This window comes from Salmo trutta, chromosome 38, assembly GCF_901001165.1.
Source record: "Salmo trutta chromosome 38, fSalTru1.1, whole genome shotgun sequence".
NCBI lineage: Eukaryota > Metazoa > Chordata > Actinopteri > Salmoniformes > Salmonidae > Salmo > Salmo trutta.
In genome coordinates this window covers 14,257,727-14,359,901 of record NC_042994.1, presented here as the reverse complement: position 1 = coordinate 14,359,901, position 102,175 = coordinate 14,257,727, and the positions used below count along the sequence as shown (strand labels likewise).

The 102,175-nt window shown below is 44.5% G+C and overlaps 1 protein-coding gene across 1 annotated transcript; it reads left to right on the top strand.

The window, feature by feature from the left end:
- Nucleotides 1-4,139: 4,139 nt before the first annotated feature.
- Nucleotides 4,140-89,100, top strand: LOC115178766 (regulatory-associated protein of mTOR-like). The gene is made up of 7 exons (XM_029740056.1): nucleotides 4,140-4,591; nucleotides 7,562-7,736; nucleotides 29,394-29,496; nucleotides 43,807-43,889; nucleotides 78,017-78,175; nucleotides 78,932-79,078; nucleotides 87,993-89,100. The coding sequence occupies exons 2-7, from the start codon at nucleotides 7,569-7,571 to the stop codon at nucleotides 88,170-88,172; spliced, it is 840 nt and encodes a 279-aa protein (XP_029595916.1). The 5' UTR covers nucleotides 4,140-4,591; nucleotides 7,562-7,568; the 3' UTR covers nucleotides 88,173-89,100.
- Nucleotides 89,101-102,175: the final 13,075 nt, after the last annotated feature.

Here is a 102,175-nt window from a genome sequence, read left to right as displayed (position 1 = left end):
TAAAGCCGTAAGCAAACAAGAAAATGCTAATCCAGATGCAGCGCTCTAGTGGCCGGGGACTTTAATGCAGGCAAACTTAAATCCGTTTTACCCAATTTCTACCAGCATGCCACGTGCAACCAGAGGAGAAAAAAATTCTATACCACCTTTGCTCCACACACAGAGACGCATACAAAACTCACCCTCGTCCTCCATTTGGCAAGTCTGACCATAATTCTATCCTTCTGATTCCTGCTTCCAAGCAAAAACTAAAGCAGGAAGTACCTGTGACTCGCTCAATAGGGAAGTGGTTAGATGACGCAGATGCTACGCTACAGGACTGTTTTGCTAGCACAGACTGGAATATGTTCTGGGATTCCTCCAATGGCATTGAGGAGCATATCACCTCAGTCATCGGCTTCATCAATAAGTGCATCGACATATCCCAATCAGAAGCCTTGGATTACAGGTAACATCCACATCGAGCTAAAGGCTAGAGCTGCCGCTTTCAAGGAGCGGGACACTAATCCGGATGCTTATAAGAAATCCCGCTATGCCCTCAAACGAACCATCAAACAGGCAAAGCGTCAATACAGGATTAAGATTGATTCCTACTGCACCATCTCTGATGCTCGTCGGATGTGGCAGGTCTTGAAAACTATTATGGACTACAAAGGGAAACCCAGCTGCGAGCTGTCCAGTAACGTGAGCCTACCAGACGAGCTAAATGCCTTTAATGCTCGCTTTGAGGCAAGCAACACTGAAGCATGCATGAGAGCACCAGCTGTTCTGGATGTCTGTGTGATAACGCTCTCGGTAGCCGATGTGAGTAAGACCTTTAAACAGGTCAACATTCACAAAGCCGTGGGGCCAGACGGATTACCAGGACGTGTACTCAAAGCATGAGCGGACCAACTGGCAAGTGTCTTCACTGACATTTTCAACCTCTCCCTGACCAAGTCTGTAATGCCTACATGTTTTAAGCAGACCACCATAGTCCCTGTGCCCAAGGAAGCAAAGGTAACCTGCCTAAATGATTACCACCCCTTAGCACTCACATTGGTAGCCATGAAGTGCTTTGAAAGGCTTGTCATGGCTCACATCAACAGCATTATCCCGGATACCCTAGACCCACTCCAATTCACATACTGCACAAACAGATCCACAGATGACGCAATCTCAATTCCACTCCACACTGCCCTTTCCAAACTGGACAAAAGGAACACCTATGTGAGAATGTTGTTCATTGACTACAGCTCAGCGTTCAACACCATAGTGCCCTCAAAGTTCATCACTAAGCTAAGGACCCTGGGACTAAACCTCTCCCTCTGCAACTGGATCCTGGACTTCCTGATGGGCCACCCCAGGTGGTAAGGATAGGCAACAACATGTCTGGCACGCTGATCCTCAACACTGGGGCCCCTCAGGGGTGCGTGCTTAGTCCCCTCCTGTTCTCCCTGTTCACACACGACTACATTTCCAAACACAACTCCAACACCATCATTAAGTTTGCTGATGACACAACAGTGGTAGGCATGATTACCAACAATGATGGAGACAGCCAATAAAGAGGAGATCAGAGACCTGGCAGTGTGGTGCCAGGACAATAACCTCTCCCTCCCTGTGAGCAAGACAAAGGAGCTGATCGTGGACCACAGGAAAAGGCGGGCCGAACAGGCCCTCATTAACATTGACGGCGCTGTAGTGTTGCGGGTCGAGAGCTTCAAGTTCCTTGGTGTCCACATGACCAACAAACTATCCATGGTCCAAACACACCAAGACAGTCCTGAAGAGGGCACAACAACACCTTTCCCCCTCAGGAGACGGAAAAGATTTGGCATGGGACCCAGATCCTCAAAAAGTTCTACAGCTGCACCATCAAGAGCATCCTGATCAGTTGCATCACCGCCTGGTATGGCAACTGCTCGGCATCTGACCATAAGGCGCTACAGAGGGTAGAGCGTACGGGCCGGTACATCACTGGGGCCAAGCTTCCTGCCATTCAGGACCTATATACTAGGCGGTGTCAGAGGAAAGCCAAAACAATTATCAAAGACTCCAGTCACCCAAGTCATAGACTGTTCTCTCTGCTACCGGACGGCAAGCGGTACCGGAGCGCCAAGTCTAGGACCAAAAGGCTCCTTAACAGCTTCTACCCCCTAGCCATAAGACTACTGAACAATTAATCAAATGGCCACCCGGACTATTTACATTGACCCCCCCCCCCCCCCCAATTTGCTACGCGCAGTTTATTATCTATGCATAGTCACTTTACCCCTACCTACATGTACAAATTACCTCGACTAACCTGTACCCAAGCACATTGACTCTGTATTTTATTGTGTTACTTTTTATTATTTTTTACTTTAGTTTATTTGGTAAATATTTTTTTAACTCTTTCTTGAACTGCATTGTTATTTAAGGGATTTTAAGTAAGCATTTCACGGTAAGGTCTACACCTGATGTATTCGGCGCATGTGACAAATAAAGTTTGATTTGATGTCTCTGAATGTCCTTGAGTGGCCCAGCCAGAGCCCGGACTTGAACTCGATCAAACATCTCTGGAGAGACCTGAAAATAGCTGTGCAGCGACGCTCTCCATCCAACTTGACAGAGCTTGAGCTGATCTGCAGAGAAGAATGGGAGAAACTCCCCAAATACAGGTTTGCCAAGTGTGTAGCATCACACCGAAGAAGACACAAAGCAGTAAATGCTGTCAAAGGTGCTTCAACAAAGTACTGAGTAAAGGGTCTGAATACTTATGTAAATGTAATATTTCAGTTTATTTTATTAGCAAACATTTCTAAAAACCTGTTTTTGCTTTGTCATTATGGGGTATTGTGTGTATACTGATGAGGCTTGAATAAGGCTGTAACGTAACAACATGTGGAAATAGTCAAGGGGTCTGAATACTTTCCGAATGCACTGTATATCCACACGGCTTCCCGTTGGAGTAATTTGATGGATGAACTTTTTCAATGTCTTAGTAGAGAGTAAACAGAAAGTGGGTTTCATTTTTGTCACAGGGACAGATGGATGTGTTTTTTCCCCTCCAGTTTCTTCTAAAACCTTAAACCCCCACTGAGTGAGGAATGAGCACAAAAGTCAGATAGCAGCAGATACTAGAGAAAATAGAGAGGCAGCTGCTTTCTGTGTGAATTCACTTGTTCAGTGGAAACAAGCAGTGAAAATTGCAAGGTGCAATTCAGCAAACATTCCTGCGGCCGAGTAACCTTGAGGTAAAAATCTGTTCAGAAGGAATGTAACAACAGACAACCAAAAATATGCTGGAAATGTCTTTGAGCACCACCCTGCCTCCCCTCCGCCATTACTTTTCTCTGGCTAAAGAATTGCATGTGCTTCTTTTCTAGAGAAAATCTAATTAGGTAAGAAAGGGCAACCTTTGAATGATATACTTTAAAGAAGTACATTTTAAAAGTTTGAAGGGGCAATCTGCAGTTGCTTCATCCATTTTTGGAATTAATCATATGTACCCATTGATTCTTGAAGAATATAACTTATAAATGCCTCATTAGCTTAGTTCAACTGTCTTACCTAATTAGAATCCAAAATATTAGCTTGTTTTACTCCAATGTTTGTAAACAAAGTAAATGTAAACAAACACTATATAGCCTCAAAATATGGTTAAAACTATAATTTTGATATCATGGATGGTCAGTCCTAGTCTTGGTCAGTCCTGCCTATGAATTCGATAGTGATTACATTTCTCCAGCTCCATCTCTCAGCTTTTTACCGAATTACGGAAGGGTGCTTTGTTATTGTCCATTTAAGGTATTTTATGTTTGTTTGGATTATAATACAGTATCTTGAAAGATTTCACTTTAAAACATGATGTAGTCTATAATTGTGCAGTGACCTTGGGATAAGGCACTATTGCACTATCATGATAGGCCTATGTAGTCAGAAATATTATTATTGTGGGACAAGCTTAATAAAAAGTTAGATTTTCAACAACATCAATCTCTCAAAAATGTACAGGATGTATCTTTTCGGATCGCATTGAGACATCACAACTGAACTGAATGGAATATTTTGGACTTGACTTGACTATTTTACTTTTATTTTGATGAAAGGGAAAGGGACACTCACTGACCACGATGACGTTTTTAATGACATCTTCAGTCCAACCCTGAGTGCATTGTGGGTCTTTCCCAAGATGGCGGCGCCCTTGTTGAAGTGCTGAAGAAGTGTCTCTGGAGAAATAGTTGGAATTGTTTGTTAATTTCACGGCAACTAGCTTACAACATTTGCCTCGTCGACACACGTTTGTGTCAGAAGACCACACGACAAGCGTCATTGACAGCTCGAGCCTGACAGCGCGTGGCGTGGTTGTGGCAGAGTGTCCGTGTGAAGATGGGCCTCGTCTCGAGCCCCTTCCCATAGCAAAGAGCAGCCGTGGGGAGAGAAACCGCAGATTTCCCTGCAAACACATACCGGTCGAACTTGGACCTGTCGGGTTCGACATTGTTTACAAATTGTGGACGCTACCGTACAATTTTCTTTCAAGAATTGTCTGTGCGACCGCGTCTATAATAGTCAGGAGACGGAGAGGCTTCCCACCCGGTATCGAAGAGGATTCTACGGCGCCAAGGTCTGTACGCTGCACGCCACCCTGTGCAGAAATTGCCTTTTTCACATCTGGTTCACTTGCCAGTCAGTCTTTTCTAAAACGTTTATCCAACTACTGTAGCTTGTAGTTCCACAAGTAACATGAAGCATGCACAGTTTTACAAGCATGAAGTACAAACCTGTGATAACAATACTAGCTAGTTGTCAGAAAGTCGGCTAAGCGTCTGCTAACATGTCAAACTCGACTCCGAACTCTAGAACAGCCACGGGCGAACATGGTTCTATCTATGCAGGTTGACGTTCTACCGATTTCCAATTCTGTTATGTATCATACTGCAATATGTACTATCCCCTTAGAAAGTAGCTTTTCCGTGTAAGTTTGCCAGTCCATTCTGCATATTATCTACCATTTGACTGTAACGTTCATTTTAAAGGGATTCACTGGTGAGACGTCATTGTCAGACTTAAGCCTTTGTACACAGCTAATGTTAACCGTGTCAAATGCAAATACAGGTAGCTAGTTACTAGTTATGTACTTATTAGAACGAGAATATGCTCACTACAGCACATGATGACAAACGAGTCTTGCATGGTTGTACTTTGTTTTGAAGCTAAAGCTGTTCAGTTCATATCCCATCACTCACCAGGGCCACCTGTGGTGAATTGTGGGCTAGGGATGTGAGATTTCTAATGTTATTGTCCATGCTATTTATGGGTGGTGGTTAGCTTTGGGACACATCTGGAGTCTGTGTATTGGTTGGACTCCCTGAGTTGTGGCTGGCAACAGAAAATAACCCAACCACAATATAGCGGCTTCACCAAAAAAACAAATATTCCTGTAAACAATGGCATATGTATAATCTCGAAACTGTATTTACCAAATGTAAAGTTAAATGTCTCGCTCGCTATTAAATAAACGTCTGAATCCAACTTTAGCCTGAACATCACCATATTCCTGTTGAGTTAGACAGCAGGCAGCCATTAGACCATGCACTTCTCTGGAGTTGATAGGCTTGAAGTCGTAAACAGCGCAATGCTTGAAGCACAGCGAAGAGCTGCTGGCAAATGCAGGAAAGTGCTATTTGAATTAATGCTTATGAGCCTGCTGCTGCCTACCACCGCTCAATCAGACTGCTCTATCAAACCATAGACTTAATTATAATATAATAACACACAGAAATACGAGCCTTAGGTCATTAATATGGTCAAATCCGGAAACTATCATTCTTTCAGTAAAATACGGAACCGTTCTGTATTTTATCTAACGGGTGGCATCCATAAGTCTAAATATTCTTGTTACATTGCACAACCTTCAATGTTATGTCATAATTATGTACAATTCTGTCAAATTAGTTCACAACGAGCCAGGCGGCCAAACGGTTGCATATACCCTGACTCTGCGTGCAATGAACGCAAGAGAAGTGACACAATTTCCCTAGTTAATATTGCCTGCTAACATGAATTTCTTTTAACTAAATATGCAGGTTTAAAAAATATACTTCTGTCTATTGATTTTAAGACAGGCATTGATGTTTATGGTTAGGTACATTCGTGCAACGATTGTGCTTTTTTTTCGCAAATGCGCTTTTGTTAAATCATCCCCCGTTTGGCGAAGTTGGCTGTCTTTGTGAGGAAGAAATGGTCTTCACACAGTTTGCAACGAGCCAGGCGGCCCAAACTGCTGCATATACCCTGACTCTGTTCCACAGAACGCAAGAGAAGTGACGCAATTTCCCTAGTTAAAAGAAATTCATGTTAGCAGGCAATATTAACTAAATATGCAGGTTTAAAAATATATACTTGTGTATTGATTTTAAGAAAGGTGTTGATGTTTATGGTTAGGTACACATTGGTGCAACGACAGTGCTTTTTTCGCGAATGCGCTTGTTAAATCACCTGTTTGGCGAAGTTGGCTGTGATTCAATGATAAATTAACAGGCACAGCATCAATTATATGCAACGCAGGACAAGCTAGATAAACTAGTAATATCTCCCTCACGACGCCAGGACAGCGGAGTCAATCACCACCTTCCGGAGACACCTCAAACCCCACCTCTTTAAGGAATACCTGGGATAGGATAAAGTAATCCTTCTAACCCCCCCCCCCTTAAAAGATTTAGATGCACTATTGTAAAGTGGTTGTTCCACTGGATATCATAAGGTGAATGCACCAATTTGTAAGTCGCTCTGGATAAGAGCGTCTGCTAAATGATTTAAATGTAAATGTAATCATCAACCATATGTAGTTAACTAGTGATTATGTTAAGATTGATTGCTTTTTATAAGATAAGTTTAATACTAGCTAGCACCTTACCTTGGCTCCTTGCTGCACTCGCATAACAGGTAGTCAGCCTGCCATGCAGTCTCCTCGTGGAGTGCAATGTAATCGGCCATAATCGGTGTCCAAAAATGACAATTACCGATTTGTTATGAAAACTTGAAATCGGCCCTAATTAATTGGCCATTCCGATTTAATCGGTCGACCTCTAGTTTATTTGAAAGCTATGGTCACATTTCACTTTACGTCTGGTAAGTAGAGTTCCTAGAGATTATATAAATGCCTTTGTTGACAGGAAACACTATTTTTGGTGTGGCCAGCTATATTGTGGTAGGGTTATTTAACGTTGCCAGTCACCAGAACATTTCACAACTCAGGGAGTCCAATCAATATAGACTTCCGATGTTGAGTCCCAAAGCTAGGTGGCGGTCGTTTTTAACCCAGAGCTGCTCCTCATCTGACCGGTAGTGTGAGCTGGTCTATGACTAACCCAATGCTGCCCAAACTTTCCTAGTCATTAGGAAGCAGAACTTAAAATGGTTGTGTAGTTCGAGTCAAAAATGGATTGCATCTGATGGCTGCATGTTAAATATTTATCATATTCCTCAATGTTACACAAAAACATACTGTACAGTTATATATCCTATTATTGAATGAAGAAACCTTTTTTTAACATTGACCTCAACCTGACTTCCTCTCCATCTCTTTCCTCAGGGCCCTGATGAAAATGGACTCGGAACTGCTGCTCTCGCCGGCCTTGTGCCTGGCTGAGGAGGAGGAGGCGGACATGAGCGACTGGAACCTGCCGCTGGCCTTCATGAAGAAACGCCACTCAGAGAAGATCGAGGGCTCCAAGGCCCTGGCCCAGAGCTGGAGGATGAAGGACAGGGTAAGAGACATCCTTATGGTCTTGCTGCACCATGTCCTAAGTCTCTACGCTGGTCTATTGAACTAGGGCTTTTTAATGGTGAATGGATAAAGGCCCAACCTGTGTTGCTCATATTATGCAGTTGCCCTTGGTTCTTGTTATAAGGTTAATCTTGTTCAGTCTTTGGAAGTAGCTCATGAAGGATGAACTAAAACCAGAGAGACTTTAATTGGAGACCACTGTGTACGTTCAATATCCAGAAAATATGGTTAGGTTCTACAGCTGTGCAGATCTTAAGATCTCCCCTTTTAAACAGCTGCTTTTCCAGATTAAGTTCTCATTTAATTTATTTAACTTCATTATCACATTTGACTGAAGTAGGCCTACTTGATAATTTAATTTGACCTGCATACTTCCATCAAAGCAAAGTTGCTGTTGAACTAGCATATCGTTTGCCTTTCAGAAAGGAAACGCATTATTTTCTTTTTAAACATTTTTATCCAGTTTTTCTATTTTTGTATTTATTTAATAATTGGAAGAAAATGTAAACATACAATCTACCTGCAGTGAAGCCACTCAAGATTTACATTGCATTCAGTCATCTCCCGTCCAGAGCGACCCACAGGAACAACCTGGGTCAAGCGCCCCGCCCATGGGCACGTTGACTTGGTGGGAGATCTGTCAAAACCGGGACAACAGAAAACAACAATGCAAAAATAAGATATCAAGGACAACAAAAATCAAAACAGCAAGGCCAACTGTATACATTTCAGTTCATGTGTGTCACTATTTACATGTGTATGTGTGTGCACGTGTGCGTTTTTAACCTCTATGGGCTAGGTGGGACGTTAGCGTCCCACTCTATTCAACAGCCAGTGAAATTGCGTGGCGCGAAATACAAATACATAAAAAATGCTATAACTTCAATTTCTCAAACATATGACTATTTTACACCATTTGAAAGTTAAGACTCTCGTTAATCCAACCACATTGTCCGATTTCAAAAAGGCTTTACAGCGAAAGCAAAACATTAGATTATGTCAGGGGAGTACCCAACCAAAAATAATCACACAGCCATTTTCAAAGCAAGCATATATGTCACAAAAACCCAAACCACAGCTAAATGCAGCACTAACCTTTGATCTTCACCAGATGACACTCCTAGGACATTATGTTATACAATACATGCATGTTTTGTTCAATCAAGTTCATATTTATATCAAAAACCAGCTTTTTACATTAGCATGTGATGTTCAGAACTAGCATACCCACCGAAAACTTCCGGTGAATTTACTAAATTACTCATCATAAACGTTGACAAAATACATAACATTTATTTTAAGAATTATAGATACAGAACTCCTTTATGCAATCGCTATGTCACATTTTAAAATAGCTTTTCGGCGAAAGCACATTTTGCAATATTCTGAGTACATAGCTCAGCCATCACAGGCTAGCTATTCAGACACCCGCCAACTTCGGGGCTCACTAAACTCAGAATTACTATTAGAAAAATTGGATTACCTTTGCTCTTCTTTGTCAGAATGCACTCCCAGGACTTCTACTTCAACAACAAATGTTGTTTTGGTTCCAAATAATCCATAGTTATATCCAAATACCTCCGTTTTGTTCGTGCGTTCAGGTCACTATCCAAAGGGTAACGTGCGAGCGCATTTCGTGACAAAAAATGTCAAAATGTTCCTTTACCGAACTTAGAAGCATGTCAAACGCTGTTTAAAATCAATTTTTATGCTATTTTTCTCGTAAAATAGCAATAATATTCCAACCGGACAATGTTGTATTCATTCAAAGAGGGAAAGAAAAAAATCGCTTGGTCTCGTGAACGCGCATCTCCAGTCTCTGTCACCAGGCAGTCCACTGGCAAACTGAGCTGCTGTTATCTGCCCAGAGACAGGAGACGCGTCAATCCGGTTTCTGAAGGCCTTAGAAAGTGTCACGTAACAGCACAGATACTGTAATTTCGATAGAGATGCAACAGAAGGACTACAAATTGTCAGACAGGCCAATTCCTGCTTGGAATCTTCTTAGGTTTTTGCCTGCCATATGAGTTCTGTTATACTCACAGACACCATTCAAACAGTTTTAGAAACTTTAGAGTGTTTTCTATCCAAATCTACTAATAATATGCATATTCTCGTTTCTGGGCAAGAGTAGTAACCAGTTTAAATCGGGTACGTTTTTCTCCGGGTTAAATATGAGTGTGTGTATATACACGTGTACACGTGTACAAGCACCTGTGCAGCCTCAGCCTCAGGCAAACAGTCAGTGGATGTAATAGCGTTGCCCTTCAGGGTCATTCAAGCTGTCTTTTTTGTTTATTATGACTATCTTTGACTGTCATTCTATCCCCACCCAGCACCTCCACTCCCACTTGTCTCCAATTCCACATCCCAACCCTCAGCTTCCCTCAGCCCATCCCACCTATTTCTGCTGGCCACCTCTTCGGATTTCTATGCGCCGTAGCTCTTTCAAATCAAATTTTATTGGTCACATACACATGGTTATCAGATGTTAATGTAAGTGTAGCGAAATGCTTGTACTTCTAGTTCAGATAATGCAGTAATATCTAACAAGTAATCTAACAAAATCACAACAACTACCGTGTACACACAAATGTAAAGGGATGAATAAGAATATGCACATATAAATATATGGATGAGCAATGGCCTTGCGGCATAGGCAAGATGCAGTAGATGGTATAGAATACAGTATATACATATGAGATGAATAATGTAGGATATGTAAACATTATTAAAATGGCGTTATTTAAAGTGACTAGTGATACCTTTATTAAGTCCATTTATTGAAGTGGTCAGAGATGAGTCTGTTAGCAGCAGCCTCTGTTAGTGGTTGCTGTTTAGCAGTCTGATGGCCTTGAGATAGAAGCTGTTTTTCAGTCTCTCGGTCCCAGCTTTGATGCACCTGTACTGACCTTTCCTTCTGGATCATAGTGGCTCGGGTGGTTGTTGTCCTTTGATCTTTTTGGCCTTCCTGTGACATCGGGTGCTGTAGGTGTCCTGGAGGGCAGGTAGTTTGCTCCCGTGATGCGTTGGGCAGACCGCACCACCCTCTGGAGAGACCTGTGGTTTCACCTTCTTCACCAAACTATCTGTGTGGGTGGACCATTTCAGTTTGTCAGTGATGTGTACACAGAGGAACTTGAAGCTTTCCACCTTCTCCACTACTGTCCCGTCGATGTGGATGGGGGGGGTGCTTGCTCTGCTCTTTCCTGAAGTCCACGATCATCTCCTTTGTTTTGTTGACGTTGAATGAGCGGTTATTTTCCTGACACCACACTCCGAGGGCCCTCACCTCATCCCTGTAGGCCGTCTCGTTGTTGTTGGTAATCAGGCCTACCACTGTAGTGTCGTCTGCAAACTTGATGATTGAGTTTGAAGCGTGCATGGCCACGCAGTCATGGGTGAACAGGGAGTACAGGAGAGTGCTGAGAACGCACCCTTGTGGGGCCCCAGTGTTGAGGATCAGGGAAGTGGAGATGTTGTTTCCTACTTTCACCACCTGGGGGCAGCCCGTCAGACAGTCCAGGACTCAGTTGCACAGGGCGGGGGTCGAGACCCAGGGCCTCCAGCTTGATGATGAGCTTGGAGGGTACTATGGTGTTGAATGCTGAGCTGTAGTCAATGAACAGCATTCTTACATGGGTATTCCTCTTGAAATTTGGAGTGGGTCTATGGTATTGGGTATTGACTAGTCTCTCAAAGCACTTCATGATGACAGAAGTGAGTGCAACGGGGCGATTAGTCATTTAGTTCAGTTACCGTAGCTTTCTTGGAAACAGGAACAATGGTGGCCATCTTGAAGCATGTGGGGACAACAGACTGGGATAGGGATTGATTGAATATGTCCGTAAATACACCAGCCATCTGGTCTGCGCATGCTCTGAGGACGCGGCTAGGGATGCCGTCTGGGCCGGCAGCCTTGCGAGGGTTAATATGTTTAAAGGTTTTACTGACGTTGGCTTCAGAGAAGGAGAGCCCACAGGCTTTGGTAGCGGGCCATGTCAGTGGCACTGTGTTGTCCTCAAAGCGAGCAAAGAAGTTTAGTTTGTCTTGGAGCAAGACGGTGCTGGTTTTCTTTTTGTAATCCGTGATTGACTGTAGGCCCTGCCACGCATGTCTCGTGTTTGAGCTGTGGAATTACGACTACTTTCTCTATACTGACGCTTTGCTTGTTTGATTGCCTTGCAAGTGGGAATAGCTGCACTGTTTGTATTCAGTCATGTTCCCAGTCGCCTTGCCATGATCAAAAGCGCTGGTTCTCGCTTTCAGTTTTGTGTGAATGCTGCCATCAATCCACGGTTTCTGGTTAGGAAAGGTTTTAAGTCACAGTGGGTACGACATCTCCGCTGCACTTGCTAATAAACTCGCTCACCGAGTCAGTGTATACATCAATGTTGTTGTCTGATGCTATCCGGAACATATCCCAGTCCATGTGATTGAAGCAATCTTGAAGCGTGGAATCCGATTGGTCAGACCAGCGTTGTATAGACCTGCGCACTGGCGTTTACTGTTTGTAGTTTCAATGCATAAAGAAACAGGTGGCTGTACCGACTCTGACAACATATCCCGAGCTATGTTTCTGTTAAACAGAGAATGTTACAATCTCTGATGTCTCTCTGGAAGGCAATTCGTGCCCTAATTTCATCCACCTTGTTATCTAGAGATTGGACATTGGCAAATAATATGCTCGGAAGCGGTGGATGGTGTGCTTGCCTTCTGAGTCTGACCAATAGGCCTCTTCTGCGGCGACCGCGTTGTTTTGGGTCGGCCTCTGGGATAAGATCCCATGTCCAGGGTGGAGGTCCGAACAAAGGATCCGCTTCGGGAAAGTCGTGATGTTGGTAAGTTGACATTGCTTTTGTATCCAATAGTTCTTTACGGCTGTATGTAATAACACTTGAGATTTTCTGGGCTAACAATGTAAGAAATAATACATAAAAAAACGACTAACTGCGTAGTGTTCTTAGGACCTGAAGCGAGGCGACCATCTCTGTTGGCGCCATCTTTCAACTATGCTGTGATGTTTAACATATAATTTGAATCTTTCTAATCGAATAGAATCCGCAGATTGTGAGTTGATGATAAAATGCTTTTACTAAGTATATTAGCAATCGACTGACCAGATCTCCCAACAATGCTATTTCTAGGGTCAATTTTAGATGAATCTTATGCTTTTTCAGCCATTCATGAACCCGAGAATAGAAACAGGCTACCCGAGGGCAATAACCGAGAACAAATGGTCTATTGATTCCGTATCCTCACAACAAAATCTACAGAGCTGCGATGATTGTATGCCTTTGATATTCAACATTTTGCTGGTGGCAAAAATTCTGTACCATCGTTTTAGCTGAAAAGCACAAATTCTTGAATCTTACGTTGTTTTATATATCAACTCATACACCCTGTGCCATGGAATTGGTACATAAAAAAAATTCCCGGCTGTCTTGCACTCTGTATGACAGAAACATCTTGATATAACATTACTATCATCAGGGTCTACTGCTTTTAGAAAGACCACAATTTGTTCTGCAGCGAGACTTCCACATTAAACCTTGTTAAGGTTAGCCTTTGTCTATATTGTTCCCCATTTGTAGAAATTCATTATAACTCTGCTTCAGGCCAACCCTAGGTGTTTTGCAGTGGAATTTCAATGCTTTTCTCTAGTAAATGGTGACAGTGGGATTTCTGTGTTTCTATTACACCTGCCAGGGATTATATGAAAGGTGCTGTTAGATTCCTGCTGTACTAGATACCTGATTGTTTCATAGATTCTGTTATGGAGAGCTATGGCGGCAATAATGCCAAGTGTCACATTGCCGTACGGTACGCCGGCTGACTTAGTATCCCTATTGGCTAGACATTCACCCAAACGTCATTAACACACTTCTGCTAATATGACAGATTTAGGCTTCTACACTGTGCTTCAGGCGCAAAATTATTTTGTAACCATAAAACATTAATTCATATATTAATTCCAAAACAGGAGATATTCCTGGGGTAAGACAAAGGGACATTCTTTCTCTAACACTGCTAGCAAATATGCCAAAATAATTTAGGCTAGTTTATGTTCTACAAGGAATGCATTGTTTTGCTTCAATTCATTTAATTTCTGTACCCCTTTTGATTGTGTATGGCCTATGGCAGGTTTCCCCAGCTGGCGGCTCCCCTATGGGTGATTGACATCTTTTATATATTTTTTTTACTGTTGGACATAAGACTGTACATAAAAAAATAAATTAAAAAAAATCTGTTCTAAAGTATTCCCACACATAATATAACTGTGTGATCGTATGAAAATCTAAGCAAGGTTTGAATTGTTTTATTCAAATATCTTTGGGCTTACGGTCAATATGCTGTCTACAAATTATTTCAAATTATGTTCCTGCCCCCTGGCCATCCGCTCAAGAAAAATCGGCCTGCGGGTGAATCTACTTAATGGCCTACTGTTATTTACTACAGGGTGATTTACAGTGCCCTCCTGAATTATTGGCACCCTATGTAAATATGAACAAAATATGCTGTGAAAAAATGTAATTGTTTATCTGCTTGATCTGACTCAAAATATCATATCAATCTAACCTTTTGAGTTAAAATTGTTCAAAGAAAATGAAATCGTCAGCAAGAAATAATTTATTCAAAAACATGCATGTCACAATTATTGGCACTCCTGTGTTTAGTACTTTGTCCCTTTTCAAAGATAACTGTTCTGAGTCGTCTCCTATAATGTTGGATGAGGTGGGAGAACACACAGGAAGGTGTTTGAGACCATTCTTCCATAGAGAAACTCCAGATCCTTTGGTCCTTGCTTGTGGACTCTTCAGCTCACCCCACATTTTTTGAATTGGGTTTAGCTCAGGGGACTGGGATGGTCATTGCAAAAGCTTGAGTCTATGGTCAGTGAACAATTTTCCTGTTGATTTGCGGGTATGCTTTGGATCATTGTCCTGCTGGAAGATCCAACAACGACCCAGTTTTAGCCTCCTGGTAGAGGCAGACAGGTTTTGGACTAAAATCTCCTGGTACTTGGAGTCCATGATGCCATGTATCCTAACAAGGTTCCCAGGGCCTTTTGAAAGTAAAACAGTGCCACATCATTACAGATCCACCACTATACTTCACAGTGGGAATTAGGTTATTTTCTACACAGCTCTTTTTACGCCAAACCAAATTCTGGTGTTTATTGACAAAAAGCTCTATTTTAGTCTCACCAGACCATAGAACCTGGTTCCAATGACATTTAGCAAACTCCAGGTGCTTACGTTTGTGGTTTTGGTGACAACAGAGGCTTTCTTCTGGCAATCCTTCCAAATAACTTGTTGGCATGGAGGTGGTGTTTCACTTGTAGCTTTGGAGACTTGATGTAACCAACTTCTGAAATTCTCCAACTGTGGTTCTTGGGCAAAAAAAAAATCCCATTGAGCCGTCCTTCTCACTGTGCGTGGGGGCAAAATACACTTGTCATGACTTTCCCTCTTGGGTGAGCCAGATCAGCCCCCCCCCCTTCCACTCTGCAGAAATGGAAGTTAAAAATCCCTTTACCACAGAGAGGGACTTTACAGTACTGTAACATAAAAGGTTGGACATTTCCAACACCAAGAATGTGGGAATTGGTCGGGAGGGACTTAAAGAACAATTATGTCAGATCAGTTGTTGTGTGATATCATTAATTAAGGACGGTATAACCAAATAACGGTAACTCTACAAATGTATACGTCCCAGTTATCAGATTTACATTTAAATGTTGTGGAACTTATATGATTAAATGTGAAACTATTTGTGAGAAGATGATAGGTGACTTTAGCCTTCTAAATGAGGGAATTGTCTTTCATGTAAAGTTTTACCCAGTCAGTATCCACGCCCACTTGAGCACAGACATTATGACAAAGGAGGGAATGCCTTTTTCCCCCAAGTGTTTATAAAAGGACTCCTAACGAAATATACATTAGACCAGACAACGTGAGAATCATCCACACGTTGAAATGGTTAGACTACTAGACCAGACAGCGTGAAGCGGTGGCTACACGGCTGAGAAATGGTTTAAAACTAAAGACCAGCGTGACCGCCTTTGAGCTGAAAGGTACAAAATGGTTAAACTCTCAGACCACACAGGAACATTGTCTGCAGCTGCACTGTTAGCCTAGGAAACTCGAGCGAAAATGAGAGACAAAGAACAATTTCCTCTCACCGCTATAGGTACCTCTAGGGTATCTATTCTAAACAGAGTGAAGAATAAGACCCGCTGAACACCGCGTGGTACACCTCTGGAACTTCCGTTCTAACAGACACTCCGAGACCAACCTACTACAACTACAAAGGACATGGTAACTTCTGGTGGACCACCAGAGACTTACACAACCAGAGACTTTCTGATGAACTACTCTCCACAGACTGCTCGAGTGATTTCCACAGAGCGAGACGACAGACATACAAGCGTAAATCTGTACTTTGCATTTATATATCCGAATGAGCGCTTGTTAGGGTGCGTAATATCCACATTTACGATGAGCGTATTATTCCACTGTATGTACGATAGTTGAATTCCTTTGTCTCTCCTCCCGCTCTTTCGTTCCCCACCCCCTTTCATTGTAACAAGCCGTCATATCGGGTTAGTCCACTAGGGACTGCATCATGTTAGTAACCAATGTATGATTGCATCATGTTAGTAACCAATGTATAATCTATCCTGTGTGTTTGTCATTCTGTGTGATTAGTTAGTAAATAAATATTAAGCCAATTTGTGTGTTGCTGATTCATCTTGGAGACTAGGGTTCGTGCAGATTGATAGGATATTACAGCGTTCAGAATGAGACTGAGGTAATAATGATAATTAATGGAGGACTGGTATAACGATATATTGACTTCTTTAGAGTTAATTTGGGAAACGGTAACTCGTTAAATAAACTTTTCCCATGGTGTCCCAGATTACTACTTAATTAATTAATTATGATTAATCAAGTAATAATTGAACGTGGTATGTAATTATTTGCTAAAATAATCGTCTTCTTCCAGGCAGGTTCATCACAGCTCCAGTTGTTAAACATTTTTTAATTAATGCCCTAATAGTGGAGATGAGTGTTTTCACGTGTGAAGCTATCTTTTTATAGCCATTGCCTGATTTGTGAACGTCAACAACCTTTTTCATTTCATTTTTGTGATCTTTGGCCATTCTGATGTTGATGAATAACTAAGGGAGTTTAGCATGTTTGTCACCTCATTTATACCCCAGTATAAAGTCATGGATGACTCACATTAACTTTAAAGAGTAAAATCTTAATCGGAATATACATCAATTTGATTTTGTTTCTAAGAATTACTAGGGGTGCCAATAACTGACACGTTTTTGAATAAAATGATTATTTATTGATTATTTTTCTTTGAACAATGTTAACTCAAAGCTTAGATTCATATGATATTTTCTGTAATATTAAGCTGATAAACAACAATGACAGTTTTTCACAGCCATTTTTGGTCATATTTACCTAGGGTGCCAATAATTCAGGAGGGCACTGTAGATTGATCGACAGTGATGGATAATGATAAGGGTGGTACTAGTGTCCCCATTGGTTTTGTATCTAAGGAGTTGACGCTGTAGAGGAGTGGCTTGTGATGGGGCTATCAAGTGGCCCATAAATGATGTGCTGCATTGTGGAAAATCAGCAGGATCATGGCCAGCTAGCTATTACACTACAGACACTGTTGGGCTATCTCAGGATGAGAGGTGGCAGGCTGCCCAATTACAAGGCCCATTGGTCAAGGTGGAGTCCGGTCCCTGTGGAGGTGTCTGTAATTGAGTTGTGACCATGTCGATGTGGGTGGTGAGCACATGAAGCAAAGCGGCTTGTGTGTGTACACCTGCTAGTATAGTGCAAGTGTGTGAATGATTCCGATGCAGGATAGGCCTGTAGAAACTCTATCATGGTTGGCCTAGTTGTTGCTCCGAATCCCACAAGCTCTGCCTCCATTTTGGGCTTGTCTAATGCTGCCGTTGTGTGTTAGTGGTATTGGGCTTTATGGGGTAGTCCTGCCTGAACTGGGACTATAGAGTGAGCTGTTAGTGGATGAGCAGTGGCTCACTGGAGAGAGAGAGAGAGAGAGAGAGGCTAGATGGAGTAAACAGGTCGGATAGCGCCCTGTACAGAACAGCCAGACTTGAATCTACTATACCAGAGCGAGAGACTCTCGTTCATATCCGTGTCCAATACATAAGCACACAATACCAGATCCAGAGCCCGCAGGACCAAGTTTAGGAAACCCTTCTCTAGATGTGGCCCCTGGAGTTAAACATCAGAATGGCTTGTATAAGAGTAGTATCGAAAACCCAGAGCTAAGAGCAACAGCATTAGGTCTGGGATTAATGGCAGATTGTCATGGTAACTTTGAAAAGAAAGAAAATAATCCAGGGAGGTTCCTCTTCAGATTGACTCTCCCAACAAATCACAAGGCAGACATGCCAAAATGTTGTAATTCAATACCAAAGTTTGCAGGCGAAACCTTTTGTGGTGGTTTAACCTCTCTGGGGTATGTGGGACGCTAGCGTCCCACCTGCGGGACACACTATTCAACAGCCAGTGAAATAGCAGGCCGCCAAATTCAAAACAACAGAAATCTCATAATTCAAATTTCTCAAACATACAACTATTATATCCCATTTTAAAGATGCACTTCTCGTTAATCCAACCACATTGTCCGATTTCAAAAAGGCTTTACGGCGAAAGCATAACATTAGATTATGTTAGGACAGCGCCTAGACAAGAAAAACCACACAGCTGTTTTCCAAGGAAGGAGAGGCATCACAAAAAACAGAAATACAGCTAAAATGAATCACTAACCTTTGATCTTCATCAGATGGCACTCATAGGACTTCATGTTACACAATACATGTATGTTTTGCTCGATAAAGTTCATATTTATATGCAAAAAAACCATTTTACATTGGCGTGTAATGTTCAGAAATGTTTTGCCTCCCAAAACTTCCGGTGAATGAGCACATCAATTTACAGAAATACTCATCATAAACGTTGATAAAATATTCAACAGTTATTCAAAGAATTATACATACACTTCTCCTTAATGCAACCGCTGTGTCAGATTTCAAAAAAGCTTTACAACGAAAGCACACTTTGCAATAATCTGAGTACGGCGCTCAGTCACAAAACCAAACCCGCCATTTTGTGGAGTCAACAAAACTCAGAAATAGCATTATAAATATTCACTTACCTTTGATGATCTTCATCGGAATGCACTCCCAGACATCCCTGTTCCACTATAAATGTTCATTTGTTTCGATAAAGTCCATCCTCTATGTCCAAATACCTCCCATTTTGTCGCGTGTTCAGTCGAGTAATCCAAATCCACTGTGCTCGCGCAGTGAGTTCGGACAAAGTCAAAAAAGTTATATTACAGTTCGTAGAAACATGTCAAACGATGTATAGAATCAATCTTTAGGATGTTTTTCATAAATCTTCCATAATATTCCAACCGGACGATTCCTTTGTCTTCAAAAAAGAAAAGGAACACAGCTAACTCTCACGGGAGTGCGTGCCACTGAGCTCATGTCATTTTCTCAGTCATCGGATTCCAATGGCTCTTATTCTCTCCCCATTCACAGTAGAAGCATGAAACAACATTCTAAAGACTGACATCTAGTGGAAGCCTTAGGAAGTGCAAAATGACCCCACAGACACTGTATATTGGATAGAGAATCACTTGAAAAACTACAAACCTCAGATTTCCACACTTCCTGGTTGGATTTTTTCTCAGGTTTTTGCCTGCCATATGAGTTCTGTTATACTCACAGACATCATTCAAACAGTTTTTTAGAAACTTCAGTGTTTTCTATCAAATTTACTAACAATATGCATATCTTAGCTTCTGGGACTGAGTAGCAGGCAGTTTACTGTGGGCACCTTCTTCATCCGGATGTCAAAATACTGCCCCCTACCCCGATGAAGTTAAGTGAAGGTGGTTGACGCAAACTAGCCACTTGTGAAATGCACTCATTAAAAATAACCTCTGATCTCCATCTTACTAGTTACTATTTTGTGCCCGGGGGATGTTTACGCTATGGCAACAAGTGGATAAGGCAGTGATGTAGGAAATCAGGATGTCCGAACTCTGCCCTTTCCTCTATGCCAAATGGACATTGTATGAGTACAGACGTGTAAGCCAGAACATTGATATGCCTACGTTGTGGGAGGCAACCCGTCTGTCTAGAAAGACTAGTACAAGAGGTCAGACATAGACCCACCAGAGAGATTCACTTCATCTCTTCTGTTTTGCTTTCTATCCTGATATTCCAGGGCCTGCTGTGGATAAAAGCATAACATTTGATACAAACATTCCTCAGATTATATGAAAACCTCCTAGGATGCCCATTTCAAATGTTTCCAGGAAGCAAGTTATGAGATTTGCCATGCTCTAAGAAAGAGCCAACCCTGCTCCGCCGCATGGCTTGACCTCCATGGTATGTTTACGAAAGAATATCAGTCATCGGCTGTGTTTATGATATCACTGTGCTGCGGTTAAGCGGGTAAGCTTGACTTCAAAACACTGCCTTCATTTCCATTTGAAAGCTCTTTCTCCATGGCACCGTTCATAAGAGATGTTCCACCAATGACGTATGATGGTGAGGGCTGATGTCTGTCTGTGTATCAGATGATCCCTGACCCATGTGCTTAGACAGCTGTTGATTCAGCACGCGAGACCGCACCCCTGTCCTGTCTCAGTTCCTCATCAGAGGGACGTGGAGGATACACGCAAGGTCACACACACATGGCACGAGAGAGAGAGAAAGGAAAATATGTGTCCCATCTTACCATACAATAAATCAATACAAAATCGACAACCACACCATTGTAGCAGGAGGGAAATGAGGCAGGTGTGCTATTTAGAATGCTTTGCAGTCTTAATCAGTAATCCATCATGAATGAATTAAATGCACACAGTAAATGAATTGGGCCTATTAGACATGCGACCATTGACGTCGGAAAGGATATCTGGGTTCTGTTAAAATCAGAGCTAGTCATTTGAAATCAATGCAGATGAGCGCTTTAAGCACTTCAATGAACCAACCACCTCTGCATACTCTAAAGTACTGGCTTTCCAAAAATGATTTCCACACATCCTCAAAAGCACGCTGCAATATCAAGCCCACAAATTGCAATTCTTGGCTTTCTGCTGGGCTAGCTTCCTCCATCTTTGCCATTGTTTTCATCCTTTAAAATATCTCGGTTCGCTATGCGAAATGACTATATAATCGCCATGATAACCAGTGAATCTTCTTCAGGAGAGCAGTAAATCCAGGCTGAGAAGCAGTCTGATCCAGGTACTGTAGATAGTCTGACGTGAATATGGAGTGCCCTTTGGGCTCAAATTCTGATCTGTATCAGGACACATGAATGCAGGGATGAGCAGTTGGATGTCATTCCTACCCTGTGTTTGTTGTAGTCCTATTGCTTACGTTTTGACGACTACGTTACCTCTATAGCAACTCTATTGAAATCAGCTGTCGCTGTGGCCTTCGAGGAACACTATTGTTGTGTGTGTGTGTTGGAGACCGGAGTGTGTGCGTGTGTTGTCTTTAAACTGTTAATTGAGTATGGTAACTCCCCCTCTCTCATGAATAACCATGCATGGGACTCCAGGGAACTTTGAGCCATTCCCTCCCTCCCTCCGATCCAGCACCTCGGCGCATACGGATCAATGGTCAGTGACTATTCCATTTGCGAGTCCTGCTATAAATTAAGGCTATTTAAACAGAGGGGGCATCGATCTCCCCCGTGCCAGGGCAAGGCCTAGCAGGCTGGAAGCCTTGGAGATTGTAGCATCAGCTTGGGCCACTCACTTTATCGCCAGCAGGACACACATTAGGGCACAGTCACACTCTGATACATGTACATTGTCACAAACCCTTGGAATCTGTCTTGAAGTTTCTGTGTTTTCCATCGGTCATGGATAGCCAAATATAGTTAAGTACCGGTGCCGTTCACCTGTATGGTAGTGAGCATTGTGAACACGTCCAAAAAAACAGATTGAACCAAAGTCTGCTTCAGCTTTCACCCTCCTCCCCTGTTATCTCTCTCTTCCCCCTCTGCGCTGCTCCGAACAGGATTTGTGGGATTATTAGAAATCCATGAGGTCCAGGAGACATGTATTAAAATGTCATTTTGTTTAGGCTTTCCTTCAGATTAATGTTAACAATCAAGAAGGGCCACCCTCTTCAAAAGGAGACCGTTGTTATGGAGGATCAGAGCCTCTCCCCCGGGGGGGCAAGACTTAGCCTCCACCTCGTCATTCCCTTTGTCCCTCCCTTTTCTCCTCCTCTCCTGTTCAGTGTTCATCTTCTATATTTTAAACACAGAAAAGCTTTGAAAGTGTATTAAAGCGCCACACTTTTTTTGTACTGAGCTTGCTACAACACGTACAGATTCTAGGCCCGATTCTTTTCGTTTGTGGTTTTTGTGCTGGCTTGTAGCCCTCTGCTACTAAATGAGCTTACCCAAATCCAATAGTCATTTCATTATTTCGGTGGCTAAAAATCTGCCGCAAAATAACAGCCTACCAAGCCACTAGAATATTAAAGACCCTGTCACAAGCCAATCATGTTTCTCTGCACAAGGCAAGCATCTTGGTTTTGTCCAAAATGCCACCGCTATGCAGAAGACACCATTCTGTATACTTCTGGCCCTTCTTTGGACACTGTGTTAACTAACCTCCAGATGAGCTTCAATGCCATAAAACTCTCCTTTCTTGGCCTCCAACTGCTCTAAACTGCAAGTAAAACTAAATGCATGCTCTTCAATCGATTGCTGCCCGCACCTGCCCACCCGTCCAGCATCACTACTCTGGACGGTTCTGACTTAGAATATGTGGACAACTACAAATACCTACAGTTGAAGTCGGAAGTTTACATACACCTTAGCCAAATACATTTAAACTCAGTTTTTCACAATTCCTGACATTTAATCAGAGTAAGAATTCCCTGTCTTAGGTCAGTTAGGATCACCACTTTATTTTAAGAATGTGAATTGTCAGAATAATAGTAGAGAATGATTTATTTCAGCTTTTATTTATTTCATCACATTCCCACTGGGTCAGAAGTTTACATACACTCAATTAGTATTTGGTAGAATTGCCTTTAAATGGTTTAACTTGGGTCAAACGTTTCAAGGTAGCCTTCCACAAGCTTCCCACAATAAGTTGGGTGAATTTTGGCCCATTCCTTCTGACAGAGCTGGTGTAACTGAGTCAGGTTTGTAGGCCTCCTTGCTCGCATACGCTTTTTCAGTTCTGCCCACAAATTTTCTATAGGATTGAGGTCAGGGCTTTGTGATGGCCACTCCAATACATTGACTTTGTTGTCCTTAAGCCATTTTGCCACAACTTTGGAAGAATGCCTGGGGTCAATGTCCATTTGGAAGACCCATTTGCGACCAAGGTTTAACTTCCTGACTGATGTCTTGAGATGTTGCTTCAATATATCCACATAATTTTCCTCCCTCATGAAGACATCTATTTTGTGAAGTGCACCAGTCCCTCCTGCAGCAAAGCACCCCCACAACATGTTGCTGCCACCACCGTGCTTCACGGTTGGGATGGTGTTCTTCGGCTTGCAAGCCTCCCCCTTTTCCCTCCAAACATAAAGATGGTCATTATGGCCAAACAGTTCTATTTTCGTTTCATCAGACCAGAGGACATTTCTCCAAAAAGTATGATCTTTGTCCCCATGTGCAGTTGCAAACCGTAGTCTGGCTTTTTTATGGCGGTTTTAGAGCAGTGGCTTCTTCCTTGCTGAGCGGCCTTTCAGGTTATGTCGATTTAGGACTCGTTTTACTGTGGATATAGATAGTGTTGTACCTGTTTCTTCTGGCATCTTCACAAGGTCCTTTGCTGTTTTGGGATTGATTTGAACTTTTCACACCAAAGAACGTTCATCTTTAGGAGACAGAACGCGTCTCCTTCCTGAGCAGTATGACGGCTGCGTGGTCCCATGGTGTTTATACTTGCGTTCTATTGTTTGTACAGATGAACGTGGTACCTTCAGGCGTTTGGAAATTGAACCAGACTTGTGGAGGTCTACAATTTGTTTTCTGAAGTCTTGACTGATTTCTTTTGAATTTCCCATGATGTCAAGCAAAGAGGCACTGAATTTGAAGGTAGGCCTTGAAATACATCCACAGGTACACCTCCAATTGACTGAAATGATGACAATTAGCCTATCAGAAGCTTCTAAAGCCGTGGCACAATTTTCTGGATTTTTCCAAGTTGTTTAAAGGCACAGTCTACTTAGTGTATGTAAACATCTGACCCACTGAAATTGTGATACAGTGAATTATAAGTGAAATAATCTGTCTGTAAACAATTGTTCGAAAAATTACTTGTGTCATGCACAAAGTAGATGTCCCAACCGACTTGCCAAAGCTATAGTTTGTTAACAAGACATTTGTGGAGTTGTTGAAAAACGAGTTTTAATGACTCCAACCTAAGTGTATGTAAACTTTCGACTTCAACTGTAGGTGTCTGGTTAGACTGTAAACTCTCTTTCCAGACTCACATTAAGCATCTCCAATCCAAAATCAAATCTAGAATTGGCTTCCTCTTTCGCAACACTGCCTCCTTCACTCATGCTGCCAAACATACCCTCGTAAGACTGACTATCCTACCGATCCTTGACTCTGGCGATGTCATTTACAAAATAGCCTCCAACACTACTCAGTAAATTGGATGCAGTCTATCACAGTGCCATCCGTTTTGTCACTAAAGCCCCATATACTACCCACCACTGCAACCTGAATGCTCTCGTTGGCTGGCCCTCGCTTCATATTTGTCGCCAAACCCACTGGCTCCAGGTCATCTATAAGTCTTTGCTAGGTAAAGCCCTGCTTATCTCAGCTCACTGGTCACCATAGCAGTACCCACCCGTGGCATGCGCTCCAGCAGGTATATTTCACTGGTCACCCCCCCAAAGCCAATTACTCCTTTGGCCGCCTTTCCTTCCAGTTCTCTGCTGCCAATGACTGGAACGAACTACAAAAATCACTGAAGCTGTAGACTCATTTCTCCCTCACTAACTTTAAGCACCAGCTGTCAGAGCAGCTCACAGATCACTGCACCTGTACATAGCCCATCTGTAAATCGCTCATCCAACTACCTCATCCCCGTTCTGTTATTTTATTTATTTTGCTCCTTTGCACCCCAGTATCTCTACTTGCATGCTCATCTTCTGCACATCTATCACTCCAGTGTTTAATTGCTATATTGTAATTATTTTGCCACTATGGCCTATTTATTGCCTTACCTCCCTTATCCTACCTCATTTGCACACACTGTATTTAGACTTTTTCTATTGTATGTTTCTTTATTCCATGTGTAACTCTGTGTCGCAATGCTTTGCTTTATCTTGGCCAGGTCACAGTTGTAAATGAGAACTTGTTCTCAACTAGCCTACCCGGTTAAATAAAGGTGAAATAAAAAAATTCAAAAATGTCATGTATGGTGCACTACTTTTGACAAGGGCCCATAGGGTTGCTGCCCTTATGTCTCCTCCAGTTGGAATGTGTGCTATAAGTAGGGAGACAATAGACTTCTCCACTGAAGTGAGAAATGAATGGGATTCAATCAATGGGAGACATCTGGCTGCTGTCAAACCTAAATGCCATATTAGCCTATTATGAATCCCACAGATTCTACCTCCCCATTTGTCTCAATTATCTTTTTTTTTCATGCTAATTTCTCTGTTTTATTAGTCGCTCACATATGATGTCGTTGGGAAACAAATCATTTCATTAGGGTTGTTTTGTTGTGATGGTAATCACCTTAGTTTCCTGTGCCAGGCTGCAGTAATGTTGCTGGTGAATTAGTATGGTGGTGAACAACACCAAGTCAGGACAGAACGTCTGGCATGAATGTACCTCACCTATAAAACTGATATACAGGTGATTTGTGTGTGGGTTGGTGGGTGTGTGTGACTGGGTATGGGTAGACAGTTTGAAAGCCAGGACCCGCTTTTGGTGCTTGACTGTAAACAGTGTTGGTGCTTTTGTGGGTAGCTATGCCATCTTCAGTTTGACCAAACAACGCAAAGACACTGGAAGAATAATTGCAGTCACAAATGCTGACTGTTGTTTTCAAGTTTATTTCAGTCAGTGCACTCCTTCCCAATTGTGGCCATAACTATTGTGTGTAAAAATAGGAAAGAAGATTTTTGCCATCTCCCCCAGAAATTCAACACATTTACTGTTTTCCAGGGATGGCTGTAAAACCTGCACTCTGTAGACTGGTTGCGTCCGAAATGGCACCCTATTCCCTAAAAGTACACTAGTTTTGATCAGAGCTCAATGGGATGCAGCTTTTGTAGATTCTTTGACGCAGGGCTGAAAACTCCCCCAGGCGTGTTCTCATTTTAACTATAGTATCTTTAATGGGCACGTCCCAACTGACTTATCCCTCACTGGGGTCAATGTATAAGAAAGCAGTCATGCCTACCTGAGGTTAGTGTAGTGAAAGTAAAGCCTCTTAGTGAGGGATCCTATGGGACAGAGACGTGGATTCACATCCACACTCCTACGGGTTTGATTAGAGTTGGAACCACAACGTTTTGGGAAATGTAATGCCATGAGGTTCTTTCCCCCTCTCAGCTTTGCACACTCCGCAAGCTCCTCCTGCCCTTTGAGTTTCATCTGAGACCTACCTGCGTCTTTTATTGTCTCCTGTATCTTGACCTCTACTCCCGTCTCTGCTTTGTGTGTGTGTTAGGGATGTCCCCGACCGAGAGAGAAAATATTGGTCGATTCTGTTGCAAAATTCAGTGAAAAATGACTAGTTTGATCTAATGCTTGCTTCATTGAGAAATTTGGTCATAGAACTTTCCGGAGGATGAAATTACGTATTTTCCTGATGTTGAAATCAGGTACATTTTTGGTTCTGAATGAAAGTTGAAAATTTGCATTTACATTTGTTGAAAATATGTAATTTTTTTTGTAATTCATTCTATACCCAACTTTCAACTGCACTTACATTCTCAATCTATTAAGCATTCTGTCACACTAATACATTTTAAATGTATTTAATATAGGAAAGAAAAGACGCACCAACTGATTGCAATATAATATGTATTATTGCTCTCATCTGTCCCATGCACTTATGTTCATTTTTCAAAGCTTTTAAATTGGCAGCGACGTTCAAAGGAATCCAAACAACAGACCATTTCAACCACATTCTCAGTAACTGTTACAGAATTATTTTATTTTCTTACTATGACTGACACATTGTTTATCTACCTTAGTTGAATGCACTGACTGTCAGTGGATCTGGATAAGAGTGTCTGCTGAATGACCAAAATGTCCCGAAAATACGTCTTTTCACCTTTCATTCAGAACCTTAAACTTGCCTTTTTTTTTTTTTTTTACATATTTAAAAAATAAATCTTACTGGCTGTTGTCATTGGGAAATTTTGCATGGAAAGTCTCCCTGGTCGCTAAACGTCTTCGCTCCGTGAGAGAAGCAGAAATGAAAGAACTTTACATATGTCAACTAGATTTATGCATTCATTCTATAATTTTCTGACATTCTGGTGAGCAAGGCTTTATTTAGTATTCTAGAGCATCAAGTAATGACAGAGAAGCTGCATATATGTAATTATAGACAAGTTGACTAACAAATAACCTACCTAATGTCAGAAATTATAAGCAGAAAAAATATCTAAATGAGGCTTAACTTAAAAAAAATATATAATAATAATTATCCTGTATCCCCTGTCAAAAAAAAAAAACAGAATCGGAATATTATTTTTATTCATGGGTACAGGGATACTCGTGAGTGGAATGTCAAACAGCTTATCCTGAAATAATACCTTGGGATTGGGCTATTATTCAGAATACTATGCACATGTAAACGTGGTCACTGACGTGAGCTTGCTGACTATTGCTCAGGTGTTGAGAAAAGATGCACAAAGCTAGTAACACAGGGGTAGTAGCTCCTCAAGTAAAAATCAGTGCAGGGTTTCAGACTGCCATCTCTGTTCTAGCCTCTCTCGTTCTGTCTGTGTATGTACATGTGTGCCCCAATGGCTCAATCTGTGTTCAGGTGCACATGTTTACCTGACCCTGTTTCCTGTCCCCCTGGGCTGCTTCTCTATCAGACCAGTCTAAACTACAGTAAACTGCCTGGTAGGAGCAATAGCTACAGAACTCTGCTAACCACCATAGATCAGGCACATATTTCATTCAATACCCTTCTGTCTGCAATCAGCTTCGGCCTTTCTGTTCGTCAGCTACAGAGTTCCATTAACTTCAGTTATCCAGGCACACATTCAATTAAATACACTTCAATAGACCTTTCTTGAAAAGTCCTTGGGAGACAAATCAATCACCAGTAAATGTGATCTTTCTTTCTGCTGGATCTTTTAGCGATATCCGGGCAAGGTTTATATACGGATTCGTGACTGTTTTAAAAAAAATAACAGTTTTATAAGTTTTAAAATATCTATTTTTATTACAGAAAGCACTGAATCGTGACTTGTATCGGAGTTGTGACAGACTTCAAAGAGAAGTTTTAAGTTCTCCCCCCCCCCTCCAAGCAGAACCCTTTTGGTGTGTTCTCTATAGTCTAGTGCTTGGCATAGTGTTGGATCCAGCCTCAGTCCTGTTGATGGACAACATGGCGCTTCACTCTCCAGATCAGGTCAGCAGCACTGTGGTTCAGAATTGCAAAGTCACGTCAGGCTATGCCAACTAGACAGACCTGCCAATGGATCCATCCATGCCAGAGGGCAAGGTCAAAATAGTGTGCATGGCTGTCCAAGAAAACGATCTCACCCCAGGACACCTCAAGTAATGAAAAATACAAATAAACGCAGGAGCACTATTTCTTGATATTTGAAGGACAAACAGGGGGCTGACGTTTTGGCGTGTCAGACGCCTGCGGGAGCTTGTGTGTGTACAAATGGAAGGCCAAACCCACCACTGATGCGTCCTTTCCTTCAGTGTGGAACTCAGCTTGTAACTGTGAGTCATTTTGCATGCCCAACAACCCCAGGAAAAATATCAGTAGCCTAGTCAAACTGAGCACCGTGCCCAGCTTCGCCAGGTAGGCGGCCTGTTCCTGATCTTGCACATCTGCACGGCGCCTTCGGCATTCAAATGCTAAAATGGCTTGTGTGATATTACGCTATTAGTTGAGTGACAACCTACGTCATTTGCTAGGTTATTGTTATCTATGCGTTGTTGAAAATGATGTTTTACCGGAATAAAAGTCAACTACCAGAAGAAAGTTAATTAGCGGGTGATGCTGATATCAGTACCAAAGTGGGAGAACAAAAAACGTAGGCTACATTGCCTCCCCCTCCCCACACAGATGCGTATCGAATTGTCTTGAAAGTAAAATATGCACATCTGATAATAATTTGAAGGAAAATCTAGAGGCTGACGTTGTCAGATGCCTTTCTCAGAGCCGTATAGTGTGTGTGTGAGGACTCTAGTCCGAGCCGCTCTATGAACTGTGAAATATTAACGTCCTTCACCCAAATAATGTAAATAAACAGGGTCTCTTCACGCTGTATATGAGAGCAGGTATTGGGATTATATCTCATATAAACAAAGTGTGTATTGAGAAGCATGTGTATCGACTTCTGTCTCTCCAGATGAAGACTGTGAGTGTGGCCCTGGTGTTGTGTCTCAACGTGGGAGTGGACCCTCCTGACGTGGTCAAGACGTCACCCTGCGCCAGACTGGAGTGCTGGATCGGTAAGAACACACAAACACACACGCTTGCATAACCTGTTCCATACTCAACTCGCACACAAATAATTCATAATAATAAAGCCGTTATTAAGACATATCTGTGGGAAACATTGGCTTTCTTCTAATGTCTCCAACCTTCTCCCCAACCCATGTTGCCTTGATAGTATGTCCTGAGCTCCTCTAGTTGATGTTCCAGGCGCTGAAAGAACCGCGTATCCAGTATAACTTGGAGATGACCCCTTCAGTGAGCATTATGCGACCTCAGTATTCGAAAACATTCTATTCGATGCACTTCCAGAAGGACTTATTTGCGGTGTGTCATTTCCATCTGTAGATGTAGCCTTCATGCGCCAGGATATTTTTGGGAAGCACGAAGAGGATAAATTCAGTTTCCATTGCTTGTCAGGGGCATCACCAGGACTTTGGATAAGTGAGTGCCCCTGGAAAGTTGGATTAGAATTTCCTCTTCATATTGCAGGCTTACTATCTGTGTATTCATCCACTCATTTTTCTCAGACCCACAAATACAATGATTTGCCGGTACCCTGTCAGTCCCTGGTTTTCAGGGCTGAGCCCCTGGTTATGAATCTCTGGTGACATCCCTGTTGCTTGTTCAGACCTCCTCCAAGAATAATGAATGCTGAGGGTAGCAGTGCAAGATTGCTGGACAATCAAAGCCATCCATCCAACCCATTTATTCAGATCTGGTAGTTGATAGATTGGGCCTAGTTATTGTTCATTAACAGCATACATTTGCATTCATTCTCTTAAATCTCTTAAAATAGCCTATTCTTCTTGTGCAATGTATAGCCTACTGTACTGTTTGTACTGTCTGCCTGTCTTGGTGAGAATCTTAAGTTTAATAAAATACTAAAATAGCATTCTTTAGTTTGTGTGCATATTATCAAGATATGAGGTGAGTACATTTACATTTAAGTCATTTAGCAGACGCTCTTATCCAGAGCGACTTACAAATTGGTGCATTCACCTTATGATATCCAGTGGAACAACCACTATACAATAGTGCATCTAAATCTTTTGGGGGGGGGGGGGTTAGAAGGATTACTTTATCCTATCCCAGGTTAGAAGGATTACTTTATCCTATCCCAGGTATTCCTTAAAGAGGTGGGGTTTCAGGTGTCTCCGGAAGGTGGTGATTGACTCCGCTGTCCTGGCGTCGTGAGGGAGCTTGTTCCACCATTGGGGTGCCAGAGCAGCGAACAGTTTTGACTGGGCTGAGCGGGAACTGTGCTTCCTCAGAGGTAGGGAGGCGAGCAGGCCAGAGGTGGATGAACACAGTGCCCTTGTTTGGGTGTAGGGCCTGATCAGAGCCTGAAGGTACGGAGGTGCCGTTCCCCTCACAGCTCCGTAGGCAAGCACCATGGACTTGTAGCGGATGCGAGCTTCAACTGGAAGCCAGTGGAGAGAGCGGAGGAGCGGGGTGACGTGAGAGAACTTGGGAAGGTTGAACACCAGACGGGCTGCGGCGTTCTGGATGAGTTGTAGGGGTTTAATGGCACAGGCAGGGAGCCCAGCCAACAGCGAGTTGCAGTAATCCAGACGGGAGATGACAAGTGCCTGGATTAGGACCTGCGCTGCTTCCTGTGTGAGGCAGGGTCGTACTCTGCGAATGTTGTAGAGCATGAACCTACAGGATCGGGTCACCGCCTTGATGTTAGTGGAGAACGACAGGGTGTTGTCCAGGGTCACGCCAAGGTTCTTAGCACTCTGGGAGGAGGACACAAGGGAGTTGTCAACCGTGATGGTGAGATCATGGAACGGGCAGTCCTTCCCCGGGAGGAAGAGCAGCACCGTCTTGCCGAGGTTCAGCTTGAGGTGGTGAGCCGTCATCCACACTGATATGTCTGCCAGACATGCAGAGATGCGATTCGCCACCTGGTTATCAGAAGGGGGAAAGGAGAAGATTAATTGTGTGTCGTCTGCGTAGCAATGATAGGAGAGACCATGTGAGGATATGACCGAGCCAAGTGACTTGGTGTATAGTGAGAATAGGAGAGGGCCTAGAACAGAGCCCTGGGGGACACCAGTGGTGAGAGCACGTGGTGCGGAGACAGATTCTCGCCACGCCACCTGGTAGGAGCGACCTGTCAGGTAGGACGCAATCCAAGCGTGGGCCGCGCCGGAGATGCTCGGAGAGGGTGGAGAGGAGGATCTGATGGTTCACAGTATCAAAGGCAGCAGATAGGTCTAGAAGGATGAGAGCAGAGGAGAGAGAGTTAGCTTTAGCAGTGCGGAGAGCCTCCGTGACACAGAGAAGAGCAGTCTCAGTTGAATGCCCAGTCTTGAAACCTGACTGATTAGGATCAAGAAGGTCATTCTGAGAGAGATAGCAGGAGAGCTGGCCAAGGACGGCACGTTCAAGAGTTTGAGAGAAAAGAAAGAAGGGATACTGGTCTGTAGTTGTTGATATCGGAGGGATCGAGTGTAGGTTTTTTCAGAAGGGGTGCAACTCTCGCTCTCTTGAAGACGGAAGGGACGTAGCCAGCGGTCAAGGATGAGTTGATGAGCGAGGTGAGGTAGGGGAGAAGGTCTCCGGAAATGGTCTGGAGAAGAGAGGAGGGGATAGGGTCAAGTGGGCAGGTTGTTGGGCGGCCGGCCGTCACGAGACGCGAGATTTCATCTGGAGAGAGAGGGGAGAAAGAGGTCAAAGCACAGGGTAGGGCAGTGTGAGCAGGACCAGCGGTGTCGTTTGGCTTAGCAAACGAGGATCGGATGTCATCAGCCTTCTTTTCAAAATGGTTGACGAAGTCATCCGCAGAGAGAGAGGAGGGGGAGGAGGATTCAGGAGGGAGGAGAAGGTAGCAAAGAGCTTCCTAGGGTTAGAGGCAGATGCTTGGAATTTAGAGTGGTAGAAAGTGGCTTTAGCAGCAGAGACAGAAGAGGAAAATGTAGAGAGGAGGGAGTGAAAGGATGCCAGGTCCGCAGGGAGGCGATTTTCCCTCATTTCCTCTCGGCTGCCCGGATCCCTGTTCTGTGAGCTCGCAGTGAGTCGTCGAGCCACGGCGCAGGAGGGGAAGGACCGAGCCGGCCTGGAGGATAGGGGACAGAGAAAATCAAAGGATGCAGAAAGGGAGGAGAGGGTTGAGGAGGCAGAATCAGGAGATGGGTTGGAGAAGGTTTGAGCAGAGGGAAGAGATGATAGGATGGAAGAGGAGAGCGTAGCGGGAGAGAGAGAGCGAAGGTTGGGACGGCGCAATACCATCCGAGGAGGGGCAGAGTGAGAAGTGTTGGATGAGAGCGAGAGGGAAAAGGATACAAGGTAGTGGTCGGAGACTTGGAGGGGAGTTGCAATGAGATTAGTGGAAGAACAGCATCTAGTAAAGATGAGGTCAAGCGTATTGCCTGCCTTGTGAGTAGGGGGGAAGGTGAGAGGGTGAGGTCAAAAGAGGAGAGGAGTGGAAAGGAGGCAGAGAGGAATGAGTCAAAGGTAGACGTGGGGAGGTTAAAGTCACCCAGAACTGTGAGAGGTGAGCCATCCTCAGGGAAGGAACTTATCAAGGCATCAAGCTCATTGATGAACTCTCCAAGGGAACCTGGAGGGCGATAAATGATAAGGATGTTAAGCTTGAAAGGGCTGGTAACTGTGACAGCATGGAATTCAAATGAGGAGATAGACAGATGGGTCAGGGGAGAAAGAGAGAATGTCCACTTGGGAGAGATGAGGATTCCAGTGCCACCACCCCGCTGGCTCGATGCTCTAGGGGTATGCGAGAACACGTAGGCAGACGAGGAGAGAGCAGTAGGAGTAGCAGTGTTATCTGTGGTAATCCATGTTTCCGTCAACGCCAGGAAGTCTAGGGACTGGAGGGTAGCATAGGCTGAGATGAACTCAGCCTTGTTGGCCGCAGACCGGCAGTTCCAGAGGCTGCCGGAGACCTGGAACTCCACGTGGGTTGTGCGCGCTGGGACCACCAGGTTAGAGTGGCAGCGGCCACGCGGTGTGAAGCGTTTGTATGGCCTGTGCAGAGGGGAGAGAACAGGGATAGACAGACACATAGTTGACAAGCTACAGAAGAGGCTACGCTAATGCAAAGGAGATTGGAATGACAAGTGGACTACACGTCTCGAATGTTCAGAAAGTTAAGCTTATGTTGCGAAAATCTTATTTACTAAAATGACAAATGCTAGCTAACTAACACAACACTACACTAATCAAGTCGTTCCGTTGTAATGTAATAGTTTCTACAGTGCTGCTAGTCGGTAGAGGTTGGCTATTATACAAAAGCAACTTTGTAGCTAGCTAGCATAACATAACACTAATCAAGTCGTTCCTTTGTAATGTATTTAGTTTCTACAATGCTGCTCGTCGGTAATAGTTGGCTAGGTATGGAACAATGGCGTTGCGGGGGACGGAAATAGCTGGCTAGCTAACCTAGCTAACCTCGATAATTACTAAACTACACAATTATCAAGCTATGACAAAGACAGCTATGTAGCTAGCTAGCTAACACTGCACTAGTCAAATCGTTCCGTTGTAATGTATTAGTATCTACAGCGCTGCTAGTCGGTAACGGTTGGCTAGCTAGCAGTGTTGACTAGCTAGCAGCTAGCAGTGTTGACTACGTTAGGAGGACGAAAAAATAGCTAGCCTCGATAATTACTCTAATTACTCTAAACCACACAATTATCTTTGATAGCTAAGAAAAATTGCTCAGATCAAACAAACCAAACCGTTGTAATGTAAAGAAGTGTAATATTACCTGTGGAGCGAAGCGAAGTGCGACTGCTCGCTCCGGACCGGAAGTTCACCGGAAGTTCAAAATGGTTTCAAAATATGCCCTTGCCTTAAAGTTGAACCTCGGGTAGATATCTCTCTCTCTGTGTGTGTGTGTGTGTGTTAGCAGAGAGAACAGTCTATGACTAATAATTTTTTTTACTAGGGTGGTTGGAGTCCTTGACTATTGTTTGCGCCTTCCTCTGAGCCTAATCATAGGCTGTTACTTTGCCTCTAAAATCACAATGTTTACATTAATATAGTCATGTGACAGTCATTTTTAATTGAAACGTCCAAATGTCGGTCTTTTACCAGGTTCTATTTTCATGATTGATGAACCTGCCCATTTGAACACATTGGTTTTAGGCCATATAAAGAACAGCTGTGCATGATTTAATGAAAAGCAGCAAACAGACACATTGTTTCACTTTAATAAAATACTTCAGGGGCTTTACTTTGATTTTAGAAGTGGGGGGGCAACCTGTCTGGGGGCACCTAAAGCTCATTCCCTGCATTTTTACACAATCCAATGTGCCGTCTCAATTTAGAACAAAAAGTAGGCAAAAATGCCCTCTGTCACCAAGCTAGGTAAGAGATCATTATTAAATATGTTTAAGTGATTAATAAGACTGAACTAAATCAAAGGTGATTCTGTAATAAATATTGTGTTGCACCTTTAACCAATAGCCTAACAAATGAGCAACTCGTGAATAAAATACAGACTTTTGATTGTTTTTATTAAGAAATCCGCTATATCAAATTTCAGCCAGACCAGCCTGCCTGCCTAACCAGCCAGCCAGCCTAACTCAGCTCTCTCCCAACACATTTTCCTCCCCGTTCAATCATAGCTTTTTATTTATTTTTATTCCCAAGGGAAAGGTTTTGAAACAGAAAACAAAACAAAAAACCCAACACACCCCACTCAAATGTAGGATCTTAGTGAAACATTCAGGATTGGTTTTGGGTGTGTTAGGCCAAGGACAGAGTGACAATGCACAGGACGGAAACCAGGGATTGCCTAAATGGGTATATCCCCTGACGTGGGCATGTTTTCAATACAGACTCCTTTAGTCGTACTGTATTCCGTATAAGGCATCCAGACCTTGTAAAAGTTGTTCAGTATACCCTTAATCTGGTAATAAATCAAGTCTAGTGATACATAACTTGACATTGTGGGAGGATAACCAACCTTCGAATTAATAGCAATGCATTTCTTAGCCCCTATAAATGTTTGGTTACACAGATTCTTCTGATAAGTCTCAAGTATCAACATTTCCAAGCAAACACAACGGGGAGAAGGGAGAATCTGTCGTCATGCTGAGATAAAAGAACATACTTGTTGCCAGAATTCAGCCAGCCTTCACAAGACCATACAGTGCATTCAGAAAGTATTCAGACCCCTTGACTTTTTCCACATTTTGTTACATTACAGCCTTATTCTAAAAGGGATTAAATAAGATGTTTTCCTCATCAATCTACACACAATACCCCATAATGACAATGCGAAAACAGGTTTTTAAAATGTTTACTAATTTATAAAATATAATACCTTATTTACATTCGTTTTCAGACCCTTTGCTATTAAACTTCAAATTGAGCTCAGATGCGTCCTGTTTCCATTGATCATCCTTGAGATGTTTCTACAACTTGATTGGAGTCCACCTGTGGTAAATTGATTGGACATGATTTGGAAAGGCACACACCTGTCTATATATAGTCCCACAGTTGACAGTGCATGCCAAAGCAAAAACCAGGCCATGAGGTCGAAGGAGTTGTCCGTAGAGCTCTGAGACAGGATTGTCGCGGCACAGATCTGGGGAAGGGTACCAAAACATTTCTGCAGCATTGAAGGTCCCCAAGAACATAGTGGCCTCCATCTCAAATCTTAGAAGTTTAGAATCACAAAGACTCTTCCTAGAGCTGGCCGGCCGGCCAAACTGAGCAAGTGGGGGAGAAGGGCCTTGGTCAGGGAGGTGACCAAGAACCTGATGGTCACTCTGCCAGAGTTCCTCTGTGGAGATGGGTGAATCTTCCAGAAGGACAACCATCTCTGCAGCACTTCACCAATCAGGCCTTTATGGTAGAGTGTCCAGACAGAAGCCACTTTTAAGTATAAGGCACATGACAGTCCACTTGGAGTTTGCCAAAAGCCACCTAAAGACTCTCAGACCATGAGAAACAAAATTCTCTGGCCTGAATGCCAAGCATCACGCCTGGAGGAAACCTGGCACCATCCTTACGGTGAAGCATGGTGGTGGCAGCATCATGCTGTGGGGATGTTTTTCAGGGGCAGGGACTGGGAGACTAGTTAGGATCGAGGGAAAGATGAACGGAGCGGTTCTTGACGAAAACCTCCTCCAGAACACTCAGGATCTCAGACTGGCGTGACGGTTCACCTTCCAACAGGAAAATGACCCTAAGCACACAGCCAAGACAATGCAGGAGTGGCTTTGGGACACTTTGAGTGGCCCAGCCAGAGCTCAAACATCTCTGGAGAGACCTGAAAATACCTGTGCTGCAACGCTCCCCATCCAACCTGACAGAGCTTGAGAGGATCTGCAGAGAAGAATGGGAGAAACTCTCCAAATACAGGAGTGCCAAGCTTGTAACGTCATACCCCAAAAGACTCAAGGCTGTACTCGCTGCTAAAGGTGCTTCAACAAAGGACTGAGTAAAGGGTCTGAATACCTATGTAAATGTCATTTAATTTTTTGTTGTTGTGTGTATATATACATTTACAAAAATATCTACAAACCTGTTTTTGCTTTGTCATTATGGGGTATTGTGTATAGATTGGTTAGGGGGAAAACACTATTTAATCCATTACAATAAGACTAACGTAACAATGTGGAAAAATTCAAGGGGTCTGAATACATATGAAAATATGTCCCCTTTTGTGTTTTACACCTCCAGTAGAGGAATGACATTTCTGAGTGCATGTAATTCAGTTTCACTGGCATCTAGTATGTTCTATGGATGGTCTGAAACTGCAGTCATTTATGTCTGAGATGATGATGATGATGATGAATGCCCAGTCATGTTCATATCATCAATAGCTTCTACCAGGTCGTGTGTTGTGTCATTGGAAAATGCCTCCATCAACCCTTGATACAGTTTGGAAATCAACTTTGGAGGGTTGTCAGACTGCCTTAAAATAGCATCTGGCTTGTCCAGAATCTGTAGAAATTCACCTTGCCTGCGTCAGACTGGTCTTCCCTGGCTGCCTGCTGAGATCCCTGTCACCATCTGATCCTCCTAAAAATGAGGGATGACAAAGTAATTACCTTGGTGTACATTTATACATTGATTCTATTCTTAGATAATATAATGGTTCAATAATTGAAAAGACCATTATTCCCGGACTGTATCTTTAAACTTAAAATGCTGTCTTGTAGCTACTGTAGGTCTACCCTTCAATTCAAGATGGAACTTTGTATCATTCACTAGTTTACTATTGTTTCTAAATACATATTGATAATGGAAAGAAGTGGAGGGCTCTCCACCAATGTGAGTCGAAGTGCAATCAACACATTTAATCATCGTACTACCTTTATTGTTAATATACAGCAAAATTGGCTGTCTGACCATTTTGGGACCCCTGTCACCATCTGATCCTGCTAAGACATGTCAAGCATAGTGTTGTGTACTGACTGCACTAGAGGGCTGCATTCCCGCGGGTCGCGACAAAGATCGTTGGGACGCGGTTGGCATTTTTCATGGTCAGACAGACGACTTTGGGATGCAAATATTTTTGTTGTCCCACAGATTATTTGGAATCGTTCCTCTTTCTGCTTTGTATGCGTTGGCCTTCCTATTGTATTAACAGCACATATATATTTTTCACGTTATTCACGCATGCTTCAACTTCAGTAGTCTACCTCTCCTAGTTGGGCGTGAGAGTTCAACTGCGCCTCGTATGTGGTCTCATTGATATAGAGTAGGCTGCCTACATGCGCAGAGAATCACGTGGCGGTTAATTTGAATATGAAATTAACTTAAATATGATTAGACTGTAGTTTACTATTGTTTCTAAATACATATTGATAATGGAAAGAAGTGGAGGGCTCTCCACCAATGTGAGTCGAAGTGCAATCAACACATTTAATCATCGTACTACCTTTTCAGTAAGTATTGATGACCTGTTTTTGCCTCTGCCTGCAAATCGTCCTCCTAAAAGGTAGGCTATATCCTATAGACCTACGCAAAGCGTAGCAGGTGTCGCTGTCATCAAGTTTGCTGCTTCCAGTTCAGTAGCCATACCTGTGAGATCAGGTGCCCGTGTGGTCTCAATTCAATAGTAGGCTATAGCCTATGCATGGGATGAGAAGCACGGGGCAGTTGTTTCCAAGGAAATGTACTTCCTAAATAGGCATATGATTAGGCTGTAGTTTACTACATTGCTTAGAATATTGATCATCCATATTTCTGTTTGTAAATCTTCCCACTGCTAAAAGGTCGGCTATAAAAATAGCTCAAGAGAAAGTGCAAGTTTGTCCAACTCTGCTCACTTTAACTACATCTAGCATCTTGGCTGATATAGCCCACTAACACACTATAAGGACCATGTGAGAATCTCTGGAAATTTAACCTATTTCCAATGTAATTGTGCATTTGATATTGCCTATAGGGCATAAAATTGCGGGAACCATGGCTGGCAAGTGATCTGCGTCACATACGGCTAAAATAACATTTGGGACCAGTTCTTGTGGTAGCGAGTGGGAGTCGGGCAGAAAGCCAGCAGGCTGCGAGTGGGATGGGGAAGAAGAAATAGGTCCCAGGCAGACCTTTACTGTGCACCATGACAGTGACGTCTGTAACGTTAGCGCTGTTTATAACTGTCAGTGTAAAACGTAGGGAATAATTCCCTACGTTTTAGGGAATTAAAACTATTGATCAGGGAAATCAGGGAAAATGATCAATAAAGGTACATTGCCATACTGTCTAATAAAACTCACATAGCACTGAAAAAGCGTCAGAATAGGAATCTTAAATCGTTTTGTTGATGGTTTCATCGTTTGATTCAGGTCTAGTGTGATTAAGGCAAAAATAATAGCTAATGTTAGAGAGAGCTGGCCAAAAGTTAGCTAACGGTACATCAACTGGCGAAAGCAAGCAAAGTTAATTTAATTCTGAAAAGGGACAAAACAAAGACATAACATTTCCATACAAACAACAGCTGTTAGCAATATGAGATGGCTATTATTACTATCTATCTGACAGATAACTAGAGGCTAGAACTGACCTGACTGTGGTAGCTACTAGCTAGCATAGCTGATTAATTTACCTCAGTCAAGAGGGGATGAAACATTACCTAATGTTACAATACTAGCTCAGTTTTGTTTTTTCCGTTAAGTTAAACAGCAGTTACCTTGCCAGCTACATCAGTCAACTGAGGAGTAGCCAGTTTTTGCTCTGCTTGCTTTTACAACTTTGTGAAAGAGCGCAACACATACACACTGAACTATCCTCAACTCTCCTGTGCTGGTCCAGCCAACCTTCCAGAGCTTTGCCTTCACACAGCCTGTCAGCCTGCTCTGTGGCATCAGCGTGGTCCTAAATCCAGCTAGCTGAACACTCTAAATAGCCTACCCGACTGCTCGGAGGCGACCTTATGTCATAAAGCACACCTTTACCGCTTTTTGTATCACATTGCAATGATAAAACTGGGGGGGGAACAAAAATGCAATTTCAGAATGTGGGGGGGACATGACCCCTTGTCCCAAGTGAAAGTTGTGCCCCAGAATGACTCACACAGGCAATAGGCTATACAGCTGGCTTCAGTTTCCCGCCAAATAGGCCTACAAGGAAACTCGACATATCACGACAACGTTGGGAAGGGGTCAGTGCCCTGTGTAATGTCTTCCACAAAAAGTTTTGCTCACAAAAAAGGCACATAAGCCAGTTGGCACAATGCCCCTTGTGGCGAAAGTACATTCATTGAATCCATTTGAAAATATATGGTCTTAAACTATGTTTCCATCCAATTGGCGACAGATTTTCATGCGCATATAGTTTTCTGCAGATTTTAGAATATTCGCATTTTCAAACCAGAGATGGGTTTCAATCAAATTGACTTGTTGGTAAAAGGCTGCGCGTGATGACGTAGTGCACATTCAAATATATTTTGTGGTTAAATTCCCATGTACTGAATAAAAAATACAAGTTAAATGGGTTTCCAATGCATGTTCAACTCTACTGCTGGTTTTGTCACAAATGTTTGCGTTATGTAGTGAATTTCCACACTCTGGTATTGGCACATGCGCTCTAACCAAAAGCTCGCAGATAGTACCGGTATAGCCTAGTGTCTAAACCTACATTACAAGATTATTATGGACAAAAGAGCAAGATTCTTTTTATTTGTTTAACTGCAGGATCGATCAACATGTCACCATAATATTACCCTCGATATTTATTGGAAAGGAGCATAAAGCTCATCACCTTGCACTTTCACCACCCTATGAAGTTCATCAATACCTGTTTCATCTGTAGCCTAGTGGGAGGACCACACATGTCATTGTGACTCCAAGTTTACTTCGATATGATGTTTATTATAGCAATATTTGCTCATAAAAGCGTTTCCACCACCCATTTCTCGCATAATTAATTTTACAGATACAAAGATCCCACCTTGTCTATTTACTTTTTGTCGACATTTGGAAAGTTTACCGACATTTGCTGTTTTCATCAAGCCTATCGTGAATTTTTTTTATCTGATGTGTACTTCATGTGCATAAAAAGGTTTGATGGAAACCTGTTTATAGAAAATAATTATTCTGATAAAGGAAACCATACAAATTAAAACGAATGTTATTTGTTGCCACCCTAGGATCATGCACTCCTCGTGAAGCATATTTAGAACTTTTGTTATTCCAAAACATTAAATATCTTCATACCGTTGAAAAATGAGAAAAATATGACCATATTGCCCTGCCCTCCATCCAAGTTTTGTAAGTAATCTCATAACAGTATATTAGACAACTGAGAAGAAACCAGACAGACAAAATGACAGTAATAATGAAACGTTACACCCCCACAGATGGTTTGACAAAAAGAAACCACATAACCCAAGACTGTTTGATGGTAGAGTTTATGAAAGGAAGCACTTAACACATTCAAAAAAGCAAAGACTTCTGACAGTCTGCTCCTGTTTCATTGTAGACTTTGACTGAGCACAGTGCAAACTGTCAATCATCAGATCATGGTTTATTTAAAAATAACTGTCTAGAATAACCTTAAATGCACAATCATTAGCTATCATTCTTCTTTTCTGACCCACCCTCCTCACCCCACCCCCTCCCTCCTTCCTTCATTTTACAGGTCCCCATCTGTAGAGAAATGAATGCATCATACCACTTTAGGGTCATCTTACATTTACTCACTGCAGTTGCGTTATACTGCACAATATACATTTGTTTTTATTTCCTTATGTCCCCAAAACATTGTCAGTGTCCCTGAATATGCATATTGTCAATACATCCAGTCTTTTCTAAATCAATAATGTAATTCTCTGCATTGTGGGCAGAATTTGATATCTCAGAATCTATAATATGCGCTATGCTTTATACAATTTGATTTCTTCTTGGCAATATTTCAATCCGAAGCGCTGGGGAGATTTCTCAATATTATGTAGTTTTAATTTGATAAGCGAAACAGCCCTACTAAACAAATGGCGAGGGATTGTGATACTGGTTCTCTATTGGGTTAACTGTCTAAACTGAATATCTGCTTCATTGTGATGGCAATATTGGGATTTATCTGATCTCTGTGTTGTGGCATATCAAATGGGCTGGAGGACTCTTAATCCAAATAATTTGTGGAATACTGCAGCTCACAATTGTAGCATTTACAGTACCAGTCAAACGTTTGGACACCTACTCATTTTAAATGTTTTTTAAAATATTTTTTTAAACTATTTTCTACATTGTAGAATAGTGAAGACATCAAAACTATGAAATAACACATGGAATCATGTAGTAATCAAAGTGTTAAACAATTCAAAATAGATTTTATATTTGACATTCTTCAAAGTAACCATCCTTTGCACACTCTTGGCATTCTCTCAACCAGCTTCATGACATAGTCACCTTGAATGCATTTAAATTAACAGGTGTGCCTTGTTAATTTGTGGAATTTCTTTCCTCAATGCGTTTGAGCCAATCAGTTTTGTTGTGACAAGGTATGGGTGGTATACAGAAGATAGCCCTATTTGGTAAAAGACCAAGTCCATATTATGGCAAGAACAGCTCAAAGAAGCAAAGAGAAACAACAGTCCATCATTCCTTTAAGACATGAAGGTCAGTCAATCTGGAACATTTCAAGAACTTTGAAAGTTTCTTCAAGTGCAGTCGCAAAAACCATCAAGCGCTATGATGAAACTGGCTCTCATGAGGACCGCCACAGGAAAGGAAGACCCAGAGTTACCTCTGCTGCAAAGGATAAGTTCATTAGAGTTACCAGCCTCAGAAATTGCAGCCCAAATAAATGCTTCACAGAGTTCAAGTAACAGACATATCTCAACATCAACTGTTCAGAGGAGACTGTGTGAATCAGGTGTTTATGGTCGTATTGCTGCAAAGGAAACACTACTAAAGATCGCCAATCAGAAGATGTGACTTGTTTGGGCCAGGAAACACGAGCAACGGACATTAGACAGGTGGAAATCTGTCTTTTGGTCTGAGTACAAATTTGAGATTTTGATTCCAACCGCCGTGTCTTTGTGAGACACAGAGTAGGTGAATGGATGATCTCTGCATGTGTGGTTCCCACTGTGAAGCATGGAGGTGGTGTAATTGTTTTGGGGCGCTTTGCTGGTGACAATTCAAGGCACAGTTAACCAGCATGGCTGCCACAGCATTCTGCAGCGATACGCCATCTCATCTGGTTTGCGCTTAGTGGGACTCATTTGTTTTTCAACAGGACAATGACCCAACACACCTCCAGACTGTGTAAGGGCTATTTGACCAAGGAGGAGAGTGATGGAGTGCTGCATCAGATGACCTGGCCTCCACAATCCCCTGACCTCAACCCAATTGAGATGGTTTGGGATGAGTTGGACCGCAGAGTGAAGGAAAAGCAGCCAACAAGTGCTCAGCATATGTGGGAACTCCTTCAAGACGGTTGGAAAAGCATTCCATGTGACTACCTAACAAAGCTGGTTGATAGAATGCCAAGAGTGTGCAAAGCTGTCATCAAAACATGTGATTTAACCCTTTTGGGTACATGATTCCATATGTGTTCTAACCATAGTTTTAATGTCTTCAGTATTCTACAATGTAGAAAATAGTAAAAATAGAAACCCTTGAATGAGTAGGTGTCCAAACTTTTGACCATTACTGTACATCAATCTACACACAATACCCAATACCCCATAATAAACACTGTATACAGATCTGTTACTTCAGATCTACAATACGTTTACCTTCCCATCTTGTAAAAGCAATGCTTATAGATAAATATAAGTGCAAGTATTATAAGTAATGTGGTCATTTTTGTGCATTTCACTACTGTGTTGCTGTGCTGGTTGTACCCAAGTCTTATGTTGTCTCTATGATAATGAGTGTCTGTTTCCTCTCCTCCAGACCCTCTGTCCATGAGTCCACAGAAAGCCCTGGAGACCATCGGGGCCAACCTGCAGAAGCAGTATGAGAACTGGCAACCCAGGGTGAGTTCACATGGCCCCCATGTGCTCCCTCCTCTTACTCTACCTCAGTGACCCACCACCCACACATACCAGTCTGTACCTGTACGTACTGTGTTGTGGATCACTGTCTCGCTGGTGTTTAGACAGGAAGGAAGGAAAGGGGGGAGAGGTGGAAGGGGGGAGAGGTGGAAGGAAGGAAAGGGGGGGGGAGAGGTGGAAGGAAGGAAAGGGGGGGGGAGAGGTGGAAGGAAGGAAAGGGGGGGAGAGGTGGAAGGAAGGAAAGGGGGGAGAGGGTGGAAGGAAGGAAAGGGGGGGAGAGGTGGAAGGAGGGGGAGGAGGAGGAGGGAGGGGAGTGGTGGGAGAGGTGGAAGGAGGGTGGGGAGTGGTGGGAGAGGTGGAAGGAGGGTGGGGAGTGGTGGGAGGAGGAGGAGGAGGGAGGGGAGTGGTGGAAGTAGGGTGGGGAGTGGTGGGAGAGGTGGAAGGAAGGAAAGGGGGGGAGAGGTGGAAGGAAGGAAAGGGGGGGAGAGGTGGAAGGAAGGAAAGGGGGGGAGAGGTGGAAGGAAGGAAAGGGGGGGAGAGGTGGAAGGAAGGAAAGGGGGGGAGAGGTGGAAGGAAGGAAAAGGGGGGGAGAGGTGGAAGGAAGGAAAGGGGGGGAGAGGTGGAAGGAAGGAAAGGGGGGGAGAGAAGGAAGGAAGGAAAGGGGGGGAGAGAAGGAAGGAAGGAAAGGGGGGGGAGAGAAGGAAGGAAGGAAGGAAAGGGGGGGAGAGGTGGAAGGAAGGAAGGAAAGGGGGGGGAGAGGTGGAAGGAAGGAAGGAAAGGGGGGGAGAGGTGGAAGGAAGGAAGGAAAGGGGGGGAGAGGTGGAAGGAAGGAAAGGAGGGGGGAGAGGTGGAAGGAAGAAAGGAGGGGGGAGAGGTGGAAGGAAGGAAAGGAGGGGGGAGAGGTGGAAGGAAGGAAAGGAGGGGGGAGAGGTGGAAGGAAGGAAAGGAGGGGGGAGAGGTGGAAGGAAGGAAAGGAGGGGGGAGAGGTGGAAGGAAGAAAGGAGGGGGGGAGAGGTGGAAGGAAGAAAGGAGGGGGGAGAGGTGGAAGGAAGAAAGGAGGGGGAGAGGTGGAAGGAAGAAAGGAGGGGGGAGAGGTGGAAGGAGGGGCGGCAGAGGTGGGAGGAGGAGAAGGGAGGGGAGTGGTGGGAGGGAGGGGAGTGGTGGGAGAGGTGGAAGGAAAGGGGGGGAGAGGTGGAAGGAGGGGCGGCAGAGGTGGGAGGAGAGTGGTGGAAGGAGGGAGGAAGGAGGGAGGGGAGTGGTGGGAGAGGTGGAAGGAAAGGGGGAAGAGGTGGAAGGAAAGGGGGGGAGAGGTGGAAGGAGGGGCGGCAGAGGTGGGAGGAGGAGGAGGGAGGGGAGTGGTGGAAGGAGGGAGGGGAGTGGTGGAAGGAGGGAGGGGAGTGGTGGAAGGAGGGAGGGGAGAGGTGGAAGGAGGGAAAGGGGGGGGAGAGGTGGAAGGAAGGAAGGAAAGGGGGGGAGAGGTGGAAGGAAGAAAGGAGGGGGAAGAGGTGGTGGGGAGAGGTGGAAGGAAGAAAGGAGGGGGGAGTTGGAAGAAATAAAGGAGGGGGGAGAGGTGGAAAGAAGTAAGGTGGGAGGAGAGGTGGAAGGAAGTAAGGTGGGGGGAGAGGTGAAAGGAAGTAAGGTGGGGGGAGAGGTGAAAGGAAGTAAGGTGGGGGGAGAGGTGAAAGGAAGTAAGGTGGGGGGAGAGGTGAAAGGAAGTAAGGTGGGGGGAGAGGTGGAAGGAAGTAAGGTGGGGGGAGAGGTGGAAGGATGTAAGGTGGGGGGAGAGGTGGAAGAGGGGGAAGGAGGTGGAGGGAGGGTGGGAGAGATGAAATGAAGAAAGGAGGGGGAAGAGGTGGTGGGGAGAGGTGGAAGGAAGAAAGGAGGGGGGAGGAGAGGGGGAGTTGGAAGGAATAAAGGAGTGGGGAGAGGTGGAAGGAAGTAAGGTGGGTGAGAGATGGTGGGGGAGAGGTAGAAAGGAGGGGAGAGGTGGAAGGAAGAAAGGAGGGGGGAGATGGTGGGGAGAGGTAGAAAGGAGGGGGGAGGAGAGGTGGAAGGAATAAAGGATGGGGGAGAGGTGTAAGGAATAAAGAATGGGGGAGAGGTGGAAGGAATAAAGGATGGGGGAGAGGTGGAAGGAAGTAAGGTGGGGGGAGAGGTGGAAGGAAGAGAGGGGGAAGGAGGTGGAGGGAGGGTGGGAGAGATGAAAGGAAGAAAGGAGGGGGAATAGGTGGTGGGGAGAGGTGGAAGGAAGAAAGGAGGGGGGAGTTGGAAGGAATAAAGGAGGGGGGAGAGGTGGAAAGAAGTAAGGTGGGAGGAGAGGTGGAAGGAAGTAAGGTGGGGGAGGATGGGGGGAGAGGTAGAAAGGAGGGGGAGAGGTAGATAGGAGGGGGAGAGGTAGATAGGAGGGGGAGAGGTAGATAGGAGGGGGAGAGGTAGATAGGAGGGGGAGAGGTAGATAGGAGGGGGAGAGGTAGATAGGAGGGGGGAGGAGAGGTAGGGGAGAGGTAGATAGGAGAGGGGGAGGAGAGGTGGGGGGAGAGGTGGAAAGGAAGTAAGGTGGGGGGAGAGGTGAAAGGAAGTAAGGTGGGGGGAGAGGTGAAGGAAGTAAGGTGGGGGGAGAGGTGAAAGGAAGTAAGGTGGGGGGAGAGGTGGAAGGAAGTAAGGTGGGGGGAGAGGTGAAGGAAGTAAGGTGGGGGGAGAGGTGGAAGGAAGTAAGGTGGGGGGAGAGGTGGAAAGGAAAGTAAGGTGGGGGGAGAGGTGGAAGGAAGTAAGGTGGGGGGAGAGGTGGAAGGAAGTAAGGTGGGGGAGAGGTGGAAGGAAAGTAAGGTGGGGGGAGAGGTGGAAGGAAGTAAGGTGGGGGGAGAGGTGGAAGGAAGTAAGGTGGGGGGAGAGGTGAAAGGAAGTAAGGTGGGGGGAGAGGTGGAAGGAAGTAAGGTGGGGGGAGAGGTGGAAGGAAGTAAGGTGGGGGGAGAGGTGAAAGGAAGTAAGGTGGGGGAGAGGTGGAAGGAAGTAAGGTGGGGGGAGAGGTGAAAGGAAGTAAGGTGGGGGGAGAGGTGGAAGGAAGTAAGGTGGGGGGAGAGGTGGAAGGAAGTAAGGTGGGGGGAGAGGTGGAAGGAAGTAAGGTGGGGGGAGAGGTGGAAGGAAGTAAGGTGGGGGGAGAGGTGAAAGGAAGTAAGGTGGGGGGAGAGGTGGAAGAGGGGGAAGGAGGTGGAGGGAGGGTGGGAGAGATGAAATGAAGAAAGGAGGGGGAAGAGGTGGTGGGGAGAGGTGGAAGGAAGAAAGGAGGGGGGAGGAGAGGGGGAGTTGGAAGGAATAAAGGAGGGGGGGAGAGGTGGAAGGAAGTAAGGTGGGTGAGAGATGGTGGGGGAGAGGTAGAAAGGAGGGGAGAGGTGGAAGGAAGAAAGGAGGGGGAGATGGTGGGGAGAGGTAGAAAGGAGGGGGGAGGAGAGGTGGAAGGAATAAAGGATGGGGGAGAGGTGGAAGGAATAAAGGATGGGGGAGAGGTGGAAGGAATAAAGGATGGGGGAGAGGTGGAAGGAATAAAGGATGGGGGAGAGGTGGAAGGAATAAAGGATGGGGGAGAGGTGGAAGGAAGTAAGATGGGGGAGAGATGGCGGGGAGAGGTGGGTGGAAGGAAGGAGGGGGCAGAGGTGGAAGGAAGGAGGGGGGAGAGGTGGGAGGGGGGAGAGGTGGAAGGAGGGGGGAGGAGAGGTGGAAGGAAGGAAGGAGGGGGGGAGGAGAGGTGGAAGGAAGAAAGGAGGGGGAGGAAGAAAAGAGGGGGGAGGAGAGGTGGAAGGAAGAAAGGAGGGGGGAGGAGAAGTGGTAGGAAAAAAGGAGGGGGGAGGAAGAAAGGAAGGGGGGCAGAGGTGGAAGGAAGGAGGGGGGAGGAGAAGTGGAAGGGAGGGGGGAGAGTTTTTTGGGGGAAGACGTGAAAGGAGGGGGGAGGTGAAAGGAGGAGAGGGGGGAGGTGGAAGGAGGAGAGGGGGGAGGTGGAAGGAGGAGAGGGGGGAGGTGGAAGGAAGTAAGGTGGGGGGAGAGGTGGAAGGAAGTAAGGTGGGGGGAGAGGTGGAAGGAAGTAAGGTGGGGGGAGAGGTGGAAGGAAGTAAGGTTGGGAGAGAGCTGGCAGGGGAGAGGTGGAAGGAAGGAAGGAAGGAAGGAGGGGGGAGGGGAGGTGGAGAGGGGAGAGTTGGAAGGAAGTGAGGTGGAAGGAAGTAAGGTGGGGGGGAGGGGGAGAGAAGGAAGTATTGAATGGAAAGGAGATTTGAGCGTGGGAAGGACAGTAAGTAGAAAGGAGAAGGCGAGCATGAAGAGAGGGAGAGAGTGAAACACACCAGCTGAGTGTGGGCTGAGTGAGCCAGAGGTCAGTACCAGATGGTGGGAGAGAGGAGGAGTGTGAAAGCATTCAGTCTCTTTCAGCCTCAGGATACAGGCTTATTGCTAGGCCAGAGACCACTTCTGGACCACAGACCTCTCTGTATGATGCTGTAACTAATAATACTAGCACTGAGCTGAACTTACCCTCTTACCTGTCACACTCTGACTTACTCTGGGTTCATGTGAAAACCACTGTTCGTTCATGAAAATGAAACTGGACCTAAAATAACCTTCTTGTATTTTAGAATACTGTATCTTGTGTATTTAGATGCATCATTTACATGGAGCCGTTGTAACTCATTTTCTTCACTTTCAACTTTTAATGACCTGAACCACAATATGAGTACCACCCTGTTCGCAAATGGGTCTTCCAACTGGACAATGACCCCAAGCATACCCAAAGTTGTGGCAAAATGGCTTAAGAACAACAAAGTCAATGTATTGGAGTGGCCATCACAAATCCCTGAACTCAATTCTATAGAACATTTGTGGGCAGAACTGAAAAAGTGTGTGTGTGAGCAAGGGAGGCCTACAAACCTGACTCAATTACACCAGCTCTGTCAGGAGGAATGGGCCAAAATTCACCCAACTTATTGTGGTAAGCTTGTGGAAGGCTACCTGACACGTTTACATTTACATTTTAAGTCATTTAGCAGACGCTTTGACCCAAGTTAAACAATTTAAAGGCAATGCTACCAAATACTAATTGAGTGTATTTATTTATTTTTATTTCACCTTTATTTAACCAGGTAGACTAGTTGAGAACAAGTTCTCATTTACAACTGCGACCTGGCCAAGTTAAAGCAAAGTATGTAAACTTCTGACCCACTGGGAATGTGATGAAAGAAATAAGAGCTGAAATAAATAATTCTCTCTAGTATTATTCTGACATTTCACATTCTTAAAATATAGTGGTGATCCAAACAGATAATTTTTTTGTAGGATTAAATGGCAGGAATTGTGAAAAACGGAGTTTAAATGTATTTGGCTAAGGTGTATGTAAACTTCCAACTTCAACGGGGTGTGTGTGTGTGTGTGTGTGTGTGTGTGTGTGTGTGTATATGTGTACACACACACACACACACACACTGTGTTAGGGACTATACTCTATTTCCTGGCTAGTAGTCCATAACATGCCCAGCTATGGCACATTAGCCCACATATGTCCCCATGTACTGTAAATTATTCACGTGGCCTATTTTTGGCTCTTGTTCCCTTGGGATGTAGCTAGTGCACTGTAACAGATTTAGCCACGTATGTTCCACCAGTGTATCTATCTATATAGCTATAAATTCATGGCTGTGTTAAACCCTTTCTTGGATATTACATTAATATAGCTTAGCATTACATTGCTAATTTAGCCCAACATATGTTAAACTACAATACTACAATGGCTGTACTGGTGTACTTTAGGCGTATTTGGTCCCCTTGGCTATCATGGCATATCCATCGAGCAGCATAGCCTAGCATAGCCTGACCTAGCACTAGCGTAGCATGCTGCCAGTGGCCCATTATTGATAAAGAGTCTGAGTGAAAGTGACACCAGAGTCCTGGCACGGCGGTGCTGCAGAAGGACAACGGGCTAATCTCATCATGATCCATCACCCTGCCAGCCCACGTGACCGACTGATACACAGGCCCAAAATAGACACTCCCAGACGCTGGGTAGCTTGGGCCAAAACCATTGGCAATTTCTATACCTGTACATGTCCTACCTATTCCTTTCCTCTTCTATACTTTGCACAGAGAATAATACCAGTGGAGGCTGCTGAGGGGAGGACGGCTCATAATAGTGGCTTGAACGGAGCGAATGGAATGGCATCAAACCGTGTGTTTTGATGTGTTTAATACCGTTCCGCTCCAGCCATTGCCACGAGCCGTTCCTCCCCAATTAAGGTGCCACCAACCTCCTGTGACACATACGTACAGACAAATATACACATGCTCACACGTGATACACAACAACGACGACGATCTGTGGTGAACTGGGATTGAGACTTTCATCGCATCTCGTCTAATCATCAAAGTTGAAACATCTCAAGTCCTCCTCAATATCTTGCCCCCACACTAACCCGGTGTTGGACCTCTGCTCTGCCTCCGAATGGGTTCTATGGGTGCATTGCTCTACTAGTCTCCTCTCCTCTAGAGCTCATCCTCACCTAGCTAACCCACTCTCCGCTTCCTAATGGGCCCTCGTTAATATTTTATACCTCCCAGGGTTTCTTCTTCACTGCTATACACAAACCAACCACAGCTAACGGCAGAGAAGGGAGAAATGCAACTACCCACACTCCCACAGCAACGTGCATAGTAGGTGGTTGTTGCTGTAGCTAGCTCGATTTGTGCACGACTCCTATGAGATCGATAATGATGTAGCCTGCATGTTGTATCAACGTTGTATTGCCGTCAATATGTGACAGCTTGCATAACTGACAGGCATTGCTAAAAAACGCTTGGCTTTGAAGGGTAAAACATGACCGACTAGTCAGTGCACAGATTACAATTGCTCACTTGTGGGTTGCTCACAAGTCTTCTCTTGACTTACAGGAGTTACCAGGACTGTTATACTGTGGATATGGATTCAACTGAGAACTAACACCGCATTGTTTCATGACTGTCACATCTGTGTTGAGATGCCTCTCTTTGCTCTATTCTGTCTCTTTCTGTCCCCATCTGCCTTATTCCTACCCTTCCTGTCTGTGTTCCTTTCTTTATCTCCATGGCACTTTCTCACTCTTTCACATCATGCATTCTCTCTCTCTTTCTTCTATCTCTCTCTCTCTCTCTCCTTCCCCTCTCTCTCACTCTCTTCCCCTCTCTCTCACTCTCTTCCCCTCTCTCTCACTCTCTTCCCCTCTCTCTCACTCTCTTCCCCTCTCTCTCACTCTCTTCCCCTCTCTCTCACTCTCTTCCCCTCTCTCTCACTCTCTTCCCCTCTCTCTCACTCTCTTCCCCTCTCTCTCTCTCTCTCTCTCTTCCCCTCTCTCTCTCTCTTCCCCTCTCACTCTCTTCCCCTCTCACTCTCTTCCCCTCCTCTCTCTCTCTCTCTCTCTCTCTCTCACACACTCTCACACTCTCGCACTCTCACTCTCTCACTCTCTCACTCTCTCACTCTCTCACTCTCTCACTCTCTCACTCTCTCACTCTCTCACTCTCTCACTCTCTCACTCTCTCTCACTCTCTCTCACTCTCTCTCACTCTCTCACTCTCTCACTCTCTCACTCTCTCACTCTCTCACTCTCTCACTCTCTCACTCTCTCTCTCTCACTCTCTCACTCTCTCACTCTCTCACTCTCTCTCACTCATATGAAACAGTTGGTTAGAATTGTTGATTTTGTGCCGCATGTTATAGTGGAGATTGTCTCCTCTCCACTGGTTGAGATGAAAGCTCCTGTTTTTAAAAGCAGCAGCTTTGTCAGAATGCCATTACCTTTTTAAACAGCCCTGTGGCAGAGAAGACTGGCTGAGCAGAGCTGGTATGACTTCTCTGCATGCCTGCATTAGTCTCTTCCGCTCTCTCTCTCACCCTCTAACTCCCCATCTGTATCCCCCGTAACTTTTCTCTCTTTGAGCTGCTTTTTCTGCGAGCACTGCACTGGCTGTAGATCTGCGTCCCTGCTGTCCAGTAGAACACCCTCTACATTATTTATCAGTGTTCTAAAACACTGCTCCTGATTTGGGTTTTAGATTCTCTTTTATTACCCGGACTGTGTCGAGATCTCTGGCGGGGGAGAGAGAACAGAGCGTGAAAGGGACGAGGTGTTGGGTGACTGAGCTAGTGTGATCTTGACAGTCTTAACTGTTCAAATTTGGAATGCAAATGTTTTCAGAATAAAGCGGAATTCACATCTTCACATGCAGAGATGGCGTTCCCTCCCCCAATGCTCAATGATTTGCTTCCCCCTTTAGGCGGGACAATCACAAACTATTCAAGCGAGGGGAAACAAGCATATAACATGTGGAGATGTCCTACTAGCCCATCTGGGTCGGGGGGGGACCTATTAACACACAGGAAGAGGTATGGTTGTCTACTTCCCTTGGTTAGTGGCTGATCCATAGATCGGATCTATAAACAACGTGGTAATGAGCTGAGGCACCGGTCAAGGCAATGGGATCCCTATGGGAGAGAGAGGAACCACTTCAGAGCAGTATCGCTCAGCTCTCTGACTGCTGATCACCTTATCAGCATCATAGGAAAGACAACTAGAGATCTAGAGACGATCTGGTGGAGGTCACAAATGTTTAGTACCGATCAACTGTCGATTTGTGTGTTATAGTACAGTACATTGATCCCCTTTCGAAATGTAAACTACAAAGAAATACGAACACCTTCCTAAAAGGCACCCCACCCTTTTGCCCTCAGGACATGGACTCTACAAGGTGTCGAAAGCGTTCCGCAGGGATTCTGGCCCATGTTGACTCCAATGCTTCCCACAGTTGTCAAGTTGGCTGGATGTCCTTTGGGTGGTGGACCATTCTTGATACACACAGGAAACTATTGAGTGTGAAAAACCCAGCAGCGTTGCACTTCTTGACACATTCAAACCGGTGCACCTGGCACCTACTACCATACCCCGTTCAAAGGCACTTAAATCTTTTGTCTTGCCCATTCACCCTTTGAATGGCACACATACACAATCCATGTCTCAATCGTCTCGAGGCTTAAAAATCCTTCTTTAACTGGTCTCCTCCACTTTTTCTACACTGATTGAAAAGGATTTAACAAATGACATCAATAAGGGATCTTAACTTTCACCTGGATTCACCTGGTCAGTCTGTCATGGAAAGAGCAGATGTTCTTAATGTTTTGTACACCGTGTATGTTGGTGAGCTATAGGAAAAATAATACAAATAATAGTCAAATGCAAAGATTTATATAGAATCCAGTTTGTTCATCCAAGGCCCTCCTCTCAAAGGCACTGTGTTTTATTCTCTCCTTCACATTCCTATAGACCAGGGCTGTTCAATTCCGGTCCTTCTGGGTTTTGTTCCTACCTGGTAGTTAACTGCACTCACCTGGTGTCCCTGGTCTGAATTAGTCCCTGATTAGAAGGAGAGGAAGAAAACCCGGAAGTGTTTTGAACCTCCAGGACTGACATTGAACAGCCCTTCTATAAACATTGAAGAGACGGAGCATAGATTTTTCTGTGTACTGTTGGACTGGTCAATAGCCTTGAGCAAATACATTAGACATATGATGGTCAATGTCTTGATTTTGTTGCCTGTTAATAATGATTGAGTGAGTGGCGGTGTGTTCTCCTGTGCAGGCAGGCGTGAGATGGAGACCGTCATGTGAGAGTTGACCGTGAGTGACCATTTGTGTTAGTAAGACCTCACATCATCTCAGTAAGCAGAGTGAGTGAGGGCTGTGTGTGACACCATTGCACTGTGTGTGACTGTGTGGGAGGTGTTTCAGACTGCTCGCTCCATGTCATAAGTGATGGAGAGGTGGAATAGTTTGACAGAACTAATGATAAGTGGCAGTGGATTGCGTTATTACAGATTTATATGACAGCACCGTGGCAGAGGTGTGAGTGAGTATCTGTGTGTCCGACCACCTGATTTGGTAAGTTTGTGTAATGAATAGCGGCTGTGTCCTGCTGCTCTCTCTCTCTCCACGGTTTCACAGTGACTCATCTCTCAGCTGCTGCTCCAGTCATGTTTCTGTGTCAGCGATGTTCAGGGACAAATGGCCAGCATGGCACTATTATTAAAATATGCCGGGCCGCGTGTGTGAGCGATCCCGTGTCTGTCTTGTGTGTGTCATTTGGCAAGACCCATTGGAGCCCAGCCATGGAGAGGATACAGACTACAGAGCAGGAGGCGAGGAGAGACCCACAGGAAGACAGGATGGGACTAGGGACAGAAAGAAACGAATGCTGCTTCACTTACTGCGCTTAACTTAACCTACAGTTATTCTATCTATGTGTGAATGGCTGGTATTGTGGATGGATCTGTGCGGGCTCTAACTTTGTGCGTGTGCACGTGCAAAACTGTGATTTGTGTGTTAGGCAAGGCTTGAAATAGGACTGTGACGGTCATGGATTTTTGGATTACGCTAATTAGCCTGCCAAATGATTTTTTTTAAGACATTTTCTCTTCTTCTGACTGCATGTGCTGCTATAGAAATAGAATGAATAGAACAGGCTTCCCCGTTCAAGTCAATGATGGCATAATGGGTGGACTGGCGGCCATTGCGAGTGTACCTATAGGAGCAAAGCAGGAATGAAAGCAGGAAGTTGGCGGCAGATAGCCTAGAGCTGTAAGAGCATCGGGCCAGTAGGCCAAAGGTTGCCCGTTTGAATCCCCCAGCTGACAAGGTAAAAAAAAATATGTCAATCTGCCCTTGAGCAAGGCAGTTAACGCTAATTGCTCTATGGTCTCTGGGGCGGCATGTAACCTTAGAGCATTGGGCCAGTAACCGAAAGGTTGCTGAATCGAATCCCCGAGCTGACAAGGTAAAAATATGTCATTCTGCCCCCTGAACAAGGCAGTTAACCCACTGTTCCCCGGGTGCCGAAGACGTGGATGTCGATTAAGGCAGCCCCCCGCGCCTCTCTGACTCAGAGGGGTTGGGTTAAATGTGGAAGACACATTTCAGTTGAATGCATTCAGTTTCCCTTTCCCCAGTAATGGCTGATCCCTGGCCATGACCCCACTCTCTGGGGGAGTTGGGATATACAAAAAACACTTATGTCACCCGTACAGGTTACCTACTTTTACTTGCAGTGAAACAGGACAAATATAAGTAGCCACTCCCCTATTTGACCTTTTGACCCATCAACATGTGCTGTGATTTGATTCAACTCAAGTGACATTACAAAAAATGCATTCCATTGCATGAGCCACATTAGTTAACAGAATTTGTATGAACATTCTACATTACCATGGAAATTATTGCATCACAATAACAGGAAACCATTACTAGTTTACCAGTCAAATTGTCAGAGGTTCCAAGCCCTTTATATTCAATGTATTTTTGTGTGCTGTGCAGCCTGGATGGGGGTGTTGCCTAAGCAGCCGAAGACTCGTTTCAGCAACGAGCATCAAAGTTTCATCACGTTGTCAAGAGTCCACGTTACGGCAGAAACGGACCCAACCGCACGAATCCCAGGCCGTCCCCTCTTCAGTCAGCTGTTCGTTCCACCCAAAATATATTCAGAAAGTATTCAGACCCCTTGACTTTTTCCACATTTTGTTACGTTACAGCCTTATTCTAAAATTGATTAAATATTTTTTCCCTAAGCAATCTACACACAATACCCTATAATGACAAAGCGAAAACAGGTTTTCACTCATTCGCTTAGGTCACCTGTTTTGCCCATTCAATCAAACAGTAACTGGATGTCTGTCTGCCTGCTTTATATAGCAAGCCACGGCCTATTGACTCACTGTCTGTAGGTGCAATCCATTTTCGTGACTGCGGTGGTGTACCTAAAAACTGTCCGGTAAGTGAATATATTTTTTCCGGCTATGACGGTTATTTTATTTCATCCATATGTAACAGTATAGCTTCCATACCGCTCCACGCCCCTACCTGGGCTCGAACCAGGGACCCTCTGCACACATCAATAACTGACACCCTCGAAGCATCGTTACCTATCGCTCCACAAAAGCCGTGGCCCTTGCAGAGCAAGGAAACAACTACTTCAAGGTCTCAGAGCGAGTGACGTCACCGATTGAAACGCTATTAGCGCGCACCCCGCTAACTAGCTAGCCATTTCACACCGATTGCACATAGCCGTCGGATACACGCTTATACCGTAATTGTGCCAGGCCTCGCTTGAAATTAAGTGTGTCCCTTTGTCCCAGGAAAAATAAAAAAATATGTCTGGGAATGTTCAAAACAGACTCTGGGACAGTTCTGGGACGATGGATCCAAAGTTAATACAGTGCATTCGGAAAGTATTCAGACCCCTTGACTTTTCCCATATTTTGTTACATTACAGCCTTATTCTGAAATGGTTTTAAGTCTCAAGGACATTGAGACTTGTCCCGAAGCCACTCCTATGTTGTCTTTGCTGTGTGCTCAGGGTCGTTTTCCTGTTGGAGGGTGAACCTTCACCCCAGTCTGAGGTCCTGAGCACTCTGGAGCAGGTTTTCATCAAGGATCTCTGTGTACTTTGCTCTGTTCATCTTTCCCTCGATCCTGACTAGTCTCCCAGTTCCTGCCGCTGAAAAACATCACCACAGCATGATGCTGCCACGTAGGGATGGTGCCAGGTTTCCTCCAGATGTGCGGCTTGGAAATTAAGGCGAAATAGTTCAACCTTGGTTCCATCAGACAAGAGAATCCTGTTTCTCATGGTCTGAGATTCTTTAGGTGCCTATTGGCCAACTCCCAGTGGGCTGTCATGCCTTTTACTAAGGAGCGGCTTCCGTCTGGCCACTACCATAAAGGCCTGATTGTTGGAGTGCTGCCCACATGGTTGTCTTTCTGGAAGGTTCTCCCATCTCCACAGAGGAACTCTGGATCTCTGTCAGTGACTATTGGTTTCTTGGTCACCTCCCTGACCAAGGCCCTTCTCCCCCAATTACCCAGTTTGGCCTGGGCAGCCAGCTCTAGGAAGAGTCTTGGTGGTTCTAAAGTTCTTCCCTTTAAAAATGGAGGCCACTGTGTTCTTGGGGACCTTCAATGCTGCAGAAATGTTTTGGTACACTTGCCCAGATCTGTGCCTCAAAACAATCCTGTCTCGGCGCTCTATGGGCAACTCCTTCGACCTCATGGCTTGGTTTTTGCTCTGACATGAACTGTCAACTGTGGGACCTTATATAGACACATTAGTCCAAATCATGTCCAGTCAATTGAATTTACCACATCAAGTTGTAGAAACGTCTCAAGGCTGATCAATGGAAACAGGATGCACCTTAGCTCAATTTCGAGTCTCATAGAAAAGTGATGGATTCTGGGTACTAACTCCTAAACTTGGAATATGGTTAATTATCAGCTATCCTATTGAAATATGGAGTGCTGAGGTTTAGAGAGTCTACACCAGAAGTTATTGGTTATCGGTAGGAGGAAGGTATATCGTGTGTGCAATTAAGCTTGGAATGTGCTGAATGCAGGGCAAGGGATCACATGTAGCAGGCAGTGGTAATAAGAGGAGTGAGCACTTTAGGGTAGAGGTCAGGTCAGATGAAGTGAGGAAGAACCGATATCACTAAGGTTCTGTCTAGCAACAGGGATGCATTGGCTGTTCAGATGTGTAGGAGGAGACTCAGCCTCGGAGAAAGGGTTAAATATCAGTGCTTGTGTGAAATGTTGTTTGAATGCAGCTGTATTGATCCTCTGGGAAGAATAATCTTGGTTAAACTTTCATAATGTCCGTAGAGTTTTTACTCTGAGAATTAGAACCTAACAAAAGGGTCTGAATATTATGTAAATGAGGTATTTCTGTTTTTTATGTGTAATAAATTTGCAAGCACTTATAAAAAGCTGTTTTCACTTTGTCATTATGGGCTATTGTGTGTAGATTGATGAGGAAATCCATTTAATTGAATCCACTTTAGAATAAGATCTGTAGCGTAACAAAATGTGGAAAAAGGGAAGGGGTCTTACTTTCTGAATGCGCTGTACAACCCCGGTTTTATCCGAAAATGTTAAAACATAACGAGGCTGATGGAACACATCAGAACTTTAAGCTTAAAATGTTAATAAAGTATTATTTCTTCACATTATACTCGCAGCAATGCACACACGGCAATACGAAACGCTGTTCTAATGAGCACCGGATTTGAAAACCAAGAGAACAGTAGAGAAATGCTGCTTTCAATGGCATATGAGGAAGTGTTTCTAAAATAATTCAACGTTTCTATGGTCAGATTTTGTCTAAGGTAGTTTTTGAAGCAAGTTAAGGCCTGCCTTATAATATGAAGTAAAACATCCAAGTTTCAAACAATTAAGTTGTTTGAGATTTGGTTACTCAGATTTGTGGTGATGTGCGGTGCACCACAGCCACTGGCCATCTGATCTGAACTAGTATGTTGACAGAATCAAGCCTTAACACATGAATGTTATTTATCATTATATTTGTCAAACTTGACTGTAGTTTAGCCGTTCTTTATGTAATTAAGTCTTAAAGTTTGGTTACAATTTCTGGCGCCTCCCACATGTCAGCATGTTTGCTGTCGCCAGTGCACTTATATCACCTTTTGAAGTGTTGGCAAATTATTTACGTACGTTTATGCAAGTTAGTGTGAGTCACATGCGTTCGTCGGATGACAGCTAAAACTAGCATTGTCCAGTTTGGCCTTTTTACATCCCATTCAGACCGAAGAGCTCAGACAGAGAAGCTGTAGAAAGGCCAAAGTCCTCCACTGTTCACCACCACTCTCCATGTCTCAAGGCCTCTCGTTTCCAAGCCCCTCTCTCTCTCTCTCTCTCTCTGCTGCCCCCCTCTCCTCCCCCTTTCCTCTCTACCTGGCTTCAGCCTCTCTATTTCTCTCAGCACCCACAAAACCCTAAACCCTCAGCCCTCGTGTGAACTCTCTTGGACTATAGCTGGAGCCTGGACATGGCATGAACATGTTGCTACTTTATGCATAGAGTTGCCTGTTAGCATTTGCCTACAGATAGTACTAACAATTGGGTAGTCTGAACTTTTCAGCGCCCTCCACTATTCTTAATGTCAAACTATGTTTGCCCGACTCTACCCATTTACTTGGCTTTTCTCCTGATTCTCTGTAGTATCCTACTCTAGGCCTACCATCTAGCCTGTCTGTCTGCTTAGAGTTGGGCTACAACTACGAGCTGTGTTCATCTTTTAAGCATCCAATTCCTAGCCTCCCAATGTGCCAGTCCCACACTACCGATTCACTTGGACTGCCTCTTGATTCCCACTTGCCCCCTATTCGTCTTGGCCGTCTATCTTCTCTCTCCCGCTGCCTCCAATTTGTATGCAGCTCCAGCCACCAGAATAGAGCTCTTACTTAAAATGTAATTTGCTCGTGTGGCTCATACCTGCTGTGTTCACTACACACCGTATGGAAGCATGCATCGTGAGTGTCTGTATTGGGCATTAGTAATACATGGGATTTTTGTGTGATCTAAAAATGAGGATCAATTTGGTGTGCGGCGGAGCTTTCTACTGAGTGTTTGTGCATTAGACTACATGGTGTTTGGAAAGCTGTTGTCATGTTTACCAGAATTACCACCCCTGCTACACTGAGGGTTTTACCATCGTGCCATCTGATACCCTCCGAGCTAGTTGGTCTCGTTTTTGGATTTGAGCGACATTTACTTACTGGAATCATAACATTTCCATAATCCTTTTTCTCAAACACTTGTTTGGATTCCCATATGCATGTTTTACTAAGCTACTGGTTCTAATTTTCACGTGTCCATCTTCTCTTCCTATCCGTGTTCAGCGTGTGTGCCTGTGTTGTGTGTCAATACACGTTGTAAGTTGTACTTGTGTGTTAAGCTCTTGACCCGTGACTGAGTAACATGCAAGGGCTTGTAGGCCTCTGACCCACTTAACCACTACAACCAAATAGATTACCTTTCCCTGACTTCTGTAGTATGTTCTATACTGAACTGTGAGCAGTGCCAAACATGCTATTTCTGAGCTGTTCTAAGTCTGGCCCTCACTACACTTATGGTAAGTCTGTGTACACTACTTCTAAACCAGCCTCATCTCAGTACATGCAGTTCTGAAAATGCAAGCACTGATCCGAGGTCTGTTTTGGTTAAAGCGCTCCACATAGGATTGTTAAGAATTTGTACATGTTATTTTCAGGAAATGTCTAATATATCTCCAGTAATAGTGGAATGATAGTATTTCTCAGTATTACTTGCTGTAATTGTCTGGGATATTCGCCTATTGATTTCTCCCGCCAGAGCGGCGTCTTTTGTCAAAATGGGAAAGCTGTTTCGAATTTCTGGCTGTGTTATCTAGTGGAAACCGGGTCAAGTGGCCAATGTAGAAATCACTCTCATTTCCTGGTTGCTAAAATTCTACACTGTTCGCTCAATTTCAGTTTGTGAGAAAACAAGCACTGAATAGTGTAGGGCATCATTGTACCATCTAAATCACAGTGAAATCTTTTCAAAAACAAAAAATATCCTTTTTACAGCAGTTTGAAGCCGGTGGAGCAAAACCGAAAGTAAAAGGCTCAAGCCTTGGTCTCCTCCATGTTACAGGGAAATGGGATACAGGGGAGGGGGAGATTTGTTTTGAATGCAGCCTAGTGCTGTTGCAATTCACTTAGCTTCCACGTAAGGGAGAAATTCTGGGTGTAGCATCTAGATTCTCAGTATTCTCAGTATTTGAGTAGGACAGGCTTATCCTGGATCTGTACTTTGATGCAGCTCTTACCTGACATGAGCAAGAAGTTGCCGTTAATACTAATGTGTGACATTCAACTCAAGGTCCTCATCTCAAGTCAAATCGCACCTGTTCAAAAACAAATGGCGTGTTTCTCAGCTCAGTTGAAAGCTTTGCAGAATATCTCCACAGAGTCACGATTCCTTTCTTTGACACCGATGCCATCATGAATCGCACAACATTTCACAGCATCAGTTACAAAATATAATCGAACACGTCTGCACAAACGAATGCAATGCCTTTCTGTAAAGGCCTTTACATCTTCCCCATACACTATTCTACAGCATCATGAGTCAAACTCAAAACACTTTCATGTCCCCATCAACCTATTCACTGTGTCTGAAGACTACAAACGCCCTTGTCTTCTCTTCTCAGAAAACCAATGTTTGTTTACACAAAGACTAGTTTATCCCTACGAGAATGAGTTTATCCGCCTTTGGATTCCACTCTCCGCTCTCTCCATCGACAAGGCTTTTTGACAGCTCCTCGTTGGATGTCCTTGAAGTGGTGGCTGCGACGGCGCCCGCAGCACATGGCAAACACAGCAACGTGTATGTGTGCACATGACTCACTTTAATTACATGGAGCTGTTTGAATAGCTACACACACACACAACCATTCTGGAGTTGTTTCAATAGCTGTAAGTCTTCCACCGACGTCGGCGTGTCCTGGAGCGCTAGTCGCTACATTGTTTGCATTGTGTTTGTATTGCTGAGGATCATGGCGCTAACAGACGCTAAATGTCCTCCTACTGAGCCGTTGACGGGCAAGAAAAATAAACACAAACCTAAAGCAATTACTTCATCCTCCGAGGGACATTGTTATTGATGCGTTACAGTCAAGCTACTGCCGAATGACGAGGCCTCTTTCATTTCTTTACATTGTACTAAGCAACTTTCAATATCTCACATTACCCCAGTCTGTAACATTATGATGTCCATTCAGTATTCAAGAAGGATCAAGTCAAATGTTGTGATATTTTGAAGGGTTATTGAATTGAGGTGCACAGCTAAGCTGCTTTATAATCCAGCTACAGTACTGCTGAATGACGAGGCTTCTGTTTACATTGTACTAAGCAATCTTCTCTATCCATTTTCCAGTCAGTTTCGCCATAAGATGTAGGCTCCCACAATGCCCGAAGAGTTTGGTCTAGACTGGTCTGAGGGTTTTTCTGTCGTGCCCAGAACAGCTCAGTCAAGGCTTCATCGTTGGCTACCTACAAAGTTGCACGTGTACCGTAACATAAAGGGTTACGTGTGAGCCAAGCTGTTGTACCGTTTGGTCTTCTACCCTCCCAGATGTTGCCGTCTTTGTTACTGTCAAGGAATGCACAACCTTGGCCTCGGATCAATGCACTTGTTCTTTATTGTTAGATGTACTAATAATGTAGAGAATAGAAGTCTGTTCGCTCAGTCTTTTCTCAAGGAACTGAGAGCTTCTAGAATGCCGGGTTTTTCGTACGAACTCCCAGTGCATATTAAGTGTCATATTCCATTTACCCAGTGACCTCATCTAAATATCCATCTACATTCTACTGCTCTGGCTTGTCAAGGTAAAGTGAAGAGCATGAGGCATACGCGTGTCTTGATTTACCTCTGCACCACTACTCAATCAGCAGTCTCAATCAGACACATCCACTTTGTCATTTGCGCGCGCACACATTCTTACTTCACACACATTTTTCCTGTCACTCAACCAGCTCCTTCCTCCATTTGGTGCATTGATTGCTTTTGAACCTGGGGACCTTGGCTTTTCCACTCTCCCCCAATTAGCGACTGTGGGGACTTCCGTTCTAAGGGATCCCTAGTGTGTGTGTGTCCATCCCCTAGCTAATGGTCTCTTGTCTGAAGGGTCCGGCTCGTGGATGTCTGAATAAGCCACTTTCTCACAGGGCTTGTACTAAGAGTTCCACTTGGCTGCCTTTACTTCTTCTCTGCTCTTTATTCCAAAGTTCCAGAAAGATACTGGTTTTATGTGTCGAGACAATTCAGTTACAGCTCATTGCCATAAGATGACATTGTAACTGCCAGTTTGACAGATTTCTGGGAAATTAATGTTGAGTACAAAAAGCTCCCCTCTTGAATAGGATTTTTAGGCTGTTGAAATGGCTTTTATTGCTTCATTTAGCCGACACTCTTATCCAGGGCTACTGACAGCAGCAATTAGGATGAATATAAGTGCCTCGCTCAAGGGCACATTGACATACTTTTTACCTAGTTGCCTCAGGGATTCGAACCAGCGACCGGTTTCTGGCCTAGTGTTCTTCACCAATAAGCTACCTGCCACCGAGTCTTGTCCTTGCCATTCTCTTTGCCACTGACAAGTGTATTGAGTCATTGAGATCTGTGGGCATTTTTCAATATGCAATCCTACTGTGCTCCACACACTCATGTTCCCAGTGCATTCTCCCGAGGATGTTCTCTTGAGTACGTTCTTGTGAGGACGAGCGTGTGGAGCACACAAACATTTGAGAAGCACTTGCACTTCCATTACTGTGTTACCTCACGCTACACCTCCCAATTCACTGAACCTTATTCCAGCCAGGACAATGGCAACAATAGAGACAAAACAAGATATACACACGACAAACGTTTTACTTCATAACTACCAGCTAGATACAGCATATGTGAATCGTAATAATGTAGCTCACCAGAAAATGAATCAACACTACTGTTATGCAAGGTACAGTAATGTCAATTCTTCGTGGGTATCTAGCTAGCTAAAAATAGTAGCTAGCCAGAACACTATTGACTTAATATGGGCTTGTGATCTACGCGTGCGACAGTGGGTATTGTATGCAGGTAAACATGCCAAAATTTACACCGCATATATTTATAAACCTATCAAGTTCAAATACTGTATTCGGGCAACATTTTGATGTGAATAGGCAAAATGTAATTCCGAAGTATGTTTTCTCTCGCTTCAGTGAAAATAATGGGCGCCATTATTATTATTTTTTTTTAAATGGGCGTTTTATATTTCTCCTCATTTGAGTACGCATTAGAGAAGTGCCTTCCGTGCTCCGTTTCGCAAACTTCGATTTGGACTCAAACCCCGACCCTCCCGTGCTCCAATTTGATTGCTCGCAGCATCGGTAGTATGCATTTTTGAGAAACACCTTGTGTGTTTGATTCAAAGGTGTGTTTAAAACACCCTGTATTTGATCACACTGATGAGACTAATCCTATTGTAATGTAGGGATGTGAGCATCTGGCCTTGGCCTTGTGTTAGAGCTGATATAAGGAGGTTCAGGTCTGGGCCTGCCTGCCCTCCTCAAAGCTGCTTACTTGGCTACAGCATCCTTCCTTCTGCAGCGCATGCCCCTTCAGTGCAGCGTGTCTCTCCTTCTCACTGTCTATTATGCGGTGTGTGTGTGGGGGGGTATCCGTGTTTACACAATGAGGTTGCAACGCATCCTTCTATTCGTCACACACCCCTCAGACTCACAGTTGATGTGCGTCGATAAGAGTGACAAAAGTAAAGAGACTAGAAACCCGCAGACCCAGTTCTCAGAATTGGTAGATTATCTTCAGATTCTGAGAACTGTCAGGCTTACACGCTCTACTTTTCTCACTCTTTTCACTGCCTTCCATGCTGTGAGCCTGTGACACAATTAGTAGTGGAGAGCGCTACACGGGATTATCTGCTTCTCACTGCTGCAGGGAATGGGACTGCAGCCTTATAGCTGATCATGAGAGCTTTATCTTGCGCTCTCGTTCTGTCTTCGGTCTCGTCTCGGAAGCTCCACGCAGAGCAAGGCTTTAATTCCAACGTGAAACCTGATTCCATCTGAGCCCTCAGTAAACCCCACGGTGGGGTAATAATAAAGTACTAAAAGTACATGTGAACGGACTGAGAGCCCTCAACGACGAATGTACCGCGCGCGTTTGTGACGTGGCAGGCATGATGTACACACAAACTGCTGAGGATTCTCTCTTTGTTCACGACTCTTCACATAATCTCAGTCATCAGCACACACTCGCCACACTGTTTAGGATTCAGTCTGTCTCCTCAAACGGTTATGTTTCTGTCCTCTGGCCAGACAGATGTGGCCTGTCACTGAAGGCTTCGGTGGCCGTCGTACACAGGGCAATATGTGGGAGCGTGGCGGAGGTGTGTGTGGCTGACCATAATCTCCTGTCACTGATGACTTCGGTGGCCACGTGAGAGGAAAGGAAGAGTGTGTGTGCGCTAGCCGAGGTGGGCTCAGGACACTGACTGGTGCGTGGCAGGGCTGGCCCTGGACACTGAAATAAATAGGCAGGACAGAGCAAGGGGCAGCAGGGTGTAGAGAAATAAAAGGAGAGAAACAGGGAAGAGGAGGAGGAGAAGAAGAGGTACGCCTTTTCTGTACTGGCTGACTGGACATAACTTTGTATGAGCTGAGCTTCCAAATCTCTTTTGGTGTTTGTGGTAGTGCACTCGATCATTTTCAACCTTTTCTTGGACTCCCTAGTTTGTCATATGAATTGAACTTGATCTTTAGTTCTCTCTAACTTGCATTCTAAATGAAGTCTTCTCACCATACTCTGTTCTCTGTGAAGTTTCCCTTAAGTTAATCAGCAGAGATTTAAATGGAGAAAATGGATGGATCGAGGGAGGGAGAAGGTGGGGTGAGTGGAAAAAGTAGGGAAGAAGGAGAAAAGAATAAAGTCGGCAGAATAAAACAGGTTCCGCACTCTGGTACCAGCTTCAGCGGGTGGTAATTGTCTTTGTGCAGATTGTAGAAGCATGGGAAGACTATGGGTGAAGTTGTGTGTGTGTGAACGTGTGGCTGTTCTCATCACCTCTTACCTGGCTGTGCCCACCTCTCCGTCCCACCAAACTGTTAGGTAGTGTGACAAACTATTGGGACGATTCCGATTCAGCCTCTGAAAGGGACTGACTACCCACCTGGCCAGCTGTGTGTCTTTACAGGACAGCTACAATTACAGCTCTGGCAAGGCAGACTGCCTCCGTACCTCTGTTACGATCTATTTTAACGACCTACTGTGCTGGGAGACGGGACGGGGAAGAGTGGGGGTAGAGAGAAAGAGGAGAGGTAAAAAAGCCTTGTTCACACACGGGCAGTTTGAAGTGACTCAAATCCATATTTTTTGGGGGTTGGCATATCTGACACATCTGATATTTTTCCTGTAGTTTGAGCAGCCAAAAAGCACATAGTCGGATATTTTCAAATCAGATTTAAACCACCTCCATAGGTGGTTGTAAATCAGATAGATAGAAATCTGATTCCTGGCCATGTGACTTGTCTAAACGGTCAAATGAGATTTATTTGCCATCAAGTGTTTTTTTGTCTGTTATTTGGCATATCTTGTTTCTTGTCAGCTACTCTGTTGAAAATGTGACACAATTCTAGCTAACTAGCTTTTTAAATGGTTACAAAAGCATTGGTGAGTGTGCCTACAAGCTAAACAGCTAGCTCGGTTGTTGACTGTTGTGGCTAGCCAAAAAGGGCTCATTTTGAAAGTTGGATCATCCTTTGACGTGACTGGGAAACTTCCATGGCAGGCACCGTCACCTTAGCTAGCTACACAACTTCTGAGTGATGGGAAGCACCACCACCAATCAGCCTACACCACTGCACAGACACCTGTCATTACTTTAACAACTAGCGGTAGACGTGTCGGTCAGCAAATGACTGCTGTCTGAACACACATGAATGCCATTTGGTCACTTGTAAATAGCTTTTTGGACAAAAGTGATTTGTGCCTGCAGTCTGAACAAAGCAGAAGGGTGAAAGAAAGTACAGGTACAGGGAGACTGAGGGGAAACCGAGAGAGGGAGACGGAAAGAGAGCGGGCTGAAGGCGTCGAGCTTGTCTGTACTCTCTGTGTATGTCCTGAATGACAACCTATTCTCTGTGAAGTGCACTACTTTGGACCAGAGCCATGGCCAAAAGTAGTGCACTAGAAAGGGAACAGGCTCCCATTTGGAACACTGCCTCTCTCTCTGAAGCTCGGTAGCCTAGTAGAGAGGAAGCCGTTCATCACAGCCACTCGGTGACTAAAGCCAGTCTAATGAAGACAGATCGCTACTGGAGCAGGATACATGAGTAGGTTATCTCTATGTTAAGCACGCAGATCGTTAGGAAGGCAACCTATGTACAGTACATGATATGACAGTGATTCGAAACCATTTAACTGGTAGACACTCATACTCCTTATGTAGTTGGACCTTTTGGCCCTCTTTCTGGATAGTCCACTTTAGCCTTCTTCAACCTACTTGGAGCCTTGATGTTATGTTAATCCATTTGTGATCATGATGCTGTGGTTCTCATTTAAATATACTGAACAAAAATATAAATGCAACATGCAACAATTTCAAGATTTTACAGTTAGTTCATATAAGGAAATTAGTCAATTGAAATTAATTCACGAGGCCGTAATCTATGGATTTCACATGACCGGGCAGGGGCGCACTGGGGAGCCAGGCCCAGCCAATCAAAGATTTTTCCCCACAAAAGGGTTTATTACAGGCATAAATACGCCTGTTTCATCAGCTGTCCGGGTGGATGGACTCAGACGATCCCGCAGGTGAAGCTGGTGGATGTGGAGGTCCTGGGCTGGCGTGGTTACACGCTTTCTGCGGTTTTTAGTCCGGTTGGACTTACTGCCAAATTCTCAAAAACAATGTTGGAGGTGGCTTATGGTAGAGAAATTAACATGCAATTCTCTTTCAACAGCTCTGGTGGACTTTCCTGCAGTCAGCATGCCAATTGCACGCTCCTTCAAAACTGTTGTGACAAAACTGCACATTTTAGTGGCCTTTTGTCCCCAGCACAAGGTGCACCTGCGTCATGATCATACTGTTTAATCAGCTTCTTGATATGCCACACCTGTCAGGTGGATGGATTATCTTGGCAAAGGAGAAATTTGTGCACAACATTTGAAAGAAATACGGTTTTGTTGTGCATATGGAAAATGCCATTCCTCTTTTATTTCAGCTCATGATTGATGGGACCAATGCTTTACATGTTGTGTTTTATATTTTTTGTTCAGTATAGATTGGATCTTTAAGCGTTACACTGAGTTGGTCCTCCTGGTTCACTTGAGCCTACTTTAACGTTTTGACATTATATTAATCTGTTAGCCTAGTTAACCCATTCATGCAGTGGTTTCTGTTTAAATGAATTGCTTCTCATTTAATTACATAGGAAGTTAAGGTCAAGTGCTTTGCTTTGAACATTGCTTTGCAACAGAAATACACATGTTGGTTTTTGAAACCTGATCATCTCTGAAGGTTGAGCCTACCTTTCCATTTTCCATTACTGGTTTATTTCTTAGCCTGTCACCCAATACCAGTCTCCTCATCCTCCTCCTCTTTAATAGAGGGTTCATCACTCCACCTAGACTGGATCTTCTTTCCTCTGGAGCCAGCTCCCCCTTTCTCACCATATCTTCCCCTCTCCTCTCTTGCACACCCTGTCTCTTACACTCCCCACCCTATTTCTCTCACCCTCTCCTACCTTTTTATTTGCTTTCTGTCCATCCCTTCTCTCCTCTCTACAGGCACATTTTCCATGTAGTGTTGTATTTTTAATGTGTGTAGATGAAGAATGAATGATGCAAAACCTTGCCCTGTATTGGCCTTATCTCTGAGGTCTGAGGACAGCAGGCTGAGCCTAAGGGCCTCTGTTCCAGACACACAATTGCTCTGCCCCAGACAGGGTAAATAATACTGCAACACTGACACCATGTCCCAGAGAGGGAGAGGGAGAGGAGAGCGGGCAGGTAGAGGAGAGGAAAAGGTACACACACGAGCGGGGGGAACGCTGGTGAGATGTCGACCGGCAGAGATGACCCCGTCACGGTGTATTTTACTGAGGGCCTGAAAACCGTGGTAATGTGTTGTAACTTGTAATGTGATTGGGTCTGCCTGCTCACCGTCCCCATCACATGCCAAGAGCGTCTTACACTGCTATCGTAAGCGTCTTCTTTTGGTCCTCGTGGAACTTAAATGTAATAATGCAGTCTTGAGTTTCTATGAATTCAATTGTAACGTCTGTAAAGTGAATTAAATGTGATTTGGTGTGTTTAGTCTCATATAGAACTTTTGCCCTTGGTATCAATCTCAAGATATCTGTTACATGTCTGTCTCTATATCAGCAGGGTAGATACCACTTCCAGTAGATTAGGAAATTCAGGCAATGTTTTTTACTCTTTCCTTTTCCTGGTTTTCCTGGAATGGGGCGGGAGGGCAGAAGAACTCTCTCTGCCATTTACCAATGCAGCTAGCCCAAGGGATGTGGGGGTGGAAGTGTGTGTTTAGCACAAGGGAGTAGGACATGCAGTCATTAACAAACACTTGGGTATACACAGAGCTCACCTGAGACACACACACACACGATTCACTAAGCAGTTTATAAGCATTACAATTAGAGGCATCATTTAAGCCCCCCTGACCCAGTATTTCATATGGCCTTGCTAACGGCTATACTACACACCTAGGGGATGAGTCTTACATTGAGACTGCAAAGTGCACCCACTCACTCACTGACATGCACATACACACACTATAACTACACTTCTAAAAACACACACATTTCCAGTAAACACATTCACTGGGCTATAAAACCTGTAGGATCTCTTCCCCTCATTTGAGAGGCTTTATTGATCAGGACCTTTATAATAACCCAGTGATCCCTGAGGAGCAGAATGAGACATATTTATAACCTGATCAATGGACCTTAAATCAGATGGAAAGAACTGAAGTAGGCAGAAGACACCTGACCTGGATACCTCTACAGGCTCACATCATACCCCTGTGTGTGTGTGTGTGTGTGTGTGTGTGTGTGTGTATTTTCTGGAAACCCTACCCTACTCCAAACCCCTTGGGATGTTGAGGACCCATCATTTACCATAACCAGGGGGAGGAGTTCTACCACCAACATCCGCGTTGTGACTGAAATCACCTGAGGTTAGTGTGTTTGCATACCTACAGGTATGCCCAGGAGACCCCTGCATTCCCCCTTGTTCTCCCGACTGCCCCACATTCTAAATGTAACCCTGAAACACTAATCTCTCTCTTTTTCCCATAACCACATCCCACTTTTCTCCTCTCTCTTCCTGGTGTATCCGGACACAATTAAAATCCCCCAACACACACCGGAAGTCCCCAAGCCTTTCCCAGACTCAGTCTTTAGTAATGGACTCTGGCGTTGCTGCCACACCAATCCCTCAATCAATTCTGGCTGGAAATTGGAATCGGAGTTGATTTAGAGGAGAACGAGAGAAAAGTGGTGGATTGGGCAGCTGACAGCTGAGCCTGTAGGAAGAGAGCGCTTCGCTGGACCTCTGTACAGAAGCTGTTCACTGGAGCTATGTACCAAAACTCTAGAATGGCTTCCGGGTCCAAATAGCTGTGTTTAGACTGGAGCTGGCCATGGTAGAATGATGGGTTATTTGTGTCCTAGTGTCTGAGGTAGAGTTATGTGATGCCAAAGGGCTTAGCTGTAGCTTCATGGTCCTGAGGCGCTAGCTTTATAGCGTACATCGGCGAAGGAAGAGATATATGGTAGCGTCTAGCTGTATTTAGCCCAGTGGCCATGGTAGAGTTATGTGATGCTGGCCTACACAGCAAAACAGCAGAGTTATGGTGCCAACGGGGCGAGCTGAATAGTGTACACTGCAAACAGAGTTATGTGGTGATTACATGGTGGCCTGTGGCACCTGTGGCTGACACACCACTGGGGGATGGAGGTTTCCACAGCTCATTCTGCTGGCCACCACTACAACATCAGCTCCTGATCCTCCCAGTCTGTAAAAGCACAAGCAGCAAGCATTAAGTGGTGCTGCGCAGTGCTAGCTGTGCCACTAGAGATCCTGGTTCGAGTCCAGGCTCTGTCGCAGCCGGGGCGGCGCACAATTGGCCCAGCGTCTTCCGGGTTAGGGGAGGGTTTGGCCGGCAGGGATGTGCTTGTCCCATCGCGCTCTAGCGACTCCTGTGGCGGGCCGGGCGCAGTGCACGCTGACACTGTCGCCAGGTGTACGGTGTTTCCTCCGACACATTGGTGTGGCTGGCTTCCAGGTTAAGCGAGCATTGGATCAAGAAGCAGTGCGGCTTGGCTGAGTTGTTTCGTAGGACGCACGGCTCTCGACCTTCGCCTCTCCCGAGTCCATACGGGAGTTGCAGCGATGAGACAAGACTGTAACTACCAATTGGATACCACAAAATTGGGGAGGAAAAAGGGGTAAACGAAAAACCCTTGAATGAGTAGGTGTGTCCAAATTTTTGACCCGTACAGTAGATGGATGGATTTATAAAAGTTAGGCTATTGATTTATAGACCTAATTAAGTTGGTTTCCTCTCTCCTCGCTTTTCTTAGACAATTAAGGCAAGGGCTGTTTGCTCGTCTCCTAACTCTGCCGCAATATGCTGGTTAACTTTGCTATAATGCACGTCGCAACTTGGTCTAGGAGAAGGCGCCAATTCAACAGCACACTGATGTGTTTCAGAACCGCGGACAGCGACTGCTGTCAAACGCGGGAGGGAGTGCATTTGTTATAAAATATTATTTTTACTAGTGTTCCACCATTGCTCTTACATAATACTTCCATATACAATTTCAGTAGCCCATGTCTTGGTGATGGGCCGTGCCATTCCCACGGCCTCCACAATGGATCAGTCTGCTTAGACAGGCGCCAATCAGACTGGTGTCTTGTACACCACCATTATAAAATTAATTTTTTTACTACTGCTCGGCTAAAGAAATCTCGGTCGACCAGCAGCCTATTTTCCAAACAAGCGACCAGTCGACTAAATGGGGTCAGCCCTAGTGTAGTCGCACACGTGCACACAGGGTCCACTGATATTAGACCTAAACAAGTTGTCCCACACCCACCCACCCACCCACACAAACAACAAAATAAATTATTTTTGGGCCAACACACTATACAATTTTGAACTATCTGCCCCCACTGCACATTGCAACTGACACAGAAACGGACCCTCACAAATTCCCTGTGTGTCTGTTTACTCTAGGGAGTTGGGCTCTATGTCTGAAATGCATTACAGGCAAAGCCCAGTGTTTTCTCACTAGATTGACTTGAGTTCAAAGAGCTGCAGGGCATATCTGTAGATCCTAGCGACCTGTTACCTTTCATGGACTGTGCAGCTGCAGAGCTTATTTTGAGTGTTGATTAACTGTGCTGTGTGTGTGTGTGTGCGTGTGCATGTCAGGCAGAGTGTGCCAGCTAATCCCCAGTCTATTAAAAGAGAGTTGGCTACGTTGTACTGCAGCAGCAAAAGTATCAACACTGCCACTCTCACACACTCAAGTGTGTGTTGAGCTGTCAGTCTGTCAGTTACTGGTTTAGCTGTGGCCTGAGGGGCCATTGTGGAGAGTCTCCTAGAATAGGAGCAGCACATGTTTATTAAAGACATGATGGGGGGATTGATTTCTCCATTCTTCTCAATGAACAAGCTCATACAGAGCATTATATCTACTGAAGGGGAAGAAGGTATTGTATCACATTTTAGCCATACGCCGTTTAACCATTGAACGGGTGCTGAAAGCCAAAGACTTTATTTGATGTCACTGTAGCAATCTCTTGGCGACTATTGCTTAGATGTGGTTTCATGGTCAATTCCAAGATGGTTTGAATTTGGAGGAGTGGGAGGGGAGAGAGAGCATGTCTCACCCACTTCACATGGCCTCCCACTCAATCAGGGACGATTACACCCTACTGGACGTCTGACAACAGGGGGGAAAAAGGGTGACGCCAGATCAACTGTCTGTCCACTTACCCATACTAACCAGGAAGTGACGTGTCATCTGTGTCATCCTAAACCTGTCAGTACTCAGTGCTGGTTCATGAACAGTTGTGAATTATTTATTTTTATATTTTACATTATAGACTAGCACTGGGGTTCCTAAACTTCTTCACTCAGGCCCCCCTTCCAGTATTGGGGAGCATCCCGCGATCCACTCCTATTTCAATGGGCACAAGTACTATTCCCGACACACTGTTCACACCCGTATTGTTGGTGGAGAGAGAATTCTGCAGGTTTAAAGCTTATTTTCTTGCAGTTCTATATATTTTGCCTTGTCTGTGTATTGCTGTGATATTTGAGTGACACAAACATTGCAACAATCTATGGGCTAAAAAACCTTAACGTTATTAAACAACCTTACTAAACAACCAGCTGACATGGGCTGGTTGATCTGAACATTTCTTACAAGTTATAAATAGCTCTCTAAAGGGATGCAATGACTGATATGACGGGGAAAGCGGATTCCGTTAATAAAAATAAAATAAAATAAAAAAAGCAATTCTAGTCCCCCTCGCTGTTTACAGCTCAGTCTGGATTAAAGACGTGATCCGGAACTTTTGTGACTAAGTATTTTTATACCTCAGCTAGCAAGATGCACAGAGACGGAGAGCAGGGAGGGAGTGCGAGCAAAAAGTTGTGCACATACTGTATCTGCACATATGATGCAATTTTCTGCGACCACTTTTGGCTCGTGAGCACTACTTTCAGAACTACTCGCAAAAAAAGTATACCAAAGTACCAGAAAATCTTTAACAAGGTGATACAATTCTGTCAGGACACTTGCATCATGCTACGCAATTTCACAGTCTGGCAAGGACAGTACCCTTCATAGAAATATAATTACTTTTATATGGTTACCTTTACTGTGACTAGAATGTGTCTGTCTGTGAGACTGTGAGTGTCTATTAACAAGAGTAACAGAAGGGTCTCTTCAATTTCCTGAAGTGCGAATTGGAAGAATACAAAGTAAAGGAGCCCCTGGCTGACTTCTTACCGACACACGTCATCACTGACAGATCTATGAAAGGGTGTGTCTTTCAACATGCAATGAAAGTGAACAGAAGTACAGGCTTGCTCATTTTGTGTGTGTGTGTGTGTGTGCACCATCAAACCATTGGCATCATTTCTCCTCAGGAGTATTGATCCGGGCAGCTGAAAGCAGGAAGATGATACAGTGCTTGAGAAATGACTGTGTCTCGATTTCTCTTACTTGCTCTCTCTTCCTCCCTCGCGCTCTCTCTCTCTCTCTCTCTCTCTGCCTTTTAGATTTGTGGTTCTCCTTCTCAGCCAAACAATCCAAGTATTTGTGCTGAAATGTTAACAGCCCTTTCCATTGACAGGAAAAGGCACAGCGCTCAACAGATTTCCGTTTATTGACAACAAGTGGGGGTGCCACAGCCACTGCTCGTGTCAACTATACAAACTGTCTTCAGACATTGTCTATTCTTGCTTGTTCTTTGGTGCTTTTAGCTCAAGGTTGCTGTTGTACCTTGCAACAAATGTATCTGTAAAAAGTATGCAAGTCCAATTTGATTTTGCAACTTGTTTTATTTTGCGTACATGCTTTTGGCCTTCAACTTCAGTCTGTTAGTTTTTTTTACCAGAAAGACTGAAAGCTGATCATCTATCAGACTGGTGACAAGCTTCCAATCTGCCTGTAGTAGTATCTCCTCAATCTCATCTTTCTCTGTGTCATGTATTTTTGTTACACAAGATTTATGCAAGGCTGGTAATACCATCCATGTTTTCCTTTGTAATCAGAGTGAGTTTAGTCTCTAATGTCCCTGTGGGCTTACCGTCCTGTACCCCTCAGTGTTGAGAATGGCTTTAGGAAAGGTTTAGTGTGATAATGATGGGGTGTTTTAAAAAAAAAAAAGAAAAATTCCACTCTGGTTCCGTCCCAAATGACACCCTATTCTGTATGCCGTGCACTACTTTGGAGCTCGCTCTGGTCAAAAGTTGTGCACCACGTAGGGAATAGGGTCCCATTTGGGACTTAGGCTCTTATTGTTATGGAGCAGATCAGAGATGAGAGGTTGGTTACGCTCTATGCTTTTCCTTGTTCTAGTACAGGGATTATCCCCAGTCCCACAGGTCCACCGTCAGTGGAAAATGTTTCTGTGTGTGTGTGTGTGTGTGTGTGTGTGTGTGTGTGTGTTCCTGTGTGCCCGTGTAGGCTAAGCCCATATATATATATGTATGTATGTATGTATGTATGTATGTATGTATGTATGTATGTGTATGTGTATGTGTATGTGTGTGTGTGTGTGTGTGTGTGTGTGTGTGTGTGTGTGTGAGTATTTGTGTAGCTTACGGTATCAGTATGTCTGAGATTGTAAGAGTCTGTCTTTTTGTGTTCTTGGTTATCTGTATCCTTCCCTGGTACCTGTTCCTTGAAGCAGACAGGGCAAGGTTTAGCTCGGCTCAGGCTGACGTGCGCCAGGCACCATATCTGTCCTGACATTGACAGAAACAACAGAACCACTTCATGCACCAATGGAGTCAGTCAGAGTTTTAGAAGGAGTGATGGATCAATACATGGAAACCTCAATAGAGCCAACTAAACAGACGGACAGAGACTGGAAGGGCAGACACACCTCAATTTCCCAGCTCCGTGCCAATTCAACCAGACACTGCTGGGCATTGGGAGCTAGCTGCAGGACGGAGAGATGGAGGATAGAAGATAGATGGGAGGAGGACTTCCTGGGAGCATTGACTTACCTGCAAGGAGAGTCCCAGTGGGGTACCAGGGCTCCCCCTTCAGGTCCAGATGGGGAACAGCAGTTGAGTGTATGACGGACACATGGACACATGTACACAAACGCGCTTTCACTCTCTCACTTTCTCTCCTTTCTCTTCTTCTCTCCCTCTTCCTCTCCCTTTCTCTCCCTCCATCGAACACACTCTCTTGAAGAAACTTTAGTCAGCCTAAACTGATCAAGTTACCGCCCCATCTCTCCCCACTCACATTTCAGTGTACATCCGATTGTGAAATCCCAACTCTAACACGATTAGCAGCTGCTGATAACACTTGATCTCATAACGACTACCATTGGATCGTTGAGAGTGTCTATCCGCCAGGCAGTGTTCAGACTGCGGTCCTATCTCATTGCACCAAACTCAATCAGCAACTTTTGCTTTCAAGGCGTGTTTGAAGCTGAATGGGGAGACTGGATGATGTCTTTGAACACAAATACATATTGGACTGTTTGGTTAGTTGCTAATTAGCTTCGTGTTTCTAATGATTGTGGTGGTTAAATGCTGAAGTCCTTGAATGGGAACTGATGGAGTTAAACAAGTTAGTTGGTTAATACTAGGTTGAATGGGAACTGGTTAATACTAGGTTGAATGGGACCTGGTTAATACTAGGTTGAATGGGAACTGGTTGAATGGGAACTGGTTGATACTAGGTTGAATGGGAACCTGTTGAATGGGAACTGGTTAATACTAGGTTGAATGGGAACTGGTTGATACTAGATTGAATGGGAACTGGTTGATACGAGGTTGAATGGGAACTGGTTGAATGGGAACTGGTTAATACTAGGTTGAATGGGAACTGGTTGATACTAGGTTGAATGGGAACGGGTTGATACTAGATTGAATGGGAACTGGTTGATACTAGATTGAATGGGAACTGGTTGATACTAGATTGAATGGGAACTGGTTGATACGAGGTTGAATGGGAACGGGTTGATACTAGATTGAATGGGAACTGGTTGATACTAGGTTGAATGGGAACTGGTTAATACTAGGTTGAATGGGAACTGGTTGATACTAGGTTGAATGGGAACGGGTTGATACTAGATTGAATGGGAACTGGTTGATACTAGGTTGAATGGGAACGGGTTGATACTAGATTGAATGGGAACTGGTTGATACTAGATTGAATGGGAACTGGTTGATACTAGGTTGAATGGGAACGGGTTGATATTAGGTTGAATGGGAACTGGTTGATACTAGGTTGAATGGGAACTGGTTGAATGGGAACTGGTTGATACTAGGTTGAATGGGAACGGGTTGATATTAGGTTGAATGGGAACTGGTTGATACTAGGTTGAATGGGAACTGGTTGATACTAGGTTGAATGGGAACGGGTTGATATTAGGTTGAATGGGAACTGGTTGATACTAGGTTGAATGGGAACTGGTTGATACTAGGTTGAATGGGAACTGGTTGATATTAGGTTGAATGGGAACTGGTTGATACTAGGTTGAATGGGAACTGGTTGATACTAGGTTGAATGGGAACTGGTTGATATTAGGTTGAATGGGAACTGGTTGATACTAGGTTGAATGGGAACGGGTTGATACTAGGTTGAATGGGAACTGGTTGATACTAGGTTGAATGGGAACGGGTTGATACTAGGTTGAATGGGAACGGGTTGATACTAGGTTGAATGGGAACTGGTTGATACTAGGTTGAATGGGAACGGGTTGATACTAGATTGAATGGGAACTGGTTGATACTAGGTTGAATGGGAACGGGTTGATACTAGGTTGAATGGGAACGGGTTGATACTAGGTTGAATGGGAACGGGTTGATACTAGGTTGAATGGGAACTGGTTGATACTAGATTGAATGGGAACTGGTTGATACTAGGTTGAATGGGAACGGGTTGATACTAGATTGAATGGGAACTGGTTGATACTAGATTGAATGGGAACTGGTTGATACTAGGTTGAATGGGGATTCTGTTGATGTAATATTGTGCGGTCATGAGAAGGGCTTACCAAGAAAAACTTCCTAAAGGACTCTTGAAGTAACGTAGTTGGAGCACAAAACAAATCAAATAAACATTGATTTCTTATTGCTCACTTCAATCTATTGTACAGGATGCGGACAGGTGACTGACGTTTTGTGCGTGTCTTATTTGAGAGCGAGAGAGTAACTTTGACTGTTTGTATGATTCCCATGTGTGTACCACGTACACCGTTCGTATGTGTACAACGCCGTGTACACACACAGCAGGCCATTGTCCCACTCTGCTCTCATTACTAGTTGACCACGGCCTTTTCCCCTCATTTAAAAGCAGCAGGAGCAATATTTAATTATGCCACTGAAGCCTATTACAGCAAACACAATAGTCTCTTATATCCTTCCCAGGTAGGATAGCAATGACGCAAATACACCTTTCTCATAGTATTAAAATAGAACAACAAAAAAGACATCTCCCTAACCTACTTTCAGTACTGCTATTCAGTTGTATCTAGTTATTTCTAGTCTTCTAGGCATTGGCTTGGAAGGACTGTCACGTGCTCGGTTTCTCAAGTTGTTTAATGATGAAAGAGGAGAGGAGGGAGTTGAATTGAAAAGCCCCGCCGCCCTTTGATTTCAGAATAATAGCGTGAGGGAGCTGTGTGTGTTTGGCCTGCTTCTCGTTTCACCCCTTTTTCATATTTCTACGCTCGCGTCCGTCTATTAATCAATACACTTTTAACTATGGTGTACGCGTCTGTCCACGCTCTCAAACTGAGACGCCTCTCTTTCCTTCTCTCGCTCTCCTCTCGCTCTCCTCTCTTCCCTAATCGAAAGCATGTTGTCAGATCAAATGAGAGGCGGGTAGTTGGAGCAACGTGACAACACGGCACACAATAACTCGCTCTCTTTCTCTCGGTCTCTCTCTCTCTCACTCAGGCACGTTACAAGCAGAGTCTGGACCCCACCGTAGACGAGGTGAAGAAGCTGTGCACGTCCCTGAGACGAAACGCCAAGGAGGAGCGCGTCCTCTTCCACTACAATGGACACGGGGTCCCCCGACCCACCGTCAACGGAGAGATCTGGGTCTTCAACAAGGTGAGAGAAACATGCACATGCAGAAATATACATACACACACACACACGTGTCCAATTATGACTTCCACTTCTGCCTCTACAGTCACACTAAGACTAAAGTCCAGTCGTTGAATACACACGAACACAAACGCACACGAGCTGGTCCATTGGGTCAACTGATATTAGACGTAAACAACTTATCCTTCACACACCCACACCAACAACAAAAATAGTTATTACAGAAATACATAATTATTTGGACAACTCGCACAAGGAAACACCCACTCTAAATGAGACACGGCTCCTGTCTTGGTTTTGGGCGCTGCCTCTCCCCAGAGCCTCTCCTCCTCCTCTCTTTATTCCCCTTAATGATGAGTCCTATAAAACTAGCCCTGCTGCCTACTGTCTGCTACGGTGTGCCAAGGCCCCATTGATTCCCCCCCGGTCCACCTCCTAAAAACACTCCCACAGAGTATCTCCCAGTACAGTAGTCAGAAACAGCACCAGGACATTCATTGCTTCCCTTCGTCCAATCCAATAAGCGAATTGGGATGCAGCCGTACAGTTAAAACCATATCTACCCCTCTTTCTTTCATTATTAGTGTTGAAAGAGAATGGAAGGATTTGGCAACATCTTCAACTCATTTTGGACAAGGATGAAAGGAGAATTGCTAGTAGAACATGTCTATTTACTGGGTTGTAGGTGGCTATGGCAGGTCATCTAATTTTGTCTAGCAAAATGTTTACTCACCCCCATCCTGTCTGTCTGTCCTGTAGAACTACACCCAGTACATCCCTCTGTCTGTGTACGACCTCCAGACGTGGATGGGCAGCCCCTCCATCTTCGTTTACGACTGCTCCAACGCAGGCATCATCGTCAAGTCTTTCAAACAGTTCGCCCTGCAGAGAGAGCAGGAGCTGGAGGTGGGTGGCAGAGAGATATACAGTGCATTAAGTATTCAGAGGCCTTGACTTTTTCCACATTTTGTTACGTTACAGCCTTATTCTAAAATGGATAAAAAATAAAAATGTCCTCATGAATCTACACACAATACCCCATAATGCCAAACAGGTTTTAAGAAATGTTTGTAAATGTATAAAAAATGATTTACATAAATTGCTATGAGACTCAAAATTGAGCTCAGGTGCATCCTGTTTCCATAGATCGTCTTTGAGATGTTCTACAACTTGATTGGAGTCCACGTGGTAAATTCAATTGATTGGGCATGATTTGGAAAGGCACACACCTGTCTATATAAGGTCCCACAGTTGACAGCGCATGTCAGAGCAAAAACCAAGCCATGAGGTCGAAGGAATTGTCCGTAGTGCTCAGAGACAGAATGGCACGAGGCACAGATCTGGGGAAGGATACCAAAAAATGTCTGCGGCATTGAAGGTCCCCAAGAACACAGTGGCCTCCATTCTTAAATGGAAGAAGTTTGGAACCACCAAGACTCTTCCTAGAGCTGGACACCCGGCCAAACTGAGCAATCAGGGGAGAAGGGCCTTGGTCAGGGAGGTGACCAAGAAACCCATAGTCACTTATAGAGCTCCAGAGTTCCTCTGTGGAGATGGGAGAACCTTCCAGAAGGACAACCATCTCTGCAGCACTCCACCAATCAGGCCTTTAAGTTAGTGGCCAGATGGAAATCACTCCTTAGTAAAAGGCACATGACAGCCCGCTTGGAGTTTGCCAAAAGGCACCTAACGGACTCAGACCATGAGAAACAAGATTCTCTGGTGTGATGAAACCAAGATTGAACTCTTTGGCCTGAATGCCAAGCATCACGTCTGGAGGAAACCTGGCACCTTCCCTACGGTGAAGCATGGTGGTGGCAGCATCATGCTGTGGCAATGTTTTTCAACGGCAGGGACTGGGAGACTAGTCAGGATCGAGGGATTATTCTTTTTTTTAAAGTGCAGAGATCCTTGATGAAAATCTGCTCCAGAGCACTCAGGACCTCAGACTGGGGCGAAGGTTCACCTTCCAACAAGACAACGACCCTAAGCACACAGCCAAGACAACTCAGGAGTGTCTTCGTGACAAGTCTCTGAATGTCCTTGAGTGGTCCAGCCAGAACCCGGCCTTGAACCCAATCGAACATCTCTGGAGACCTGAAAATAGCTGTGCAGCGACACCTCCCCATCCAACCTGACAGAACCTGAGAGGATCTGCAGAGAAGAATGGGAGAAACTCCCCAAATACAGGTGTGCCGAGGTTTTAGCGTCATACCCAAGAAGACTCGAGGCTGTAAACGCTGCCAAATGTGCTTCAACAAAATACTGAGTAAAGGGTCTGAATACTTATGTAAATGTGTTATTTAATTTATACATAAAAAAAAAATGCCACAAAAATTAGACTTTTTTTCTTTGTCATTTTGGGGTATTCAGTGTAGATTGAGGGGGGAAACAGTTTAATCAATTTCAGAATAAGGCTGTAATGTAACAAAATATGGGAAAAGTCAAAGGGTCTGAACTTTATGAATGCACTGTACACACACACACACACACACACACACACACACACACACACACACACACACACACACACACACACACACACACACACACACACACACACAGAGAGTTCCCCCATACACACACAACCACTCCTGCAGCGAGACCAAGGTGTGTGTGTATAATGTGCGTTGAATTCCGGATGGCCAGCCAGCTAAACATTTTGAATGGAAGAAGCGTTTCACAATCTCCTCTCTGATCCCAGCCTGCGAATAGGCAGCTGGAGCTAAATGAATTAATGATAGTGTTTTGGTTTGGTCAGGATCTCCACTCCCCCTCCCTACCATCCCTCCATCCCCTTTATTCCACTGTTTTCTTCTTACCGGCCGTGGCATCTCAAGTGAATTTACAACACGCAGTTCAATTATTCATGGAGGAGATTGAACGCACTTCAGATTATATGGGATACAGCAGAAAGAAAAAGAGGGTGAGCGAGAGAAGGACAACGAGGGGTGATGAGATGCAGAGAAAGGGGAGAAGAGAGGGGGAGAAGAGGGCGAGCAATACAAAGGGGGAGGACGTAGGGAAAAGAGAAGTGGGAGAGGAAGGGACGGCAGAGCGAGGCGAAGGACGAAAAAGTGTTCCAATGCATTCTAGAGAAACTGAGAAAAAGACAGACAGATTGTGAGAGGAGACTCATCCTTCACTGTGCACTCTTGCTAAGTTCAATACCTGCAACACAGCTTCTCTCCTCTCACAATCCGTCCATTCACGGTTCCCTCTGCCCTGCTCCCTCTAACCCTTCTATCTACTCTAAGTTTTAGAACACCTACTCATTCAAGGGTTGTTCTTTATTTACTATTTTCTACATTGTAGAATAATAGTGAAGACATCCAAACTATGAAATAACACATATGGAATCATGTAGTAACCAAAAAAGTGTTCAACAAATCAAAATCTATTTTATATTTGAGATTTTTCAAATAGCCACCCTTTGCCTTGATAACAGATATGCACATGCTTGGCATTCTCTCAACCAGCTTCACCTGGAATGCTTTTCCAACAGTCTTTCCAACGTATGCTGAGCACTTGTTGGCTGCTTTTCCTTCACTCTGCGGTCCAACTCATCCCAAACCATCTCAATTTGGTTGAGTTCGGGGGATTGTGGAGGCCAGGTCTTCTGATGCAGCACTCCATCACTCTCCTTCTTGGTAAAATAGCCCTTGCACAGCCTGGAGGTGTGTTGGGTCAACAAATTATAGTCCCACTAAGCCCAAACTAGATGGGATGGCGTATCGCGGCAGAATGCTGTGGTAGCTATGCTGGTTAAGTGTGCCTTGAATTCTAAATAAATCACAGACAGTGTCACCAGTAAAGCACCCCCACACCGTAACACCACCTCCTCCATGCTTCACAGTGGAAACCACACATGCAGAGATCATCCGTTCACCCACACCGCGTTCTCACAAAGACACAGCGGTTGGAACCATGAATACCCCATTTGGACTCCAGACCAAAGGACACATTTCCACAGGTCTAATGTCCATTACTCGTGTTTCTTGGCACATGCAAGTCTCTTTTTCTTATTGGTGTCCTTTAGTAGTGGTTTCTTTTCAGCAATTTGACCATGAAGGCCAGATTCACACAGTCTCTTCTGAACAGTTGATGTTGAGACACAACACAACTGATTGGCTCAAACGCAATTAAGAAGGAAAGAAATTCCACAAATGAACTTTTAAGAAGGCACACCTGTTAATTGAAATGCATTCCAGGTGACTACCTCATGAACCTGGTTGAGAGAATGCCAAGAGTGTGCAAAGCTGTTATCAAGGCTATTTGAAGAATCAAGTTTATTTTTTGATTTAACACTTTTATTTTTGTTTACTACCTGATTCCATATGTTATTTCATAGTTTTGCTATCTTCATTATTATTCAACAATGTAGAAAATAGTAAAAATAAAGAAAAACCTTTGAGTAGGTGTTCTGAAACGTTTGACCGGTATTGTATGTGTCCAACTCTTACCAGGCTGAGATAGCAGGGGTCACGGCCCGATAGAGGGATGGAAAGACGGAGGAGGCCAAGGCCCAGCGGCCCATCAATAACACTTAAAGCTGTCAGCGCGTGATAGGCGGTAGAGCGAGGGGGGAGGGCAAGGAAGAGAGATGGAGGGAGGGAGAGGGATAGAGTAGCATTTGCTCCTCAGCTGTTAAAAAGTGTTGGCGTAATTGGCCACTCTGGGTTCTCTTTGGGTTACTATGGGCTAAAGCTCTTAGCTCCAGCGAGCTGGAACTGTTGTGAAATCAAATCAAATTGTATTTGTTGCGTACACGTGTTTAGCAGATGTTATTGTGGATGTAGCGAAATGCTCCAACAGTGCAGTAATATCTAACAAGTAATGTCAAACAATTACACACAATACAGACATCTAAAGTAAAGGAATGGAATTAAGAATATATAAATATTTGGGCGAGCAATATCAGAGCAGCATAGACTAAGATACAGTAGGATAGAATACAGTATATACATATGAGATGAGTAACGCATAGACTAAGATACAGTAGGATAGAATACAGTATATACATATGAGATGAGTAATGCATAGACTAAGATACAGTAGGATAGAATGCAGTATATACATATGAGATGAGTAACGCATAGACTAAGATACAGTAGGATAGAATACAGTATATACATATGAGATGAGTAATGCATAGACTAAGATACAGTAGGATAGAATACAGTATATACATATGAGATGAGTAATGCATAGACTAAGATACAGTAGGATAGAATACAGTATATACATATGAGATGAGTAATGCATAGACTAAGATACAGTAGGATAGAATGCAGTATATACATATGAGATGAGTAACGCATAGACTAAGATACAGTAGGATAGAATACAGTATATACATATGAGATGAGTAATGCATAGACTAAGATACAGTAGGATAGAATACAGTATATACATATGAGATGAGTAATGCATAGACTAAGATACAGTAGGATAGAATACAGTATATACATATGAGATGAGTAATGCATAGACTAAGATACAGTAGGATAGAATGCAGTATATACATATGAGATGAGTAACGCATAGACTAAGATACAGTAGGATAGAATACAGTATATACATATGAGATGAGTAATGCATAGACTAAGATACAGTAGGATAGAATACAGTATATACATTTGAGATGAGTAATACATAGACTAAGATACAGTAGGATAGAATACAGTATATACATATGAGAAGAGTAATGCAAAATGTGTAAACATTATTAAAGTGACCAGTGATTCCTAGTCTATATAGGGCAGCACCCTCTAATGTGCTAGTCTGATGGCCTTGAAAAATAAGCTGTTTTTCAGTCTCTCGTTCCCAGCTTTGATGCACCTGTACTGACCTCGCCTTCTGGATGATATATTGCAATATGGGCCATGGGATGGAATGGAATTTAATGTGCCATAACAGAACTGTGTCTTGGGCCTCCCGAGTGGCGCAGTGGTCTAAGGCACTGCATCGCAGTGCTTGCTGTGCCACTAGAGATTCTTGGTTCGAGTCCAGGCTCTGTCGCAGCCGGCCGCGATAAGGGGAGGGTTTGTCCGACAGGGATGTCCTTGTCCCATCGCGCACTAGCGACTCTTGTGGTGGGCCGGGCGCAGTGCATGCTGACACGGTCGCCAGGTGTACAGTGTTTCCTCTGACACATTAGTGCGGCTGGCTTCCGGGTTAAGTGGGCATTGTGTCAAGAAGCAGTGCGGCTTGGTTGGGTTGTGTTTCGGAGGACGCACGGTTCTCGACCTTCACCTCTCCCGAGTCCGTACGGGAGTCGCAGCGATGAGACAACACTATAACTACCAATTGGATACCATGAAATTGGGGAGAAAAAGGGGTACAAATATTTTTTTATAATAAAACTTATAAAAACAAGTGACATTTTGAACAAACCTTATTCAACAACAAATATCAGCTGGCGGAAGGCAAAATGTCTCCACTTTACACCTTAGTGCACCTCTCCCTCGCCTGTACAGCAACAGGAAGAGAGGGATGGGGGAGTGATGGAGAACGAGAGAGAATTGGAGGGGAATGGAAAGATGGATGGCAGTTGGGAGGGAGAGGAAAGAGTGGGGGATAGATGAAAGAGCAATATTGAAATAGGATGAGGGAGGTAGAGGAAGGAGACAGGTGGAGAGACAGGGAGGGAGGTAGTTCCGGAAGACTATTAAAGATGCATGATAGTACCAAGGCAGGGAGTCCCTCTCCATCCCTGTTTCCGGCTACAGCGTAACGCTCTGCAGCAGAGTGCACGAAGAGGGTGGCCCTAGTTCACACACACACACACACACACACACACACACACACACACAGGGACAGACTTGATCCCACCAGGGGCCTTTTTTTTACCTGGAAATAGGGGGAGTGGTGCGGAAGGATGGGGAGGTCTCTGACAGACATGCAACCTTCAGTCAGGGGTGTGGTGTCTGAGTGCTCTGTTATGAGCAGTCTGCTTCCTGCTAAATATTTCAGAACTTACTGTATGGAGTCAGCAGTATGATGGTCACTGCATTATCTGTTGTGTGGAAATGACTGTGTGTTTTGTGTGTCTGTGCTCTTTGTTTTGGGCGGATGGAGTCATTTGTCTGTTGGTATATCTGTTCTCAGTCAATGCACACTTCCGTGTGTGTGTGTGTGTGTGTGTGTGTGTGTGTGTGTGTGTGTGTGTGTGTGTGTGTGTTGTCTCCTTGCTCTCTGTGTGTGTGTGCGCATGTCTATACACCCCCCCTGTGATGTGATGAAAATAAAATCCTTCCATGATTGTAATGCAAATTTATGAGATTACGATCTGCTAATATGTTTATTACCAAAAAGCAAGACTGTTTAGGCAGTAATGTGGTATTTACCATAAGGTGTATTGTTTACCCGTATCACAATATCCCAAGTGATTTGTGTAACAATATTGTTCCACCATCGTTGATCCATCATCATGCATTATAGAGTAGTTCAAATATCCATGTTGCGTTGGTTTGTGTAACATTCCCCATTTCATCATTAAGAAGTGACAGAGAAGACGTAATCGTACGAGACACTGACATGCACAGTGTACGTACGTACGCAAGCACACACACACTCACGTCCCTATTAATCCAGACAGGTCTGAGCAGAGCTGTAGGTTTAATAGTGCTATTTTATAAGTGTGTATCTAAAAGCAATGAAGACACACGTGGACGTCACACTGAGATGTTAGCTAGCTGCAGGTCCCACATTTAGTTTCCTTTCTCTGGAGTCTCCTCATTATAACAAGCTACAATTAGAGAAGGAAGGCTCTTCTGCCCATAGCTCTGTTGCACCCTGAACTGAGATGTTTAATCATACAACACACTGAATCTCACACACACACCTTACTTTTCATGCCTCTGTTCATTTCAATTGAACGTTTTCGAGTGTTGTATTTGCACATCACCGAGGGGGAAGATCTGTAGAAAATGCTGGTCTGTCTGTCTGGTTGCATTTCAGTGTGTCTGTTTGCCAGCTAGCCCTTAGGAAAACATGACCAGCCTTCCATCGTCTGCACTCTGGCCTAAGAGGCGTTTAATAAATAAATACATTTAAAAAAAGAAGCCTAGGTTTACCATGCCTTGCATCAGATGTTGAGGAGTTGACTGTGAGGAGAATTGAGCTATTTTCAACTCATGTTTTCCAGATTGTGTAGGCTGTGTGTGACACTTGCCTTTGAGTGCATTGTGTGTGTTGCACATTCCCTTTTCTCCCTATAGACTAAGGAGATGTGAGGACAGCCTGATCGACTGGGCATGTGTCCCTGGTCTACTGCGCTGATGTAAGTGTTTAGGTTGACACTTTGAAGAAGACTTTTCACTTCCTCCCTGCACAGCAATTATAGCCAGCTTGGCACAGCGCTGTTTTTAAAAACAGGAAGTGTTTTTAGCACTTAAAGCAGAATTTCCCTGTTCTCTCACGGATGGGATGGTACTAGGAGTGGCAGGTAAATCTCAATCTCCTGTGAAGAGTCCCACTCTTCAGCACGCGGTACCATCCATCTAGCGTAACGCCAGGTATCATAAGGCTAGACGGACAAAGTGCTTTAAATTGTATTGCACCCTTCCATCATATGCATCAGCTATGCCATCAGTACAAAATGATCCTCAAGGGCCGGATCAAATCTCCAGATCCTTGCCTGGAACTCGGCCGCACGTCACGTATTGTTAGTCATTGGGAGATTTAGGCTGCGCCAGAATTGTAGAATTATGGCAGAACTCACACATTTGAAGCTCGAAAGTACAAGCGCTTCAGTCATAAGTGTGAAGTATTTATAAGCCCAGGGAGTCCGTGGTCAACAGCCCCGGGTGGGGAGGGGAAGGGAGCGCTCCGAGGTCGTCAAATGAAAAATGGAGCTCACCTCCACAAGCTGCCTAGAGGCAGAGTGACATCAAACCAGGTCTGGATGGATCTATACACCCATACCAGGAGTAGACACACACGCACAAACGTACACACACACCTGTCTGTTCCACACACACACACACACACACACGGTCTCTCTCACCTTTGTATTCATGGCATTGTACAGGCGGTCCTGCTCCCCAGAATGATAATATCACATTATCCAATATCTGCTCCAGAGGCTGTTTGTTCAGAATACACTATGCTATCGAACACCACCGCCACCCTGAACTTCAAAAGCTCTCTTCCACATCTCATTACCGGGTGATAGCACAAGTTTAGAGCAGTGAGAGGATCCGATGACCTAAAGGTTTTCACTCCCTTTCTCTGACCTGCACATCCCTCTGGCCTATTATCTGTCTCTTCTCTTTTCTGTTGGTTCTATTCTTGTTCATTTATCTGGTCCTCTTTCTCTTGCTCGGTGTTACCATCTCTGGTTGGTTCTGGTTGGTTCCCTTCTCTCTTGTTCTGTCATCTTGTTCTTTGTCTACTGTTATTTCTCTTTCCCTTTACCGCTCTTTTGCGCTCTTTGACTTTATTTACATGTTAGTCATTTAGCAGACGCTCTTATCCAGAGTGACTTACAGTTAGTGCATTCGTCTTAAGAAAGCTAGGTGGGACAACAGGCACAGTGAGTACACCTTCCTTCAATAAAGTAGCTATCAGCAAAGTCAGAGCTAGTAAGGGGGGAAAAAGTCGTGCGAGAGTTCAGTATTACATATTTTCTCTATGCCCTGGTCTTCTCTGTTTGTCTGTACCTTTTTTTCTTTTATTTTTGAATAAAAACGTATAATTTTATTCAGACGGAGATAGCATGAAATCGGTGTGTCCGTCTGTGCAGCTTATTTGTTTGACCTGTGTCTCTGTATAGTCTCTCCCTCTATTAGCCTCCAAGTCTTTTGTCCTCTTCCAGGTGGCAGCCATTAACCCCAACCACCCCCTGGCCCAGATGCCTCTCCCCCCCTCCATGAAGAACTGTATCCAGCTAGCCGCCTGCGAGGCCTCAGAGCTTCTGCCCATGAACCCTGACCTCCCCGCTGACCTCTTCACCTCCTGCCTCACCACGCCCATCAAGATCGCCCTGCGCTGGTAAGAGCCACAGTGGACCAGCCAAAAGATGGATCACTCCAACTTACAACTCCTCGTTCTCAGACGCCCTGTCTAAGTGGCGCACTTTCCTTGTTCAATGATATCCAATGATATTGATATTAGTATGCCAAATAAACTATTTAGATATATTTTCCACATAGTACGGTCATTAGACATCCCTGCTCTCTAAAGCATTGATGCGTCGTTAGCTTTGAACATACTGTACTTTGGGGGAATATATTGGTATAGCCTTCATTTTGACATACTAGTATAATTGGATATTATTCCATATTCTGTGGTGTTGTATTTTCTGCCTCTAGTGCTGTTTGTCTGTGTAGTACGGCTGATTTAGCATGTAGATCACACTGAGGGGGGTCTTGCTTACCAACCACAGGTGGATTTCATCACCTCTAAAGACCCCCTGTCACTTTACCATGCGTGCCCACATACACACGGCCATCTGTATGATGTGTCATTTATGTAATGATTGGGTGACGATTAGGGTCGTAGGGCACAACAATATAGTATGGCGTTTTCCAGCGGTACCGGGTTGAGGTCTGGCAGAGAGGTGATTCAACTGGGACGCTAGCACAGGAATCCTCTTGGAAAAGGGTCACGGTCATTGAATTAGGATGTCACCAATGTTCAACTTCATGGCGTGTGTTTTTGCTCTTATTTTTGACTAATGAACATGACTCTGGCATTGTGGTGTTCACTGTAGTGTTTCTCCTCTGTTGCTCATGAGTGGAGACCTCAAAATTCTCTGTCTATCCAACCATCAGTATATTTTCTTTGCCTGTGTGAGAGTGTGTGTGTCATTGCCGAGATTTCAGTAACTGAGTTTCATATTCACAATGGGATTAGGCCACAGGCCCAAATCTATCCAATCCGTGCATATTAAACGTGATGCTCCATGAGCCAGAACATCTCTATCTTCACTTTCACTGTCTATCTATTCAATTCAATGGGCTTTATTGGCATAGGAAGCATATGTTTACATTGCCAAAGCCAGTGAAATGGCTCATAAACAAAAGTGAAATGAACAGTAAACATTACACTCACAAAAGTTCCAAATGAATAGACACATTTCAAATGTCATATGGCAATATACAGTGTTGTAACGATGTGCAAATAGGTAAAGGGAAAATAAATAAATACATAAATATGGGTTGTATTTACAATAGGGCTTGTTCTTCACTTTTTGCCCTTTTCTTGTGGCAACAGGTCACACATCTTGCTGCTGTGATGGCACACTGTGGTATTTAACCCAATAGATATGGGAGTTTATAAAAATTGGATTTGTTTTCGAATTCTTTGTGGGTGTGTGTAATCCGAGGGAAATATGTGTCTCAAATATGATCATACATTTCGCATAGGAAGGGGTAAGGAAGTGCAGCTCAGTTTCCACCTAATTTTGTGAGTAGTGTGCACAAAGCCTGTCTTCTCTTGAGAGCCAGGTCTGCCTCTCTCAATAGCAAGGCTATGAGCACTGAGTCTGTACGTAGTCAAAGCTTTCCTTAATTTTGGGTCAGTCATTGGTCAAGTATTCTGCCACTGTGTACTCTGTTTAGGGCCAAATAGCATTCTAGTTTGCTCTTTCCAATGTCTCATATCTTTTTGTTTTCTCATGACTTGGTTGGGTCTAATTGTGTTGTTGCCTGGGGCTCTGTTTGTGTTTGTGAACAGAGCCCCAGGACCAGCTTGCTTAGGGGACTCTTCTCCAGGTTCATCTCTCTGTAGGTGGTGGCTTTGTTATGGAAGGTTTGAGAGTCACTTCCTTTTAGGTGGTTGTCGAATTGCCGTTCCTTTGGCTTTGATACCTCATGATTGAGTATTGCTCTGTTCAAGTCGACTGTGATTTTGCTGTGATCTGATAGGGGTGTCAAAGGGGGGACTGTGAACGCTGTGAGAGACTCTGGCTTGAGGTCAGTGATGAAGTAATCTACAGTACTACTGCCAAGGGATGATCTGTAGGTGTACCTACCGTAAGAGTCCCCTCAAAGCCTACCATTGACTATGTACAGACTCAGCGTGAGACAGCTGCAGGAGTTGTGACCTGTTTTTGTTGGTTGTTTTGTTATAGTCGTGTCTAAGGGGGCATATTTGGGAGGGAATGCTGTCACCTCCAGGTAGGTGTTTGCCCCCTGTGTGTTAAGAGTGTCAGGTTCTTGTCCGATTCTGGTATTTAGGTTGCCACAGACCAGTACATGTCCCTGGAAAAAGTGAATCTCCCCCTCTAGGATGGAGAAGCTGTCATTGTTTAAGTATGGGGATTCTATTGGGGGGATATAGGTAGCACACATGAGGAAATGTTTTCATCGTTGAAATCATTTCCTTATTAATTTTTAGCCAGATGTACAATGTTTCGACTAATTTATTAGAGTGGGTTAGGTCTGCTCTATACCAAATTAGCATACCCCCTGAGTCTCTTCCCTGTTTCACACCGGGTAGTTTGATGGATGGGACTACCCAGCTCTCTGTAACCTAGAGGGCAACCAGTGGGTCCGTCTCCTCTACCATGTTTCTTGTAGGATGACAATGTCTGTATTGGTGGATCTTGCCTTGTCTGTCCTGCTGTATCCTTCCTTGTCTGTCCTGCTGTGGTTGAGGTCTGAAGTGGGCTGTTCTGTTGGCTTCTCTGGGAGGATGGCTAGCGCTGTCATGAGTGGTTGATTGTCACACCTCTGCTTTCCCACCTTCTCCTGCAGTGCTGTGCCATGTGCCATGTGTTCCTCGCTCTCCTCCTCCAAGTTCTCTCACCTCAGACCGGAGTGCAGCCAGCTTTCTCAGACAGCAGTCCATCTCCACCTTCAGCCCTCTGGGTAGTGTAAGGACGGGGGGAGTGCTGGTCTGTTTTGTGTGTCTGTGCTGTCTGGAGAGTGTGGACTAGCTCTCTGAGCTTCACCATGTCTCTCTCAAGCTCAGTGAATTTATCCCTCTCAATGATGGAGGAGCAGTGCAGTTGTGGGACCTGGGTGTGTTCAGTGCCTCGTCTGCAGGACAGTTTGAAGAGGTGTGATCAGACTCGCTCGAGGTGGGGGAGTCGTCACCAAGAGAAAGCTTCTCCTGCTGTACTCTCGCTGTGATTCTGTGGAAGTACTTTTGGAAATGTATGACGCTGCCCTGCAACACCACTTCCATTCTCGTACAGGTTGACAGAGGGTGTCTCAGGGTCCTCGTTTTTCACTATTCTGATTTTAACCACCCCCTTCCAATACCCTCTTAAAAGAGGGGTAGTGTGCTCTTATAGCTGTGTGCTATGCCCAGGGATGGTTTGTGTTGAAGATTAGGTTGCTTACTTTCCCATTTTTGAAGCAGTCAGCAAATAGTGTCTCTGGATTGTCCATGAGAAGCTTTTCTTTGTTCTCTTTCTGTGCCTTGTCATTTTTAATATCCAAGGGGTACTGGACTGTGGTGACCTCTGCACAGAGGGAAGCCATGCAGCAGGGGGGGAAAGAGGCCTCTGCATTTGGGTGGGGGAGGGACACTGCTGGATGTAAGCTCTCTAGGAGTGGCAACATGTAGGCCAGGCCCTTTCATGTTAGGTTGAATATCTGAATACCATAAAACTTAAATTAATAGCCCAGGTGTTTATTTGCTTCTATCACTGAACACAACCAGCGCCTCCCCTCACCTTGCAGTTCCCCCCTCGTCTGATCCACCTTGCAGTTCCCCCCTCGTCTGATCCACCTTGCAGTTCCCCCCTCGTCTGATCCACCTTGCAGTTCCCCCCTCGTCTGATCCACCTTGCAGTTCCCCCCTCGTCTGATCCACCTTGCAGTTCCCCCCTCGTCTGATCCACCTTGCAGTTCCCCCCTCGTCTGATCCACCTTGCAGCCTCGCCCTCGTCTGATCCACCTTGCAGCCTCGCCCTCGTCTGATCCACCTTGCAGTCTCGCCCTCGTCTGATCCACCTTGCAGCCTCGCCCTCGTCTGATCCACCTTGCAGCCTCGCTTCGTCTGATCCACCTTGCAGCCTCGCCCTCGTCTGATCCACCTTGCAGCCTCGCCCTCGTCTGATCCACCTTGCAGCCTCGCCCTCGTCTGATCCACCTTGCAGCCTCGCCCTCGTCTGATCCACCTTGCAGTCTCGCCCTCGTCTGATCCACCTTGCAGTCTCGCCCTCATCTGATCCACCTTGTAGCCTCGCCCTCGTCTGATCCACAGACAAACACTTAACTTCGACTTTTTGACTTCGCCGTTCTCTCACTCGATTTGGATCAATTCCAAAATGCCTGGCTGTTGCCTCGCCGGAATTTTGCTCTATGAGTTTGGTTGTGCCATGGCTAGCGACGATGACAGATGAAAAATAATAATGAAGGTTTATACACATGACCGTGGGAATATCAATTTAGACCCAGTGTTTATTTGAAAAAGTGTTTATTTGCTGAAGAGGGACGGGTGGTGTTACGAATCCCTTTGGCCCTGCAGTCTAGGGGGGATGGCAACGAGACCGTAACATAAATCATGCAAATTATAATAGTGATAAGAAACAGTGAGAACCAATAACCACAGACAACTACAATCTACCGTCAAACTCGAATGGTTTATTTATAAACACACGGTAATGGGGTGTGAGAAAAGGGGCTGAGCTGGACCCAAGCAAAGAAACAATAAGCCAAAAACACCCCTAAGCTAGACTAGCCTATTTCAAGAACAGTTAGCTAACTAACCAAAAATACAGAGGGTGGTCCGCCCAGTTCTAACTAGGGTACTTAGACACAGTATTCCTACGGGTAATGTATGCCCATGGGCGACTTGTCTTGGTACCCCCTTTTCCCACCAAACAAACAATCAAACAACAAAACAATACTCACAGGATTACCTGACAAATGTGACATGCAGTTGCAAAAACAAAAGAGATCAATACAGAGATAGCGAGATAATGAGCTGGGGAGAAAACAACTGACTGGGTTTTTAAACCAAGGGAAAGGGGCTGTGATTGGGTGAGGAAAGGGGAGCAGGTGTCTTCTGGTTGATGACTGATTGGGGAGTGATGATTGTCACCTGTGAGGAGGAGAAGGAGAGAAAAGAAACAGGATACACACTTGTATCCGTAACACTCCCACCCTTAAAAGAGCAACCCCAGGGGGGATTGCGAACAAAGTATTTACTATAAGTCCCCACAATATCAACAAACAAAAGCAATCTTTCAAAACAGAGTCTTCACAGCACTAAGGTAGCTAACACCGCAACACTAAGGTAGCTAACACCGCAACACTAAGGTAGCTAACACCGCAGCACTAAGGTAGCTAACACCGCAGCACTAAGGTAGCTAACACCGCAGCACTAAGGTAGCTAACACCGCAGCACTAAGGTAGCTAACACCGCAGCACTAAGGTAGCTAACACCGCAGCACTAAGGTAGCTAACACCGCAGCACTAAGGCAGCTAACACCGCAGCACTAAGGCAGCTAACACCGCAGCACTAAGGCAGCTAACACCGCAGCACTAAGGCAGCTAACACCGCAGCACTAAGCTGCTCGTAGAGAATTTCAGGAATCCATTTCCTGAAATAAATACATGATAATACACAAACCACAACACAGAAACTGGGGAACGTAACACGCCCACCACAAAAAAAATGCAAACATACAGTTTGCAATAATAAAAATCAACGCATCCCCAGTTACTAAACCCGTGATAGAGCGTCGGCAACCACATTTGCCGAGCCCTTAACATAGGCTATCTGTACATTATATCCTTGTACAATCAGAGCCCACCGCATAAGGCGGCGGTTCTGATTGTACATTTGCTTTAAGAACACCAATGGATTATGGTCCGTGAAGACCATTACAGGCAAGGCACTGGAACCCACATATACCTCAAAGAACTGTAATGCTAGCAATAAAGCCAGCGTTTCCTGTTCAATTGTGGAGTACCTTGACTGACACGAGTTGAACTTACGGGAGAAGAAACTGACGGGTCGATCCACTCCATCTTCATCTTCCTGCAAGAGAACCGCACCCACCCCCACTATACTAGCGTCTACCTCCAACTTAAAAGGTTTGTCAAAGTTGGGGGCGGCAAGCACTGGGGCACTACAAAGTAGCGCTTTAGCGGACTCAAAAGCATAGTTACAGTCCTGGGACCACTTAAATGGTACCTTCGGACTAAGCAGAGATGAAAGGGGAGCTACTATCGTCGAGAAATTCTTACAGAAAGTACGATAGTAACCTACCATCCCCAGGAATCTGCGCAACTGGCGGCGAGTCGTGGGAGCAGGAAAAGCAACAATTGCTTCCACTTTGCCAGTTACTGGGCGCACTTGACCTCGTCCCACTTGTTTCCCTAAGTAAGTCACTGTAGCCTTCCCAAACTCACACTTGGCCAAATTGAGGGTTAAAGAAGCATTCGCCAACCGCTGAAACACACTTTTCAAGGTGGCGAGATGATCAGACCAAGTAGACGAATGTATTACCACATCGTCAAGATAAGCAGTACAATTTGGTACATCGGCAAACACAATGTTAACCAACCGCTGAAAAGTAGCAGGTGCATTACACATTCCAAAGGGCATCACAGAATATTGTACGAAGTTATCTGGCGTAACGAAAGCCGAGATGTCAGAAGCTCGAGAGGTCAGAGGCACCTGCCAATAACCTTTTAGCAAATCTAATTTACTAACGTAAGCAGCAGAGCCTATTCTATCAATGCAGTCATCTAAGCGAGGTAGAGGAAAAGAATCAGACTTTGTAACGGCATTTACTCGACGATAGTCCGTACATAAGCGAGACGTACCGTCAGGCTTAGGAACAAGAATACACGGGGGAACTCCAGGAGCTGTTACTGGGTTTTGCCATGTCATTCTGTAATAAATAAGCTACCTCACTTTTCATTACCTCCCTTTTCTTTGCATTAACCCGGTACGGATGCTGACTTATAGGAACAGCATCCCCCACATCCACGTCATGTTCCAAGATGGACGTGCGACTTGGAACATCCTGAAACACAGTGAGAAAACTGTTTATCAATAAGATAAGATCCTTAGTTTGGTCTTTATCTAAATGTTCCATTTGAGATGGTAACTTTTTCAGCATCTCTGAATTACATAAGCGTTCACACTGCTGTAACGTATGGCGTAACTCCAACCCATCCTCCTTATCCTCCTCTAGATACCAGCCAGGCTTCAGCACCACCGCAGCCACACTGGAAACGGCGGGCTGGACAGGCTTTCTTGAGGAGCTGTTGGGATAATCACGCATATAATATGCTTTCAGCATGTTAACATGACACATTCGGGAAGAACGCCTCCGATCTGGGGTCTTTATCACATAATTGGTGTCACTGAGTTTTTTTTCCACAAGATATGGTCCAGAAAAACGTGCTGACAGAGATGAGCCAGGGATTGGCAACAAAACTAAAACTTGATCACCTGGTGCAAAAGAACGGCCAACAGCCTTTTTGTCATAATGCAACTTCATGCGTTTTTGAGTAGAGGAGAGAGACTTTTGGGCTAATGCACATGCAGCGTGCAGTCTCTCCCGCATCTTACTGACATAATCCAACACATTTGTAGGGGCGCTACTGGGTGTAGGAGATAAGATATGCTCCTTCAAAACCTTTAGCGGACCCCGTGGGGTGTGTCCAAACACAAGGTCAGCAGGGCTGAACCCTAAGGACTCTTGTATTGTTTCCCTAATAGCAAATGGAACAAAGGGCACCCCCTCATCCCAATCAGTACTGGTTTCCATGCAATACTTGCGTAGCATTGCCTTCAGCGTCTGATGCCAGCGTTCGAGAGCCCCTTGACTCTCTGGATGATACGGACTGGAGACCTGATGGGAAATACACAGCGTCTTTAACACACTAGAGAACAGCTTTGACATAAAGTTGGATCCCTGGTCAGTTTGGATTACTTTAGGGAGTCCAAACGTAGAGAAGAACTTCACTAGTGCCTTCACCACAGTCTTAGCCGTTATCGTACGTAGAGGAATAGCCTCTGGGTATCGAGTAGCACTGCACATTATTGTTAGTAAGAACTGGTTACCTGACCTGGTTTTCGGCAACGGACCTACACAATCAATTATCACTTTTTCAAACGGTTCCCCCACCACAGGAATCGGGCAGAGCGGCGCACGTGGAACTGTTTGATTCGCTTTCCCAGTGAGTTGACATACGTGGCATGTCTTACAGAATTGGACAACGTCAGACTTCAAACCTGGCCAAAAAAAATGTCGAAGGACTCGGTTATAAGTCTTCGTGATCCCTAAGTGTCCGGACCACGCCTGGTCATGGGCGAGTGACAGCACCTGCTGTCGGAACGGTGTAGGAACAACCACTTGACACACTTCACTCCAGTCACTAACAGTGTCCTGAGCTGCCCATTTACGCATCAAAACTCCTGATTCCATAAAGTAGGCAGTTTCTTAAGTTTTAGCTTCCTCAATGGAAATTACTGAAGCAAAACACTTGCGAAGACTGATGTCTCTCTTTTGACATTCAATCACCTTCTCGGGGGTGACAGTCAAAAGAATGTCATGTAATTGGGGCGCGATTTCACTTCCCCTGGGCTGTTTGTCAGAGGTGATCAGCTTCTTAGAGGTAGTACACAACCCATCCTCTTGATCATCTTCTTCAAACAAAACAGTGTTTGACAAATCTATCACGTCACCCATTTGTCTTGCCTGAGCACGAGTGACAGCACAAGCGGGGAACACATGGGGATAACTCTGTGCCAACTCATTGGAGAGAGAGTGGTCACTTTTATCCAACACTTCCAATACGGGTACTACCTTTCCTCCGGCAATATCGTTACCCATTATAAAGGTCACACCTTTTACTGGCAACATAGGACGTACCCCTACTCTGAATATTCCACTGATTAACTCAGAGTGTACATTCACAAAGTGCAACGGCACTGGGACAAAACCCATTTCAATACCCTGAACTAACACACTGGAACCACAGTATGTATTGTCGGATAAGGGCAACACATCAGACAATATAAATGACTGCGCCGCACCAGTATCTCTAAGGATTTTAACCGGGCGCTGAGATGCTTCGTCATTCCCTATGGACACAAACCCCTCGAAAATGAAAGGTTCGTAACTGCGGTCGGGTACTGAGACTTTCAAACTACATTTACCCTGAGGCACTTGTTTCATTTCAGACCGCACAACAGTACGAATTAGCCCAACACCTGTTGGCGGCTTGGCACGAAAAGGCATCCCTTGTTTGCGTTTCAGTAGGAAGCAATCATTAATCACATGTCCCACTTTATGACAATAGAAGCAGGGAGGAGGAGAAGGAGAGAAAAGAAACACAGGATACACACTTGTATCCGTAACAGGTGGCTATTTGAGACTGGGTTTAATTGAAGTTTTACGGTGTGTGTGTATATAGACATGAATATATCATATACAGGCCTTGACATTAACGCTTGTCTGGGCAAGTAAAAAAAATGGTCAGACAATAATAGAAATGTACGTTTTAATTTTTTTTAAATCACACAAAAATCACTCAAACAAATGAGGCTACTCCGATCAGAATTTGATCAGTGTCCTCCGAATCTACAGAACACATCGGAGTATAATTATTGTAGGCCTGCATAGACAGTCTTTCCATCATGCAGTCGTGAAATGCATTTTTGAGATCAAAGCACATTTGTTTATATTCGTTGCTAGTTAGTGAGTTATTTGCCTAGTTATAGCAAGTTCTTTGATCAGCAATGAAAATCCTGGAGAAGTTATGGTGTGTGCATCACCTGCGTTTGTCAGTGGACTGTTGCCGGGGGAGGGAGAGATTTGTGCAGCAAGTAAGACAATGATATACAACAGACTAACTACATAACCAGCCAAACTACACTTAAACATTAGCTATCTCGCTAGGTAACTTTTTAGGTATCAGCATGTGTTAATGTCCTATGTCCTAAAATAACTTTCCAAATGGCCGACACGCAGGTCATACAGGGGCACAGTTGATGAAACCAGTGCTGCATACTCTGGTTGTAAACCCGTACGTCTCTCAAGCGCTCGCAATTGGTTAGGATTGTCCTCTGTTCAATACTGGCCATGTAATTCTGAAAAAGTAAAAAAAAAAAAATAATAATCTTAATAGCCTTATTGACAAGTAACTCCTATGCTGTCAAGATCTCCCCTGAATACTGAATATTTTAACCTTAAACATCTTAGTTAGCTTCCTCGCCCACCTTAGCCATTTCATCCCTGGTTCATTGAATGAGGGAATTATTTTATAAAGACATAGGAAGTATTTGATTGTAATTGTAATGTTGCAGGGTGGCCAACCATCCTCCCAGGAGATTCCAGGAGAGCTACTGAGTGTGCAGGCTCTTGATCCAGCCCTTCTCGAACATAACCCATTTCTAAAAAACAATCAGCTGCTCAACAGGACCTTGGTAGGCTGACTCTGGTGTGTTTGTGCAGGGCTGGATCAAAAGCATGCCACCCAGTAGGTCTCCAGTTGGAGGGTTGACGGCCCACATGTGTTTTATACAGTGGCCTATTAGTGCAGTTTTGTACTTTGTGGTGGGTTAAGTGCCTTGCTCAAGGCCACAACGGCTGGAGACACTTTATAATACATGGGCTCAGAGAGCAGCAGCCTTCCATTGTCAATACCAGTGATGTAATAGTGAATATTATTTAGTGAAGTGGTTCCTTGCATCAAACAACCATTTTCAGTCACCTTTTTTTGGCCCATGGTGTTAGGGGGGGGGGCACAAGTTATTTGAGCTTTCTGCCCAACTTGTCTGAAAGATAAATGGCAAAAAAACTATTATTATTATTATCCTCATTATGGAACTGGAGTTCCTCGATCCAAAATGGCTGTCACAATGTCCGATTGATAGAATAAATTGTTCTTCTGGTAGTTGCTGTTCTCCATTTGACTCCTTAGAAATGACAAGGTCATGCCAGTTTGTGAAGCATTTCAGAGTAGACATTGTATTTGCAAAGCACTGTTTGCCAGATTCTATCATAAATGCTTTAGCAGGTTGGGAGCCCTTTGTAAATATCATTGACTGATGACACTGAGATATGTGGTCGAGGAGGACGGGCAAACTTCAAGATGTACTCATAGGACATTTAAAAGCAATTATTTTTGTCAATAACACAATGGATTTCAATTTTCTTCATTCTATTTTTACTGAAGGTCAACATAAGACTTACGCTGTGTCCCAAATGGCACCTTAGTCCCTATATAGTGGAGTACTTCAGACCAGAGACCTATGGGGACCCTATTTTGACCTTCAGTTTAATGAGGTCTCTGTAGTGTCATTAATATTAATGACTTTAAAAACGGCAATTTCTGGACTTCGTTGGATTAACAATCAGGAATAGATTGGTCTCAGGTGTGCACACATGACGTACAGACACATGTCACTCATGGTTTTTCTATCAAAGGATGAAGTATAGGCTAATGGGTACTAAAAATGGCACTTTCTGAGGAAAGTGGAAGACTGGAGTAGCCATTTCCTCTTCTGTATCAACTCTTTTCATGCTCAAAGGATCCGTTATAGTGGGATGCATTGGTGTACAATATTACCATTTGGGGAAGTACATTTTATAGGCATGTAATTCCCAGTGTCAACTCTCATTCTTTTGGTTGAGACATTAAACTGGTCTGGTAAAAATAAAGGTTAGTGATGAAGTAATATAACGGTCGATAATATTTGTATAGCCAAGTCTCATTGCTTAAGGAGTTGATAGTCTTAGAGTAAACATCATTGGATTGGTCATAACAGATGTTTTCCAATTCTAGAAATATCTATCAGCCCTCGAGGATGCAGTGAAATCTGCCTCTCTCGCACTCTTTCTCTCCCTCACTCTCACCCTGTCTCCCCTCCATGCTGAAAGAGGCGTGCTTCTCTCCTTAGCTAATTGCATTCAGCCCGGAGTGAATAAAACAGACGAAGGCTCACCAAGACGTCAAGGCTTACCTCTGCTTCCAAACCGGCAAAGAAATTGCACGGAGGAAAGTGAACGAAAGAGGGAAGGGGGATGAGAGGGAGAGAGGGAGTTAACATAGGAAGAGTAAGAGATGCAGAGAGAGGGCTTCCTTGCTTACTAGAGCAAGAACATCATTACTGATTTCCCTGATTGGGGGGGGGGGGGGGCTGGCTGGCTATGTTAATGGAGGGGGGAATGGAGAAGAGTGGAAAAGAGGGGACAAAAAGAAAGGGAAATGAGGCAGGAAAGGAGAGTGGAAAGGCGGAATGGGAGAGGAAAGGCGGAATGGGAGAGGAAAGGCGGGAAGGGGAGAGGGAAGGCGGGAAGGGGAGAGGGAAGTAGTGGAGAAGAGAGAAGCAGACAAGAAGGAAGGATGAGAAAGTTCTGAGGAGGTAGATAAGGAGGGGAGAAGAGCAGGGTTAAATAAGGAAAGGGGAAGGAGGATTGTTATGCTTGAGGGACTGCATGCTTATCCATAACCGCTGGAAGTAGGGGTGCTGAGGGTGCTGCAATAATAAAATGTATACTTTATTAAACTAACTTAGTGCACTAAGCCTCATACTCCTGAATGAGCGGGGAAAAAAATACTTGTCAGCAGAACGGGGAGAAAAATCTTCCCGTAGCCATTTGCTTATCAGAAGGTTGGGAGCATCATATGGCCTCGTGTGACTGTAGCTGCATCTTCCTGCTGAATCTTTAAAGAACACTCCTGTTCTGCTGCTCCTTCTGACCACACTCCTCATGCCAACCCTGCCACCTGGGCATCATGTGTGTTTTCACTCAGGAAGGTCTGACACACACACACACACACACACACACACACACACACACACACACACACACACACACACACACACACACACAGAGGCAGGCACACAAACGTGCACATATACACAGGCATGCACGTTTGTGTGTGCGTGCATGAGCAGGGTTTAACGTGGGGGGAAAAATGCTTTCTCTCTACATTCAGCTATTTATAGGCTATATTTGGTTATTATAATATACAACAAACAGGCTCATTCTGTTCAGGACAACCCAGGGTAAAACGCATGTCATCCTTGTAACTTAATCAAGCATTGCGATCATAAATGTTGATACTGTAAATAACACATTTTCACTTATAGAAATATGCAGTGCACATTTGGACTCACGGGTGTGTGGTTTGCTTGTATGACATCTAGGGATGTGACAAATTGATTGACAATTTTGCCTTATTTTATCAGTTACATTTAAACAGTAAGAGAAAAATAATCAAATTCTACGTCAACTCACAATGCTGAATAATAATAGCTATTAGGTATTAATGACTGCTAGGGCCGGGCAATGAAGTTATATCTTCTGCCGCCATATACCCTTTCAAGCCGCTCGTCTGTAAGGGCACGCTACAGCTTTCTAAATGCCGACACGAAACCAGCTCTGGAGATGGTTTTGACGTGCCAATGAACTGACATTTTACTTGTAAAGGAATACCACTGTAAAGGAATGCATGCTTCTGAAGCTGGACCATCACTAGGTGACCAGAACTGTCAATCAAATAATCTCGAGCTGTCTGCGTGTGGCCTACCTGCTGCCTGCACGCAGATCTCGCACTCATAAAAAAAAGGGCTTTAAAATGTATTAAATAATGTGACTTGCCAACACCATTTAGTAGAAAGAAAACACATCTTCCACTAGGAATCGATTCCTAAGATTCAGTATTTTTTTAAACCGAGTAGACTGATTTGTTGACGCACTTCTGGGAACACAAACACTTGCATCTTTCATAGCGAGCTAGCGAGGGACTGAGAGAGGAAGGGGCACAGTATAGGCAGGTTGGCCACCAGACAGACAGTCAGAACCGTGCACTAGGCCTATCTATCAGTACAGGCAGGTCAGCCACCAGACAGACAGGCCTAGTGCACGGTTCTATCTATCAGTACAGGCAGGTTGGCCACCAGACAGTCAGAACCGTGCACTAGGCCTATCTATCAGTACAGGCAGGTCAGCCACCAGACAGACAGACAGACAGACAGGCCTAGTGCACGGTTCTATCTATCAGTACAGGCAGGTTGGCCACCAGACAGTCAGAACCGTGCACTAGGTCTATCTATCAGCAATCAAAA

What these genes read in the sequence shown, in the direction of transcription:
- LOC115178766 (XM_029740056.1), top strand. Translation starts at nt 7,569, where the DNA reads ATGAAAATGGACTCGGAACTGCTGCTCTCGCCGGCCTTGTGCCTGGCT. An exon ending in GCTGGAGGATGAAGGACAGG is followed by an intron (nt 7,737 to 29,393) that starts GTAAGAGACATC and finishes CTGTCTCTCCAG; the next exon opens with ATGAAGACTGTGAGTGTGGC. An exon ending in ATGAGAACTGGCAACCCAGG is followed by an intron (nt 43,890 to 78,016) that starts GTGAGTTCACAT and finishes TCTCTCACTCAG; the next exon opens with GCACGTTACAAGCAGAGTCT.